The sequence below is a fragment of the Eutrigla gurnardus genome (assembly GCF_963514095.1).
Source record: "Eutrigla gurnardus genome assembly, chromosome: 2".
Lineage (NCBI taxonomy): Eukaryota > Metazoa > Chordata > Actinopteri > Perciformes > Triglidae > Eutrigla > Eutrigla gurnardus.
The window spans coordinates 7,050,965-7,190,608 of record NC_139916.1 but is presented as its reverse complement, the minus strand read 5'-3'; the positions used below and the strand labels follow the sequence as shown (position 1 = coordinate 7,190,608).

General features: G+C 43.4%; 14 protein-coding genes across 19 annotated transcripts in view; 8 read left to right on the top strand and 6 right to left on the bottom strand.

Moving 5' to 3' along the window:
- cenps (centromere protein S) overlaps nt 1-494 on the bottom strand; it is a 3,693-nt gene extending 3,199 nt beyond the window's left edge. Inside the window, exon 1 of the mRNA XM_084034621.1 lies at nt 57-494. Within this exon, the coding sequence (XP_083890747.1) occupies nt 57-86 (30 nt within the window). The 5' untranslated portion in view covers nt 87-494. The remainder of the gene's footprint in view (nt 1-56) is intronic.
- Nucleotides 495-780: 286 nt separating this feature from the next.
- On the bottom strand, nt 781-1,573 carry rbp7b (retinol binding protein 7b, cellular; the record flags this gene model as incomplete). The annotated part of the gene is made up of 3 exons (XM_084031402.1): nt 781-888; nt 1,020-1,198; nt 1,501-1,573. The coding sequence occupies 3 exons, from the start codon at nt 1,571-1,573 to the stop codon at nt 781-783; spliced, it is 360 nt and encodes a 119-aa protein (XP_083887528.1).
- h6pd (hexose-6-phosphate dehydrogenase (glucose 1-dehydrogenase)) lies at nt 1,062-14,924 on the bottom strand. Of its 2 annotated transcripts, none has more exons than XM_084034573.1 (6): nt 14,812-14,924; nt 6,281-6,947; nt 6,064-6,181; nt 5,698-5,967; nt 1,501-5,610; nt 1,062-1,198 (listed from the first exon to the last, which is right to left on the bottom strand). In XM_084034573.1, the coding sequence occupies exons 2-5, from the start codon at nt 6,920-6,922 to the stop codon at nt 4,265-4,267; spliced, it is 2,376 nt and encodes a 791-aa protein (XP_083890699.1). In that variant the 5' UTR covers nt 6,923-6,947; nt 14,812-14,924; the 3' UTR covers nt 1,062-1,198; nt 1,501-4,264. The 2 variants fall into 2 exon arrangements, with proteins under 2 accessions (XP_083890699.1, XP_083890698.1); XM_084034572.1 differs by lacking the exon at nt 14,812-14,924 and adding an exon at nt 11,124-11,276.
- On the top strand, nt 1,925-2,966 carry LOC311029468 (uncharacterized protein). The gene is made up of 6 exons (XM_084034608.1): nt 1,925-2,047; nt 2,128-2,190; nt 2,289-2,368; nt 2,468-2,598; nt 2,695-2,761; nt 2,841-2,966. Exons 1-6 carry the CDS (start codon nt 1,974-1,976, stop codon nt 2,906-2,908), a joined length of 483 nt encoding a protein of 160 aa, XP_083890734.1. The 5' UTR covers nt 1,925-1,973; the 3' UTR covers nt 2,909-2,966.
- Nucleotides 14,925-21,543: 6,619 nt separating the features above from the next.
- Nucleotides 21,544-34,071, top strand: epha2a (eph receptor A2 a). Of its 2 annotated transcripts, XM_084038103.1 has the most exons (17): nt 21,544-21,710; nt 22,608-22,675; nt 24,139-24,775; nt 28,525-28,680; nt 28,791-29,123; nt 29,653-29,780; nt 29,888-30,065; nt 30,177-30,279; nt 30,501-30,553; nt 30,649-30,774; nt 30,867-31,052; nt 31,140-31,201; nt 31,446-31,655; nt 31,799-31,948; nt 32,125-32,318; nt 32,412-32,567; nt 33,284-34,071. In XM_084038103.1, the coding sequence occupies exons 1-17, from the start codon at nt 21,635-21,637 to the stop codon at nt 33,390-33,392; spliced, it is 2,925 nt and encodes a 974-aa protein (XP_083894229.1). In that variant the 5' UTR covers nt 21,544-21,634; the 3' UTR covers nt 33,393-34,071. The 2 variants fall into 2 exon arrangements, with proteins under 2 accessions (XP_083894229.1, XP_083894228.1); XM_084038102.1 differs by having other exon boundaries at nt 30,867-31,201.
- Nucleotides 34,072-35,263: 1,192 nt separating this feature from the next.
- Nucleotides 35,264-36,165, top strand: LOC311028541 (heat shock protein beta-7-like). Its single transcript, XM_084033169.1, has 3 exons — nt 35,264-35,396; nt 35,513-35,646; nt 35,971-36,165. The coding sequence occupies exons 1-3, from the start codon at nt 35,330-35,332 to the stop codon at nt 36,103-36,105; spliced, it is 336 nt and encodes a 111-aa protein (XP_083889295.1). The 5' UTR covers nt 35,264-35,329; the 3' UTR covers nt 36,106-36,165.
- Nucleotides 36,166-36,505: 340 nt separating this feature from the next.
- Nucleotides 36,506-38,943, top strand: cplane2 (ciliogenesis and planar polarity effector 2). Its single transcript, XM_084024768.1, has 5 exons — nt 36,506-36,870; nt 37,587-37,739; nt 37,824-37,948; nt 38,081-38,220; nt 38,299-38,943. The coding sequence occupies exons 1-5, from the start codon at nt 36,753-36,755 to the stop codon at nt 38,519-38,521; spliced, it is 759 nt and encodes a 252-aa protein (XP_083880894.1). The 5' UTR covers nt 36,506-36,752; the 3' UTR covers nt 38,522-38,943.
- Nucleotides 38,944-43,273: 4,330 nt separating this feature from the next.
- On the bottom strand, nt 43,274-51,630 carry ddi2 (DNA-damage inducible protein 2). 3 transcript variants are annotated; one of them, XM_084021252.1, is made up of 10 exons: nt 51,531-51,630; nt 51,198-51,376; nt 49,996-50,125; nt 49,194-49,505; nt 48,955-49,081; nt 48,590-48,717; nt 48,070-48,198; nt 47,408-47,511; nt 47,086-47,278; nt 43,274-45,861 (listed from the first exon to the last, which is right to left on the bottom strand). In XM_084021252.1, the coding sequence occupies exons 2-10, from the start codon at nt 51,333-51,335 to the stop codon at nt 44,366-44,368; spliced, it is 2,757 nt and encodes a 918-aa protein (XP_083877378.1). In that variant the 5' UTR covers nt 51,336-51,376; nt 51,531-51,630; the 3' UTR covers nt 43,274-44,365. The 3 variants fall into 3 exon arrangements, with proteins under 3 accessions (XP_083877378.1, XP_083877377.1, XP_083877379.1); XM_084021253.1 differs by adding an exon at nt 46,121-46,168 and having other exon boundaries at nt 45,672-45,861; nt 51,198-51,613; XM_084021251.1 differs by having other exon boundaries at nt 51,198-51,613.
- A 2,103-nt stretch (nt 51,631-53,733) lies between these two features.
- LOC311023134 (tumor necrosis factor receptor superfamily member 4) lies at nt 53,734-57,481 on the top strand. Of its 2 annotated transcripts, none has more exons than XM_084024807.1 (7): nt 53,734-54,852; nt 54,982-55,092; nt 55,319-55,453; nt 55,537-55,603; nt 55,736-55,998; nt 56,090-56,202; nt 56,364-57,481. In XM_084024807.1, exons 1-7 carry the CDS (start codon nt 54,768-54,770, stop codon nt 56,436-56,438), a joined length of 849 nt encoding a protein of 282 aa, XP_083880933.1. In that variant the 5' UTR covers nt 53,734-54,767; the 3' UTR covers nt 56,439-57,481. The 2 variants fall into 2 exon arrangements, with proteins under 2 accessions (XP_083880933.1, XP_083880934.1); XM_084024808.1 differs by having other exon boundaries at nt 53,739-54,852; nt 56,090-56,182.
- A 3,009-nt stretch (nt 57,482-60,490) lies between these two features.
- tnfrsf18 (tumor necrosis factor receptor superfamily, member 18) lies at nt 60,491-63,737 on the top strand. The gene is made up of 6 exons (XM_084024839.1): nt 60,491-60,779; nt 60,908-61,030; nt 61,164-61,295; nt 62,098-62,199; nt 62,297-62,419; nt 62,953-63,737. Exons 1-6 carry the CDS (start codon nt 60,653-60,655, stop codon nt 63,087-63,089), a joined length of 744 nt encoding a protein of 247 aa, XP_083880965.1. The 5' UTR covers nt 60,491-60,652; the 3' UTR covers nt 63,090-63,737.
- A 214-nt stretch (nt 63,738-63,951) lies between these two features.
- arl8ba (ADP-ribosylation factor-like 8Ba) lies at nt 63,952-71,757 on the top strand. Its single transcript, XM_084029714.1, has 7 exons — nt 63,952-64,164; nt 69,420-69,500; nt 69,591-69,664; nt 69,782-69,875; nt 70,005-70,072; nt 70,482-70,552; nt 70,864-71,757. The coding sequence occupies exons 1-7, from the start codon at nt 64,042-64,044 to the stop codon at nt 70,911-70,913; spliced, it is 561 nt and encodes a 186-aa protein (XP_083885840.1). The 5' UTR covers nt 63,952-64,041; the 3' UTR covers nt 70,914-71,757.
- Nucleotides 71,758-72,622: 865 nt separating this feature from the next.
- edem1 (ER degradation enhancer, mannosidase alpha-like 1) lies at nt 72,623-80,687 on the top strand. The gene is made up of 12 exons (XM_084030541.1): nt 72,623-73,226; nt 74,636-74,708; nt 75,350-75,453; nt 75,610-75,781; nt 75,930-76,113; nt 76,294-76,468; nt 76,607-76,727; nt 76,808-76,978; nt 77,062-77,135; nt 77,236-77,332; nt 78,636-78,821; nt 78,909-80,687. The coding sequence occupies exons 1-12, from the start codon at nt 72,757-72,759 to the stop codon at nt 78,996-78,998; spliced, it is 1,917 nt and encodes a 638-aa protein (XP_083886667.1). The 5' UTR covers nt 72,623-72,756; the 3' UTR covers nt 78,999-80,687.
- On the bottom strand, nt 79,717-84,442 carry gnat1 (guanine nucleotide binding protein (G protein), alpha transducing activity polypeptide 1). The gene is made up of 9 exons (XM_084030553.1): nt 84,188-84,442; nt 83,333-83,375; nt 83,106-83,247; nt 82,853-83,010; nt 82,648-82,776; nt 82,413-82,542; nt 82,159-82,312; nt 81,842-82,058; nt 79,717-81,759 (listed from the first exon to the last, which is right to left on the bottom strand). Exons 1-8 carry the CDS (start codon nt 84,291-84,293, stop codon nt 81,868-81,870), a joined length of 1,053 nt encoding a protein of 350 aa, XP_083886679.1. The 5' UTR covers nt 84,294-84,442; the 3' UTR covers nt 79,717-81,759; nt 81,842-81,867.
- Nucleotides 84,443-85,609: 1,167 nt separating this feature from the next.
- sema3fa (sema domain, immunoglobulin domain (Ig), short basic domain, secreted, (semaphorin) 3Fa) lies at nt 85,610-131,209 on the bottom strand. The gene is made up of 19 exons (XM_084020730.1): nt 130,965-131,209; nt 129,744-129,957; nt 104,978-105,138; nt 104,832-104,894; nt 102,681-102,800; nt 101,234-101,323; nt 100,080-100,173; nt 98,668-98,787; nt 97,243-97,382; nt 95,939-96,053; nt 91,515-91,584; nt 90,165-90,309; nt 89,780-90,002; nt 89,496-89,584; nt 89,323-89,364; nt 88,643-88,800; nt 88,426-88,493; nt 88,132-88,265; nt 85,610-88,041 (listed from the first exon to the last, which is right to left on the bottom strand). The coding sequence occupies exons 2-19, from the start codon at nt 129,913-129,915 to the stop codon at nt 87,613-87,615; spliced, it is 2,433 nt and encodes an 810-aa protein (XP_083876856.1). The 5' UTR covers nt 129,916-129,957; nt 130,965-131,209; the 3' UTR covers nt 85,610-87,612.
- Nucleotides 131,210-139,644: the final 8,435 nt, after the last annotated feature.

Here is a 139,644-nt window from a genome sequence, read left to right as displayed (position 1 = left end):
AAATCACAGCCAAACGGATACGTAGCAAGTAAAACACGTTAAAATAACTCTCTCACCTGCTGCGTTTCGTCCTTATCGTCGGACATTTTCTTTCAACCACAGCGGATTCGATTAATTAACAAAAAATTGGGAAACTTATGACAAATTCGAGGCGTGCCAGACGAAACAAGACATCTTTCAAAACAAAAACTCGCGGCACAAATCTGACTTTAAGTCGATGTTTAATGTACAGCGCCCCCGCGTGGCCCGGAGGAGGCACTACAACGTTTTCACATTACACGTCCATTACACTTGAAGAAGTACATAACAAGAATAATAAGTATATATATAAAACGACATTGTGTGACATCGTGTGTCAAGTAAATATATAAAATGCTCACTGATGATGGATCAAGAACTTTCCCCATGTCGTTTATATAAATCATGCTGAGGACAGTGTGTTGGAAATACATGAATATGAAGTTCTTTGAAATCTGTCGTGGTTTTCACAGAGATCACAGAGTCCTCTTATAAATCTGCTTGCACACTTGATTTTCACATGTAAGTTCCTGAGGAGAGAAAAATATGGAGTTGTATCATTTTCACAGTAGCAACAACAACAAAAAAGCTAAAAAAAAAAAATCTGTACTACTGTTTACTAATTAATTATACCATTTTTACATGTTTTTTGTTTGAGTCCACTAAATACTATAAATCAGCATAATGTGACACAATATATATTATATAGTGTTGATCACAAACACTAATTGGACTCTGAAGGACCACCAATAACAACAGCGGTCATACCAGATGAAGCTCGTCTCCGTCAATCCAGTGAGACCACCCTCGGTTCTTCTTTTCTCCTTTCTGAACACACACCAACTTATCATTTTCCCAGTTCACCACAGTCTGATAGAGGACGAAAGGCAAAAATAAGGCTTTGAGATGACGGCTCATTCACTGAAAGCATTTGCTTGCTTTTATTTTTCTCAAAGTGATCACACATATGCATGAAAACATTACAATATTCCATTTTTTACCTGACACAACCTGTTGTCCATCCCTTTAGTCACCTCTCTGACCTCTTCTCCGATTTTAAACGAAGTCTCGTAATTTTTGAAAGAAGTGAAGGTCTGGATTGTGAAACGGTCTCCGTCTTGCTTAATCACTTTCTGAGGCTTTAACATTGAGGCAATCTTGCGTGTTGCAAAATCAATGCCTGTGTGTCAAAACCAGAGGAAATTGTTAAAAAAAAGAGTTTTGTGAATTCATGTTAACTTCACCCTGCAACCACCTCCAACGTGCTCCGATCGGAAAAATAAAAAAAGCGTTTACTTCCTCTGGTAACATGTAAGCCTCATGGATGGATGGAGTATCTCTCATTACGGCGTTTACATAAATGATGCTGACAATTTAACATTCAAGAGATAAACTGCTCAGTCCACTACACATAACACATCCCTCATATCATAATTAAACATTCAGTAAAAGAAAAATGCTAAAATGTTAAAGGACACTTACCAAGCGCAACCATGTATCCGTTGAAATTGACATTGCTGATGACGTCCCACGTCCCGCTGTAGTCGACAGGCATCTTTGCATGTTTGGCTCTCTGTGAGGAGCAGATATATATACACCGGCTGGGATGTTTCATTGTGTGTCAATATTGGGGCAAGGGTGATGTTTCTCTGCGTGCAGATCTTTCACACACATACAAAGGAGGAGCGGTGAGAGGCGGAACGACTCATTACAGAACATGAGGAAGCTGGTGATTATTCTCTCATTTCCTGAGTATGTTGCATCTTTTATCACGCTTAATATTCCTAACTGATCCAAAAACAGCAAGCTCTTCTTAAAACTTGAATTTATGTGCAGATGCTTCCAGTGAATACGACGGGCAGCAGAGGTGGAGGCAGCGCTCAGAGCGGTTATTTCGCCAGCTGAACACGTCCAGCCTTCAGGAGTAGAGTTACAGTCCAGAGTGTGTGGCATCCATGTTCCTCTACATGCTGGTGTTCGTGGCGTATCATAGCAGCAGACGGATACCCAGGAATCAGAGGTTGAAATTGTAAGTTTGTGTTTTGAATTGAATATGTATATACATCGTTTACAGCAAGGTTTCACCGTGATGTTTTATTCCGTTTGTAGTCAAATAGTGAATGCGGTGTTCGTGGCCCTTGTCCTCGTCCCCCAGTTTTACGTCATGGGAAGGTAACTAGGACACAGGCCGTGGCGTCCAGCCACTGACCTCATGGGTCATTCGTACAAGAGGCAATGTGGAGCGAATCACCATCTGTTCTGTTTCAAAGGCCCACATCCTCAAGATACTGCAAACAGCCTCTTCTGAACAACTTGTCAGCCTCAATCGCCTCGTCGTTCGTGGCTTCAGGTAAATAACGCCAGACACACGCAGAAAACACCACAAGCAGAAGAGAAAAATTATATATATATATGAATAAATATGGTCGTAACTTCAACTCTTTAACAGGATTTTCAGTGATTTTCACGCTGATGGATCCAGTCCCTCGGAGCTTGTGGGCCTCCTATCATGTGTTTGGACTGCTGACATGTGGACAAGGACTGTGTACCGCCATCCTGACCTTCAGAGCAGCAGCATGTGTGAGACAATGACTGACGTCTTATCATTAACTTCCAGAGAATCTGTACCATAAAAACAAACAAAAACACATGTTATTATGTACTTCATATTTGCAGGCCAGTACAACCCCTGAGCTGTACTACATGTCCCTTATTCTAACCGTCTCTGCTATTTTCAGTACAGGTGAAGAACATTCCTCATTAATTATACAGGACCAGCCATTTTCAGCTCAAAGGACTAACACCCGCCCGTGTGCGTTCAGGTTTCTTCCTGGTGAGAGGAGGACTCTGGGTGACCAACAGGAAGCTCGACCCCGAGCAGAAACAATGAGACAGTCCAGCTGTCCCGCGTTGACATCCGATACTCCACATATAAAGATTTCATGTGGTTTCCATGCCACCAGCAGCCGGTAACACGAAACCATGGGAAAGAGACTTAATCCTCTGTATTAACGCTCATTTCAGGAAAAAAAAACACATCACAAAGCAGGTGTTTGTCTCAATTGTTTAAACTGTTTAATTTGTATTCGTTTCATGTCACATGTCAGTCATAAGAAGCTAAATAAATATGTATTTTACACTGTAGATTCATTATCATTACAGTACTGAATTGGAAAAGTGAAGCTACATTGAACAGATGATAGCGGGGAAATTAAAACTGAAATGCTTTTGATTTCTGTCAGTTTGAAAATAGGATAAAATGGGAAAAAGTTAGTCATGGAAAGAAAATCATAATGCATGTTAGAAATAATGCTACGGAATCAAATGGTTCTCCACAGACCTGTACTGTTGTTTATGAGACCAGACTGCAGGACGTCTGAAACACTGATGCTCACCGAGGCGGGTCAAACAAAGGCACACATGACTGCTGAAGGCGTATGCATCAACCTTTGGATTGAAATAAAGCTGCTCTTGTATATGTCTATGTATATGTATAAAAAGCACCTACAGATCAGAGGTATTGTGATTTTCTCAGTGGAATGTGAGCGGGTCAGAAATGTGCTTGTGAAGCACCAAATATTCTAAATTACCTGAAACATTTCAAGAACAGCAGTTTGCGTTTAATCAACAAGAAAACAGATTATTAACGTGACCAGGAACACATCATTGTGTTGTAATCATTATATTTTAAGTAGGCCACTGCTATGCAACATTAGTAAACCTACACTTGAGAATTGTAGATTACATAATCAAGAGAATGACTGTAAATTCACAAAATCTCCTGAGATCATACAAACACGCTGGATAATAAATTAAGTTTGTTGGAATTTTTTTTTTTTTTTTATGCAAACGGTTCCACATACCCTGTATCATCTCACACATGACTACGCTTCAATAAAAAAATTGCATAGGCATTCATCTCACACACAAATCAGAAAACGATTGGAATTCATTTGAAAAAAATAACTTTAGTTGGACTTTCCAATAAATAGGACTGTTTGAGTTGTTTTTAACCAATTAACTTACGGACTGCGAATGCATTCTTGCCAGGAAGCTGATTCGGTATTTGGTTGCAGGCTGCCTGCATGCACTTTGCTCTTGCACTCACTGTGCGTCACCAGACTTCCACCAGCTGGTAGCTTGACAGTGAGTCCTAACAGCCTGCTGTTTACATTCATAATGCTCAAATGGTGCTGGTTTGTGCTTTCTATCCCAAATTTTTTTTTTTTTATCTGCAATGTAATTCCTATCCTAAAAGTGCATCATAGTCTATATACCACACGAGTCTGCCGTGGACAGGCTTCACCCCGGTGACGGGCCACTTGTCCGGGTCGTCCTTCACTCGGCTCAGCTGGGTGATGAGTTCGTGCTTGCCTTTGCCCATCACTAAGAGAGCGACCGTGCGAGCTCGGTTAATGGCACTGAAAGTGAGGCTCATGCGCTGGTGAGGCTTCGTGGGGCTCTCGGTGAGGGCCACCAGACCGCCCCCGAGCTCGCCTGCTTTGCTCCCGGGGAACAGCGACGCCGTGTGGCTGTCGTAGCCGACTCCCAGCAGCACAAAGTGGAAACTGGAGCCGTTAACCGACTCGATGACCTCCCTCTCGTACAGCGGAGCTCCTCCGTCCTCCTCCACGCACAGACGCTGGTTGAGCTGCACCGGCATGGGGTGGATGTTGTAATAGGGGATCCTCACGTTCTGCAGCAGATGGTCATGCAGGCTGCGGAAGTTGGACTCCGGCTCGGTCAGCGGCAGGCAGCGCTCGTCCACCATCCACACGTGGGTGTTCCTCCAGGGGAAGGAGAAGTGGTGCACGGCCAGCCTGTGGAACAGAGCGAGGGGAGTGGACCCACCGGAGAGGGCGAGGTGGAAGACGCCGCCCTCGAGCACAGCCGCCTCCGCCGCGTCCTGAATGTCTGCAGCCAGCCTCTCCACCAGCTCCTCGGCCCAGGCGGACACCATGTCGGCGCTACGGAATTTGCCTTGCATCACCTGGAAATCGTTGCCCGACATGCCGCCCATCTTGTCGGGGCTGATGATCACCACCTCGCTGTTGAAGGCGATGTCTTTCCCTTTCACGCGGACGTCCAGCAGGTCCCCGTTGTCGGCTCCCCCGGGGTAAATGCGGGGAAAGGAGCTGGCTAGGCTGCTGAGCAGCGGCGTCCACAAGCCCCAGGAAGCCAGCAGGTTTTCGGCACTAATAAAACTATCCTTACGTCCGGCAAAAATGTGAGAAATCAGCTCAGAGTAGGCTTCCCTCTGCTCTGTTGGAGTCTGCACATAATAGTCAGAAATAGACAAACCTAGAATATTGACGTCCGTGTGCTCCGTCACTTCCTTCCACTCGCTGTCAATTAAAGCTGGCCTGAATAAATTCTTGCTCACAAGAATGGCTGGATATTTGAGGCTGCCGTGGCCAAAGAAGAAAACGATCTGTTTGGGCTTGCAGTGAATGCTGTTGTGGTTCTGGAGACAAAAGATATCATTCTTGAAAAGTATGCGTGCGTATCCCACCCGTTCATCCAACATCTTCCCAGAGGTCAAAAGAATGGGCACGCCTTCGTACTGGGCCTGATCGATGTGTGCCAGCACGGCTGAAATACACAAAACCGCATCACAAATTAGTGTTTAAACGTACTGTCAAACGCATCAAATCAAAATGAGTAAAAAGAAATCGTCACCTGCAAATGTTGGTGTGAGACTGACGTGGCTTTTAGTCTTATTCATCTCCTGCTGAACCGCGGTTTGATAAGCTTGGTACTGGCCGACCACAGCTTGGTTCTTCCCTACGGGCAGCAGGGAGCTGAAGATCTGCAGCTTGTTCCGGAGGACTTCCTCACTGCTGCTCAGATTCACGGGAAGCCTCATGGTCAACAGGGTCATGACCTCCGTCAGGTGGTTCTGTAGGACATCTCTGATCACCCCATACTCGTCATAGAAGGGGATCCGACCTTGGGGGGGGGGAAACACAGAGAGAGTATCTTAAGACTTCGAGCTTCATTTTTAATATCAAAAAGACTAAATTATTAACCCAATTTTGAAATCACCTTTAACGTCGAGGGTCTCTTTCAGTACGATCTCCACTCTCTCGATGTGGTTCTTGTTCCAGATGGGATCCAGAAACCTCTTGTTCTCTATTCTGAACGGAAGGATCTTTGCAACCACCTTTATTCACAAACGCAGTAAAACGCACCGTGAATTCCAACATCTCAGATACAGAGTGGACAGGTGACAGGCACACGCCGTGATGTTGGATTTTCTCACCTGCTTCCCCAGGTAATGGTCGATTCTGTACATTTCTTTATCCTTCAAGGAGGTCCCGAGCTGAGATGCCAGTACCTGAGCGCTCGGGTAGTCGTGTCCGAAAGGCTTCTCGAGCACCACCCTCAGCCACGCCCCGCCGGTCGGCCTGCAACTGTTATTTATCTTATCGGCAACATCAGCGTATGCAAACGCGGGTACTGATAGGTAGAAGAGCCTCCCCGCCTCGGTCATTCCCTCCTGTTGCAGCTCTTGCTCGATGTGCTTGGCCAGATCCCGGTAGTCCTCCAGGGTGGTCAGCTGCCGGTACTGTGCCAGCCGGAGGTACTGCTCCTTCAGGAGAGCACAGCGCTCCTGCGACACGTCCTTTGAGCAGGACACCGCCTTCAGGACCCCGAAGAGGACCGGCTTGGCGGCGTCCGGAGGCGACAGTCCTCCGCTGTAGAAGGAAAAGGTGTTTCCGCTACTGACCTGGTTGACGTAGAGCTCGAAGAAGCCCTGCCACAGGTACTTCTTTGCCAGGTCACCGGTGCCTCCCACTATCACCACCGACACATGGCCGGGCCTCGGTGCCTCCGCTCCTTCCTGGCCGTTTCCTCCCTGGGCACAGAGAGCGACCAGAAGCAGGAGCACCGTCACAAACATGCTCTGGTCCTAACCGTTAAAAGCCCTGTATGAACACAAGACAGGAGAGAGATGACATGTGGATTAGCAAAGTCATATCAAAGCTAAATATATGAGTTACACTTTACCCCACGATTCGATTACGATTCAGAAGGTCAAGATTCCATTATTAAACGCTTCTCGATGCATCTCTAATTTGGTTTTTACATAATGCGAATTATTCCTTCAAATCTTTCAAACCAGTTCCTAATTGTATGATACAGATGTGCTACATTTATCATAAAACAACTTTTAATTAATAATCGATTATAGTCTTTACTGCATTGATACAGAATCGTTCAACAAAGCATCGCGATGCACCATAGAATCGATTATTTCACACACCTCTAACTAAAACCAGGCATGAAAAGGTATGTTTATGCTTATTTTCCACTTTCGATTAATCTGCCGATCATTTTTTGTATTATTTATATTGTCTGTAAGATATCAGTGGATAGACAGTAATAAAAAAACAAATGCCTATTATCAATTCCCAGAATTCAAATGTCTTTTGTCCAATCAAACAGTCCAAAAACTAAAGACGTGCATTTTACTCAACTCAACTCAAACTTTATTTATAGAGCACATTTTTCACGACCAATGGTTGACCAAAGTGCTGTACAGTTCAGTAAAACAAATACAATACAATGTGAATAATAAAAATAAATAAATAAAAATATACATAAAATACAGTAGACGGGTGTCATGCTCAGCCTGAATTAAAAGCCATGGAGAACAGGTGGGTCTTCAATAGGGACTTAAAAACCTCTAGGGTCTGGGCTGATCTAATATGCCAAGGCAGGCTATTCCAGAGCCTCGGGGCAGCCGCCGCAAAGGCTCGGTCCCCTCTGGTTTTAAGTCTGGTCCTAGGGACTTTCAGGAGCAGTTTATCTGCCGACCTCAGCGCTCTGGCTGGATTGTGACAGTGTAAAAGTTCAGATAAGTATAGTGGTGCCAGTCCATTTAAAGCTTTAAAAACAAATGGCAAAAGTTTAAAATCAATCCTGAAGCGGACAGGGAGCCAGTGTAGTGAGGCCAAGACTGGTGTAATGTGGTCGCGCTTTCTTTTTCCAGTCAGGAGACGAGCGGCAGCATTTTGCACGAGCTGCAGGCGACGGAGCAACGACTGGTCGACACCAACATACAGAGAATTACAGTAATCCAGCCGTGAAGAAATAAAGGCATGGATGACTCTCTCTAGGTCTCTGGGAGGAAGATAGGCCTTAATCTTGGCTAAGAGTCGAAGCTGGAAGAAACTCGTTTTGACAACAGAGCTGACCTGCCTGTCAAATTTAAAAGCACTATCTAGTGTTACTCCAAGGTTCTTGACATGAGTGCGGGAGTTAGGAGTAAGTGGGTCCAGAAAACCAGCAGAAAAATCATGAACATTTTGCCGAAAACATAATAATCTCAGTTTTGTTTTCGTTAAGATTGAGAAAATGTATGTCCATCCAAGTTTTTATATCAGATAAGCAATCAAGCAACGGCTGCAATGTATCCTTACTCTTGGATTTTAAAGGGATATAGATTTGTACATCGTCAGCAAAACAGTGGAAAGAAATGTTGTGTTTCGCAAAGATGGATCCCAGGGGCAAGAAATACAGTAAAAACAGGATAGGGCCCAAAATAGAGCCTTGAGGGACTCCACAGGTGAGAGGGGCAGTGGTAGAGGAAAACTCCCCCAGGTGAACTGCGAAACTCCTATCGGAAAGATAAGACTCGAACCATTTGAGGGCAGTATCTGTGATGCCTACGCACTGTTCTAAACGTAACAGAAGGGTCCTGTGGTCCACAGTGTCGAAGGCAGCTGACAGGTCTAGAAGCACAAGGACAGCAGAGTAACGGGGCGTACCCACCAAACGCGATGAAACTTCATCGCGCGACAAGATTACATGTAAAGTCAATGCAAAGACGCGATTAGACGCTTCATCGCGCCGGGCGACGCGATGGACGCGATAGCGCGGCGCGATGGACGCGATGGACGCGAAAAATCGCTTCATCGCTTCATCGCGCCATCGCTTCATCGCGCCATCGCTCGAGTTGAAATAATTGAACTTTTGCGGCGAATTCGCGTGAAGACGCGCCGCGACAGCCTATCAGCGTTGAGATCGTCACCGACGTGCTGACGTACGGACGTCCTGGTGTTCCCTCGCTTTTTGCCACAATATTTATATATTATATTATATTATATATTGCCCATAATCAAAGTTGGGGGGCGCACGCACGCGCGCGCACACACACACACATACATACATATCAATCCCAGCTCTTTCACACACAGAGATCTTTTTTTTTTCGATTGTTTATCACTGGGGCTTATGGCCGGCTATGAAGCACCAGTTCTGGGCAGAGCAGCAGCTAAACCTCCCGGTCCTGTACCCTGGTTAGCAGGTCTTCAAACTGGGCAACAGTCAGCCTGAAGTACCGCTGGAACCGGCCGTCGTCCAGGCGCAGCTCCTGCAGGAGACGGTGGAACTCGCCGAGCTCACGCCGCCTCCGTAGGGTAGCATGCACCCAGAACCGACGTCGGCGCCTAGCCCGCAGACGAAGCTGGGAACTTCTCCAGAGTAGATACAGTGCAGCGATGGTGGTTATCTCAGCCATGATCGACGAGAGAATTAAATGGCGGAAGAAATGTTGTTGTTTGGGCGAGCTCGACGCGATGACGCGATGCCGCAATGAGGCGTTTTTTGGCATATTGGACCGGCGTCAAAACTGGAGCGTCTAGCGCGACGCGATTTCATTTGTCGCGCGTTTCAATCGCGTTCATCGCGTTTGGTGGGTACGCTCCGTTACCTGCATCAACAGTTAAAATAAGATCATTAAAAACTCTTTAAAGGGCCGTTTCGGTACTGTGGCGCGGTTTAAAGCCAGACTGGAATTTTTCATTGATGCCATGGAGAGTTAAAAATGATTGCAGCTGAACATAGACTACCTTCTCCAGAACCTTCGACACAAACGGTAGCTTAGAGATAGGTCTAAAATGAGAAAGAACAGAAGGGTCTAGATTTTTCTTTTTGATTAGAGGCTGTACTACAGCATGTTTGAAGGCAGCTGGGACACAGCCTGAACTGAGACAAGTGTTTATAAGAACAAGAACACTTGAGCCAACAGTATCAAAAACTTCTTTGAGAAAGCGAGAGGGAATGCTATCAGAGGGGCAGTTCGTAGGCCGCAGACCCTTCACTATATCTGAAAGTGATGACAGCGACACAGGCTCAAACTGGTCGAAAACAGCAGGGCACATCGGTGTAACAACAAAATCGGGGGCAGCCAGTGTGTGTAACTTAGACCTGAGAGCACAGATTTTTCCGATAAAAAATGTAACAAAGTCTTCACAAAGGGAAGCTGATGGCAGGATGGAAGGAACCTCACAGGGATTTACAAGAGAGTTTATAATGTTAAAGAGAACTTGTGACTGTTTGTGAGCACAAGATTAGATAGATACTTTGTTTTAGCCTCTTTTACAGCGGTCTGATAGATAAAGCAACCTTTAAGGCCTCTAAGGAGACATGGAGTTTGTCCTTCTTCCACTTTCTCTCAGCACGCCGACATGAGCGTCTGAGAGAGCGGGTGGAGTCATTCAACCAAGGCTCAGAAAGTGCTTTAGTGCGTCTGGATCTAAGAGGAGCAACAGAATCCAATATATTTTTACATATGGAGTTAAAACGGCTAAGACACTCCTCAGCGCTAAAATCACAGTTTTCATCTGAGATCATACATTTGTTAAAAATAACTGAGAACTGGGATGCAGTTGAAGGGTTACCATCACAAATGACAAAGAAAAGCAGCAATCTTTCACATTTTAGAGTCAAGAATCAGCACATCTTTTGCATGTGACTGAAACATCAAAACACTATAAAAAAAAATAGTTGCTGATCAATAGTCCTTTGATCGACTAATTGGATGATCAGCTTATTTGTTCAGCTCTAAATGTTAATGTTGTGATTAAAAGCAAATTAAACACGAAAGTCTTAGAAATACCACACAGTTCTATTCGCATTTTTAACAAGGCACACATGCAATAGATACGGCTAAAAGATTAAACTTAAACCTAAACATAAAAGTCAGTTTAAAGAGCCAATGCAGATGCATATTCTAAACACTATGGATGTAAAACAATAATACCTATAACCTTCAGATACAGTGGAACTGGGACAGAATAGAATAGATAAAACATTACTTAGCAAAGTCTCTGTCTCCAGCTGATGAAAAGTCCTCTGAGAGCCGGAGAGGCGATGCAGGAATATAGTTGGGTGTAATGATCAGTGGGTAGTGTACTGGTGCAGCAGGGGTGTAGACTTTGCACTTTGCTTAAGGCCATGGAGCGCCATGTATTACTGCTCAGATGTTGACAGAGTGCTGGGAAAGTCCGACCAAATAACTAATGGTTTTGCAACGACTTTAAATAAAGTATTTGGCAAAACAGGAAAGGCTGGGGCGAAGGACAAAGACAAAGTGCGATCCGCTGCACACAATGGTCACCTGGTCAGTGTGACACAGTTCACTGGTTAATTACAAAAGACTACACAGCCAGGACAGTGGGGGAGAGGAAGAGATCATCCTCAAGCCTTTTGAACTGAATGTGTATCAGTGATGCTGCAATTTAAACAGACTGGGTTTGACCTGTTTTGTACAGCAAAGTGATATAAAATGGCCAAACACCTACACCTGTGTGCTGTCTGAGGACCTCGAAGCTGTATTATAGTGACTTGGTGTAATTTATCACATTTCAAAGATTTGAAGCCTAAGATATCTGGAAACCCTGTCTAGTCATAAACACATAAACCAAAATGTCTTCTCGCTCTTAACTGGAAAAGCACCAGGCTTTGATGAGTAAATTTGGGGGTGTTCCCCTAAAAACCACATCTTCAAATGATAAACTTCTCAGGGAAATGATGCACCTGCACTCGGTCCTTCAATTGTGGAAGACCCATGCCTATCAAAGTTATTGAGATGAAAATACAAATGTCAATATTCTTTTTGGGCTTCCATATTCAAATGAGTTCACTATTGGGGCACAGTTTTAAAAAGGACATTAGAACAGGCAAACAGCAACATATCTAAAAGCCTCTTCAAGGCACTTATTGAACTCTACTTGTTTGAAACAAATTGCAAACTGGACACAAACACACATTTCAAACCATCAACATCTAGATGTAGATAAAACATATTTTTTACTGTGTTCACGAACAATATTTATATGAAAAACAGACCCTTAATGTGAGGAATCTGGATTTTTGCTGCAGAGTTGGAAACCTGACTGATAACAGAGAACATTTAACCCCCCCGTCCCGAGGGCACGCCCCACAGTATGAAACCCCTTTTATGACCCAGTGCAACATCTGGAATCCCAGCATTCCACCATTGTGTTTACACAGCGGCTACACAAACAGCCAACGTCAGGAGTGCTGCATTAACCAGGTGGTTAACCTGGTTAAAGATTACAGTACACTACAAATATTTATTTCTTAGGAGTAACCTCACATCTTATATGAAGATTAAAAAAAAACATGCTGGAAAATTAGATATTTGACAGAGTCACGGTTTGTTTTCATTGCTCTTTTTAAACTACATAACACTTATCTTTTTCTCTATTGGCCTCAAGGGAATGACTTTCTGCTTATTTCCCCCTCTGGAAACAATAAAGTATCATCTCTGAAAAGGGCACTATCTTCATTCAGCTTTGGGTGCCGTTCCTACGCTTTATCCAGTTAATTACAACACATGATCCCCCCTCACAGTCACAAGCTGCTTTTCATTTCCTATCAGCAAAGAAAATCTCCCCCTCGCACCGCAAACTCTCTCCAAATGGACTTTAACTTGCCGTACAGATTGAGAAAAAAGGGCATCTTCTCTTTCCTGAATGGGCCGTCCCACATGACCTTCAACTGACCGTCTCACAGACACACACATGATTTTTATCCTGGTGAATTTCTGTGAAAGGTTCCTCGCTCCAAATGAGACCGCTTTAGCCAGAGAGCCTCATCCGCATGTACAATGAGGACTTGTCTCAGGGCTGAGAAGTCTTGTTGATCACTGGGGGAAAGCACTGCATGTCCGTATCTTTGTGGTCACATTTGCCACAGCCAAGTGCTCTGAGGTGGATCTGAGTCTTCTGCCAGGGATGTTTAAACGATTCACTCCTCATCTTAAATTAAACTGAAGAGCCTATTCAATGGTCTTGCTTTGTGGCTACTAATTGCATCATTAGCCTTTAGTTCCAACTAGCTGATGATCCGTTGAATTTGGACCACGGTTTATGAAGAATAACGGCATCAATAAGATGCTTCGGTCACATAGTGAAGATCGAAAGGACCTAATTTGGCAGTAAAATGACCTGACATTGTCCACTTGTTTGCATTCATGCAAAATCAAGCTGAAACAAAGTGAATAGTCCATTCAACACTAGGTGAAGACGTGTAAATGTAACCGTTCAAATTGATAACACTGACTGACAGAGAGTATAATTTCCTGGAGCCTCGGTTTGTTTTTTATTTTGTACTAACTACACTGAAGTCACAGATATTAACCAGTTATTATTGATACACATGGACATGTTTGTATGCAATTACGCATACAACCATTTGGTAACACACTTTCATACATACTATTCTCATTTATTTATTATTTATCTACTATTCTTGGAGTTTTACTTCTCATACATTTTTCTGGAGGGGGCTGGAGCCGATCCCAGCTGACATTGGGTGAAGTACCACACTTAGTATGGGTCGCCAGTCTAGCACAGGGCTGACATGCAGAGAGACAGACAACCAATATCTATGGGCAAATTAGAGTCATCAATTACCTCTTTGCAGTCACTTCCGGTATTATTTGTATTATTTTATATAATGTAATATTTAGTATTTTATGTTTTTTATCAATTAAGTACTTCTAAAAAAAACAGTCAAACCATCCCCCATGTTGTTGTGCGGTACATAATATACTAAGCATTACGGTAAGAGCGTGTAAGCCAACTGAACCCAGCGAAGAGTCCAGGGGAATATTACATTCATTCAAAAAGTCAGTCAATAAGGCTGTCAATACTGAATAAATGAATACATAACTAAACAAACAAATTATATATTTTAAAGGGCATCCATTTTTAAATCCTAAAAAAAGAACGTCCTCATCCTGTATTAAGAGAAATGTGCTTTCATCTTAAGTTAAAATAGACACGTAGTGAATCCTTGAAGTTTAAAGGGGTGTACTGTCATTTTGAAGTTGGAAATGTATACTTTACAATTAAGTATGACAATTGGAATTACACTTTTCTTTGAAATACTGTTTGCATGTAGAAATTATTGTTTTTGAGTTATTAATTTAATGTATGAATTTAATGTATTAAAATCGTTTCACTTATTAATGTATTCCTTGTTTGTAATTAATACATTCATTATTAAAATACCTATTGACTGATTTATTAAATGAATTAAATGCCCTGTCATGTTCGTCGGATTGTTGCTTTTATTTTGAAGTCAGTTCTTACCGTAATGCTTCGTATATACCGCAAAACAACGTGGGGGGGCTTGCTTAACTGCACTGGAAAGGAATAGTACACGTGTAGCGTACAGTACAGTACAGTACAGTACCCCTCCGGACATGTGTGTTTTCCCTATACTGTAGTCTCGCTAACCAGGAAAAAAAACGGCACAAAAATAAACGCGAGTGGATGATTTGTCGGTGGAAAGCGTTTCAAACGGTTTGGGGAATAAAACACACCAGGAATGAAAGTAGTAGAACTTCGGAACCACCGTCGGTTCGTGAACGTAACGCAGGAATGAATGGACTGTACGTAACAGTAGTGAGCTACTTTAGCGAAGCCACGCTCATTATTATTTAACGTTACAAGCCGTAGTCGTTAGCCTTACCAATACACACACCGACGGATGAACAGGCGGGCGAAACATTGATCCAACGATTCCACCTGCTAGCTGTCAAACTTCACTTCCGCTACAGGAGCTCGGTTCAAACGGGAACGCGGACTACCGCGGATTGATCCCGGAATATCGACGCTTCCGATCCCGACGTTTTTCTGTTCTAGGATCGATTCTCGTATTCAAATATCGATATATTAACTCAACAAAAATGTGCGTTTTTATCATTAAGGTGGACACAACGGAAAGTAACGACGCTATCACCGGGAAAAATACCCACGGGTAGGAACTACTTCTCCTTCCGCCTGTCACAGTCATATGCGCGCTTTGGCTCTGTGACGTAGTTACTTGAACGCGCGAGGACGACAAAAAGAGCCCAAACTATCATCCAGGTCAACAAACGGTTTCCAGACCTGTTTGTATTAGAAGAAGGGTACATTTACGGGAAAAAACGGGTTTGAATTTTTTTTCTTTCTTCCTTTTTTCAGCACCTGCAACTCACTGAACTTTTATGCAAATTAAAATGAATTTCACAATGTGAATGTCCAATTGTTGGTCTTAAATATAAGTTAGTCTTCTACATTATTACAAGGGGGAATATATAAATAAGTAAATAAAAAAAACATACAGCCCTGATAAAATAAAGTCCTTTAACAAGTAGGCTAGTATGTACAAAATAATTGTATACATACTACCACAGTCTGATTAGATTTACCATTGCCTTTGGTGTTATTTACACTGTAGGCAGTGGATCAATCATTTATTTATAGGTTGGATTAGATGTATTATGGACTTAAAGATATGGACTAAATTAGTTGAAGGGGCCCCTCGTGATTTCATTCCATCTTTCTCTGCAACAGTTTTAGTCTTTAGGCAGACTTGCAGTGAATACAAGAGTAAGTAAAATCAATATTATATGATGCTTTGCAAATTTCTTTGTAAAATATATATTTTTTATTAATAGGAGCCAAATGTAATTTAAGTTTTCACACCGTGAATTAATTAAAAAGGAAAGTAGAGTATTTGATTATTTGTCACAAAGCACAATGCTTTAATAAAAAAAATAACATTTAGCGTAGCTGGATGATTAAATACTATATATTGATGAATAATTCACCAGTAAGTCTTATTAGCCTCCCCTGTCACTTGGGGGCAGCTGTGGACTGCAGTGAACCGGCCACACAAGAGAGACCTCTGTTGGTGTCTGGGTGGTATAGCTGCTCTCTAATTGACTCATTGACTTTCACAGTCTGAAGCTCATCAATCAAACACCGTCAGCTCTGAACGCTGCCTCCAACTGAAAAATAACGGCTGCCCTTCAACGATGTCGACCAGCTATTGTCGGTCTATCCCAAATGTCTCCGATTTTTAAAAAACAGGAATAATAAAACCAGAGAACTGCTGAGTGGATAAACATTAGCTCCTGTTTGCTCTGCATTGTCCAGCTGTCTCGTGCCATCATCACGCTCTGAATCCAGACCTACCTCAAACAAAGCAGGTGCCCCCTTTTGGCCAAATAATGATCCCATTGTTGTTGCCCGGCGGCCCTTTCTGGTCCTCCTGTTTCCTCTTCTCAACAGTTGTGGTCTTTACAGTTCAGATCTCGACTCAGCAGCTTCCTCCATCTGAAACACAGGATGGAAGTCAGCAGCTGACATTAGACAATTTATCCTTTTAGAAACGTTGATATTGTTAAAATGATACGACTATAAATTGTGGAGTTACTCAGTCATTTTTCTATCCCAACAGAAGGTTTTTCTATTGTTGTTTGTATTGTATTTAGTAGCTATTTCAGAGCTTTCGATCACATTCGTAATCTATCTTCCCAAACTTTGGTTTCCGATAGTCTTTTCAGAACTGATGGAAATGTAAACATCTATCATTCGATGGCAGGTGGGCAAACACTCACAGAGGAAGACGGTGAGTATGATCGAAAGCTCCAGGAAAGCTACTAAATGGACCTGCTGGCGAGACTTTTGGCAACTTCTGTTTCCGAGGTTAGGAATGAACTTTTCATCCTGACAACATTATTTAGACTAATCCCAAATTCTAGCATGAGCCACACACACACACACACACACACACACACACACACACACACACACACACACACACACACACACACACACACACACACACAGGCGCACCACTACCTTACAAACAGCTGTAATGCCTGTGATCACACTGTAGAGCCCTCCCAAGTTGACCGGCCACTGTGAAATGTAAACAGTAAACAGGATGGAGCATCCTGCGTGTGTGTGTGAGTGTGTGTGTGTGTGTGTGTGTGTGTGTGTGTGTGTGTGTGTGTCGAGAGGAGGGGTTAGCAGAGAATGGGCCCATGCAGAGCGTGCTAGCCCAGCTGTCACTGCTATAACTTCAGACTTGAGAGACCACAGAACGCAAGCTGGAGGGCCACTGTGTGTGTGTGTGTGTGTGTGTGTGTGTGTGTGTGTGTGTGCCATGCCCCCCCCCCCAGGCATTCCCCACAGCCCCTGGCTTCCTTCCTCCCCTTTGTTAAGCCTGCGGGGCAGACTTCGTCAAGCTGAGCACACAAACGAATGCATATGAATGTGTGCTGTCATCTTTATTAGGCCCCTTTGCTAACACCCATTACATTTAACACGGGTCTTTACTGAAGGAGATCTCGCTTTCAGCCCCCCCCCTCAACTCTTACTTGCCAGACGTGGAGGATTATCGTGACCTCAGTCTGGGATAAGTTTGAATACACAACCTGTTACACACACACAACAGGAGAACATAATATGCAGCGGTGAACAAAGGCAGGTTTTTTATGGTTGTTTATGGGCGGTTATTTGATACGTGACTCTAACAGAAAAAGGTAATTAGTGGTGGTTTTATATTTCAAAGGTGGGACAATCTTTCTAGGATTCTTACTAAAATATGTGTCTATTCCTGCAGCGGGCGCTGCTCTTTGATGAGGTCAGTGGCGATGCAGGCGGCGATGACTGATCAGGGCAAAGCCACTAAATAGACCCATCCCATACACGTATGACAAACGCTCGGTGTTTTTAACCGCATTCTCACATTTCTTCTCTTCATAAGACAAAAACTTGTCGGAGCGTGTTCTCCCTTTTGTTCCTGAACGCTACGCCGCTCCAAACAGAGCCCACATAGACAACAGGCGCCCACCCCCAAATTCCAGTAAAGAGAGGTTGTGTGTGTGTGTGTGTGTTTTCAGAGAGTTGGCATGTGGTCCTTTTAAAACAAGATGACTGAGGATATGGAGGCGAGAGAAAAAAAAAAAAAAAAAGCAATGCACAGGCTTTTCAGTCCAGACAACAGAGCACAGAATGAGGAAGCTTCCACAAACACCCATCCTGTTTGTGAGGAACATAAAAGGATGGTGGTTTGGGATTGGTGCAATTAGTAGAGCACACTATTGTGAGCAGATACTTTTACAATATGTGGTCTCGTGGTTTTTATTCAGTTTTGGGTGAAGGAATGCATTGAAGTGGCGGGTATTAGTGTCTTTAAATCCTACTTTCTTGTTATTTGCGTAAAAGCTCATCAGTACACGGTTTCATATTGTGTGAACGTAGCGGTGGAGTGAACAATGTCGTGGTTGTTCGGGAGATATCTGGTGTTTTTGGCGTCACATCCGATTGCTTTTGCATTGTGCGATTATTATGTTATCAGAAAGATTACACGCTCCTTTGTGGGTGGTAAAGTCTTACCTCATAGGCTCACGAAGAAACCCGACAGGATTATCTCAAAGATGCAGAGTCTCCTTTCGTCTCGTTCCAGACCTCTGAATCAGGCCCTACATGTCTGATTTTCCACAGTGATTCAAGGCCTTTATCCCCTTACGCTTAGGGAACTTTTGAGGTAACAAAATGTACAAACTTTTGAATTGTTATGAATTTAACTTCCCATTGAAGAAGTTAAATTAAATTAAAATAAGTCCCAGTTTGATGAAACATGGACTTTATACAATGAGTACTTTTACGTGACTGAAATTTTAAATGTAAGTCTCCTTCTTGTAATGGAGTGTTTGCTATTTGTTTGTGGTACTTCTTCCAACACTTAGTAGTAAGCGAAACCTATCAACAAAGGCGTGAATCCATCATTTCTTAACAAGGGGGTTTTTTGGGGGGGAGGGGGGGCTCACTGAGACGGCCGAATGGTGGAAAACAGTAGGCGCATTTCTTGATGTCAGATACACAAAAAAACCGACCCGGTGCTTTCAATCGTGTTCCACCTCTCTGTTTGCTGATCCCAGGAGAAGTGTGAGGAAAGCAGGGGGCGTGAGGGGAGCGGGGTCTGAATGACACGGCGTTGCTGCCTCGGCCTGCTATTCACTGACCCACAAAATGCAGACCCAGCCCCCAGTGTGAAGTGCTTTTGTGTTGTCATCACCCTCAGAAGCCCGGGACCGGGGGGGTGGGGATCGGGCTCAGCACTGATGTGAGGCCTCGGTATGCTCTCCAGCAGCACGCAGGCACTGTTAGGTGGATAAAAAGAACTTGTATTGTAATGAAAGCATTTGCATACTTGTGTGTTAGAGAGGGTGTTGACCTTTGACACCGTTGAGAACTGGATGACAACAGAAACTACTTCTCGGTGTCGAAGCATTAAGCCACTTAAAAATAACACCTTAGTGCACCTCAGTGTGTATCAAGAGCAGTGAAGAGAGGTAGGAAGGGCCGCTCGAGTGTTCAGAGGGAACTTTCCTTCAAGTGGCCGTTCACACTCAAAACAAGTGTGTCGGATCATTTGAAAGTGACATATATTAATATATATATATATATGTGGATCTTAAAGTATCGTGTTGTGTCTTTGGGGGATTCAAAAAAAGTTCACATTGTTTTCCCGTAGGAGACATAAAACTGAAATTTAGTTATTAAAAAGGAACTTAATTGAGTTTTTACGGAAGCCAAGCTGACATTTAAAAAAAAAATTCTGTTTGAGGAATTGTGTTAAAAATGTAACCTCGCTCACCATTTACAGAAACATTAACCTGAAATTCATCTGTTATATAAAACACCCAAACAGATTAAATGTCATAAGAATAGAGCCTCGTCTTTAATTGCAGAACACGATTTAATGACAAGGTGTTAGTTTTTTTATTTTACTGTCCTGTTTGATATAATTATCATGTTAAACTACAATTTGTGTTTGTAAGCAATTGAAGTAACTGTCATACGGAGGTCAGAAAGTCATAATTTAGCCCACACTTAACTTGTTAATCCATTATTTCACCAACATCTTTCACTCTGTCTGTTGTATGATTAATGTCCGTGTAGGGTAACGTTGGACAAGACAATGTCCGCCTCTTCTGTTGATTTATTTTTTGGGGGGGGGGGTCTTTATCAGGGGGCTGGCTGCGTTTGGCTCTCATATCGAGGGGCTCTTCTTTCCAAGTACACGGCGCTTCACAGAGCAGACTTGACTCTGAAATTCCTCCAGATAAGAGTTGCTAGGTGATGCTATTGTCAGATCTTCTTTGTGGTCACATATTCATACCCAAATTGTAAGGTTCTTTATGAGGAGCGTCTCATTAGTAGTCATATATTCATACAAGACCACCCCCTCCCACTTGACCCCTCCTTTACCAGTCGTGGGAAAGACAAGTCCTGGACGAGGCAATTACTTCGAAGGCGGTCAAAAAAAAAGATTGTCCAACTTAAACACTCTTTCATTTTGAAAGACTAGTAAAGCTCAAACATATTTGTACTGTATTACTGACACTTGCTGTTTGAAAAGAAGGAGACGGTTTATAAATGTATATTTAAAGAACGAGAGCAAATAAGCAGGTGTAGAATGGATAGTTTACGTCCATGTTATGGTAGAGCTGAGTGCACTAACTTTAATTAAATTCCAACGCCACGTGATCGTAAAGCGAAAGTTCAAACAAACACATTCTGTCTGTATTGCTTTGTTTAAAATGCTCAGCATTTAATAATTCTATAATTGCTGGACATTCTTCTTGCAGGTCCATGACAACCAAACTAACACACAAAAGACACATGTGCTCAATTAATGTGCTGTATATTTGTTATACTTGAAGTAACTCAATGTTACACAGAATCATATTTTATGTAGAAATAAGATAGATATAAAAATAGATGCTCAAATGATAAAGAATGATGCATTTATATAGATCAACTTCCCAATAGTATGTAATTTCCATGACACATGAGATATACATAAACATGCAGGCTATACTAATATGACACTCTAAAATAAGTGATTCTGCATAATGAGTGCTATTACTTTGGATACTTTTTATATTTCATATTTAAATTTTAATTAAGTTAGGGATCCGAACATTAATTAAATATCATAATACACTGTGAAAGTTCTGATACTAGAGAACATTTACTTTAATAGCCTATAAATGCTGGTTTACATTGAAGTTTCATTTATATATATCAATAATGTGTAGTTTTTCCATCACTGCTTGACTGCATTTTCTTTTGTTGTTATTATTATAATTATATATAAATATTGCTGACTTTAATGTGTAGAATGTACATAAATAGTTAGTTTTCATGTATTAAACGGATATTTAAGATCAATAAAATGCCGGTAATTAAGTTTATGAAGGCCCACATGAAACAGGTGCGGTCAGTCACGGCCCCGCCCCTTCATTACCATATTTGGAGAACTTCAACATTCCAAAGCGCGCGGGGCGGGGCGGGGCGATGACGCCACCTGTTTCTCAATGGGCTGCGGGCTCGTGCTCACTCAGCCGGTAGAGTGAAGTATTTGGAGAAGCGGAGCCAGCGGGAGGAGAGCGGCGGACACTCTGGGATTTAAAAACCACCACTTTTTTCTTTTTTAAAAGTGTGGAACCATGGATCTCCGTCGGCTCAACCTCATCCTGTTTTTATCCATCAATCAAGTTTTTATCAGCCTCCAGTCGAAAGAACGTAAGTGTTCCGTTGTGTTAGAAGAAATAACGCGTAGTCTGAGTCAGGAGCTTGGAATGTGATGGTCCGCTTTAAGTCTTACATCTGTTTGGAAATGTGATATTAGTACACGTTCGTTCTGTTTTATAGAATAAATAATACATAATAATAATAATAATACAGTGGTGGTGGTTGTCTTTTGAAAATACCGCATCACTATTTGTCTAAACTATTTATAATAATTTAAAAAAATATCACCACTTTTTAAAAGAGGCCTATATATCACTAGTTTTTGTGTGTTTTAATTAAAAAAAAAAGAAGATAATTCGTGTCACCGGCTTTGTCTATTTCGGATCAAAGGCCACCTGTGAGATGTCTGAACGTGTCCCAACTTTTTGTTTCACTTGTGGAACAGATTCATGTATTCCTCTCGTCATGGCAAATTTAACGGCCCACGCCTTTCTCAGACAGTATTAGTCCCCCTTCCATCCTGGATGTGGAGGACACGGTCAATCAAGTCCTGAATCATAATGACATGTTTGATTAGACTGTCAAAAGGAATGGCATGCGGCCCCCCCATGAAAAGCTGTTGGCCTCGGAGATCAAGGCAAAGAATTTAATTGTCCAGTCCCCTCATTGTCTAATCATTTTAGAATTATTTGTATATATATATATATATATATATATATATACCCTCACAAAAAGTTTGGGATATTCGGATTTCAGGTGAAATTTCAGGATGAATCTAAAATGCACTATAACCTGTAGCATGAACTTTTTACATTTTCCATACATTTCACCAAATATACCCTTACTTTTTTGTGAGTAGTGTATATATATATATATATATATATATATATTACACACACACACACACACATCAGCCTTGTTGTAACTATGTCATATGTGTCTCTGCAGAGGTTTTGCTGGACATGAGGGCCTCAGGATCAGAGCTGGGCTGGTTGACGCTGCCACATGAGAACGGAGTGAGTATTTATACACCAACTGGCATTTTTAAGTCTGCAGGTTCACTTGACTTCAAACTGTCGTTTATCTGAGTAAGACATGAAATGGGGAGAAAAAAAAAAGATGAAGAAGAAGATAAGTTGATGCAAGAATTTGCAATGAGCAATAAGAGAGGCCCTTTTCCTGCTCATTCAGGCCAATAAAAAGCTCTCTGGGAGAGATGGAATGAGATAGAGTGGCAGTCTGGTGTTTTTAACGCTTCACTCTCATAAAAAAACAACAAAAAAATGTATGAATGCCATTAAAATGTCAAGGTTCCACCTACGCTTAAATTTACAGTACCGCCTCACAGGTGGTAACTTTAATCCTAACTAGATGTCAGGATTTCCTTGTTACTCCTCTCTGACTTTCGAGATACCAGCAGCTAGACAAGCTGTACAGCTGTGGGAAGACATGGAAGTAAAAGAGAGAGAGAGAAAGACTGGTCCATGTGTGGAGAACCATCCCTCTATCTATAGTTCAGTGGCTTTCCATCTAAAAAAAGAAACAGGACATGGCCACTTCCACTGTGTGGGCCACGTTCCTTTTTTCTTCTTCTGAGGGATCTCGTTTTATCAGATGGGATTTTCTCTTTGTCTGTGCTTTGGTCTACGCCAACTTTCTCACGCTTGTATTTAAATGTTTAACAAGCGATGACTATTTAAAATGTGCAGTCTTGGCTTCAGTTCATTCTCTCAATGCAGTGTAACCTGTCTGAGTAGACAATAGACGCTGGATAGTAATTACATAATTACCTGAAATTTAATGAAAAATATAGAGGAGTTAATATGTTGCAGACTTACCTTTAAGAATAAAGAATAATTACCTTTTTATAGAGATTTCACATTTTTGAAATAGTGGAAATCTATATATTTTCTCTCTTTTCTAAAAACAATTAAAAAGGTAAGCATTAATGTGTCTTTAAAACACATGAGGTGTTTAGTTTTAATGGTAAATGGAGGCTTGTAATCTTTCTGCTCGTCATTGCTTCCCTCTCTTAAAAAAAGCCTTAATTGCTGCCAACGTTGCTGCCACTGTGCTAATAAAGCTCCTTTAACGGCCATAAATGTTAGTTGGTCGTCTACTGTAGTATTTGCCTGGTCTGTGTGTGTCTCACACACATGCACCCTTGTGTGTTAGTGGTGGTGGTGGGGGGGGGGAAACCACACACGTTGTGAGCAAAGCACATGTCCAGGCCAATAATCTTAATGTGTGGAAGAAAAAGCTCCAGCTCACTTCTGCACTTTATGAGCTTCTCAGTCAGCATGAAAGAAGGTGTCTCATCAATAAAACAGGTTCTTAGCCAGAACAAAGCTGCTGAACCCTGTACTTATTCCCCCGGAAGAAGAAGAAAAAATTTTCTCCTTTCATTATTTTAGTTTGGTGACTTTGGTGACTTTTGCCCCTCACACTAATCCCTCTCCCTTTATCTCCTGTCCTACAGTGGGAGATAGTCCAGACCGTGGTGAACGGCTCACTCTTCTATACCTACAGTGTTTGCAGCGTAGACTCTACCGAACAGGACAACTGGTTACGGACGACCTTCGTGCAGCGGCGCCCGGGGACCACGCGAGTCTCCGTGGAGCTCCGTTTCATCGTGCGAGACTGCAACACGTTCGACGGCGCCTCCGTCGCCTGCAAGGAAACCTTCAACCTCTTCATCTCGGAGGCCGACGCCGACGTGGGAACCAACTTCCGCAAAGGCCAGTTCCGCAAGGTGGCCACCATCGCGCCCGACGAGGTCACGCGAGGCCGCGTGCTGAAGGTCAACACGGAGACGAGGGCCGTGGGGCCTCTGTCCAGAAAGGGCTTCTACCTGGCTTTCCAGGACATGGGCGCTTGTGTGGCGCTGCTGTCCGTCAGGGTCTACTACAAGACATGTCCGTCCACCGTGCAGAGCTTGGCGGCCTTCCCGGAGACTGTGGCGGACGCTCTCAGGGAGGTGGAAGGGGCCTGCGTGGAGAACGCCGTCAGTCAGGCCACGCCGCGCATCTACTGCACAGCTGAGGGCGAATGGGTGGTTCCCGTGGGCCAGTGCCAGTGTCTCGCCGGCTACGAAACCACCGGGGAATCCTGCCAAGGTAAGCGATGCCAGAAATATGCCACGCACTCAACTGAGGCGTGTTGGCCTTGCCGTGCAAGTCGTAGTAAATTAAACTCCTTTCTGGCGAGGTATGAGGAATGAGCGCGGAGGAATGTTAACCGTGTCTGGTTTGTTTGGAAATCCGTCTCAAAAACACTCCATCTCTGTCCGACTGTATCGAAGGGGATCAGGTAGAGCATGGTGGGTCATCGGAGAGGGAGGAAACAGGGAAGACGTCTAAACCGGTTTGTTTTGTTAAGATTATGGCAACCGCAGATTGCACCGTGTGATATGTATCTGAATCCCAGTGAGGTCATCTCAACAGTCGCCCTTCGATGCCTCATCTCTGTACCTGTTGGCCAATCGCGCATTCTTTCCACCGCCTGTTTTCTCAGGATGCAGGAATGGGGCTGGCCGAGGTGCCGTTTTACAGATAGGTGATAATATACAGTACAAGAAGCCATGTTCTCATTTCAAACCACATAGGCTTCATATTTCTAAGTGCACTTTACGATTGTTGTGGATAGTTGACAACATATACTCAAAGATGTTGGTTCTTGACACTGATTGACTCCCACAATTCACTGCAGCGGTAAATAAAGCTGGAGAAAGAGTTGAAGTTAAAAAAAGAGATGTGTTTATTGCATACTGTATACTATTGGTATCTAGAAGCCTAAAGTGGGACGAGGGTACACATTTTTCATTCAGATATGTATAAGAAGGTAATAATAAACTAGATTTTAAGGGAACATACTTTAAAAGGTTTGTACTTTCATCTTTTCATATGACAACTAGATTAAGTATGCAAAAACTTTCCAGTAAGCCCCGCCCTCGAGAAACACCTGTGAGTTACATTTAAAAAAAGAGACAAATTTAACTGCAGTGTTCATACTGTATGTAGTCCCCGCTGTTTGGGTGGAATTTGTCTTCTGGCTTTCTGGGGTGTGGTGTGTTGAGCTGTCTGGAGGAAACGTGGGAGGAGAGAGGGTACAGAGAGAGGAGGAAGGAGGGAGGAAGGAGGGAGGAAGGGCACAGTATGCTGCAGGGATTTTCTGAAAGGAATTCTTTCACCCTCGCGTCACCTACAGCACTGATTGACTAAAGGAAGCGACCGTGTGAACGTGTCAGAATGACTACCTGAGTGGTGCGTCTTCACCTCACAAGTATTTGTTTTGCGCCCCGTTGCTAAGGCGACGGGAACCACAGATTACAGGGAAGGTGCCGGCACGCCTATCAGGGGTTAGACTGAGTCAGGCTGTGGTTTATCCGAGTCACCTTGACTGGCAGAGTTTGGTTTCTTCATTCTTACAAGACGACAGATCTTTCTCACCGGTTTAAAGAATAGATGGAAAATAGTCTGCAACTTTTTGAATCATTGATTCATCTATTAAGCCCCTTTTTTCTACCAAAAATGCAGCAACAAAAAACCCCAAAACATGAATTCTTTTGGTTTTGGTTTTATTCCATTCTTAACTGAATATATTTGAAGACTCCACTTCCAGCTTTAGGAAACCGTAACAAGCACTACTTGGTGACATTATAGGGACCAAGCAATCGATTAGATGCAAGATTAATAGTTGATGGAAGTTATGATTGTTAGACGCAGCCCTCGCATGCCATTGCAAGATAAGTACAGTGCTTCAAAGGGCGAATCTTGCACCGAGGTTGTAAAAACTGAATAAAGAAAGGAAGGTGGGCAGGAAGTCATGGCAGAGGAATGTTTCTTTGATATTTCTAAACACAGGTGAACTCTGAGCCGAGCACCTGAAACGGAAGTTGGCACAGTGGAAGACAGGACATATTTATGATGGGTGGAAACCACCGTGATTCCAAAGTCTGGAGGATGACCCGAGTATGAGGATGCAGGAAACATGTTTCATAACAGTATAAAAAAGCCCCCCCCCCCACAATTATTATGTTTTAGTTCCAACTCCCTAATTCCATTTGACTAGAAAGCCATATCGGAGGCTCGCGGCCTGGACGGCATTCCACAGAGGAGCACAACTGTTGTGGGAAAAGGAAGTAAAGCGACATGAGGAGGAATGCTGACTGACACAAATAAGAAGGTTGTCCTTGGTGGAGGTGGGAGGGTGGGGGGGGGGGGGTCGACAGTTGGCGCATGAGGGTGGTTAGTTTCGTGGCTGCTTAGTTAGGTGTGGAGTGTAATTTAGTCAAGAGGATTAGTAGAGCCACAGGACAGCTGTTAGCCAATGGCATGCCCCGCTTTGCCTCCCTTTGCTCTTTCATCCAGTTGTTAACAACACGCAACGAGCTGCCTAATCCGTGTTCCCACTCATTAGAACAATGGATCAGCACAAAGAGCATAACACAGATTCAATTAACAGATGCACCGGTGCGGAACATAAGTCCTTTTCACACGTGTGTCCTCTTCGAAGAAGAAGAAGAAGAAGGGAGCGCGGGACAATAAGAAGAAGAGTTTCCATCGAGGACGGAAAGTTTTACATCAGTCGTCATGAGAATCCGTCTCCGCCAAAGTTTGCATTGCCAATGTTTGTGTTCATACGTTGCACACATGCCGCGCCATTTGCCGTATAATGAGTAATGCGACATATTTACGGCACCAATCTCGGAGACAATAGATGAATGGGGCTGGAGTTTTCTCTTGGTACGTGACAGAGGTCCTGCTGCTGCGGCTCAAGATTAAATGGGCTGGCCCCCTTTTCTTATGCGAAAAAGACCTCAGCTACACCCCCGCTGCCGCCGACTGACTCCCCAGGGAGAACTTCTGTTGGTGCGCCGGACCTTTGCCCCCTCCCCCGATCCATCTATTCATCCTCATCCCTCCCACTCAAACTCAACCTGCTCCTTCTCCTCCGCCGTGGCGATACTTGGAGCGCAAAGGTCCTTCCGCCTGAATGGCTAAGCAACGCAACCGCGTCTTCAATCCAGGGTTCGCTAGACCTCCTCTCAGGGCCCGACAGCACAGGGGCCACATGAAAGGCTGCCCCCGAGGGAGACGGCAGAATGAAAGCACAGAGAGCAGATCTTTCATAGGATCCACTCTTTGAAGGCTGTTTTCACTGTGCTTAGGGCACTTTTTCACCGCTGCGCGTCTGTTTCCACAAACACACGTCTCGTCTCCAACAGCCTTTTCCTATTTCCCAACTCTCTTCTCCTCCAAGGATTCAACCTTGGATCCTGTAATTTGCGATTCATGTCATGGGGGGTCAACGGAAGGAAGAAAGAAAGGGAGGAAACGTCGGCCTCAGACTGGATTGCGGCCCCTTGCTCTCTTTTCTGTCCACTCTGCGCGTTCATTAACCTCCCATGACCTGGAAGGCTGTTTATCTGTGTGCTGAAACTCTCCGTTACGATTCTCTGCCAAGGTGCCATTTCCCGGGGCAAAAAAACCCCCCACAAATATTATCTGCCAGAGAATATGAGCCAGGAGTTCACAGGGAAAAATCAGATCACCTGATGGATTTAAAGCTCTGCCGTCATCCGGTTGACACCGGCAGTGTGACCTGAGATAGGCCTTCGGGCGAAAAAAAAGGCAAGTGGAGGCATATCGTCAGGGAAACCCCTTTTCATTCCTCTCAATACAAAGCCTCTGTGATTATAGGTTCCTTACAACAAACGCTTCCTGTTGGGTGGAAACCGGCTGGGATTGCAGGGACAGCTTCATTGTTTGCGTTCAGATCAGTCGCTCCTTCCTGCGTTTGAGTGCTCCACGGTCGCTCCGAATGACGAGCTTAAACCAACACACACCTTCTTTCTCTCACACAGCGTGCAAGCCGGGCTACTTCAAGCCGTCCGTATCCAGTGAGTTATGTCAGGTTTGTCCCGATAACACCAAGCCTTCAACAGCCGGCGCCACCGAATGCCAATGTGAGGAAGGTTTCTTCCGCTCTCCGTCGGACGCCCCCTCGTCACCCTGCTCTGGTAACGATCACTATCATTATTACATGTCGCATTACTGACGACGTAGCTACATACAGGCAGGTCAGAAGAGCAGGCTAACTATCCGTGTCATGAACTTTTCCTCCCTGAAGCTCCACCCGGCGCCCCTCGTGACCTGACCTCCATCACCCTGTCAGCGGAGGGTCGGCTGCAGCTGTCCTGGAGCCCGCCGCTGGTCACCGGCGGCCGCAGCGACCTCACCTACAGCGTGGTGTGCGAGCACTGCGACGGGGCCCCGTGCGTCCCCTGCGGCGAGAAGATCCGCTTTGAGCCGAGTCCCACGGATCTGCGGGACAGCACGGTCGTCGTCAGCGACCTGGACTCTCACCTGAACTACACGTTCAACGTGGAGGCTCACAGCGGCGTGTCGCAGTTCGGCACCGACAGGCCCGTCGCCAGCATCACCACGGCTCTGGACTACACAGGTGAGCTGGGTCACATGGTTGCTTTTTGCTCTTATTCTGCTCCAATTGACTCGGTTTTTTGGTGTCCCATAGACCGCACTGCATGTGTGAAATAATGAGGATAATTGGGAAATCAAGCAAAGGAATTGTATGAAAGCATAATTTGCAGTAAAAGTAAGCCTTTTCTTGACCACAAATTGAGCATTTGGTAAAGAAGTGACCATAAACCATAATACACAAAATATAGAAATATTTTTTCTGTAATTAAAAAACAATACAGTTAGGAAAAGTCAGGAAGGATGATGGTAATAAAACAATTTCATTGTCTCCAGAACCCTCAAACATTTTTTAACATTTAAATATTTTGTGTAATATTGTTACTAAGAACCACTGTTTAAAAAAAAAAGAAAGAAAAGAAGAGCTTACTACACAAATAAGAATTCAGACCGACGCGTTGAATCCCACAGGCTTCTATTTCCAAACTTGCTTTCCAAAGAAGACGATTAGTCACTAACCATTATTTTGCTTTCCGTCCCTCCCCGACCGTTAGAGCCCCCGAAGGTGACGTTGATCCATCTGGATGATCGCAGCCCCACCAGCCTGTCTCTGTCCTGGACTCTGTCTCGCAGGCCCCCGGCCCACATCAATCACCGCTACGAGCTTATGTACCGCAGAAAAGTAAGACGGAGTGCTTTTTTTGCTCTCTTCCCTCCCCCCGGTTCAAAGTTGAGGCTGTAAATTATTCCGAAGGTATTTTAATCCACCCACTTCCCTCTTTTTTGCAGGATGACGACGGCGAGCGGGATGTGACCACCTACACGGTCCTGATCTTGGAGAAAAGTTCAGTTCAGATTAACGACCTCACCCCAGACACCACGTACATGTTCAGGGTCCAGGCTCTGAGTCCCGAAGGAAACCCCGGCAGCTACAGTGTGGAGCACGAGTTCCATACCTCCCCTTTAGGTACCAGCGACCTCTAAAAAAAAAAAACTACAGGAGATAAAAACCAGTCTCTTTATGAACTTGTACTTCACACGCATGCGTTGATAAACGTCTCTCTGTGATTTTGCACAGCCGAGTCTCGGGTCCAGAACAACTCCACCATGGTGATGGGAGCCGTCGTCGGCGTGGCGATCATTCTGCTGGTTGTGGTGGCCGTCCTGCTGCTGCGTAGACGGTCAGTAACAACATACTTCACATCCAACGCCTGTGTCATTCAGATAAATGTTATCTAGCAAACTGTGTGATTATGGTCCACAAGCTGGAGTCAATGAAAGATACTCTGGTGTGACGGCTCAGGGAGGGTTTATCAGTAATCGCTGGTGCTGCTATTAAATACAGCTTTGGTCTTTTTCAGACTGACCTGCAATTACTTAAACAGTCTGTTTTTCCTCTCAGGAGACTGAACTCTCACGGCAGGAGAGGACCTGAAGATCCCTACTTCTCAACAGGTGAGACATCTATCCAGTCCATGCAATATTAAAGATAGCAACGCCTCATTAGGTTCCTATTTAGCCTAATAAACGTGTATTATTTCCCTCTTTAGATCAGCTCAAGCCTCTGAAGTCCTACGTTGATCCACACATGTACGAGGACCCGAACATCGCCATCCAGAAGTTTGTCACAGAAATTGACCCCAGTGTAATAAGCAAACAGAAAGTCATCGGCGTCGGTAAGCGTTTTGTTTTTTTGAAGATCAAAGTTCATGAAATCTCAGACGCTGGGTTTCTAACGCTTCCTCCCGCCGTCCCGTCTGCCGATCAGGAGAGTTCGGGGAAGTGTTCTGGGGCGTGATGAAGACTCCCAGGCGAGGGGAGGTTGCCGTAGCGATCAAGACCCTGAAGCCGGGGTACTCGGAGAAACAGAGGCAGGACTTCTTGAGCGAGGCCAGCATCATGGGTCAGTTCTCGCACCCGAATATCATCCACCTGGAGGGAGTCGTCACCAAATGTGAGTCGGTAACCTTGGAAACGAACGAGCAAATTAACCGTTGTGTTCTTTGCTTCAACATAACTTCTTTGTTTTTATTATTTTCAGTCAAGCACGCCATGTTGGTGACAGAATACATGGAGAATGGAGCTCTCGACACATATCTAAAGGTCAGTGCAACGGGGAACTTGGAATTATATTTCTTTACATTTGTTTAATTAAAGTGTTTTTTATTGATTTTGTTCACAACAAGGAAGCGAATCCCTAAAATGTTGAACTATTCCTTTAATACTATTAAATACAGTGAAAAGCCAAATACAAAACAGTAAATTGTGTGTGTAATTTATGACACAGCAAAACTATTTTTTACAAGTAAGTTTAAGGAGATATTTAATAGATTGTTTTTCCCTTTAGGGCCGCGATGGAGAGATCCCCTCATATCAGCTCGGAGGGATGCTGCGTGGAATAGCTGCCGGCATGAAATACCTCTCCGACATGAGCTACGTCCACCGCGACCTGGCGGCACGAAACGTGCTGGTGAACAGCAACCTGGAGTGTAAAGTGTCTGACTTCGGGCTGTCGCGCGTGCTGGAGGACGACGCTGAAGGCACCTACACAACCAGAGTGAGTCCAGCAGCTGCGTTTCCCAAAAGCACGGAGAGAAATCACAACCCCTGGTTGTTTTTGTGGTGTCGGCCCGTCAGCGCTTTGTGCTTCCACCGCCCTCATCCATTAAATGTGACGTGTTAATGTTTCTCTTCTGTCAGGGAGGGAAGATCCCCATCCGCTGGACGGCCCCCGAGGCCATCGCTTACAGGAAGTTCACCTCGGCCAGCGACGTGTGGAGCTTCGGCATCGTCATGTGGGAAGTCATGGCGTTCGGCGAACGGCCCTACTGGGACATGAGCAACCACGAGGTACGTTTCATCCGTCCAATCGTCTCTCGGGGTTCTGACAGCTGAGATGACGGATTGTTTTGGGCTTTGGAGGTCACAAGACCCACCACCCGCTTCAAATCAGCCGTTAAAGTCAACACACGGACGTCAGCGCGCTCATACGTGGAGATCTAACCGCTGCCTTCGCTCCTCCTCAGGTCATGAAGGCCATCAACGAGGCCTTCAGGCTCCCTGCTCCGATGGACTGCCCGTCTGCCATCTACCAGCTCATGCTCCAGTGTTGGCAGCAGGAACGCTCCAAACGGCCTCGCTTCTCGGACATCGTCAACATTTTGGACAAACTGCTCCAGAGCCCCGAGTCCCTGAAGACCATCGCTGACTTCGACCCACGGTAAGAACGCGAGAAAGATTTCCTCTGAAAGACGCCAAACCGTCTCGGATGCAAAATGAAAATGAATGTAACCCAAACGTTTGCTCCCCGCAGGGTGTCCATCCGCCTGCCCAGCACCAGCGGCGGCGACGGCACCATGTTCCGCTCGGTGCCCGAGTGGCTGGAGTCCATCAAAATGAGCCAGTACAACGAGAGCTTCGCTCGCGCCGGGATCACGACCATGGAGCAGGTGCTGGCGCTGAGGCACGAGTAAGTAACACACATGGCACGACGTGGATCTGGCACCGGGCCACACTTTGTAGTCACACAGAGGAAGCATTGAGCCCCCCTCCCCCCTCCCCCTCCCCCCGACTCGAACATTTGTTAGCCGGTTTGTCAATTTCAAAATGCAACTGCTCCGCCTCCGTGTCATTCCTTTCATTTTCAACTGCCATAACTTCTACAGCAGTGGCATTTTTTTTAATCATCACATGATCACATGATACGAGTCTGGGGTGACGAATGAATCCATTACTTTTAGGTCACTATTGGAATTGATAATTCATTACTTTATAGAGGTGAAGTAATTGATTATTATGCTTTGTTGAACGATTCTGCATCGATACAGCGAAGTCTATATTCAATCAATAGTTAATTAATTAATTAAAAATAATGCATTTTATACTGTATCATACACATAGGAATTGGTTTGAAATATTTGATGGAAAATGATTATTTTTAAATCCAAAATAGAGAATCGTTTAATAATCTAATTGAATCATGAGGTGAATTACTATCACTTTAAGAAAATTAACAAAAAATATGGATATTGTTTTCCATTTCAAACCCATTTTTTCCCAATGAGTTGAGACAGTCAGCGATCTTTGCCGTGTTACGTGGTGGGGAATGGCTGCTCTACACGTACCCTCGTAGTGTCTGTGTGAGTCCACGCTGCATTTAGCTGACCGTCTATCTCGTCCTTCCAGAGACATCAGGAACATCGGGGTGCGGTTGCCCGGCCACATGAAGAGGATAGCATACAGCATCCTGGGCCTGAAAGACGAGACCAGCTCCCTCAGCGTGTTTGCAGTGTGATCTAAGCATTCCTCCAAATCAAAGTGCACTGACCGACCATGCCATTTCACTCGCGGACGAAGGGGACTGAAAGGAGGTGGGGGGTGAACCCGAGCTACTCCGCAGGGGGGCTTCTTTACCGCCGCGACGGAAGAGGACCCTCCAAGCCACTCAGAAAGGACTGACTGTACTTTATGATAACAGAAGATAAATAATTTATATATGTAAAAAAAAAATGTATATGGTGAACATGATGTCATAAGTAAAACAATTATAAAAGTTAGTGTAAAGTGAGGGTTCTTGATTTCGTATTTACTGAATGACTGATTATATTTCATGCTCTTTGTGATTGAGGGCATTTCCTTCCAAGCACTCACTTTATCCAGGTTTTCTGGATCCTTAAATCTGTGTGTTCCTCCATGTTTTATGACTTACTTTTATATATTTGGAATGATTATTCCACTCAGGGCAAAGAATCACACGTTCTTATGTTTTGTAGTTGGTCTCTGTATCGCAGCGCATTTTCCTCAAGTCTTTTGTATGTTTACATCACGTCTTAATACAACTGTCTTTTTTTTTTTATTTAATATTTATTTTATTTTGTATTTATGCCATTTGTTATGTGAGAAATATTGCTGATCTGGTGCGTATTTGCCAGGCATTGTATTTTTGTGACGAAATAAAAATCCTTGTGACTGGATCACTTTCTTGTTCTCGGTCGTCGACATGTGTTTGTCCAGACGGAAGATATCTCCATGAACGGGAACATTTTGTTCTCTGGCCGCACCAGCAGGTTGGAATGTTTTGTTTAGTAGTGAAATATCTTGTCAAATATTCAATGGATGCCAAAAATGTATCCTAGTCTTTTAATCCAGCACCATCACCAGATTAAAAACTATATTTTGTCAAACCAAATATAAAAAATGATCATTCTCATCAGCCGTACTACACTAAAAACATATTACAGATCATTTTAAGCCTAAATATTTATAAAAACGGTCACTTTTCATGCATGTGCTCACTCAACATGATGTCATACATTCTCAATATGACCTAATAACGATCAACGTCCTCACAAATAAACGATGTGCTTTTAACACTTCCATGCAGAAACATCATTAACCTGTCTGGGTCAGCAAAGGCCTTCCTTAAAAGTACTTCACCACAAACGGTGAAATCAAACAAACAAATGTCCGACCCTCAACTTTTATCCCGTCTCAACAGTTTGGTTTTCTTTACAAACTGGCACTCGAGCCAGACGGCGTTAAATCACGGTGACGCCTGCCATCCAGAAAGACCCGATCGACCTCGGTGACTTTGCCGAGGTGGAGCAGAATGTCACGCCTGCACACGACCGGGCGCCACCAAATCACAGTCGCTCAGACGTGTTGAGTTGCTCCTCTGGAAGATTCTCACTGGGAATTCATGAGCACAGCGTCGTTTTTCTGACAAACCTTCCTAATATATCCTTAAAAAAATCTTACGTTTGATCTTAAAGCTCCTTAATTGTGTCGTATTGTCACCCTTCTTTGTTATACTTGGAATGGCAGTTTTATTCAATATCTCACCTGATAATTATAGCTTATCCCTTCACACTGGAACCGCTCCACGCCCTTTCTCACATACACAAAGACTCACAGGCTCCCAGTCTGGGGCGCGGCTAGAAATATTAGACCCACTCAACAACAGTTCAACAACAACAACCGTGACACACTGGATATCTACAATCCGTGTCATGTTCCAGTCCAGCTGAATCATCCAGGCACCCAACCACACACACACACACACACACACACACACACACACACACACACACACACACACACACGAGTGGCACTGGGTACACTATAAAAGACTCATTTATCGTGAGGCTTTCATCAGTCATTAAGGAGATTAGACCAACCTGGATCCATGCAGTAGATACAGTCCAGTAGAGACAATCCACTTCCTCAGCCTGAATGGAGAAAGGTCAAAGTCTTTCCTCAGCATCACCTCAGCAGACCTGCAGAGACAGGAAGTTTACAGGTCAGACCAACAACAGATAGATCTATGTTACATCAGGCACATGACGAGTGGCCTTTTTCGGTTCCTGTCGTGTATAGTCGTCGAGATTTACGAGCTGCAACTGATTTCCGTTTCAGGCCACTCTTATCCGACGGGGAAGATCCAGGTCATCGGAGACGTTTTCCAGTTCACAGTCGATGTGAGTGAATTTTCTCCAGAGGAGGTTATCATCACATCCTCCAACAACCTGATAGAGGTGCATGCTGAGAAGGTGAGCCACGCAAACCCAAGCCCTAACCCTGGTTTAGAAAGTCTTTAGTGACCACAAAACAGTAAAAAGGCCTGTTTGTTGGCTGGATTAGGCTTTAAAAGGAATCACATATTCGGATATTTGATGTCAATTTGAATTCCAGCTGTCGATTATAATTTGCAGAACAGGAGAATGCAGATTCAGTACTAGTAACGGCTTGAATCTAATGGGTTCCTGGAGCTCGATTACAGAACATCTCAAAAATAAGTGTGTAAAATGAACCGTTGAGTGCACCTTTCCCCACACCAACCATTTATACCTTCCTAACTCTTGTTCCCTATGCAGCTGGGAGAAGACGGCACAGCCACAAATACTTTCTCCCACCAATGCAAACTACCGTCGAGTGTGGACCCCATATCTATTACCATGACGACGGGGAGCAGTGGGGCCCTGACCGTCAGAGCTCACCGGGCATTTTGATGCGTCTCATCTTTAAGCGCTGGGGTTTGGCGCCCTCTGGCGGCGGGAAGAGCAAACGAACCGGAAATCAGAGCACTTGGACCAAAGATCATCGAAAAATCCTTTATAAAAAGGTGGATTTTCAGCGATATTATTGTTAACGTGATGGTTGGTCCAAGCAGCGACCGACGGCACAGAAAACCCATTAATGATTGTTGTAATAAACAACTTGTGTTAACATATTAACTAAAACATTATCAACACGACTGTCGCAACCCTATGAGGCTTGAAATCTAGTGTAAGTACGTAAAAGTTTGTAAAAGGTAGTCTTTTCTTTGACTTGGTGCCAGAAAAAGGCGCAATTAACGACTTTTTTAAAGCCCGTTACAAAATACAGGGCCTGCAGGAAGTGACGTCACGTGTTTCTGTTTCTCATGGAGACGCGACGCCAGGAAGTGGTTTTCAAGCGACGTTTTGAGATTTAAAGTGGATGGTTTTGCCTTTCACTGAAGCGTTTTATGACGAGAAAAGACCGCTTACAGTATTTTGATACTAACACAGGTTTCACGAGCTGTCGACTTCCCTTTTTGTCTTCTTTTTGGGGATGAAATTAGCAGTTAGCGGTGTGATGCTAGCTTTAGCTGAGCAGCGCAAGCAGCGATGACAACATGGCACAAGTCCCTCCTCCTTCCCCCGGCTCCGTCGTAGTGGCCGACTGGCATCGATGTGCAGACAGCAAAGAATATTTCAGCAAAATTCTACACAAGAAGAGACGCAAACACTTCGGTATGAAACACAAGGGATTGGTAAAAACTAGTAAATACAAGTACTTTGAGGCGATACAAACAATGTGTATTACTGTTTGTTTTGTAAAGAAAGTTGCAACAAGTCTGATTAAAAGGTGTTTTACTGGACAATCGACGTGGAATCACTTAAACAAGTATAACAATTGTATGACTCGAAAAGATGATTATTAAAAGTGACATTCAAATAATATAGATGTGAAATAATGGAGGGTTTCTATATAAATGCTATATAAATGCTTCCATACTGTCATGTAGATAGATAGATAGATAGATAGATAGATAGATAGATAGATAGATAGATAGATAGATAGATAGATACATACATAATGATTGTTACAGCAGCAATTAAACATTTGGACAATAATAACAAAAGATCACGCAAGAAGAAACATGAGGTAGTTAAAAAAATACACACCTACAAAAAAAGACATGGCCAAATAAGCCTATAAACAATAGATACAAGTGGAAGAAATGTGCATGATTGTGCAAGAATCCTACTGTAGAATATAAACATGCTCCAATTCTTTTAAGCCCTATTTATTTACACGGTGAACTTTCACCAGTATTATATTGACACTGTGGAAGTAAGCATTGAACAATAGCTTGTAATACAATTACACAACTGCAGGTCCAACTGTTAACCAGTAAACAAACGTACGTGTATAGGCGTCCCTTTTTAAAACCGTGTTTTTACAGGCCTCTTGGAGTCTCCGGTGATGCCCCCACATGTAGCTGTGGACACAGTTCACTATAAGATCGTCGTCTCTGGCAAGAGTGGCGTCGGGAAAACTGCTCTTATTGCACGTCTTGCCGGCCTGCATATTCCCACCTTGCACTATGAAACCACAGGTACGCCCATAAGTGAGTGTCTGTTGCTTTTAATTTGCACGTTCTGAAACCCTTCAATTTTCAAAAAGGTCAATGTTGTTCAAGGTATTGAGACAACAGTGGTGTACTGGCCAGCGAAGCTGAGAGAGAACGGCAGAGTGCTCTTCTTCCGTCTGCAGCTGTGGGACTGTGGAGAAGCCGCCTCGCGGAGATTTGACCATTTGCTCCCAGTGTGTATATCGTTTTAAGTGTTTCCACACATTGGGTTCTCACAGAAACAAAAAGGCTATGCTCACATTATTCTACATCTAAATAAAGTCAACCAGACGTTTCATCAAACCACTGTTTCCTGTGTCTTCCAGGCCTGCAAGGAGCAGGTGGACGCCGTGCTGTTCCTGTTCTCCTTCACCGACAGGACGTCCTTTGATGATCTGTCGAATCAAATGGCTAAATGGACCGAGACATCCGTCCGTCCGGTTGTCAAATTGGTGGTTGGCACCAAGTATCCTTCGTGTTCTTCTTGAACGTCTAACGTTTTATGAATACAGAGATGGACATTTGTCCTCAACTTTTCCCTCAGATTTGACCTTTTCATGCACTGTGACGTGGCGGAGAGAGACATAAGGGACTTCCAGGAGACGTGGAGCTTACCGGTGCTACGGGTGGGTGGGGAGGCCAGCGACGGGCTGGGTGACGTAGCCCCCCTCCTCAACTGCCTGGCCGAGAACCTGTGGCATCAGGACTGTGTTACCGCTGGATCAGCCAGCCACCATTCACTGAAGCAGACAGCGACTCTACTTTAAGTAGGCGACATCATGAAACAGTCACACTTTCAGTGCTTGTGCCAATACATTTAGATTTCTGGAGTTCCTACCACCGTGTAGGCTGTCTAGATCAGGAAACAGGTCATTGTGTTCTGGCTCCTCTTCCTACGTTACATACAGGAAATCACTCGTCTTGTGTCAGCAGGCCGGTAACCGATATCATGATATGAGGCCAGATATTGTCTGGGTCTGTTATAAGAATGTGACAAAGCTTTTAAAGAGCTTTTCCTGGCCTTAAGGCCTTTACCCTGTTTTTCCAGGGATTCCTGTCAATAGCATTTAAAAGGACCAACACATTTTATTGTATTTTACTAAATATTTTGTCAGGATTTCACAGTTAGAAGTTCTTTTCTTTCCATCTTTATTCAGTTGCAATTTTGTTACCGTAGGCTGATCTGACAAGGTCATTTTTACATCATTTTAATAATAAAAGCAAGAAAAAACTACATTTCCAAAAAATAAAATCTCCATACGTGTCTCTTAATTTGTGACCAATTGAGTGCATGTTTGAATTCTTTATGTTGTGTCATCTGGTGCTCTAAAGTGCATTAAGTTACATCTTGAGAATAAGTGAACAAATTATTTAAATCAAAATTATATTAGTATGAAAAAGTTAAAACGATCTCAGTAAAAATCAGCAAATAATAAAAAAAAACAATCATGTTCCAATCACTGTTGAGACGACAACACCTTCATCCACGCCTCTTTATCTGACCTGTAGTAAAAAAAATAATTATAATTAAAAGATGACTGGCTGGCAAAGGAGATGTTTTAATAATAAAAAAAAAAGCATATATAGAAGATGTCCAGTTTACCTTGTATATGGAACAAGTATCATGGCGGTCGGATGTCCGGTGTGACTCTGAGAGAGGTGCAACAGGAAGCAGTCTGGGGGTAAACCCAGGGCCTCGGTCTTCAGTCGCCCGACCTGCACATGTGTAGGGAATTCAGCGTGATCCACAACGGTGAACCTCCGAGCCCTGATGTGTCAGAAAGACAATGGTTTCAAAGCCAGTCAGTGTATCACCAAATAAGAATGTGATGTTTTTTTAATTTAAGTACGTTTTGGAGGAGATGATTAGAAGGTCGTTGAAGAGGTGGAGGTAGACGCTGATGGATGATACTCTGGAGTTGTCGGTGGTCAGCTGTCTCACGGGACCCTGGTGCACCAGAAAACGCCCACTCATGACCAGAGGGACCGCCTGGATGGAGGAAGAGGGAGTCGGTTCAAATGCACAACAACCTTGATTTTGTTACATAAACCGTGGATGGCAATGCATTGAATTTCCCTCGAGATCAATAAAGTATTTCTACATTTCTGTTAGGAATGAACCAAACTTGTCACCTTAACTTTGCCAAAGTCCAGCAGCATTTCCAAGTCGACCAGCTCTTCAATTTGTTTCATTTTTTGGATCCCCTCGTCGCACTCGGTCACTATCTGGTCAGAGCAGACGACCAGATCTATTTTAATACTCAACAAAACGTTTAATGCCATTTTAAAAATTCCTATTCATAAGCTTGCTTCCAATAAGAACCTAATTTCCCCCGTCCCGTCTCGTCATCAAGGAATAGACAAACACTGGAATGTAAAACTGCATTACCTCATGGATGGCTTCTATTGCCTTTTCAAGATTTGAAATAGAGTCAGAGTCTGGTTCAGTCAGTTTCAGGACACTCTAAAAAATAAATAAAAAACCCAAAGAGAAGCTTTAGTTGACTTCTAGATCCCAACGTACGCATCCAAGTCAAATCTGAGACGCCTACCTCCAGGATGAGTTTAATACGAGTGATTCTCTGGAATGGAAGGACCAGGAACGACTTCAGGCTCTGCCTTTGACACACTGGGTCCCTCTCCAGCTTCCTGATCGTATACTTAAAGTCTTTGTTCTGCTGCCTTGAGAAAAAAAATGATTGTGTGATTGTGAACAGTTGTGATGCCGGTATAGAGCACAGAGCAGAGACTTACAGCAGCTGGCTGACGAGAGTCTCCTGGTACATCATGTTAGTCACGTACGGCACGTAGAGGCTCTGGAAGTCGGGGCAGTGCTGCAGCACAATGTCTCCAACCTGAGATATGAACACACTCTCTCCCAGTCGCATTTCCAGATCCATAAGGAACCTAGAAGAGACCAAATGGGACCAGGTCATCTTAGACCCCAACAAAACCAGGCAAGACATGAGAGCAGCTGGTGTGGTGGAGCTCTCACGTTTGGCTGGATGCCATCACATGACGAATGTTGGAAAACAAAATGTGATGCTCCATTTGAGTCAGGGTGTGTTTCAGTGGCTTCGACGCATGGAAGTGGTTGACGGCGACGCCGAGGCTCCGTAGGTAAGACGCCTCAGAGCCGATCAGCTCAAACATGGTCTTCAGAGGAAGAAACAAGAGTTAAAAGGGTTATTTTCTCTTGACGTCTCTATGCCAAACTAAACCTTAAAGAGCATTACAGACACACTAGAGCAGAGATCTGCAACAGGGGCCCCCGGGGGTCTGTAGAGTTACTGCAGGGGCTCCCTGAAATTATGTGATCCCAAGCTTTTTTTCTTCCAAAAATGTAAATATGTCCAAAAATATACATGAGCAATTATAAATCTTCCTATTTATTCAATGTTATGAGGTGAAATTGTGATGAAGAAATGCCAAAATAGAATTAAAATATGTTCTATAGATATATGAATTATTATTTTAATTAAAAAAAACATACAAAACGTGTTAAATATATTTTTATATAACCTCCTGAAGGCGAATCTCTCTGCTTGTCAAGCTGCTGAGCAGGCCAGACGCCTTCACCTCGTCTAGATCATGCCACAGAGTACAGGGAGTCACCCTGACCGGGGGAGGCCGGGGGGAGGACTGAGTCGCTTCGGGAGGGTTCAACTGAGGGGACGTGGCCTCTGAGCCGCATATAGCGACACGCCGGGACTGCACACCCTGCAGATACTGAGGGGTCACCAGTTCAGACACAAAACTCTTGCTCAGTCTGTGCAGATCATCTCTCACCTCCTGCAGGCAGTAGTCCTGATACAGTGGGACTGCAGAGCACAAAGGAAGACATGCAGGAGCTTTGCACTGTTGGAGTCGTTACACTACAAAATAACTGACAACAAAAACAGTCAACTTACAGTATTTTATATACTTTGAGTGGAACGACACACTCAGCACTTCCTCCTCAGCCGGATCTGCTGCCCTGGATTTATTGTGGTCGCCTTGTTAGTCACAAGCATAAAAGATTATGAAAGAGTAAACATATTCACACCCTTACCCTTCTGGACTCCCATCCTGATCATCTAACGGAGGTGAAGCTGGATCCTCGTGTGAACTGTTGGACTCATGTTCACAGTGCATTTGTTTCAAATCCCATGTGCGCAGTAGAGCAACCGACCTGAGAGCTGCAGAGATGTCTGTGGGAGGACTTACAAGAAAAAAAGCACATTTCATTGTCATTTAACATACTGAAGTTTTCTGGATGCACCATGTGCTCTTACCTCTGCTCCTCAGGCTGGTTCAGGGAGTCACTGCTCTCACCGAGGCCTGCAGAGTCCCCTGCACTGACGCTTCCCAGAGAAAACACTGAAGAAAGCCCCTCGCTTGTCTTCATGGTTTGTATTTGTGAAATCAAATTCTTCACCGGATCTTCAAAGTAGGCGTGCAGACCAGCGATAATGCCGCTGCTCCAACAGTGGCTGGTCTCATCGGGGAGGTCAGATTGAGCCATAATGCTTCGTCCTGGAAGTGATCTCTCACACAAGGCTGCCAACACGCCGACCAAAGGTGCAACTATGGATGCGTTTGATCTCCTGAAGCATCCTTCATTCGCCCCAGAGAGCCATCAGATGTAGTCGGAGCTTCACTGAGCAGCAATCACAAAAACTGGAATCAGGTGTGGTTCTTTGTTCAAGCTTCAACACTAGGGTTCCTTTACACTAGCTGTGCTGTTTCGATACTACCGCCATCTTGAAGTTGGTCCCAAAGATCACAAAGATCATGCCCCCCTCATTGGATATCAATTATTGATTGGGCCACACTAGAAGTTTTATATTTAATTTGTTTTGTGATTCACCATTAAGTTAAACATCTGTGTTAATTGTAGGTCTGGAAAACAAAAGGAGCACAAATAAATTAATCTATTAGAGATGTCTTGATGATCTGCTATTTGCCCAATTCATTTTTTATTGTGTATATATTTTACATAATTACATATAATTTATCTTCATTTCTATTCTATTTCTAGGCTGATAATTAATCGAGCGACAGCTTTGATATGAGTTACATAATTTCAAATTTCCCCCAAAACATTTATACTAATAAATAATGACAATATACAGACAATGTTGAGAACATTTCCTTGTTTCCTCTCTCCTCGCATGGTTTCCTAACACAAGGAAACATGCAAGTGGGGGAAACATGGCCGCAAATACAAGAGACTTGGAATGCACCCCTAGAAAAAAAAGGTACAATTCCAATCAGACATCGAGCTCGTTTAAGATTAAACGGTTAGATGTGTCCGACTAGAACTTGATCAAGGAGGCCGCCATTTTTAGAGACAGGCGCCACAGTTGCTCGCAACCAACCGCAAGACCCAAGGCATGATGGGAAATACCCGTCGCCTCATCTAAGAGCTGCTTGGCTCTTAGTTTTGACAACAAACACTACAATATGTAGAAATACCAATAATACCTACCAATGATACCAATAATCACACTTAAAGTAAAAATTAAATTCACACAGTGTACAAATACTAGTTCCATTTTATTTGCAATTTAAAATTTCATACAAGATAAAAGTAGATAATTCAATCTGCCTGAACATTGTTGGTATATGACTTAAATAAAGCCATTAAAATCCATGATATATGAAGTATTGACATGGCAATATTCTAACAGATTACAAAATGAATGAATGAAAACTTTTTTTTTTTTAAAAGCATGAACAAACCTGCGATGATTTGACTCAAAATTAAAAAAAAAGAACTTTCTCAACGAGCTACGAACAGTTTTGTAATCTACACATGGCAAAGCTTTCAAATAGTCGAAAATAATACATACAGTACAACATACCTTCCGTAATACACTTACTGAATTGAAAAATGACATCTCTGATCATACGTCAACAAACGCACTTGTGGCTCACTCGCTGTGGATAAAAGGTGGATTCGACTTCTGTGGAGATATGATTTGTAAACGTGATCAATAATGATCAGCCCTTCTAAAACTGCAGCAGTTCCCACAATGCAACGTTCCACCGTTGGGTTCCGATTAGTGAATTGAAGGGGCTACAAACATAAAAAATCAACATGGTGCTTTATTCATCAGCAAATTGCTTCAAATATTCATCGTCATGCTGAATGATCTTTAGCTAACCAGAGTTATTCTGGGACAGCGAGTTGAGTACTCCACTGAGTTTTTATTTTATTTTTTATTGATGCTCCACAACTTAAACAACAATAGTTTTATGACATATCCAAGGGGAAATTATATTAATGTTTAATGGCTAAATAATCACGCATCGGGCATTTAATAATGTGTCGACATTGGACTACAAAACGAGAAAAATCAATCCGCCATATCCAATCTCTAAAAACCAATGAAATGGGTAGCCACCCAAAACATCTGCATGCAAACACACCTCACATATCTGCAATATCCAGAAAAGTATTACCAGTTGTCCCGTTTGTTCTCGGATATTCTGTGTGACGAACCAAAAGACAGCATTTCCCTGTTATGTGTGCTCCCTGCTAAGAAGGGACCGAGACATCTGGATCAGTAACAAGGTATAAATAAGACAGATGCTGAGTTGGGAGGCTGGGGACTCGTATGATGCGTCTAGGTGGGCACAGTGATACTTCGGGCTAGGAGTGCCAGCAGAGCGATCTCCACAACCCCGTGGGCTTGTTCCAGTGCCTCTGCAGCCTCCCTGGCAGAGAACCCTGCTGCCTGGATTCTCTGGATGTGCTCAGCTGGAAACTGTTCTATGAAGGGATGCGGAGGAGAGAGAACAGGGGCTGGAGATGTAAGCGGAGCAAGAGGAGGAGAAGAGGGGGAGGAGGTGCTCGAGACTTCCTCAGGTGAGCCCACTGCCATAGACAGAGGGTTGAGAAAAGTGTGCTCAGTCTGGAGGCCAGGAGTGTCTGGGGTGTTGGTGCCAGAGGCTCGGCCATCTGCAACCCCTCTCCCCTGCTGTCCCTCGGGAGGTTCCCTGAGCTCCAGGTCCCCTGCAGGGTCAGGAGGAACCTCGGGCTCAGGCTGAAAACTGCTGATGTCATTTGCTTCAGCTTGCCCACATATATCTGCCCTCCTCTCCGCGGGGTTACCTGGACACTGCGGTGGTCCTCGTCCCTCCACAGTCGCCGCTGTATTCCTGCTAAGATGCTCATCCTGGCCAGAGAGGTCAGGCACAAGACACCTAGATGGTCCCTCTTCAGACACAGCGTCAGCGTGGTTGGCTTTGGCATCACTTGCTTCTGCACCGGCTGTGATGGCAACAGAGGGGACACGCTGGGTGTTTTCGGGCGTCGGGGTGCGTGGCTCCGGAGCCACTTCATCCGTCTCCTGCTTGAATGGATGTGAGAGGGAGCCGGAGGTAATGCTGTTCTGGGACTGAGCACGGTTGTTGGACACCAGCAGCTCGTGAAGCTCCATCAGAGCGGCCGCCAATGATGGGATGCTGTCGGAGCTGGAGCAGTGCTCTCCTTCAGGCTGGTCCCTCTCAGAGGTCACCGCGCCCTGGGAGGCCGTTGGGGACTCCATTTCAACGGAGTCCGTGTGGCTCGGAGCGCTAACACAGACTTCTGTGGCATCAGCGGTGTCCGACTCAGTCGCCTGCTCCTCCATGGGTTGAATGGGTGAAAGTTCCTCTGGATGGGGGCGCACGGGACTGTTCATCACCTCATCTGATTCAGGATCCCCCTCTGTGTGGCCAGGCTGTACCTCTCTCCCCAGATCCTGGAATACTGTAGTCATGTCCGCAGGAGGGGTACATGTACGGGGGGCGTCTGCTGAGGGACTAGGTACAGGGGGCACTTTGGAGACTTTTGAGTTGCTTTGGACAGGCAGAGGGTGAGGGTGGACTTGATGAGGTGCAGAACCAGCATCCTCTGCTGAGGACGGAGGAAACCCCTGGAGGCCAGGCTGGTCATGGCACGGCCCTGATGCTGAGGCCTTCTCCATGGTGGCCGGGTCAGACTGAGAGCGATCCAGGGTTTGGGGCTGGCCAGAGGAAGGGCTTTGGGAAGGGGAGGTGGATGAGGACATTTGGTCTAAGGTTCTGGGTAATGTAGATGGTGGGGGCTGCGGTGAGGTAGTTTGTCCATCTGCAGTGTCTATTGTAAGAGAAAATACAGCTGGGAATTAAACAGTGTGTCAACCTGTCGACTCTTAAAATTCTTGAATATATACATAGTTTGTGACTTGTGCTACTTTTTCCTATTTCCAGTTATATGTATTCAGAATAAATACACAAATATGTGGAAACAAAAGTACAACATCGATTAACCAATCCAGCAGCAAAACAACGGCAAAATAAAAGACAGAAATAGCCATGGACTTAGCACTCGCAATGGATTTGTGAATTTGAAGTACCTGGTTGTAGGGCTCTCTCCAGCAGTCTCCAAATGCATCAGTGCTGTCCTGCTCAGGGGTTAGGGCACACACCACACAAATCATGCAAAGGGACGGAGAAAGTTAGCGGTCACACACAGAGCATGCACCAACCTATCAGCCTTTTCACACACACAGATGTGAAAAGTGTCACCCGGAAACAATTTCAACCTATGTCCTAACAGAGAGGTCACAGTGTAATCACATTACCTATCACTGAACCTCAGAAAACTCCATTTAGGCCACATCAGTAGGACATTTGATCAAAATCCCCTAACCATGACAATCAAATCAAATTTTAAACAGCTGATTGATGCCTCTTGTCTAGTGGACGTTGATCTCTCACAGCATGCCTGCTGTACCACAGACTCACCACAAATTCATTGCAATTCTACTGCTGCTGCTTTGTGTTTGAATCCCATGTGCAGCCATTACTGGACAAATAACTAAGTGCATCAACGGTAGTCGAATGTGTTAATGTCAGCCTAAAAGGGAAACAGTTGATAATGTTTTGACAATCTCAATTACAACACACCTACTGGTGGAGAAGGCATCGCTTACTGCTTAGACACCCTTGGACAGGAGTACTCCCGTAATAGATGGATGGTTTGGAAGTGCCTTTCACATAAGTCAAGGACACTCTTCATACAGAAAACAAACACAGCCATGTTTGCCTTTAAGACTAAAAACCTTGATCTCAGCCTAGAACCCTCTTCTTTTCTTATGTATGCTTATATTTTGCTAAGAGACATCTCTCAATCTTATTCTAAAGCACATTTACTGATGATGACATGAAGTGATCATGTGACTGAAAATTCTGATGACTGCATAAATGGGGTGGAGAGTAGGAAGCTTTAAGTGGCACATGCAAATGTGGTTCTAACTGAGCTGAAACAAGCCCGATGGAAAAACAGGCAGAAGTGCAGAGATGAGAGGCCGTCTCTTACCACTTTCCTGTATGGACCTCTGAAGTGCCTCTGCTAGTTCTCTGTCACCCATCTCATCTGGACGGGCGTCTTCACGGCCCTCTGGTCCGTATGCCAGTCGGGCACACTCTGGCAGCTCTGCCTCAGAGAGGAAGCGAGTCTCTGTGCCTGTGGTGCCTATTAGTAGCAGATTCTTCTTCAGGTCGATCGAACACTAAAAACAAAAAACACCGGACAGATAATGCTCCCAGATATTCTTCAACTTCCCTGCATATTCAGTATACAGAGAACAGAAATGTATGTCATTAATTCCACTGTCATGAGATAAAATAAGATCTCACACCTGATGTCTCTTCAACATATCCAGGCCAAGCAGCATGTCCATTGGCTGGTCCTCCAAGATGGAGAAAGAACAAGGAAGGAAGTCCCCCTCTATCTGGACCTGAGCTGCGTGAGTGCAACGAGACAAGACGTATTAAAATACCCCCAAAGTGTCATGCAGATATATGTATGAATGCAATTGAAGGCGTAAATCACAGATAAATGATTCTACCTACCGACGGTCAGACGATCTCTGGCACATTTTAAACCTCTGTGTGCCGTTTTAAAAGGTATGTTCAACGGTAAGCTTAGCTAGTTATCTGCAGGAAGTTACTTTGTATTTCTTAAACTACGTCGACAGTGTTTCTTACAAAGCCACTTTATAACCACACATTGTTCAAAATCATAACAATTCATTCATCACTTGGAAGTTCTCATTGCAAACCATAATTATAGGTGAATGGAAATAGGAAGTGGACTCAAAAACATCCAGTAATTGTGCAAACCTAGGCTATCTAACCATTCGGCACATTATCAAACTGCATACAGGGCTTTTCTAACGGTTCGTAAATAGGAAAATAGTCGGGGAAAAACTTGATACACACTTTAATGTTTTCATGGGAACTAGTCTGAAGATAAAATAGCGTTGCTAAAAGAAAATACTCACAAATAACCAAAACTCACCCAAGTGAACTCTGCCAATGATCTTCTGGGTGCCCACTCCCTTGGCGATGCCGGCCCAGCGACGGTCCACCAGCCGCATGATGTTACAGCGCTCGGCACATGCCTGGCTCATGATGGTCATCTGGGCTCCTAAAAACAAGGAACGTCAGGGCTCTACAAAATGTTCACTCCACACCAAAACGTGCCTGCGCACTGAAGAGGAGAACACAATGCTGTGTACAATAAGTGCATCATATTTCTATGCTCCAGGATGAGGTTACTCTTCTGGATCAGATGGCTGAGTCATGCTGGTCTTGTAAAGATCACAAGGGGAATGAGATCACAGAAATCGATTATAAAATTTACAGACATCCGGACCTGCATGAGTCAGTCTACTGTTTGAGTGCAGTGAATGCAGGTACTGATGCAATTACAGACAAAAACAAAACAATAAAAGCACACCAACATTTTAGTACCATTCCTGTTCGTGGACAGACAACCGTAACTACCACAAATGAGATCAGGATTTAATGCTCATTACCTGAGTCAACAAAAGCTTTCACAGGGTGCCCATTGACTTTGCAGTTAATGTAGAGCATAACCACCTGTCCAAAGCTTTCTGGGGCCTCCTCCATCGCAATGGTCATGTTTTCTTCCACATTGTGCTGCCTGGAATGTGCACAAATTCAAGGGTAAGAGCATTGGAGTTTGAAACCTATCTGCATCACTTTGGTGAACAAGTTGCTTTCCCTTATAGTAGTTCTAAATGGTTCAGTCAAATTCAAGAAAATGTGAATGATCATGTTACAAATTATTACACCACAATATCCAGTTACGGCAGTAAAACTGAGGCGGTATCCATGGTGAAGACGAAGGGTATCGTGTGTCGTGTTCTCTGCACCATACCTGATGTCCTCCTCAATCTTTGCTTGGGCATCCAAATCAAAGGGATCAGCAGTCAGAAGTCTGATCCTCTCTTGCTCTCTCTTGGCTCGATCCTGTTGTTGCTCCTGCAGCACTTTGGTGAAACGCTCTGACAAAATATGCAGTTACAATAACATCACCGTTACAAATCTGATTCAAAGTAAAATACCATAAAGAAAAAAGCCTTAGCATGTGACAACAAGAGCTCTTTTTTTGTTTACCTAAGTCTCCGCTCAGCAGGGCCTCAGCAAGTGGCGGGTTTCGCTCCTTCAGGAGTGAAAGCTCATGTGGATTGGATAATAGCATCTGCTGGAGTAAGGCAGGGTCATCCAGCCCCTGAGGCGAGGAGCCGCGAAAGGCCGTTGGCGTGGAAGGTTGTGCAGCGCGCTGTGGCTGCTGTTGAGCCTGGGGCCGCAGCGGCGGCGGCGGCTGCTGCGGAGCCTGTTGCTGCTGCGGCCTTATGGCACCACGTTGACTAGTTGAAGAAGAGGTGCCGGGGATGGTGATGGAACGAAAGTCAATTTGGGGCAGACCTAAAGAGCACAATAGATAAATGGTGAGAGGTCGGCATTTTTCATGTAGAAAAACTCACTGAAGAGATGTTGCATTGATATTTGATGTATTTTTAAAAGTGCTGCCTCGAGATGTAGATACACATTTTTTTAAGTCAACACTTTTCCTTTCCTGTAATCTGCACTTACTCTCCTCATACTTTTCATGCTGGTTTGTTGGTTGCCCACTAGAACGTGTGGCAGTAATATAGGAGGGATCATTGTGTTTGGATGTGAAACAACACTGCGAAATCCAGCATTGTTATCATGCCTATTTCTGAGCTCTCAATTCAAGCCTGTCTCGAAGTCAATTCCCAACCCATCCTTAGTCTTCTTGCGGCAAAACATCAAACCACAGAAGAGCCATCAGAGCAATTTCATGGTACCTTTGTGTACATTAATTGGCATCTTAACCGGAACTTGGCAGCAGATCTAAATCAATAGTGTTCGTATAAATTTCAACTTGTGTTACCTGGAAAGGCTGGCTGAGTTGGTGGTGGCCTTCTGTCAGCTTGCCTGAGAACCACCACATCTCCATCCTTTACACCATACGTCCCCAAGGCACGAGTGGGGTCTTTTAAGAGCTGTTCTACATATGTGATCTGTTCATGGAAGAATAAAGAATCCTACTTAATAGCATCATACGGAAGATTCTTGCTTCGGTTGTATTTGATGGTGAATATTAGAACAACTGAACGTGTTAAGCATACTTATTTCATGAGCTCAAATGCAAAACTCTGCAGTCATTGGGTGGTACTTTCATTAAGTCAATCAGTGGTTTATCTGACTGCAATCTCTACCTTACAATCCAGATCTACCCGGTTATATTACCGTTATGGTGTCTACGTACCGGTATTTGTTTCAGGTTTGTATACCGCCCTACTTTTCTGTTACTGGGTGCCCAGGAACAGGATTTCATAACTGGTATTTTGGAAGCCTAGTAATGGGTTGCACTGTACAGTCCGTACATGCTACAACGTGCAAAAACCAGAAAATCCTCATCATGAAGAAAGTCATTTCAGCAAATTCATTGTTGCCCTAATCCAACATTAACTGTTGCTCTCAAAGCTAAAACAGTGTTGGATGTAATCCTTAAACCTGTCTGGTAAAGCCCCAATGAAACCACAATCAGGTCTAGGTTCTGCTGGGGTCGTTGCATGGTCATATTGAATGGATTTAGGTTATTTGGTAGCGTTATCTGTATTTATGCTAGAAATCTGTTAGCTCCACTTCCCCAACGAGCTTAAAAGCTCGTTAACGTTACAATTATGGTATTCATTCAAGCCACATCGCTGTTCAACCTGTGTGAAATGTGTTGGGCAACGGTTCTTGCCATCATTTTATTTAAAAAGAAATACAGAACATATTTGTCTCGCAATAAGAACACCAGTTTCGTCGGTTTGGCAAACGTAATGCAACGTTAGATTAAACATTTGTCCTCGAAGTAGTCAGTTAGCTTAACTAGTTCGACTTGTCGGTTAGCTGACGGTTTGTAACGGTCAATAAACGTTGGTTGTACAGGTCAGCGACTGTATCTGTTGTTGATAAACGTAAAAGTTTCGCAACACCCCCCCCTGCGTCCACCAAAACAGCCTCAAGTCTATTCATGCTAGCAAGTCAGCTAGCTAGCTATGGGCTACATTAGCGCTCTTGCTACAGCTAGCTCGGTCCTACCTGGATTTCCCCAGCTGGGATTCCTGATTCCAATTCGCAAAGTGCTAGAAAGTCTCTGAGCTCCAGCTCTGGGGATACATCGAGGGCGAAGGTTGTTTCTGGGCGATCCCTCGGCGCGCAGAAAACGGTGACCAGCATCGCTGTTTTTTTGTTGTTGAGGGGGTCACTAGACAAACCCGCTGCAACAGAATGCCGTTAGTGTAGTTCCTTGTTTCACAGTGGGGAAAACCCAATTATTGTTACTTTCACCGTTTCAGGACGTGTTTCAGTATAAACACCCGTCAAAGGGGAAACTAGAATAACACCGAGATAACGTGGTTGCTTTGCACTTACTGGGTAAAATCCTGATGTGACAGTTTCGCTTTTAACAACTAAACAACATCTAGTAGGTCAGTAGTGCCGCATTTCATCGAGCTTGTTTTTCGACATGTCGTAAAACAGCATATGCTGTCGTGACTCGTGAGCAGCTTCTTCTTCTGATGTTCATAACGCTGTCAGCCAAAGTCGTATTAACACCACCTGATGGATACTCTGAAACTTACACACATTCAAGGGATAATTAATAAAATAATAATAATATTAGAATATCATGTAATATATTATTTATATATAAACATGTATATGTTTATATACATATATAAATATAATAATAATATAGACACACAATGTATAAAAAGCACAAACATTTATTTTGGATTAGATACATTTAATATTTAATGTTATAATATAGGGCTGCACGGTGGTGTAGTGGGTAGCACTCTCGCCTCACAGCAAGAGGGTCCAGGGTTCGATCTGTTTGGAGTAAGCGTGGGTTCTCTCCGGGTTCTCCGGCTTCCTCCCACAGTCCAAAGACATGCATGGGGATAGGTTAATTGATGACTCTAAATTGCCCGTAGGTGTGAATGTGAGCATGAATGGTTGTTTGTCTCTACATGTCGGCCCTGTGATAGACTGGCGTCCTGTCCAGGGTGTACCCTGCCTTCGCCCAATGATAGCTGGGATCGGCTCCAGCCCCCCCCCCCCCGTGACCCTGAATACAGGATTAGCGGTAGACGATGGATGGATGTTATAATATAAACACACACAAACATATATTTATTTATTTTGGATTGGATACATTTTCAATCACCAATTTTACTGGATTGATTGCATATTAATCATAGAAATTCCATCAGGGCCATCAATGGAACGGCACCCATCTACCTTCAAACACTGGTCAAACCTCATGCCCCGAAGCGAGCACTTCGCTCCTCTATTTCAGCTGGCCGGCTGGTACCACCATCGCTGAAATCAAACAAATGTCGCTCAGCAAAGTCCAGACTCTTCTCTGTTCTGGCGCCTCAGTGGTGGAACGAACTCCCGACTAATGTCAGGACAGCTGAGTCATTTGCCATTTTCCGAAAAAGGCTCAAGACTCACCTGTTCAGACTTCACCTCGACTAGCATGACCCCCCCCCCCCCCCCCAAAAAAAACAAAAAAAAACACCCTTACCTATAGCACTCTGATCGTAGCACTGTTGCTCTTGAACTACTAGTTTACTCAGATGAGGACCTAACACTTGTTCTACTTTTAGCTCTTACTTTATCGGCAATGATTCGTTGTGGTTTCCTTGTTTCCTTCTTTTGACAAATGTACTTATTGTAAGTCGCTTTGGACAAAAGCGTCTGCTAAATGACCTAAATGTAAATGTAAATGTAGAAATAACCCCATGGAACACCAAACTATAATATTATATAACATAAATAAAATAATATTCATTATAACTTCAATTTTATTTGTTTTTTCTACAGCTGTATCTATATTTTACTAACCATGCTGTAATAAAAAACGGCTCAGTTTAAATTTCTGTGTTGTGTCCACAGAAACAACATTCCTTTCACATACGCTCCTTCTTATTGCAGAATTAGTAGAATGCCCAACTGCACGCCCATGAGAACGTATATAGAATAGAATGTGAGTTAAAGCCCTTACACACCAGCAGTCCACCATCACGGTATGTTGCCACATTAACCCTCTTCTTCAGACTGTGGGTGTGTACAGACTGTGCTTGATTGACATCTACTTCGTTCTTCATACTCCTTCATCATAACATTGCACCGTGAACTTTGGACCTTTTGCTCATACAGCTGCTGTGCGGAGGATTTGCTACTGCAAAACACTACTGGATGCAGCAGAACATGGTATTTTTGGCATACTGCATTTGACATACATTTGTTACACACTGTTTCACGACACATCATCAGCGTGCACACAGTCACGTCGTCTTACCTTTAGTACCTGTTGATGGATTGTGCAAACTTTCTGAAGAGCAAAGCAAGGAAATGTGCAATGTTGTGACACTACGAGAACCGTAGCAAAAGTTCCACTTCCCTGACATGAAACCCGTTTTGCAGTTTGTTTGCTTTTTAAGCTGTTTTGGAGCAACATTTCGTTAGAGAGGGAGATTCTTGTAGGCTGTTTCTTGAGGCTGTTTCTTGTGGCCTGTTTTTTGTCTCTTTCTGTGATGTCAGAAAGAGACAAAAAACATCTAAACAGCTTGGCAAATAAATTTACTTTGTGCTTTGGCTATCAAATTACCTTAATTTCAGTGATGACACCTTAGCCTGACTCGTCACCCCAAGTAAGTTACTTTTCACCTTTTCCATCCTGTTGAAATGTTTTTTGTTAATATTGTGTCCAGATTCCAACATTTATCATGGATTGTTTATATTAACAAGTTTGTGATGTCGTTTTTAAAGTATTTTTCTGTAAGGTCACTAAGCAAAAAAAGCCAGAAAAAACTTGAGCGGAGGTGTAGGTTCAGCATCGGTTTTTAAGAATTTGTGTGGTTGTATCGTTTGCAGATCCTCGAGTGTATGTGGTTTTTTTTCCATCTGCTCTTTGAGTCTACAGAGGCAAGTCACATCATTACTGACGTAAAACAATAGGTGCATATATTCCGATAGTTAAACCACTGAGGGTTCTGAAGGTTAACAAGGTTAACAATCTGTAAAGGTTAATAAACACACCAAACCTTTTTTTATTGTAATATATTTTAAAACATTTGAAAAATAGAGAGCAATATTTTAAACAAATCACCATGACGATTAAGAATAATTAAAATGTTGAGTGTTGGAATCAGTAGCTTCACAAATAAAAATCTTACCTCAAGGTCCAGTTGCTATAGCTTTTCCCAATGATTATATTGCAAGATTAAACCATTTGTAAACGTTGGTTTGAATGTTCTCCTTATTTTAAAATCGTAAAACAGTTAACACAAAATAATGCACTTATTAACTATCCTTAATTTCCTGTTGTTGTTTTTTTCAATTCTCATTGCAAAGTAATATTAGTGCGACTTCACTTGAAGTTTGGGCTTTCCTCGTATTTATTCCATCATAAATACGTTTCCATATGAAATAGGAAAAGAAGGGTTATTACCCACTGAATGAGTGATGTGTAAATGTATGCATTGTCTCAAAAATACACGTGGGTTTTTCCATGTCTTTATAAGGAGGAGATTTGTAGTCTGGTGGTGACTCACACACAGGAAACACTCAGTGGCACCTGTCGACACTAACGTTTGGAACATGGTTCTGCTAAAACTGCTTATATTCACTTTAACTTTTCATGAACTTGTTGTTGATTTGGATGCTAGGAAGATTTGCCCAAAAGGTAAAGTATGACTCTTGTTCTAAACAGTTATTTCCATCCTCATTCCGCACAATGCTGAAGAATATACAAAGATTTCTGGTTTTACTCCTTCTTATTCTTTGTGTGCTTTTGACATTGTAATTTATCAAGGTCATAGAGTTACACGTAACAGAGCTGGTTGTGATGTCTGCCCCGAGGACGGTTACCAGGATGAACAGAACGAGTCCCAACACTGCAAACCATGTGCTAGGTGTGATGGCAGTAAGTGTTGAAACTTTTTTTTCAAATAAAACCACAATTCTGTGAGAAAAACTGAGAAACCTATGAATGCGATCATTAATCTGACAAAAACGTTGCATCAAATTGGTTCGTAAAACAATGTGGCTCACTTTGTACGGAAGAAGAAAGCTACTTTTTCTTTTCTCCACATGCCTTAGCTTTAAAGTCTCATGTTTCCTGTGGTGTCTTTTTGTTGTTGTTGCTGTAGACACGGGCAGTGATGTTAAAGAGACGTGCACGAGAGAGTCAAACACTATATGTCAGTGCCGCAGAGGATTTGTTCCCTACGAAAGTGATTCTTCCACTTGCATATGTGACATCGGATTTGGACTAGAACACGGAGGTACAGAGACGGATCTCATATATCACGCATGATATATGTCAAAGAAATTGTCTTTTTACTGATTCATTATTTTTCCTTTCCAGAATGTTCAAAATGTAAAGATGGATATTTCAGCTCAAATGGCAAATTGCCCTGCCAAAAATGGAAAGGGTATGTCTTCAGTATTTTATGTGTATATATATACAGTTTATACATGCATATCAATATATATATATATATAAATTGTAATCTCAACCGTGTTTAAAGCGAGCACCTCTGGTTTGTGACTATCCTTCCCACTAGATGTAAATGTGGAGTGAAAATGACGGGAAACAACACCACCGATGTCATCTGTAACCCAGAGAAGTGTAGTGACGCCAGCAACAGTGACATCACGCCCACCACATCAAACAAACTTATTTCTCTCCTCACCCACCATCCACATGAGGGGGCTCCTACTCAGAGGATGCAAACCAACAACATCGCCACGGCTGCCCCAGGAGAAATGGTCTCTTTAGGCAACAGGAAGCCTTTGCACCCTTCAGACACAAGCGCCACCCACACTGGTACAAGTTAAACATTTGTCGTTGTCTATTCACGACACAACCTCGTAATAAAGTCACGATAAATAACACGATGTTCGCTCGTCCTGTTCAGGCATGGCCTTCCTCTTATTTGGAATCATTGGACTGCTCGTGCTGACCGCTGTGACCTGCAAGCTGCACATAACTCCTCAACCAGCAGTAGCAAGTATGTCGCAGGATTTAAAAGTAAAGTGATTCTGTACTTATAGTATGGCATTGTGGGAAATATTTGGTTTCTTGCTCAGACTTAAGAGAGCATTGATACCACTCACATATATGAAGCTACAAAAGGTAGCGATCTTCTGAGTTGACTAACTTTATTAATTATGCTATAATTTTGTTTTCAGATAACGACCCATTGTGTCGGAGGCCAGTTGAAGAAATCGGCGAAGGCAGTCGGTCTTCACTCAAACCGAACCTAGAGGAGGACTGAGCTCTCGAATTAATTTGTGAACTATGACTGTGAATTATTAGTTCAGATAATAATCATATAAATCATTTCAAACTGATGATTTTTGTTTGTTCTGTTTTTATAGAATATTGTACAAATTATGTGTAAAAGTAGCTTTTACTACTTCAGATGTTCTGACGATAAGGTTACTACATTTTTTTTTGTGTAAGCTTGACATTTATTACACATTTTGGATATGCAGATAGATTTGTATGTGTGTAATAACAGATTACAGAACTAGATACAATATAGTATTTTGTGTTAACAAAACCTTGTTCCTCTTGTTAAAATGCATATATTTAAATATGTTATGATGCTTTTTATGCCTTATGGTACATATTATGATATGGTTGAATAAGGCAAGTGACATATTTCTGAGAACTATACAGTATGACAAGTATGTATCGTAGTAAACGTAAGTCTTTTGCCTTCTTCCTACAGTCTCTCCGTCTCTATTTTTTTTGTCTATTCAGTTCTGTTCCACCGGCAGCAGATCTACAAAGCTGAGGACGTTGCTTTCAGTGATGTAGGTTGGGGGAGATCCCCTTGTGGACTTAAATGGGCCTGTTTTTTCCCCCTGAGACAGACTTACTCTCATGTTTTCGTTTCAGCCGCTGGAAAAATTGATGCATTAAATGTAAAGACTTTCATGTTGTTTATACATCACAGGAGACTTCCTCGATTCAGGACAGTCAGAGGAGTTATGAAAGCATGCCCTCAATTGTTTTTTTCAGATAGGGTTGCTAGGGTTTTTTGCTAAGAAATCAGCTAAACAAACCTTCAAATCAAAGGTGGCTTGGTGTTGTTGGCTATACCTTTGCCCTTTGACAGCTCCATCTTTTGGAATCTTTGTGGGGAAAATAAACTTTAAGGACCATACCAGCCTTACTATACATGTTGTTGTCCATTGACAACATCGGCCGTCTTACATAGACCTCAACCATTTTTAAATTGTGTGATTTTTGAGATTGTTTGTTTGTTAATGTTTTGTCCATATTCAATAAAGGTTACATAATTTACCTGGAAATGTTTGTCAAGGTTAGTTAAAACTCACCTCGTCACTAAAATCCTCCTTCTTGGTCAAATTCCTGTTAGAATCAATGTTTCCAGGCGCAATAGCATTCAGACCACCGGCTGCCTTGGCTCTGTTGTGACTGACGGCTCAGAGGGCGGAACCAAAGTATAAATGAGGTCGACGATTGGCTGAAAGCTAGACCCCGATCTTGTGTGAATTCCAGGCTTGCATTGATACGACGCAACAGTTGCACCATAATGGTTTTCTCCCAGTACTTCTTCATCATATTACTACTGGGAACATGTTGTGAACTCTTAACGGTATCTTATTCTCTTTATTGAATTGCGGATCGTAAAACCACGCTTGTTTATCTCACAGTTTCCTGGTTACAAAGTCCAATCAGAGCCAGCCAGTGAACCTTTTGGCCAATGGGATGCAGCCAAGGGAACACGTGGTACTTGTGCCGACAGAGTTCATTTGATATCACCAGCTAGCTCCACCCGGGCCGCTTACGTAAACTGGAAGCAGCCGAACATTTACAACAAGAGCACGCAGAACCTGCTTCTAGTTTCGGACGCAGACGTGATTTGATATCAATGCGCAAATTTTAATGTATTTTATTAAAGTAATACAGTAATTTGAGATGACAAGAGTGAACAAAATATGCAGATCTTTTACTTAAGTATAAATAAAAATACTCAGTTACAAGAAAAATTACAGATGGTTTCGCAATAAAATGTGCATGTGAAAGAATGCAGTAAAAGTGCAGAATTTATAGTATCATACAACCATTGGTGTAATCACAGTGTGTTGTATTTTATAAGTTCAACACATATCTTTTTATGTAATCTTCATCTGAAAAGTAACCGTCAATCAGTCAAATACATGAGTAAAGAGTACGATGCTGCCATATGAAGTGTAGTGAAGTATAAAGTATCGCAAAATGTCAATACTAGAGGAAAGTACAATTAGCCTACCTCAAAATTGTACTAAATTACAGTATTGGAATACTATGTACTTTGTTACTTCCTTCACTGTTCAACAACAAACAAACGGGTTGCTATCTGACTCTAATTCTAAAGTACGTTTTCTTGTCCAATATTTGGTGTTGGATCTTTGTTCTCTGTTTTTACAGATCGCCGTGATGCCGTGACTTTATGTGAATAAAAAATGATTTTTCAGCATTGAGACGGAGCATTTGCTACAGATAGAATGCACACACTGTAACGGAAACAGTCCCTGCAGACGCTTTCAGTAAATGTCGGTGATCCAGGAAGTTGGTGTGTGGTTTCAAAGAAATATACAGCTTACTAACCAAACCCCTTCTTTTTTTGAAGAAATACCTTGAACTTATCTGTTTAAATGAGAAGATTGAAGGCCATCAGCTGAAAATAGACACACATCCCTTGAGCATACATATATTTATCTAACATGTTGTTGTTTCGTTTACATTTTTTTCTTGACTATGTACTTTTAACAGGTTAGAGGTGCCATTCCCTTTTTGTATGTGCTATTTATCTGTAAAGGCGATTGTCGCTTTTAGCTTGATTTCATCAGCCATTGATGCAGATCATTGCAACAGCGAAGTGGACACATCACACTCGTATATAAACCTAAAGGTATTGTTTTTTCCCTTACAGATAGCAATGTTTTCTTGGAGTGTCTAATTGTCTTTGTATTTCTATGTGTTTCTATGTAACTGACCTCTTTGTGCCTCCTTGAAAGATCACTTCTTTCTAACTGCACAATCTAATCATCAGATTTCACACAGCTCCCTCTGGAGCCACGACATTGCAATAGTATCCTTCTGCACAAGACCCAAACAGTTCCCCTTTCAGATTGAAAGAAAAGAAGAAAAGAATCGAAAACATCAAATATTTCACACGTTAACCTCTGTTGGTTCTGTTTTCTGCTGTCAAAGGTGAGAAAGTTTTCAGTGTTGGGCGATGTCTTCTGTATCCATCAAAGGACTTGCCATAACCTTTAGTGGGTTCTCAGGGCTCACTTGCAGCACGTCAGCCACCCACCTTCACCACAACACCCACAGTGCTGGTGATGCTACATGTGCAGGGCATTTTAAAGGGAACTCCAACGGGCTACAGTGTATTTCTCTTTGTGGCGACCACAGTGACGATTCACACTGCTGAGAATGTACAACAACGTTTATGGTTATCTCACATCCTGGTTGTGAGTGAGTTTGAGTGACAGAGTTGTCTTAGATAGTGTGATGAGCAGGAGCCAAATTCAGGCTCTTCTGATAGTTATGCGTCGTTTAGCGTAGTCTCTGGCTGCAACTAACAACCAATGTTTTTATTATACATTAGTCTATGATAACTTGATTAATAGTGCCGTGTATTTAATTGTTTTATACATGTCTCCAGATTGCTTGTTTTGTTATCGCAGAGAAAAAACAACTGACCACCAAACTGAAATCATATTTCTTATGTTGTCCACCATGTAGCCTTTGGGTTTTCCATGGGTCAGATTCAGAGTCATATTCAGAATATTGGAATTTCAGTGCAATGGCTTCTTAAGGTCATGTTCACTATGACTGTTATTGCTGTTTTACTATGCCATTTAAAAAAAGTTGATCACTCCTCATTAAATGCCGCATGTTAATTTGGGGATGTACCAAACTAAGATATGAGCCAAACTTGCCAACTTATTATTATTTATTTTATTTTATGATGTCTGCTTTTGATGAACAAACATGAGGCCCCCCGCCTAAAGCAACATTAAATAGCTCCGCCTGATTTAAAAAATAATATATTATTATATATAAATAACATATTATATAATAATTATTAATGATTAATTAAGAATAATAATGATAAATATATATATATATATATATATATATATATATATATATATATATATATATATATATTCATTTATTTATTTTGAATCACAATAACCAATCATCTCCAGGTAAAAAAACAACAAAAACAAACGAAAGCAACTCGTTACTTTTGTTTTACAGTTTATACTGTTACTATACTTTCATACTATGAAATCATGTGCAAGTGGTCTTTCATTTCCTGAATTACCATTGAGGTCTCACACAGTCACACTCGGAACGCAAACCACAAGCGCATCTAGCATCTAACTGTGACGTCAGCAAACAGCCAACATAAAAGCCTGAACGCACCAGCAGAGCACCGGTCATAATGATTTCTCGGAGACTTTCCCTCACAGTAAAATGTGTGTTGAGTATCTGGACTATAGAATACGCTGCAGGCTGTGGTGAGAGACAGAAGGAGGACAACGGCCGATGCTGTGACTTGTGTCCGCCAGGTAAAACAAACACATGATGGATCTTAAAAAATGAGAAAGAACATGTTTTATGTTAAAGTGTGTGAATGTTAATCTAAGTCAAGTTAAAAAGTTTGTAATTTGATTTCATTTAAAAACTTATTTTGAAGGTACATATATGAAAGGTTTTTGTTCAGAGCCGCAAGTCGCCTGCATCCCCTGTAAGCAGGGCTTCTTCTCTGATGAATATGCCAGTTATGACAGGTGTGAGGAATGCCTGTCGTGCCAACAAGGTAAGACTGAAATTATTGTTAAAAGAAAAAATGTTTGATTCCGAAAATCGCCATTGCTCTCTGTGGATCTCTAAACGGCAGTTGGCGCAGACAATGCATTTAACTTGTGGTGCGAATTCTTGTCTGTCTACAGAATATGTTGAGAGATGCACTCTTACCAGAAATGCAAACTGCTCGTGCCGCTCTGGTTTCTTGTGCTCCAACAATGCCTGTTCAAAGTGCGAAGAAAACAAATGTGTTGAGGGGGAAAAACTGAAGAGGACAGGTGAGAGGAATTTATTTTTAAGATGAAATGAATACGTTGTGGTTTTATATTGAGGTGGTTTCACGATGCCACTGAACTGTTTTCTTTGTTCTTTTGTGGGTGTTATGTCACTGGGTGGCAAGGTATGCAAAGGGAAATAAATATGGGTTAGACACACACAGCCATGTTAATACAAATGTAGGTTGGATTAATGCACCCAGCCCATGTGTCCACTTGATAAATCTAATTCAAGACCACATCATTTACGATTGGTACAACTAAGACAAATGTTTGAGTATGCATGCAAGCTTTCAAAATGCCTTAATATCCCAGTTCACATACATACACAATTGATGAGGATTTTCCAAATGACTGTCACATTTGTTATTCTAACACTAACAAGTGTTAATGGTCCTTTAGTACTTCAAGTGAGCAAAAGGAGAGCTGCTCACCACAATGCCAGGTACGCTTAGAATCAAGACGTTGACTTCTTAGGCTATGCAAGCAGAGCAGACTGGCATCCGTTTCCACTCTTTGATCAGATATTAATCTCAAAGATGGTCTTTACTGCTGATTAAGGAGAAAAAAAACCCCACACAAACAACGTTGATGTTTCCACCAGTCAGTTGTGGATGACCTTAGAGTTGACAGTATATCAGTCTGGACCAAAATTTCGAAATTTGGAAAAAAATAGAGAGTAACTTTTTGATTTGGTGGACTTACCTGCCTGTCTGTCTGTCTGTCTGTCTGTCTGTCTGTCTGTCTGTCTGTCTGTCTGTCTGTCTGTCTGTCTGTCCATCTGTCTGTCTGTCTATCTTTACAGACAGTCCTGGGGGTGGCAAGTTGATAAAGTATTCATATCAGTGTGAGCCTCAACCTTCCTGCCCCGATTACACATATTTTGATGTGAAAGAGGATATATGCAGTAAGTGGACAATACAAATGACAATATAACAGATATGAATGACAATATAGCTGAGCTGAACTAACTTAATTATCATTGTTTTTGCTTGTTCCACCAGAGACACACAGAGATATAGATTCCATTCATCTGATCCTTGGCATTGGCTTAGTTTTGCTTTCTCTCACCCTCCCTGTGTTTCTATTTTACGTCTGTATAAAAAAACGAAGGAAGCACAAAGCACGTAAGTGATTTCCACACGAACATAAATCAATTTTTAAAAGGATCCAGATCTGTAAAGAGATTGCTAGTTCTTCACTCCCTTATTAAGTTTTCACGTTTTACAGGTTTGAAGTGTTCGCACAGCCCGTTACATTTTTATAATCAGCTTCTCACTCTGATCCTTGCATTATTTGTTTATCATGCAATATCTACATTTTTTCAAATTAAAAAAAATGCTAATTTTACTTTTAAAAACATTTTTATAAGAAAATATGATGTTTCATAAGAAAACAGCAAAAATGTGTGATTGGTTGTGTCTCTACGTGTCAACCCAGTGATAGACTAGCTAGGGTTTTCCCTGACTTCACCCAATGTCAGCTGGCATGACAATTGATGGCCATTGTTAATTGATTAAATGAAATGAAATCACAGTCTAGATTAAATTGGACATAGACCAACATCGAGTGATACTGTAGGTACGATTATGACAGGACCGCGGTGGGTATTTGATGATGCAACTGCATATTTATTATTATTAACTGGTATTCTCTCTAGGTGATAATCCTGTGGAAGCCTTAGCAGTCCCCATCAATGCCATAGACTTTCACCTTTCGAAGGAGGAGAGTGGGATGGAGCTCATGGTGCAGGATGAATTCAAGAACAGCAACAGTTTTGACCTCCTGCATCTGTAAAAGTAGCCACCTGTTGCTTACAAGTGATGGCTAGATCGGTCTGTGCACCATAATGTTGATAATAATGTTGAGGAAATGCTTCAAAGCATCTTGCTCGGTATCACCACATCTGGAAAACAAAACCTGTTAAGGTTAGACACGCATAGTTGTGAATGAAAGATCCCTGGTTCAATCTCCAGGAAAGTGAAAGACCAGCATTTGCCTCAACAACAACGTTTGAAACCAAGGTAGAAAGTCAGCGGGTTTGGTTGACAAATGACTAAGCAGAAGGCTTAGTTATACTTTCTGAAGAAGGGACGAGCAGTCTTATATGTGTAAATATTGCAGAAATACAGCATTAACGCAATGTATTTTTCAGAGTAGATGTTATATTGTTAAGTGTATTAGCCAACTAAACCATCATTTTAACAGTGCTGCATCTACTAGGATCTTCTTCGACCCCCCCCCATACACATACACACACACACACACACACACACACACACACACACACACACACACACACACACACACACACACACACACACACACACCAAAAAAAGAAGCAGGTTATATAGTCCCATACTGTACTGTAAATGTCCTATTTTGCCCCCCAATTGTGTGTTTTTGTTCCTTGCTGTATGAGAAAGGTGTGACTATATTTGTACATTGCTGTTGTGACATGTCGGTAACTTCAAAATAAAAATGTGTAACATTCAGGGGTGCAGATATATGTTGAGTAAAATGTGTATAAAAACAAGATCCAACAAGGGGAAGTATAATACCAGAGTGTACTACCTACATGTGCCGCCGGTGGCGCTGTCGGGCGCGTTTCTGCAGACTGATCATATGACAGCTGCTGCCTGCGTCCCCACTTCCCTTCCTCGCGCGCTGGGGGAAAAGGAAAACGCCACATCTGACAGGGAGGGAGAACCAGGCACAACCTCAGGGGAGCGTGAACACCGACGTCAAGATGCTGGCGCTAATAAACCGGCTCCTGGACTGGTTCAAGGCTCTGTTCTGGAAGGAGGAGATGGAGCTGACGCTCGTCGGCCTCCAGTATTCGGGAAAAACCACATTTGTAAACGTGATCGCTGTAAGTGTTCAGCCGTTAGCCGCCACCACACACACACACACACACACACACACACGGGGGGAGTGCTAATACTATTAGCGCTAATAACGGGATAAGAGTTAAGCTAACTGGGTTTGCGCCACGCTGTCTGGGTTTTCGGCTCCGACAACAGCAGCATCCACTAAAAAACAAACTGGAGTCGAGTCAGGTTGTTGGACTTGTGTCAACAAGTCAGCTGAGCTAACTGGTTTTGCTGCTGGTGGGTCCCTCGCCGGTTTGTTTAGCATGCTAAACCCAATTCGCCTTGCCCTTTACACTGAGCTCAAAGCAGAGAGGAAGTTAAACTAAAAAAAACAACAACAACTGATCTCAGATAAGCCTAGAGACGAGTTCATATTCGTTGCAGGACATCTGTACAGTACGGGAGATGCAGGTGCTCTGCAACAAACTGACCTCCACTATCCAAAAAAATAATATAACAATTAAATATTATTTAAATTTGAGTTTAAAAATATCTGCATCCCAGTAACATTTGATGTCTGAAGTAAATAAATAAATAGAATAAATTAAAAGTCCAATATAGAACACAACATAAACAGCAAATGAATGCATTTTGTTTTAACCATCTGATACGACTCGGACTGCTTTAGATGCAAATTGTGTTATAGTTACACACATATAATGTTTTGTTAATATTTTTGCTGTGACCCAGTGGAGAGCATCATTTTTTTTTTTTTTGTCAAGCCATTTCTCTTGTGCAACTTTGTGCAACTGTGTAGGGATTTCTCAAACCCGGTGTTTTCTGGTGGAGCAATGGTTCATTGGTTAATCACTGGACACAGCCACAGCTTTTATCACCATGTTGTGAAAAGTAAGCTCATGTTGATAATCTTAAATTTGCAGTTGTGATGGCTGTCATGGAATTTTGCACACATGTGCCTTTTACTCCGTCAGCTTTACTCTTGAGAATATCGGTCTGTCCTGTTTTGGAACAGTTATTTTAATCTGTGCTATTTCAGTTTTTTTCCACAAATGTGTTCAAGGCTTTTTTAGGGCCACGGGGCAATCGCACCGAGCACTGGTCCCTACAGCTATAAGCTGAAGGGACCAGTGCTCGGGGCGAAGCCCCGAGCACTACTGCTATTCATAGGATTTTTTCCTACTTATTATTATTATTTTGCCTTTTCCGGACGAATTTCGAGTGCCTAAAACTTCTACAGCGATAAGAGTTGTAGGACAAGTGATATATCAAAGCGTGTGGTTCGATCGGGATCGGCGTGCTATTGCTTTTCTTAGCCGAACACAAATTTTTCGCGACGTAAGTCGCGAAAAACCAACGAAATTTTTCCCATTGAAATGAATGGGATGAGCGGAAAAAAAAAAGCAGAAAATGTCGTTTTTCAAACACCTGTTGCTCAGGCATACTTTCACCTAGAAACTCCATTTAAACTCTAAAACGTAGACACAAGTCTTGTGTCCTCGTGTGCCAATCCGCGTTTCAATAGGTCATATAGTTTCTGATCAATCACTGTTCAATGACCATGATTGTTTTGGGAGAAATCATGAGTTTATAATGGGTGTGTATTGCGCGGAACCTTCTGGGCTAGAGTGGATGACATCATCGCTTAGAGTGTGAGGGCTTCTCAGACTTTTTTCCTTTCCAAACTCCTCCCGGCCACAATCTTCACTCTACAGACGTGATATTTTCCAATTTTGTAGAGAAACTTGTCCTGTCTCTCACAATGTGCTCAAAATCTCTGTGAGATTTACACAATTTGAACTAGCAACCTCTAAGCGCGGCCAAGTCAGGTTTTCTCGTCATCCGCTCCAATGTTAATTTAGAAGCAGATTTTCAAAGAAACCTGATCTGAACAGCATTTCTAACTCGCCCTAGCGTCCACATTTCTGACACTAGGAAAAAATAAAAGTCATCAGTGTCTTCAGCCGAGTCTTGTGGCGCTAACGGTGCGAAAATTTTGGCGATAGGAGTTTCGGTGTGAGCGTGGCATGCTTTTGTTCGGACCCATGCGCAGAGGGGGAATTGAGCGATAGAGAGAAGCGGAGAGACGCTCCAAAGCAGTCATACACACGCAGCAAGGGCCGTTGCCATGGTGACAGCACTGTGTGGCACTGATCTTCATAACTGACAGCAGGTGTGCTCTGATTGGAGGACAGGAATGTACTAAAACTACATTAGTAGTGGGATATGTAGTTTTTTTAGTCAAACCTCTTCAGCTCAGCCATACTTTCACCTAGAAACTCCATTTAAACTTTAAAATGGAGTACTCGGTAGTACTTGAGTGACAGCTGAGTTCAGTGACCTGTACCTAGTAGTTCTCAGTACTTGAGTCTCAGTACTACTCGCTAGTACTCGCTAGTACTCGCTAGTACTCGGTAGTACTCTGTAGTACTTGAGTGGCAGCTGAGTTCAGTGACATGTACTGGGAAAAAGTTGAGTGCGAAGCACTCAACTGTTTGCAAGTACATAGTACCTACTAGTTCTCAGTACTTGAGTCTCAGTAGTACTCGGTGGTACTTGGTAGTACTCGGTAGTACTTGAGTGACAGCTGAGTTCAGTGACATGTACTGGGAAACAGTTGAGTGCGAAGCAGTTGAGTGCGAAGCACTCAACTGTTTGACAATACATTGTACCTAGTAGTTCTCAGTACTTGAGACTCAGTAGTACTCGGTAGTACTTGGTAGTACTCGGTAGTACTTGAGTGACAGCTGAGTTCAGTGACATGTACTGGGAAACAGTTGAGTGCGAAGCACTCAACTGTTTGACAACTCATTGTACCTAGTAGTTCTCAGTACTTGAGACTCAGTAGTACTCGGTAGTACTTGGTAGTACTCGGTAGTACTTGAGTGACAGCTGAGTTCAGTGACATGTACTGGGAAACAGTTGAGTGCGAAGCACTCAACTGTTTGACAACTCATTGTACCTAGTAGTTCTCAGTACTTGAGACTCAGTAGTACTCGGTAGTACTTGGTAGTACTTGGTAGTACTCGCTAGTACTCGGTAGTACTTGAGTGACAGCTGAGTTCAGGGCATATTTTCACCTAGAAACTCCATTTAAACTTTAAAATGGAGACACGAGTGGTGTGCTCTGATTGGTGGACAGGAATGTACTAAAAACTACATTTAGTAATGGGAAATGTAGTTTTTTTAGTCAAACGTCTTCTGCTCGTCCATACTTTCACCTAGAAACTCCGTTTAAACTTTAAAATGGAGACACGAGTGGTGTGCTCTGATTGGTGGACAGGAATGTACTAAGAACTACATTTAGTAGTGGGATATGTAGTTTTTTTAGTCAAACGTCGTCTTCTCGTCCATACTTTCACCCAGAAACTCCATTTAAACTTTAAAATGGAGACACGAGTGGTGTGCTCTGATTGGTGGACAGGAATGTACTAAAAACTACATTTAGTAGTGGGATATGTAGTTTTTTTAGTCAAACGTCGTCTTCTCGTCCATACTTTCACCCAGAAACTCCATTTAAACTTTAAAATGGAGACACGAGTGGTGTGCTCTGATTGGTGGACAGGAATGTACTAAAAACTACATTTAGTAGTGGGAAATGTAGTTTTTTTAGTCAAACGACTTCAGCTCAGCCATACTTTCACCTAGAAACTCCATTTAAACTTTAAAATGGAGACACGAGTGGTGTGCTCTGATTGGTGGACAGTTTTTGAAGTACATCACAATACTCAAAACGGACTACTCTGACAGCTCAGTCAGCAAGCAGTCTCTGTATTTGCCTCTAAAACAACTCCGTCTCGTTTGAAATCTCGAAGAATCTCATCGTAATGTATATACACTCCGGCAGTAGCCCCCGTGGCCCTTTCAAAATTTCCCGGCGGGGGAATTTTCTAGTTTTTAATATGAGACATATCTCAACAGTTTATCGATTGATTGATTAGTCGGTTGATCGAAAATGTATTACTGCAGCAGTTTTGTTAATTTCTTATGTTTTCTATCAAAAATAACATGCTACAATAATACAATGAGTCAGTGCTTTTCTGTTTTATATTATTATAAATTGAATATCTTCATGCTTTGGATTGTTACCTTGACAAATCAAACAGCATGAATACATCACTTTGGGCTTCAGCAGCATTTTCCTTAAATTTTAGATATTAAAAACTATGAAAAACAAATCATTTAATAAGATAAATTCCAGTGAAAAGCTCACACAATATGACAATCTACTAAGTAACTGGTGTAACTTTTACCAGGAGCTCTTACTACCAATGTTGATTCAGGAGAATGCAAACCGCCAGTGCATATTCTATTGTGCATTCACATCCAAGAGAAGATGTCTTTACCATAACGTTCACAGTTTGTCAAATTGGATTTCAGTGCACTCTAGGCATCAGGTAGCGGAGCTGGTGCCTGAGGAGGAAGTTGGTTTTGTGGTTTCATAACCCAGATCCTTCATTTGCACAGCACAGATATGGCAAAAGTGCTGTGGCAGCCAGTGACACAAAAAAAAAAAAAGTGAGTAAAACTTGTAGCGGAGGTGGCTCCTCCTCCCTCAGTCATAAGACCGCTGCACTCACTTCCACTTAGCTACATCAGGTGACTCGCCAATGAGTCATGTGCTATGAAATGTGCATCCAGCAGACGGTGCACGATGAGGGAGAGAGAGTAGAGAAGCAGCGTGTGATTTCCTTCCCATTTCAGTTTGTGATAATGGACACTCACAAAGGCCAGAACATGTGTAGATGTATCCTATTTGGCTTGTTCAGTTAATTTGGCCTACTCTGTGAATGTTTTTGTTTTTTTAATTCCTGTCTTTTCACAGGGTCGACATAGTTGCACATAAACTAGATTGTCTCGAGTCACATGTTGCAGCATGCTGTCTGCCACCTATTACTATTTTGTTGTATTTAGACTTTAATCCAAGCTACTAAAAGTATCAAGGAGTACAAGAGAGCCCATGCAGCACGTCATAATCATATTATATGCAATCAAATAAACACAGCTGCACATATGACTCTGACTCTTTCCTTGTTGGGAACTTCCTTTTATATTTAATATGGATGCATGAGATGGTTGAGCTGATCAATTACACTGTGCCGACTTCTTACTGAGCTGGAATGTACCCGATTATGTAAGGCAACAGTAAGGCTATTTTAATACGCCGAGGGACTATTTGATTCATTGTGAACATATAGGCCTCTCACACCCCACACCCGCTCTCTGCAGGCCTACTTTCAACTATCAAGAGTCATACCGTTGTATAAGAAATAACATGTGACGTATTTTCTTTCAGTCTGGGCATTTCAGCGAAGACATGATCCCCACAGTCGGGTTCAATATGAGGAAGGTCACCAAAGGAAACGTCACCATCAAGGTTATCACAGTCTAACTAATAAATTAATTAACCTTTACAAGGAAGCAATAATTAAATCAGGAATATATGCCCTTCATTCTGTACATGTAGATCTGGGATATCGGAGGGCAGCCAAGGTTCAGGAGCATGTGGGAGCGGTACTGTCGGGGAGTTAATTCAATCGTGTGAGTATCTCAGTTTCGATTTTTCAAGTTTTTCCGGAAAAACAAATAACAGGAAATGGACGTACTGTAAAAAAATGTATTTAACACTCTAACGGTTTCGGTGTTGCTCATTTTCAGGTACATGGTTGATGCAGCAGATCGAGAAAAGGTGGAGGCTTCTAGAAATGAGCTTCATAATTTATTAGACAAACCTCAGTTGCAAGGAATTCCAGTAAGTGTTCTACTGAAACCTTTTATTAAAATGTGTGTGATTTCTGCAGCATGCATGCAAAACCAAATGTGTGGGTTCTGTCGGAGATCACCTGCTGCAGTTGCAGATTTCAAATGTAATGTTTTTCAGGTTTTGGTACTCGGTAACAAAAGGGATCTCCCCAATGCTCTTGATGAGAAGCAACTCATTGAGAAAATGTACGTATGAAAAGTTGTGAATGCTAGCTCTGTTATTTTTTTATGTACAACTCTACACTCCTCTTGTCATAAAAATGACCTCATTTATTCTTGTTTAGAGAATAATTTGGGATTTAATACCATGTGATTATTTTAAATTATGTCTGGTCTGTGCATGTTAAAACTATATTCTTAGATCTGGTTTTATTATTTAATTACATAACAGTTTAACCACTTTTATGCTAAAAAACAGAAATAAATCAGGACAATTTCATCTTTAATATCTTTGTTGTTAAAACCGGAGCTGTCTAGTTTACTGTAAGGAACTGGCTCCCTCTGCTGTCTGGTTAGAAACATGTGCTGAGAGTTGTGCTCATTAACCTGAATGGATACTTTTCATATTGATTCATACAAATTCTTCCATTTATAGGAATCTGGCAGCTATTCAGGACAGAGAGATATGCTGCTACTCAATTTCCTGCAAAGAGAAAGACAACATTGGTGAGTTGCAGTGACTCTAAGGGCTCTATTGAGGAAACTAAACATGATATTTAGTTGGTTAGTGCATTAATAATGCACCAATTTACATGGCAATTACTTTTCATTCATTATCTTATAGATTAATTTATTTTGTTGCATTACTTTTGGTTGTTTAAGAACATCTGGTTTCATTGTGTCATGATTGTATTAATACTGTTTGAATGGGGTAACTCTGTAGCAAATATCAGTCATATCGTGGATTGCTGGTGAGTTATGAATGCCTGAATTGTTGATGATTCTCATACTGACCGAGTGTGTTTCTATCGTTCCAGACATCACACTTCAGTGGCTCATCCAGCACTCAAAATCCAGAAGGAGCTGAAAATGCAAGAGTTGTTTTCCAGCTGTGTTTGCCATGTTACAGTCATGCACCCGCCTCCCCCATCCACCCCAAAACTCACACTTCAACTCACATGATCATGGCACACACATGTATCCCCCCCCCCTCCCCTTTTCACCATGTGGTTCTACACCAACCCTGTCAATGCACTACTAAAGATGTGATTCTGATACCAAATTTAAGGAACATTGTTGGCATTATCTGTCTTGTAAAGCTGTACTTTGATTTTGAGTCAGAAACAAATTTAAAATCTACTCTATTTAGGCATTACCTGATCAAATCCAGTCATTTATATCATTAATTGGGTATGCAACTAATGAATCAACCCTCTTGAAGGACCCACATAATGAGAAATGTTCTCCACGCAGTCAGATATGATGCCAGGAGATAGCTGATGTGGCCATCTTTGGATGGCGTCACCCTTCGCTAAATCCGGTTCCCTTTCGAGGACACGTCTATTGCTTTAGAAATCTGTGCATTTAAGTCAATCGATGCAGGTCTGTACAAATATCAAGCTAGTATGATTTTTACTGATGTGAGGTGTGCGTGTATGAATTTAAGATTATATTTAAAGTCTGAATGTACTAAAAAGAGAAAAGCTGTTCGGAGTTGTGCGGTTCATATTGGCCTCTTTGTTTGTGAGGAGCCTCAGTGGAAGGACGTTTGTGCTGCCTCGAAGCTGAGAGAGTGGCAAAATTCAAAGTGCCTTGTGTAATGTCTCTCACCTCTGAAGCAAAGCAGCATGGAAGGTTTGCCTACCTGGGAAGAGTGAAGACTGTAATACTGTAATATATTCTAGAAATAAAAAGGCATGCTTTTTAATTTAGACATTGTCCTGTAATTTCTACTGTAAATGCTTATGGAGAATTTTCTGTATTGTAATGCATATTGTGAGAATATGTTTTCAATTGAACCGGTCTCTGTGGTGAGTTTTACAGACTGTGTTGGACTAGTAGCTGCACCGCATTGTAATAAAGCATATGGTCCTTAGAGCTCAAAGCATATACAGACCCTTTCCGAAAAATTAGAATATCATGGAAAAGTTGTTTAATTTCCACAATTCCATTCAAAAAGTTAAACTTTCATAGATTATAGATTCAGGGCCCACAATTTAAACGATTTCAAGTATTTATTTGTTTATTTGTACATAATTTGGGCTTCCAGCTCATAAAACCTAATTCTAATTTTTTGAATTCCTGTTTTCGTGGGTTTTTATGAGCTGGAAACCCAAATTATTTAAAAAATAAACAAATAAATACTTGAAATCGTTTAAATTGTGGGCCCTGAATCTATAATCTATGAAAGTTTAACTTTTTGAATGGAATTACGGAAATTAAACAACTTTTCCATGATATTCTAATTTTTCGGAAAGGGTCTGTATAATCACTATATAAGTATACTATAGTATACTTATTATACTATAATGTATTTACAGTATATATTTTTTCATTTCTCATTTATTTTTTGAACATTTTGCGTCCCTGAACGTATCGCTCTTGTGGCTGTTTTCTATTGGCGCAGAAGTTATGAGGAAGACACGTCAGGACTGCCACGAAACGCACCCGGGAGAGTGACAGCTCTGCGGCCAATCGCAGGACGAGCTGGCGTCGTTCTTTCTTTTGCGTGACGACACACGCGGAGAGCCAATCGCAACTCGGGATATTGGAGGGGGCGGGTCTGTTGACAGGAAGCGTGCGGGGCGGAATCACCGAAACCTCTCTCCTGTGTACCTGTCGTTAAACGCGACAAACGGGACGATTTCACATTCGTTCGCTGGACGTGTGTGGACTTAAATTATGCTTCTTAAGATCGACCCGCGGCAAATATGCAATGGAGGTCAATAGTAGTTGGTCTTGTCGTATTGAGAGTCTCCCTCAGCTGTGTGCTCTGGCTAGCCTTCGGACTCGGACCTAACGTTAGCTGGGGGTTCAACTTCCCACTCCGTTTCAGTTTGCACAAACTAGACTCGTTGTTCAGGGACGAGAAGGCGGCCGAGGCGAGGGGCAACTCGTGGTCTCAGCGAATCCACGGCCACGGACATGAAGAGGCGGCGAGCACCTGCGCGAAGGTCGGAGAGGAGTCGACCAAGAGATCCTACCTGAGCTTCTTCGACGGCAACAAGGACGAGTACGTCCGGAAATACACCTCCTTCCCGGATACGCTGAAAGCGAAAATGAAGGGCATGGCCAAAGAAATGTTTTATTTCGGGTACGACAATTACATGAAATATGCCTTCCCCGAGGACGAACTGAATCCCATTGACTGTGAAGGGAGAGGACCAGACGTGCTAAACCCGTGAGTCACTCAAAGCCGCCCTGACTACATTGTACTGGCAGGTTAATTGTGTGTTGACCGAAAGTGTATTCTGTGACGTGTTAGTGGTGGTTTCAGCCCGAGCTGCACCCTGAAATGCCAGCCACCTGTTGGGAGACACCCTGGAGGACAGACAGTCCCATTGCATCCTAACTGTCCTCTGCAGACTGTCCTATTTGCATGTACTTTGCAATCATATTGGCCTGTAGTGTAACCTACCTGCTCTCACTGCTTATCAGTAATCAATAGGTTATGACTCCTTTGCATTGGACAGTAGAAGGTCCCAAACTGGGACCCCAGGTATCACTAAAGGGCTTCGTGAAGGGGGGTCCAGGGGATTCCTGTCACTGTTTAATGTCTTCGTCAACTCATTCATTGGAAATTAAGAGAAGACCTCATGGAATTATGAAATCTAATAAACCTAAAGAAAAAACAATAAGGGCTGAAACTAAATGAATTAAAATAGGGGACATCTTCCAATTGGAAAATATGAGTATCATCACAAAATCTAGGAAAAACAGGCTAAAATTACTTAACCGATTAACTAGATAATTGATCAAATAATTTTTTATTAACTTCTTAATTTCGATCAAGATTCCTCGAAGACACAAAATAAGAGATGGAAATCCAAAAAGTATAAGTAGAAGGGATTTCCAGTTATTCTGCCCAGGGGAGTAAAATGTCTTTACCCCCGGTGTATTAAAGTATAGCTTAAACACCTGGGTATGTTATTCCCATGTGCTGAACCCTGGGACAGGATCTTAGTTATCTTAGACTTTAAAAAAAAAAAATACAAATAAATTAATAGAAAAGACAACTCGTATATACTTTAACAGAAGCAAATTTGACATGTGAAATCGACCTGCCACATGCACAAGATGTACTAAATCACAACAATACAATGCTGCCTGTACTGGAGCTAAAATGTTGGATCATCAGAAAATACATCGTCAATTATTACGACTATTATAACACTAAAATGTGAAACTTTTTCTAGTTCCAGCATCCAGCAACATTCACGCTTCTCTATATCATATTTAATTATATATTTAGATTTTGGATGATTGGTCAAGCAAAATAAATAATCTGTGACAGTTATTTTTTTTAGAGAACAAATGATTAACGAATTGAAAGAGAAAATAATTATGAGATTACTTGATAAGAAGAATTGTCAGATGAAGTGAGCCTGTACTGTTAACAACAATGTAACGAGGTAGAACAACCACCCATTGTCTTCAAGTCAGCTTTGGTGATTGTTTTAATCTTCTGAACTGTTGTGGAATCAGACGATTCAAGAAGGAAAAGATGTAAATTATAATTTGTGGTCTGTTCATTCTTGTTGCCTCTTTTGCGATGACACCACTGAGGCTGTTTCCCTGCTTTCATTTCAGGTCAAACATCAACATAAACGACGTCTTGGGGAACTACTCCCTTACACTGATTGACACCCTAGACACCCTACTGGTAAGTTTAAGTTGCCTCCATGTTATACAGTGTCCATTAACAGAGTTATTCTTACACATTATTGAGACAAAGTTGTATATACAAAAATAGAATCTGCGCAGGATTGTTTATAATATTTTATCCACTGATTAATATCGGAATCCGGCAATTAATTAACTTTAAATATGAGGTTGGAAAGCAGTTTAAATAAAAACAGACTCCGGACGTGCCTGTCTTATCTGTCTGTCACATTGGAAACCAGTTTCATCCGTTTCACGGGGTGGAAAATGTTTTGTGAACAAACAAAAAAAAAAAAACAGTGCTTTTGTTCTACATTCAGTGGCATTGTAGCACAGTGGTTAGCACTTCCTGTGTTATCAGTTGTGTGTCAAACCGTCTTCTGACAGTCAGGTGGAGCAGAGTTTTGGAAGCTGCCTGTAGGTGTGAGTGATCCAGGTCAGCCCTAAAAGCAGCAGGACAGTTACAACATACACTCGACTCTTTTATGAAGTTGTAGCTGGACGGCACAAATGATTCTTTACAATAGATGCCATATATAATGATAACTATAGAGTTTGAGCAAAATAACTGCAAGCCATTCCGTAGTCATGTGACCAGATATGCTTGTTACTGTGGTTACGCAACGTGCTGTTTCTCCACAGGTGCTCGGCAATGTGACAGAGTTCCAGAGAGCTGTTAAGCTGGTTATAGATACTGTATCTTTCGACAAGGACTCGACTGTGCAAGTGTTTGAGGCGAACATCAGGTACAAATGTCGCTACTATTTTCAGAGATATACACACAGAACGTGTGCTGTGATTAATATGGTTACTTCTGTAGGCACCACATTGGTCTTTTAAATCACTTTCTAAATCATTTAGAATGCCTGGCATTACAATCCGTTTCTGTGTTGAACCCCAAGGATCCTGGGGAGCCTCATCTCATCTCACATCCTGCTGACGGACCCGAAGCATCCATTCGGGAAGGTCGGCTTTGACGACTATGATAATGAGCTGCTTCACTTGGCTCATGACTTGGCCGTCCGCTTACTGCCAGCCTTTGAGAACACCAGCACAGGCATTCCTTACCCCAGGGTGAGTGAGCCTGTTTAACATTAGTAATAAACAAACGGGGAAACTCAAAGAGTCACGGCGCTACATGAAGTAGTCGTGAAGTTGCACGAGCTCCTACAAACCGTACGGTGACTCAGCACCTTTTTCGTGACTTGCATCTACAATGCAGGTGAATCTGAAGACTGGAGTTCCTCCTGATAGCATCAACGAGACGTGCACTGCAGGAGCTGGGTCCCTGCTGGTGGAGTTTGGCATTTTGAGCCGCCTAATTGGAGATTCCACATTCGAGTGGGTGGCCAGACGAGCTGTCAGGGCTCTGTGGAACCTGAGGAGCAACGAAACCGGTCTGTTAGGCAAGTTCAGCTGCGTAGTTACACAAGAATACCTTTTCTCCTCTTTCCTTCATTTCCTAGTTGCATCCTTGTTGCATTAGCTAAGCTTCTACTATGTATGGTTAACCCTACAGCAGATCAATATGAAGCCTACAAATATCATCCAATGCAAAAACATGTTTTCTGTCTCTGATTCTTTAGGGAATGTAGTTAATATCCAAACGGGCCAGTGGGTCGGCAAGCAGAGTGGCCTGGGAGCTGGTATGGACTCCTTCTATGAGTATTTGCTGAAATCCTACATCCTTTTTGGGGAGAAAGAGGACCACAGGATGTTTCAAGCCGCTTACGAGAGCATTCAGAACCACATGAGGAGAGGGTGAGTCCCTCACTGAAGGAACGTGACACGGAAATGTGCATAAGGACTTGAGACCTGAGATATAAAAACATACGATTCGGGTGTTGATGGAAAAGAACACACTCAACTGAACTCCCTTCTTCCTCTGTGTTTTTCCAGGAGAGAGTCATGCAATGAAGGAGAGGGCGACCCGCCTCTTTATGTTAATGTTAACATGTTCAGTGGTGAAATAATGAACACCTGGATCGACTCCCTTCAGGCCTTCTTCCCTGGGCTGCAGGTTAGATTGCACACTTTGGTTAGGTCTCATAAACAAGTGGAAACGATGTGTTCAGCTCAAGTACGCTGTTGCTACTCCAGGTGCTGAACGGGGATGTAGATAATGCGATCTGCCTGCACGCCTTCTACTACGCCATCTGGAAGCGCTTCGGGGCTTTGCCAGAGAGATACAACTGGCAGCTGCAGGCTCCCGATGTGCTCTTCTACCCCTTGAGACCAGAGTTGGTGGAGTCCACCTATCTGCTGTACCAGGTACCGACCCTGTCGTCACACAGCACCGCTGGTGATGCTTTGTTATCTTTTACTGGAGGTATTTTTTTCTTCCCTTCCCACAGGCGACCAAAAACCCTTTCTATTTGCATGTTGGAATGGATATTCTTCAGAGCCTTGAGAAAACTACCAAAGTCAGGTGTGGAATATATACGCTTATCTAATGATTATACACCGGTTTGGTGGCAGTTTTACAATGCCTTGATACTTTAATTTGAGTTTACCTGTGTCGTTTGCAGATGTGGGTATGCCACTCTCCACCATGTTGTGGACAAATCCAAAGAGGATCGCATGGAGAGCTTCTTCCTGAGTGAGACATGCAAATACCTTTACCTTGTAAGTAACAGCCTGTGGATGCCAGAGAATGTTATACATTACATACGATAGAACGAAATGAGAGAATAATATGATTCTGGATGCACTATATTGCCAAAAGTATTCACTCATCCATCCAAATAATAGAAATCAGGTGTTCCAATCACTTCCGTGGCCACAGGTGTATAATAAGCAAGCACCTAGGCATGCAGAATGTTTCTACAAACATTAGTGAAAGGATGGGTCGCTCTCAGGAGCTCAGTGACTTCCAGCGTGGTACTGTTATAGGATGCCACCTGTGTAACAAGTCCAATCGTGAAATTTCCACGCTCCTAAATATTCCACAGTCAACTGTCAGTGGGATTAGAACAAAGTGGAAGCAATGGGGAACGACAGCAACTCAACCACAAAGTGGTAGACCACGTAAAGTGACGGAGTAGGTTGTTCTTCAGGAGCTGGGCTTGGCCCCTTAGTTCCAATGAAAAGAAACCCTGAATGCTTCAGCATACCAAGACATGTTGGACAATTCCAGTCTCCCAACTTTGTGGGACAGTTTGGGGACGGCCCCCTTCCTGTTCCAACATGACATGAAAGCAAGGTCCATAAAGACATGGATGAGAGAGTCTGGTGTGGATGAACTTGACTCCTGACCTCAACCTGATGGAACACCTTTGGGATGAATTAGAGTGGAGACTGAGAGCCAGGCCTTCCCGTCCAACATCAGTGTGTGATCTCACAAATACTCTAATGGAAAAATGGTAAAAAAAAAAGTCCCATAAAAACTCCTCAACCTTGTGGAAAGCCTTCCCAGAAGAGTTGAAGCCGTTATAGATGCAAAGGGTGGACCAACGTCATGTTAAACCCTATGGATTAAGAATGGGATGTCACTTAAGTTCATATGCGAGTCAAGGCAGGTGAGTCAATACTTTTGGCGATATAGTGTGTGTTAAACTAAAAATGGTATCTTTTCCTACATTTAAAGACTGGAGTTCAATTAGCTGGTACAATTTCTCCCTAAATAGACTGTTCTAGCTGAGCAAAATGATGATTATAACAATATTTCACGATATTCTTGTGTTTATTTGTTAATAATGATATTAATAGCATCCTAAAATTGACTGTTTTGTCCGAACCAGCACTTACACATCCAGATTTTTTAAATCTACAATGATTATAAACCTGATAAAAGTAGCAAATCCCCACTCAGAAAGCTGATTAGATTTTTTTGCCGTTACCCAGCCATCATCAGAATACATTTCAGGCCCCCCGTTGTCTCGACTCTTTCCAAACTGTCACACAAACGTAAATCTCTCTTGCGTTGCAGCTGTTTGATGAGGACAACCCGCTCCACAAGTCCGATAACAAGTATATCTTCACTACAGAGGGACACGTCGTGCCTATAGACAAGCGCTTCAGGGAGAAACAGTGGAATGACATGTTCCCTTGCGAAGACGGAGTGCTGGCAGAACACGAGCCGAGCAACCAGCCGCCACCGAGCAACATCAGCAACGTGAGGCCATCGTCCTCGCCAGAAACGATCACCCGTATCTCATATTGTGCATTTTCACCATCATTTATTCTTCCTTTTCTCCGACAGTGCGACAGGATCCCAGAGGAGCGGCGGTACACTCTGCCATTGAAGAGCGTCTACATGAGGCAGATCGATCACATGGTGGGACTTTTCTGAAGAAGCGGACGCATGAACTCCCACTCAGGTGCAGATCCTTGTCCCAGCCGCTCCCTCAGGATCCAGACGGGAAGCTGACACTAAAGGAAACCTGAGAAAGCAGATTGACTGCCTGCTGTGTTACTTTAACGTTTGCCTGGGTGTCAAACTCCATGGAGGGTGAGCATGTGCTCAATAAACGTCATTATTCATTGTTTTGCCTGGTGACGAATTAAGATTGTGCACGTAGATTTTAGAAGTACTGATGTGTTCTTGTCTGTTAAGGTCCGAGTGAGTGTGTGTACATTAATGGTGTGATTGCGTGCGTTTTGTGTGTTCGATTATTGGAAGTTACAGCTGAGCTGTGAATCGATCATGTGTTTTTTTTGGGAACAGTGCCATCTAGTAACAAATATGTACAATGTATAGCCTATTAAAGACACTCACCTTTTTAAAATGTCTCTCTAAACATGATGATTAGTGCCTCTTTGCAGTTGATTCACTTGATTTAATCAGTGCTTTTCAACAAGGGCTGCACGGATAATGACAGTGACTCAGAGGCTCAGGACGACTAGCTGTTTTAAAGTGCCTTCAATGTTTCTTGATCTTTCTGGATTCTGTACACCGTGTATTATTTGCAGGTAACATTATCAAGTATTTTTTTTTTAAGGCCGCTGTCAATATTGCACAGTAGATGTCATTCCATGTGTATGTAGAGTTTTACACTGATTATGAAGTCTTTTGTTTTTTGACACAACAAAACAAGCCATACAATGTATTTTTTTTTTTTAACATTAATGAGCGTTTACCGTCATTTTCTGTCAGATGTATAAAGTACCCAGAATCTCCTGCATAGTTTATTCTCGTTTAAAATAGATAATTTGCTGTTTCTCGGTCACATAATTGCACATCATCGTACCTTTTTAATTGCCATGTGGTGAGAACTCAGGGTTTAATGTAAAAAAAAAAACTAAACAAAAATCAATGAATGCTTTCATAAAAATATACTTTCTTTGAAATGTTGTTGCCTAAAATGTCTTAGGATAGTTTTACTGCAAATCTTGGTTATCTGAGGTCAAAGAATAACTTGCACTGTGAATATTCATTATTGTGCCACGCAGACAGAAAACATGTGCCATGTCTCCTTAACTGTGGTGTTTGAGTCATGGAGAGCTCTACTTCTGAGTGTCTGTAAAGCTCAGCACTGTAGAGCCTCCGGGCTGCATGGCTCGATGACATCACGGCATCGGCTTTGGGAGACAGCTGTTCATATTCTCAAGCGTCGTCCTCACTTCAGGCCACAAGAACAATATCTCTGAGTTTTTACATTGGATTGAAATCCCCCCCCCCCCCCCCAACCACATTATCTTAGATTATGTTCAAAATAAAATAGTGGGACATTTTGGGAATTGTAATTTCTTGCTGAGAGTCAGACAAGAAGATCAACACTATTTGATACCATTTTGGGGCCCCTTTCACAAATGTGACATGTGATTATATACAGTGAGAGTTTCTTGTTTCACAAATGTTTGCAGACCTCTGGTGCTCATGCAGGGGTCAGAGGTACGGTGTTAGCTTTTATTAGCACAACACATGATATGTTATTGGATAAGGATTGATCTCTAATTGCAAATTTGGTGAAATGGGCCCCTGTATGGTAATCAACCGCCAGCAGATGGTTAAGCTAGGTTCCTTTAGCAGAAACACAGAGCAAAAGAACAAAAACATGATAATCAGTGAAATTTAGAGATGCTAGTAGTCAGATTTTGGTGTTTTGAGTCAGCCTGTGCTAAAATATGCTAAGCTACAGCTGTAACCAGCTGCTGGCTGTAGCCTGAAATTCACTGTATAGACATGATGACGCGATCAATCTTCAAATCTGATTTTTGGCAAGAAAGCAAAAGGAATGTATTTTCCCCAAAATGTCAAGTGATTCCTTTATTCTGTCTTGAAATGGAAGCTGATTAACTCTGAACACGAGGGGTTTCTTAATGCTAAGAAACCTGGAATATTAAATAACAGATTATGAACAAGACATTGCCGTGTTGGTTTTTATTTGTGAAAAAAGGGAAAGTACTCGGCTTTCTACGGAAGCTTTTAATAGGTTAATCAAGGTTTACAAATATTGGTTTCTGTACATGATGGTCGGCTCAAAGGCCTGTAGATTCACTTTTACAAGGATTTATACGTTTAGGTTACATCTACTTATCTACAGATCAACTTGGTATCACCACACTTCATCATTAGAAAACTGTTTTATATACTTTGTAATTGAATACGGCCTTTTTAACTATTGCAAGAAGTTAAAAGTTCTAACCCAAATTGTGCTGCAAAATGTACATAAAAAGCCTTTTCTAGTGACGGGTTGAAGTGCGTCTGCAGGTGGTGAGGCCCTCTTGTTTGCTTTTTGGCTGCCCTGACCAGTTACTGGAGCAAAGATGCATTAGCCTGACATCTATTCACATTAGTGCACGTGAGAGGGAAATCACTTGCTGCTGCCAGAAGAAGCTTTTGGTGTCTTATCTACAGATCGCGTAGCCCTCCGTAAGACAAGTGCAAGAGACTCATGAGAAAAGTGAGCTTGACTAAAATTCAACTTCAAGGATTTTCCCGACTGAAGAGCTGCCTTCTGGTTCTCAGATGACCCGAAGTCTTTGGTCAAAGCTACAACTTATTATTATTATTTTTTTTTTGCGTCCGCTGGTTTGAGGGTTTTCATCTTCAGTCCTCGGTTTTGAATTGAGACGGGATTCGTGGGACGTTACAGGGCTACAACGTCACCCTGTGAAAAGAAAGAGTCTTGTTAGCCCGTCCAAACGTTTCAATATGAATCATCATTTGATCAATCGAGCGCACAAACTCGCCTTCGTCGGGCTCGTCGGCGTGGCTCTTAGAAGAGACCACAATCTTTCAGGTTTTCTTTGATGATGATGTCGGTTACGGCGTCGAACACAAACTTGACGTTCTCCGTGTCCGTGGCGCAGGTCATGTGAGAGTAGATTTCCTTGATGTCTCGGCGCAGGTTCAGGTCCAAGAACTGCATTTTGATGTAGTTACCGGCATCCTCATAAGTATTGGGGCCTTTAGCAGGGAAAAGGTATCAAGACAAAGAGGCACCTTTAATTTAAAAAAGAAAATGCTTAAATTTGCTACAATTGTGTGGGTTTTCCATCAACCTCACCATCGTAATCGGGGAAGCACATGCTGAGATGAGCTTTCTTGATCTTCTCCACGAACACGTCTTTCTTGTTGAGGAAGAGTACGATGGAGGTGGCAGCGAAGTAGCGGTGGTTGCAGATGCTGTTGAACAAGTGCAGACTCTCGTGCATTCGATTCTGAAAGGAAGGATTGGTGTTTTATCCGAGCCCCTGACCAAAAAGCCAATGAATTGATTGTCCAACAACAAAAAAATAGTATAGAAAAGCGTTGTCATACCACTTCGTCGTCCTCCACCAGCACCATGTCGTAGGCGCTCAAAGCAGCGATGAAGATGATACAGGTCACACCTTCGAAACAGTGGATCCACTTCTTCCTCTCGGACCTCTGGCCTCCCACGTCAAACATTCTGCACGGAAACCAGAAGCATGGATATTTGTCTTTTTACGCTTCGCGGCGGGAGCACCGATGAGCCACCGGTGCCACCCTCTTGAGAAACACTGCGCTCGTTCACCTGAAATGGAGATCTTTGAAGGAAAACTGCGTCTCGATGATACCGGTGGTCTTCACTCGGGATCGCAGCACATCCTGCTCGGTGGGCACGTAGCCCGGTTGGATCAGTCGCTCCAAGTCGCACAGGTAGCTGACGGAGAAGGACATTTGTTAAATGACAAACGCTAACGTGACAAGTTTTTTGCTCATCTTGGTGATTTACTTACTATCCAGCCGAGTCGTTGAGTTGGTACTCGGAGGCCCGGTCATAGCACGCCTGTATGCCGGAGTCCTTCCACAGGCGGATGATGATTTCTGCCAACTCTTTAGGCATGGAGCCTTCCTCAATGGTGTCTGCGAGATGCATGAGTTTCCTGGCATCATCCTGAACGAGGGCAGAGACGCAAAGATTTTTAAGGTTTAGTAGTCTGCTACCAACCCGATATCAATTTACCCACTGATGTCCATCCCAGCTGTTACCTGCTGATCACCGTGTCCATAATTAATACTGAGTGTGTTCATGGCCTTCACAATGGCCATCATGGATTGCAGGGTGTTACTGTAGATGATGACAATGAACTCCAAGCATTCTTCAAGTGAGTAACCATCTTTGTGGATAATTCTGATGAGAGAATGCGGCGTTAGTATGCGAGTCTGTTAGGGAGGAGGTGAGACACTGCTTCGGTGCAAAAAGTCAAATGTCTTACTTCATCTGTTTGACGATGGTGCTTTTGCCTGATTCTCCAGCACCTGAACGGAAGCAGAAAATCAGATTAAATGTGTTTGTATTTCAAAATGGTGCACATTTGAAATCTTCTTCATCATAGGTTTTTTTTTAATTTTTATTAAGTTTATGGGTTTCATAAATGTGAACGGAGAATGATATTAACTGCAGGTAATGGCTTTTATCAGACAGGGGATCCCAACGGGTCATAATACTTCTTACTTCAGGTCTAATCTCCTTCAGAGCTGATGTCAGGTGGAACTTTCGCTGCCCCTGACCTACATTCTCATGAGGAGATGATTAAGCTGAGTATGAAACAATATCTGGAACAAACCGACAGATATTCAGAAGAGTATTATCTTGTGAATGCTTTTGCTTAAAATAAAAGAACCCAACCTAATTAACTATTGCCGATGCTACTTGGTTGGGCGGTAGGGTGTCTGTCCTTCAGGGTTAAGCCCTTTGTGTTGGAGGACCTGTTGTTTCAGGATTAACAAGGGATTGAGTTGAGTGATTATTTAAGTGTCAAAGCAGATTCAATGACACAGGTTATTAAGTCTTTACTCAGACAATTGGTTTTCCCTCACGGCCAATATAAACTAACAGGAATTGAAAGCTTATTCAGATTCATAAGGTCCATCAATAATGACCTGAAATCCGTCTGTGATGACAATTTAGAAATAAGTGTAAGAAATAAGTGTATGAAATATTTAAACAAATGTTTTTACAAGAAGAAACAACAATAATCCCATAGAGAGATTTCTCAAAGATTGCCTCACCATGGGGCCCCTACAGGTCCCTTAAATACATGTCACCATGACGATACATCCATCTTTACCTAGCAGCAGCAGCTTGACAGTCCTTGCATCTAGGTCGGCATCCTCCTTCAGCTTCTTCTCCAGCTCTCTGGAGTGTTTCTCCTCAGCGCTCGCTCCAGCCCCCATCCTGCTTCTCCCTGATCGGGCCCCTCTACTCCCAACGCCAGGAAAAACAAAAAAAAAATTGGAAGTAGGTCCTAGCTAATCGCCTCCTTTCTGAGCGGTGCCGTCAACTGTTGCTGATCAACAGCCGGCTGCAGCAAACACTGGGAAATGTTTGAGTATTTTCCTGTCTTAGGAGAGGATTGTGGGCATCCTCTGGCCACCTGACCGAGCAGGGCCAATGGAGCACAAGGACAGGGGCGTTTTAGGGCAGAGCCGAAAGGTGTGAGCGGCGGCAGACATACATCAACGTAGAAGTGATCTAACCTTTGGGGGACTTTGCTGCGCTCAGCGGAAGATGAACATCGGCTCAAGTGCTTATCTCTCTCTGCCGTTCTTAGGAGCCTTTAAAAAGAGAAGCATGGAAAGAGAAATAACTTGCTGCAGAGTGTCGACTGTTCCTATAGCTGGGAACCCAGTTACACCAACTAGAACCACCTCACATCAGGACCAAAATAACACATTAAAACAGACGTGGGAGGAAGTGGGCTCTTGAATGGGTGGCGTTTGCAAAGAGGTTGAACGGAGGGATTAAAACAAAAGCATAAAGACGACAAACGGGGGGTCACTTAAATAAATACCTTCCAGTCCAAACAGGAAGAAAGACAAACTGACATCTTTCATAGAACACTGCAGACTGAAGGGTGAGCTCTGAAGTGCTTAAAGAGCTTTCCAGTTTCACCTGACAGATCGCATTGACCTCAATCTTAAGCTGGTTATGGATCCTAATTTACTCACTTTCAATTATGTATGCTTGTTTGTACAGTCGGTGTGTGTGTGTGTGTGTGTGTGTGTGTGTGTTGCACAGCATTTTCAAGCACATACAGTTACCGTCTTGTAAAGCATGTTTTTTTGGAAATTTGCTTTGTGAAAAACATTCCATTGTCACTTTACTGCGCTCTATTGTGGAGTACAATGTAAATGTAACTACATACATTTACTTGGAAAATAGTAGTTTTACGTGCTTGTAATTTTCACTTGTAATTGTAACCACTTTATACATTTACATTTCAAAATATTGTACTTTTTACTCCATATGTAATGGTTATAGTTAATTAGACAGAAAACAGGTTAAAATATTATAGATTACACAGTGAACAATGAATAATACAGTAATAAGTAATACAGTACATAAATAATAATCTAATGTGTAATAGTATATCACTCAAAGTGTTCATTTTCCTTCAATGTGTACTTTTACCTTTGATAAGTATAACATACTTTTTTTCTGTATTTTGCAGCTGTGGTACCAAAACCTGCCGACTACGTGGCAAACACAAAGGAACCTCTGTTATTATAAAATATAGACCTTTAATTTATTAGTCAGCAACATTAATGAGGAAGAAAAGATGGTAATTTTTTTTACAAGTCATTACAATAACATCCACTGTGCATTATATCATACATTAATTTACCTCAATGACCCAGAGCAAAGTCTGCCAAACAGAGAAAACAAAATAGATGCACACGTTTGAAATATATGCACATTTTTTGAGAACAAGAGAGAAAAAATAGATTTAAAAACTCACAGAGAGAGAGAGAGACGGAGAGAGTGAGCGAGAGAGCTAGACAGACAGATAGAGAGAGAGAGAATTGAAATTTCAAAGCACAATCTGACCTTTCCGTACTTTCAGCATCTTTCTTGCACTGCTAGTATTTCCATATTCCCACAACGAGAACGACATTCACTGACATCCACAGTAAAGTAGCATTTTAGACAAATACCTATACATTACACTGTACATGCCATGCACAATGAAGAGCCACCATCTGAAGACGTTGGGATCTGGTGATCACCTTGTTAGTGGTTATTGTGACATCTCTATTTTTTTTTCTTTTTTCCCCACTGGATGGGAGTTTTGTATGAAGTCTGTGGCATGTATGACAGCAGGATGATACTGCATTGGACAGGAGGGAAAATAAGTAGTTGTCTGTTTTTAACCAGCTGGTGCTAAACCCATCAAAGAAGTCAATTCCCAAACACTGTAATAATAGAAGCGTAGACCGATGAAATGATTATTCACTTCGTGAAACCAATATTTAGCATGAAACTGGCAGGAATGCAAACTTTGGATTCATTGCGAGGTTAAAAAAAAAATGAGCATACAAACGACATGCTCTGTTTTCTATGAATATACTGCATATGCCACAGATACATGTGAAGTATTTACTGCTTTATCAAGACTAGTTTGAACAGAAGGTACTTTGTCTGGCTTAATCTTTGTCTTTTTTTATTATTATTATTTTTTAAATCACAAACTGTCACAAACTCACATATAGCTGCCTGCTGGAATTTCCTTATCTCTGATGAGAAAAGAGAAGGCAATATTATATTTTCAGCTTCTTAAAGGACCCTTACCCCCCCCCAAAAAAACAAAAAAACAGCTCATCACAAAGACCACGTTTGTTAAGGATACAACACTGAGATGTGATATTCACATAGAAACAAAAACACTTGGCAGCAACTGATTCTGGAAGAATTTCGTAGGGTGATGTAGCATCATTTACTCGAGGCCAGGCTGGACCGCGAACATCGAGAGGAGAGACGTCTTACCTGCCGCAGCGCAGCTTCCATTCGCTCGCATGCAACCACGTGACCGCGACGTCACAGCTGCAGTCCGCGGGCATTTCTTTGTGCTTTTGCGTGTCCCAAGAAATGCAACCGTCATTCTGTCAACAGCGTGCATCTTGCAGTAAAAAAACAAAAACAACAACAAAAAAAAACAGACAGTAGAGAGTTCTGGTGAAGAAGTTTAAGGAAGTTTGAGAATTTCAACTTTCGACTTCCAGCTTAGACACTGAATACTGCCAGCAGTCAAGTGATCCAACATGGTCGCCTCGTTCATCGGTCCTCGTCCATCAGTGGACGCTCCCAAAAAGTTCCTGGGATATCCTTGCAGTTCCTCAAAAAACACCAAACATAAAAATAGTCTCAACATAATAACACATTGTAATAAACAATAACACTAACAATATTATAATAACAATATTTGCACAAATTTACCTATTCACAAAAAAAAAACAAAAAAAAAACATGTTTTCTAGATAGGTACAAAGAATTACTTTTTACAACCTACAATAAATATTGTGTATTTTTTTTTTCTCCCAACAGTTACATAGAAAACTGGTTGACGCTGTTGCTTTTGGTTTGCATGATCTGTCTTGTCCGTTATCATTTTTTTTTAATCATTCTAACTGGAGTCATTCCCCTAAATGGAGGGTTGCGGTGTGAAAAAGGGAGAGCAGGGGGGGGGGAAGTGATGAGGTTTGTACATCCGGCTCCTCATGTCTCAGCCGGAGTCGTTTGCTCGTCGTGATGCCGGCGGTTGCGAGGCTTCTTCTGCTCTTTCAGCTCCTTCAGGCTCTTGGCTTTGTTGTCCCCGAGGCTGCTGTCTCCGAGCTGCCAGTAATCCTGGCAGTACTGGTTGATGAGGCCCATCTCCGGCTGGCTCAGGATGGTCAGCAGGTCTTTATACTGACCGGCGCTGGGAGTCCAGGCGCTGGGCTGCAGCGGCGGCAGGGCCGGGCTGCCCGTCTCCACCAGCACGCTGTTGACCGTGCGGCTGGAAAGGACCACCAGCTGCATCTTCACCAGCGTGTGTTTGAAGTTCTTCTCCGTGGACGTGCACTGGTAGATGCCGCTGTCGGACGACTGCAGGGAGCGGATCAGAAGGCCTTGTTCTGTTTTTAGGATGCGGCCCTCGGAGCGAATCTGGACCGAAGAACGCAATTCAAACACTTACATTTTTAAGACTTAACTTGAACAACTGTGTAACGTCTTCACAGTGAAAGCTTTGCTCACCTCTTTCCTCCTGTCGCTGTTCTCCTTCTGCAGGTGCCACTTAAGAGACACGTGAGGAGACCTGGCCTGGCACTCCAGGAACGTCGTGCTGCCCTCCACCCCATACTGGACCGCCTCCAGAGTGTTCTTATTGGCTAGAAAACAACATGCAGAGTATATTTGATGCACTATTTATTGAGAAAAATCAATGAAATAGGTGTATGGTAAGATACAAATTAGAACAATAATCATTCAGCATAATAATCAAACATATATGTGTGTGTACTATACGGGCTTAATAGGAAGATGTCTCACTGTTAGAGTTGTAACCTCTGCATTGGCGGATCGGGTTGCCGTACTTTACATCCTGCCGACGGCTCCGTCTAGAGGGGTCATATCAACAAACCGAAACAAAATGTTTAAATTCAACACATTATGAAAATGAAACGTTCCGAACACACACACACACACACACACACACACACACACACAAGGACTCAATCCACTACAAGCCAGCCATCCTAATCCTCACCTCTTCTGTGAGGATGAGTATCTGGAACAGGATTTGCCGTCCCAGGCGCAGTACGGGTCTCTGGCCAGACAGCAGTCAGCGCAGACCTCCCCGTACACATCACAGCGATGGAGAGCCAGGTGGGTCACGCCCAAGACCGAGCCCACGTACAGTTGTTGCTGTTTAAAAAGGAACAAAAAACAGGCGTATATAAAATAATCCAACATACACAGTATGGATAATATTTGATTATACGGCAATTTCTTGATGATTTTCTAGAAAGATTTAAAAGGAACAAACTACGTGTTTTGAAAAAAAGAAAATACACACATTTTTAAAGAATTATTAGTGACTGTTTTCTTAGGGAATTTCCTTCAAAGAACTAAAGTCTATGTTTTAATTTAGTGCATCATTGGAAACATCATCCATGCTATATGTCCAGCATGGTTTCCTTTTGATAAATTCCACATTTTTGTCAGATGACATATGCTAAGACAAGAGCATAACGTCAATAATAAACTGTATTTGAACACTGTCTATTTTTCATTAAAAAAAGCACCAAATGAGGAACTTCTCTAGGAATTTACAGTTCTGAATTATTATTCTCATTAGAATGAATTATATACAAGTTTTCTCAGATGTCTTATTGATCTTTACTTTTCCTTTTAGCATTTGGTCGAAGCCACTTTAAATCAACGTACCCGTTTTGATGAAATCTTCATGGTGGTTATTGGTGTGGGAACCTGCAGAGACACAGTTAACAACTTTAAATGAGCAGACAAGTAAAATTCAGTATATTCTTTTTCAGATAACAAACACAATGTGCAGATAGAGGAGAGGGACGGACGACAGACAGAGGAAATAGAAGACTGACCCGGAAGACCTCAACTTCCTCCAAGACCAGCTCCTCTGTCTGCAAGTCATCTCTAGGCAGGACAATCACTTTCTGGACCGTCCCCCGATCTGGAAAACATAGGAAAGAACTTCATCCCTGTTGATGGCTTGAGCCTGACCTTCACTCACTCCATCCACCACTGAATAGAAGTGACTACTTTGAGATCACCCTAAAATCTAATTTATGATAAAGAGGGTACTTGTGTGTGAATCTGCCAGGAAAGCTCGAGGACTAATTTAATCTAAAGGGCTTGGATCACTGACCTGTGCCGAGGAAAAGCACCTCGTAGCTCCCGTCAGCTGCTGTCACTTGGTCCACTGCAATCGTGGTGAACTCGTAGTCCACGTTGGTTCTGACCACCAGGGGGCGCTTGTGTACTGGGTATATGGCATTGTGCATGGTGGGGTGGTTCCTCATGAAGTTGATCACCTCATCCGGGTAATCCTTTGTGGATTTCATGTTGGGGGTGAAAGTGCCTCCAGGACACTGTTGATAAAAACAAACAAAAAAATAGATCCAGCTGTGAAACGTGCAATTTAACAAATTCCTTCAGCAGCAAAAACATGTCTGTTGTTGTTGTGTTTTTTTATAAGGAGGATGAGTAATAGGCGGATGCTTAGTCACGGCTGTTTATTGTTTGTAACTCACAGTGCCAGGTCGTGGGTAGGGGATCTTCCCAGTGTACGCCACCCACTGGTAGTTGGGCCCCTCCTTGTGGGCAAAAGGCCCGTTGAACACCATGCGGATGTCAGCCATGGAGTAGACGCACACCGCTGAGCCTTTAAACACAGCTCTGGATGGAGAACAAAAAACAAGAAGGGATGAAAACACAGAGAGCAGCGAGAGGACACGGATAAACTCTCTCTGTGAGATCATTACGACGGCTGCTCTCTCTTCTAGAATCTACTTCCTTCCCACGTACTCAGTCGGCCGCTTGCAGGGACGCCATGAAACGTCGTGACGCACAAAACGCGCTCTCACCCGGAGTCAAGCTGTCTGACACACTGACATACAAACACCCACGTACTGCAGAGAACGGCCCGGGCACCGGCGCTGCCGTGCGGTGGGTGTAGCGTGTTTGGAGCTCCTGTCATGGGCCTCTATCATTAGCACCCGATGTGTATTTAATCAACGGGGATTAAAACCTGCCTGATCCTTCAGGGGAGGATGTAAACAATAACGGTATTTGTTTCTCAAATACCGTTAATCAAGGCGTGTTTATTATGACTCGGCGTGCACCTCTCCCTCTTGTGTGCAGGCAGAATGTCTGTTTACATGTCTGGTAGGTTCCCTTCAATCGCTAGGCTGCGTGGAACCAGGAAGTACAGGCTCGGGCGGCCTGTTTGGTCTTTGCAGCCTCACTTTGACAGACAATACGCAACACAGCACAGAGAGACACAGAGAGACAGGCAGAGAGACAGACGGAGAGACAGACGGAGAGAGAGGAACAGACAGAGAGACAGACAGACAGAGAGAGACACAGAGAGACAGACGGAGAGACAGACAGAAAGAGAGGGACAGACAGAGAGACACAGAGAGAGTGGGACAGACAGAGAGACAGACGGAGAGAGTGGGACAGACAGAGAGAGTGGAAAAGACAGAGAGACAGACAGAGAGAGTGGGACAGACAGAGACAGAGAGAGTGGGACAGACAGACAGAGAGAGAGAGACAGAGAGAGAGAGACAGAGAGAGTGAGAGAGACAGACAGAGAGAGTGGGACAGACAGAGACAGACAGAGAGAGTGGGACAGACAGAGACAGACAGAGAGTGGGACAGACAGACAGAGAGAGAGACAGAGAGAGAGAGACAGAGAGAGTGGGAGAGACAGACAGAGAGAGTGGGACAGACAGAGACAGACAGAGAGTGGGACAGACAGAGACAGACAGAGAGACAGACAGAGAGAGACGACACCTTCAGACTGATGGAAAATGAAGAGAAACTGCAAGAAGAAATCGTAACACACCTTCCTTCAAACTGCAAACACACACGACACTCACCCTGAAACCGAGAAGACGCCATAGATGACGGGATTCTTGTTGTCTTGAGTTGGCTGGATGTAAACATCCCCTAAAAGACAAACACATCATTGATAGTCATTAGTCACAGTGACAACCAAGAACAGCCGAGGTGGGAGAAGTGTTCAGTACATTCATCATAATGTTCAATTACAAGTAAAATATATATGTATTCAAAAGTTTACTCAAATAATGCCTGTTGAGTCACTAGGACCAAGTTATAGCGTGTTTGTTTGGATATCTGCTAAAGAAACCAAATGAAGATCTTCGGGATGGTAACTTTAATAATACATAATTATTATCAGCACAATTTACTTCAAGTAAGAAAATGTATAAGTATTCATTCTGCCTGTGACACATATATTACTATATATGACATTCGTGTTGATACTGATGAATCGGTGCAGTTGCAGGAAGATGATTTGAAGCTACATTTAAATACTTTTCAGTTAGGTGGTTTAGTCCAGAGGTTCCCGACCTCCAGGTAACTTTTTAATGTAAAATCAAAATAACTAGAAACCACAGCCAGCAAATGTAGTGGCATAATAATCTGAATATAGCCCATTTAAATGCAGTAAAGCAGGAGAATAAAGAAGCAGAAAATGGAAATACAAGTAAATTGTATTGAATTAATTGAGTAAATATTCGTTACACTGCACAAAAGCAATCAAGCAATCGTGATGGGTAACATTATTTTACATATTGACTAAATGTTATTTTGTCTGGTATCAAATCATCCCAAGGCTTATTAGTTCCCAGATTCCACCTGGTTCCAACCCAAAGTAATTCTAACATATGGAGACTTTTTTTTCAGGGGGGATTGCGGTTACCAGAGTCCTGAATCCAAAACTCTTCCAAAGCTGAAACTACAGACCTTGAGTCTCAGCAGGGAATATAAGTGAAACAGAGATATCTGGTGATACGTGACTTTAATAGGAGCCATATGCATCTAATGACTGTGGGGGTGAGGCAGTTGTGAACCCCATGTATCCTACTTGATGGCTTAATGAGAGAAAAGTGCAAGGAAAAACAACAAGGAAGAAAACTGGAATACATTTCAAGTCGTCGGGTTGAGTAGAATAACACTTCGCCTGATGTTGAACACACAGATCCATTTAATGCTGGGCATCAACGGAGCACAGATCACTTGTTTTAAATGGCCTTGAACAGAGAAGGACCACCTCTACTAGTGTTTGGAAAAGACTTATTATATTTCATTGTCATCTGTGGAGCAAGACGTTAATCTGCCATACTACAGAATGTAGAGCTTCTTCTCTCAATAGAGAATCAATGATGACGATTACTTCAACAGAATTGAGGATGAAACACCTGATTTGATAATCTAGGCTTTTATCTAGCGGCACAAAACAAACAAGCTTAAATCCACAAAGCTTGTGTAAAAACATACGCCATGATGTTGCAAAATCAACAAACTCTTGACGATCACGAAGTTGAAATAATTTCAGAAAAAGACCTTCAATGTATGAAAACAGCAGGTAACAGGGCTGCATGGTAAAAAATGTACTTTAAATAAGTAAATTCATAACCCATCCGACGGCAGTTTGACAGACTGCAGAACGAGCGCCCCGAAAGAGAAGATAAATAAATCAGCCAGAGAACTAGAACAAGATGCGTCATTGAAACTTCTTGTTTCTGATGTGTCGGATCAGAAAGAGTCTTTGAGGCGCTCTGAACGTCACATTAGCAGAGAAACGTCTCCGACGACTGGAAGCAGAGAAAGAACGCACAGCGGGGGGAATAAAGGTGTTGGTTTTTTTGGGATATGTAAAAAACAAGAGTTGTCTTTATGACTCACTCTGGGATTGTGTCTGGAAACTTTTAAATGACTACATATGATATAACTCCTCGATGCCTGAAGGATGCTCCTTAAATAGGTTGTTGAATAATTACAATCTAATGTCTTCATACCAGATCAGGGGATTTGTAGACAATAGTGACAAAAAAAAACATGTTTCCCTCGATAATAACTAGGGGTGAGTATTGGCAAGAACCTCACAATACGATACGTATCACGATACTTTGGTCACGATACGATACGTATCACGATACTTTGGTCACGATACGATATGTATCACGATACTTTGGTCACGATACGATACATATCACGATACTTTGGTCACGATACGATACATATCACAATACTTTGGTCACGATACGATATGTATCACGATACTTTGGTCACGATACATATCACGATATTTTGGTAATGATACGATACATAGCACGATATTCTGATATTATTGATCAGAGCACAAATTGAGTCAAAACTATTTCAAAACAGCCTCTCCATTTTATTAATTCCCATGAAATTCACTGGAATAAATATTGAAAATAAACATGAATCTTTGTTTTTTTTAAATCGATCTTTGGAGTTCAAAAATCGATATTGTATTGGGCAGCAAAGTATTGCGATATATTGCCGTATCGATATTTTTACCCACCCCAAATAATAACATCTCAGAAAAGGCAATAACATTTTTTCTGGCAGACATTTTCATCTCGAGTCTGCATCTTCTCCCCGGCTTCCTCTTCTGTTCTGCAGCCGTGACTGCGCCTCACCGTCTGAACCGACTCGGCTCGCTCCCCCGAGTCCTCGAACAACCACTCCGAAGCCTCCATCAGGACCAGCAGAGACAGAATACATTTCTACCAGACTGTCTGGGGTTTGTGGGAGGACTGACCATGGAGCTACGGGACGTAGCGCTGCCCCACAGGACTCTCGATGACCTCACCGCGAGAGCACATCTGCCGCCGAGACTACAAATGACCTGCTGTGCTGCGGATAGACGACTAAAAAGTATTTTTCCTCTCACCGACGCTGAGTGCTCCTAATGCAGAACATACATTTGCTCCTCGCAAAAGCCTCATCGCAGCGGGAGTAACAGATGCTACTCTACATTTAGCTCATTGCTGTGCATGATGCAGTCAGCGGGTGAATTATTTAATACTGTCACAATATGTGGGCACAACTGGAATAAAGGAAAATGAATGCATGTGACCATCAGGCGAGGTCTAAGCAGGTTTCTAAGGTTTGTGGTAGGTTTAGAGTGCTTTCCTGAAGGAAGCAATTCAGATTGTGGGTACGATGGATGGGATGGGTTTCTATGTCAAGAGCTTCACTACATGCATCTGTGGTTTTCACTACAGTTTTACTTTCCATGTTAACCCGTCTTGACTGTTTCCCTTAACATTTGACAGCCAAGTGTCCGTGTGTAGAGACACTACGCTTTCCACCAGAATATTCTGGTTCACCCCAAAGTCATTAAGCTGCCTCCAGTGCCACAGATTCCCATGACATGCATGGAAAAAAGGTCAAATTTCCCAGAAAAGTGCATTGTAGTTATTATAGTACTCCGAGGCTCTGTGCACTTTTTATTTTGTGCAGTTTCTTTAAACACTTGACTCACAGAAAACTTTACATTATCCATTTGAGTTGAACTTGAAATCATCTTTTCAGCTGGATTTAGGGAAAATTTTAAATCACTGAAATTAGTGAGAGCACATTTTTTCTACTAAAATTGAGCAAAAAAACTGGTGGTATGAGCAGCAAATCTTTCTCTGCTTTCCAGTCATTATAATTCCGAGGATACTACAAATCCCTGGTTAATCCTGTCAGTCATGTGAATGACGGACAGGCGGTCCACGGGGGTGGGACTGATCCCGGCTGCTTTTTACTATGATTACTCTGCATGCGTGTGCGTATTTGCTTTTCAATCTCTCGTGATTTTATCATTTCTTTTCGTATAAATTCTCTGAAAACCACTTTAATGGTGCTTGAAAGCGGAGCGATCACAGACTTACAGTAAAAGGCGTCACCTCTCACGATGTTACATACAACAGAGGAGTCACGTCCAAGTTCAAAGGAATACACATGTCAAGCTTAACATGTATGAGTCGGTGATTCCTTAATCTAAAGCTGCAGCTGGGATCCTTCCCCGCATCGCCGTCCGTAAGCAGACACAAGCTACTGTAAACGCAGGTTTGCTTGCTTGCTTCCGACGCCGTGGCAAAATGTGAGCAGACGCTAATGCTGAAGGCCTTAAAACTGTAACATCATGGTGAAGGTATGAGGAGAACTCTGCCAATGAGGAAGCTGTTGAGTCCGTCGCCTGGAGAGTCTCCTTTTGTATTGTAGCGACACGGTCACTTTCCATTCATTTCATGCTTCACATCCAACTGTAATGTGATCTGTGAAATGTATTTAAAGATATTTGCTTTTGAAGTTTACATATAGATCAGAAACTCTGACTAAAATGATGGACATGTGGTGCTTGTGGGACACATCTGGTGAGAGGATGGGCTGCCTAAATGTCCGGAAGATGAAAGAAAGCAGCGCGGATGCTCTGACAGGCTCGACGATGGGAGGGGAGGAGACAACAACTCACTCAGTTCATCAAAGTGCGTCTCGACGCCGTCGGCTCCGGGCACCGAGCAGATGAGTCGAGCCTTCAGGAACGTGCTCCACTTGTTGACCAGACAGCAGTGTCCGCCGTCGTCGTTCTGCAGGGAGAAGAAGACAGGAGTCATCCAGACACGTCTGACCCACAGCTGTTTGAAACAACCGGCCAAAACTAACGCCACCCGGTCTGTTGACATTGGGCCCGCATGAATAAAAGATCAGCTCTGTGTTTCGGCTCAGACCCATCTGCACAGGAGTCGGCCAGATTCAGAGTCGACGGGAAATGATTCATGGGCTGGAAGTCAAGACGTTATACAGGAGGCCACATGACGTGCTGGGAGACATTTTTTTATCCACTGAATGGTGGTTTAACACATTCTAGAAACAAATAGAAAAGTTTATTATTATTAGTCAGTAATACTTCATTGGCTGGTTGGATGGCGATGGTATTTTATATGCACATTCTAGGTGAAACCGTCTCATTTTAATGATCCCTCCACTTTCCTCCTGGCAGCAGCAGCAGGTGGACGTTTGTGGTATGTAGATAAATACCAGCTGTCAGGTGGATTACCATGAAATGTTCCTTAAAAGGATCAATTTGAATGACTTTGGTGATCCTCTAGTGCTTTTTTTCCTCCCCTTTCTTCTTTTTTGACGCGAGCCAATCAGCTGCGTTCGTTAAAAATGCTGCGAGGTTGTGCAGGAGATGCATGTGTGTCTGTTTGAGCTTCAGAGCTTCAGAGCTTCAGAACAACGTTTTATTTCTCTGACTCACTGCGTTGCCCTCTTCAATCACTCTAAAGCTCGCTCTACAATCGCTTCTCTCTCTCTCAGGCCAAATTTGAATACTGTGAGTTTCCAAACAACCACCCAAAAAACATAAAAACATTAAAAACCCACTAATCATTCTAGCATCATTATCAGGTAAAAAGATAAATATCTCTATTTCCCCCAATACTTTGGCCACTGCGTCATTATTTGTCTTCAGTGAAAAACAAATCACTCCGGGGTCATAAATCATCAGTGAGTAAACACATGCATGTATATGAATATATACAGATGTGGACTGAAGTAAACTCTTAGCTTTTGAGGCAGAGATTTTGTTGCCTGGTAATTGGCGTGTGTTGCTCTTTCATGCTCAGCAATTACTGATGATCATGAAACTGTCTTCATGGGCCCCTGAGAGACTAAGAACCAGGCTACAGACTATAACTAACCATTACGGAGACATTGAAACCTTTCAGTCGGGATGGTCAGCGTGAGATTTGCCGAACCGCCGTGATAACTCACCAGGCAGATCCGGCCGATCCGGGACTGGGTCATGGGACTCTGGCCCATCTCGGAGGCTTTCTCGCGGAAGAAGAAGTAGAGCTTGTCATCATTCTTCTCAGCGCTGTCTGGGATGAGGTGTGCGTGGACAAATGTGGGATCTGTAGGAAAAAAAAATCAAGAGAGAGCGAGAGAGAGAGAAAATCAGACAAGCTATGATGTGATGAGCCCCAGCTGAGGCTTTGGTGTTAATATTAGACGTGTCAAGCATTTAAAACAGACAAGAGCTGTGTATGTCAACCTCAGCTTTTATCACATTTTATTCCACCTCAAAACTCAATAAGATAGGATTTTTTTTACATGCTTCCAGTGTGAACTTTACTATTAAAACTAATTCTTAAGCGGAGCTTCAAGAAAATGTGAGACATTAGCAAAGTGAGTCATACATATGAAATGCATATCCTCTAAGTCTTAATGGTTTTACATGATTTCTTTGCTGGGCTAATTCAGCTAAACTTTGATGGATGACCCTTAAGGAAAATACTGTGAGACGGGTTCCATGGTCGAGAACTTGAGGTCGTATCCATAACAAGTTCCCGGTTTATATTTGAGCGTCTTCGGCTCAAACACTCTCACTAACATGATGACAGTGAACGTGTCACAGAGAAACTGGACGAAGCGGAGGTCTATTGTTACTGCTGTAACCTAAATAATAGTAGCCTGCAGCCCAGAATAGCACTTTAACTGTCTGGACCCCGACCTTTTTATTTCTTCCCAGAGACAATGCTTAATGTGGCTACACACTACGCTCCCACTGGCTGACTTACTGGGTCACCGCTGGGTACCCCCCCCCCCCCCCCCCCCCACCGTGAATGGCCGGGGTCCCAAATGAGGACAAACCAAAACCAGGAGGAGGGGGGGGGTAACCAGGAACCATGTTATTGGGGGAGGGGAAATATCCGAGGGGATTCCAGATTCCACATGGCTGATTAGCGGGACTCAGGTGTCCCGATTCCGTGTGCCACTACCAGGGACTGTTGTCAGGGCAACGGGGTCAGAGGGAAAAATCCGGGAGCCAGCAACACCGAGGGAGGCAGCGATTGATTTGGCAAAAATCAACCGAAAGCTCTCAACCAGCATTTATAACGGCGTGACAATCACGGTTCATTAGAGAGCCGAGGTTAGTCGACATTCGATCATTTCCACCCTGCTGCCACGTTACTGACCTAGTGGCCAGGCGACGCAGGCACGCAGTCAACAATTACAGAGCGCATTTTTATGTTTCCGAGAGGCTCTCGTTGCTAAAGTGGCCAGCTAGAAGCGGGAGCCGGCATGAGACATTACAGCAGTGCAAGGAATGGGAGAATAAATTAAAAAGGGGCCTGGAAAGAGATGAGTGAAAGAGATGATGCTGGCTGCAGAACAAGCTGTCAGCAGAGACATTACCGTTTAACCATCTGGAGTTGTACTGATCTGTCCTCATGGCTGTCTGCTTCCCCAGCGTACGGAAGATAGCTGAGTCTGTTCCCATGAAATCGATGTAGACTCCCGAATACAGCTCTCCATCTGTCGGGCACAGGGGACGGAGGGAAGGGGTGAAGTCACGACAGATGAAAACGCTCGGGTCACACTAACCAGCGTGTAGCGTCATTAAACCGTGGTATCATCACCTCCGGGTTTGCACGTACAGCAGCTGTGATTAAACTTTCTTAAAAACCACGCTTCAGTGCCTGAACGCATCCTGCTTTGAGAATCTCAGGGAACGCCGTCCCGTAGTGTCAGAAATGTCACGTCTGGGTTGAAGACGTTGACCTCTAATCGTGTTGCAATCACACTTATAAACACTCATTAGGCCAATCAGTGTAATTCTAAAGGACAGCTGGATTTACACAATTTTCATCGTGTCTCGACATCTGACTGGATGAATCAACGTCCTTTTCCATGCGTGAAAAAAACAAGGGTGAAACTTCAACTGAAGTGGGATTGAAAGGAGGCAAGTCACAAGTGGGAGGAAGAGGAGTAAACATGAAAAACAAGTCCTGAGGACGAAACCAGGGGAATCCCAACTTCCTCCGCTGTCTCACTGTGGTTTCTACAAGTCACAGCTTCGTTCAGGTCAGCTGGGATTAAGCTGACACAGCGTTAGAAAACAAAACCTTTACTCCATCCATCACACACACACACTCACATACATTTACACACACACACACACACTGACTTTGTCACACACACACACACACACACAGACACACAGGTCGCTGACAGAGCCATGCGTGACCACCTGTAAGCTGCTGACAACAAAAGACCACCCACCGTCTGACAAAACACAAACATAAAACTAAAACTGTACTAGAGCGAAAATTATTATAATACCAAATAATATGTATTTATATAATATATAATATTTTAACCAGATGATATTATCGTCTGGCTGCAGCTTCCTCCGTCTCATATGACTGTAAAGTGACTGTCTTTAGGTTTTTTTTCTTCAAAGTTAATTTTCATTTCATGTACAAAACAAATAATTAATGGAGAAAATAATGTGCAGATAAAATGATACCTTACATTGGTGCATTACATACACTGTAATGCACAATAAGGATCAGAGGAGCACATTACCCTCGGGGCAGCGACTGTAGATCTGATTTTAAGTGAACGCTACCAAAAACTGAAAGGCGATATTTAAATCCAATCATTCAGAGTGTAAACCCACATGAAGTCTGTGAAACTATCATTTCGAGGCATGCACAGACTAAAAACCAATGACATTACAGAACTTCTTCATTTTCCCAAAGACAGTTATTTAAAGCTGCCTGTACACGTTGTGTGAAGGGAAAAAATAACAAGCAGGGACTTACTGATCAAAGCAGAGACGCTGTTCAGTTTGGGGTCATAAGGGCATTTTCCTTTCCCAGAATCCACTTTACCAGGTTCAAGTCGGAAAATGTATTCCTATAAAAGGGGAAAGAATTTGGGAAAAACATAATTAATAATTGCCTTGTTTTCATTTCTGATTTGATGACAGAGTTATTGTGTTTAAGGTATTTCTTGTGTGTGTGTGTGTGTGTGTGTGTGAGAGAGAGTGGGCGGGGGGGGGGGGGGGATTATTTGATTGCCACATGTACAAGGCACTTTGAAGTATACTTAGATGTTAAAAGCAGTTTTAAACATTGGATCTGCTGAGGGGAACAAAAAAAAGCCAGTTATCTGTGAGATGGAGAGGTGGAGGGAAAAAATCCTAAGAGCAATTCAAAAACTCATCCACCATGCTTCTGATGTTAGTGGCTCCAACAAGAATTCATTATTCCACAGAGCAAGAGGACATCTCCAACATCTGTGTCAACACTGAGGTTTGCGTCTACATGAGGTTTGTCGGGTATTTCAAAGCTGGCTGATGTCTGACAGGTAGGAAATATGTAAGGGAACGCAGCATAATGCCAAAGCCTCATTTGTTTGACCTCTTCTTGGATATTTTCATTTTCCAGTAACAAGATAAAGTGTGAAGGTGAAAACTATCATTTGGAATAAAAAAAACAAACAATAAATCAACCTCTAAGGTGATAACTGACTCAGTCAACACAGTCGTTCTGTTATTATAGTTGACTTTCTGCATTAAAAGAACATTCATTTTCATGGCTATATGAGCATACTTGATATTTTGTTTGGAAATGATATACGGTAACATAATTTATAATGTATAAAGAGTTTAAAACTGTTGCTAAAATCACAGTCAAAAACAAAAATATTTCATGTGATAACTAATTAGTTCCAAAATGGGGAGAACATGTGTGAGAATCTCATATAGAAAACGTTCTCAGAGCCTGTTGGACAAAAGCATGTTATTAACAAAAATAAATATATATTCACGTTAATAATTAAAATCTTGATGTTTCAAGACCCGTGAAAGACTTTTTGGATAGCTGTACTATCCCTACTAGTCCAACCGAGACTGAAAAAGGAGTCCAGGTGGGCACCAAACTTAAGAGCCTTTACAAAAATCTCTTCAGCCCACCTTGGCCTCCAAAGGCTCTGATGTAGTGCTGAAGTCTGCTGCCCGACTTGTTCTCCCTCCAGCTTGGGGTGCCTGTAGGTAGTGGGACCCCTAAAACAGAGACATGGCACAGTTGGGCCATCTGATTACGAGATTTGAAAGCCCAGAACAAAAGTGTATTTCACTTGATGACCAGGAAATAAACAGAAGCGGGAAAATAGTGAAAAGTGCAAAAATGATGGGCCGGAAAAAAACAAGTTGACTCCAAGAAGAATTCTTAAAAATAAAAAAAATGTCCAAGTGGTCAAAGTAAAGTGAAGAAAGCCTGGTGGGTGACATTTATGATTTAGTAACCATGTTGGATTAGACTCAACGTCAAGCAAACACAGCTGCAGACTCCATGCATAAACCATGCAGTGCCAGAAAAGAAAAGGGGGAAAAAAGGAAAAATGCAACCACTGAAACAAATGCATCACATTTATAAAGCGAGGATAGAACAAATTAAAATAAATACATGAATATAGATTGTAAACGACAAGACTGAATCACACTCCTGAATTAAACAATTAGGACTGGTTTTTTTAACGCGTCGGTTTTTCACGATGAACGACAGGTCGACGCCGTTAAAAACACTTGCTGTCGAGGGGAAATGTTGAGTTAACCGCGGAATGAAGGCGTCTGAAGCCCTCCGCCCGAGCATTTCAGAACAATCGGTTTCCGTTTACATCGAAAAAATCTTTACAGTGTGAAGCAACATAGCATTTGGGGCCTGAGGGAGAAGCTGAATGACAAGAGGCCGGACTGACCTTTACATTGAAATCTGAACCCTCCATTTGAACGGTGAGACTAAACAGGCAAAGTGTGTGTGGACTGTTAGCCGGGCCGGCAGCTGCTGCAGCTCCGCCTGGATGGAGGGAGGGAGGGAGGTTGGGAGGGAGGCAGGGAGGGAGGTTGGGAGGCAGGGTGAGGCTACAAGGCTGGTGATGGATGAGAGTCCCCATCAGTAATGATGGCCTTTCAGAGGCTCTCAGCCAGACAGACAGGCCAAAGGCTCTGCTGTGTATAAACAGGTGAGGGTGGGGGGGAGGGTTAAGCGAAATGGTATTTGCTATAGATATACTGTCAACATGCTATTCCCAGCGGTTAAGAAAGGATTGGGGTCTCAGCAATCTCTAAGCAGTAGCAGTTCTGTTCCTCCCCAACAGCGATTCTAGGATAATAGAGATCTAGATAGAACCGTGAGCTCTTTCTTTGAGTCTTCCAGACCGTGAAACTGCAACAAAAATCGATGAAAAAGCAAGAGGCCGCAAATGATGGAGGAGAAGCAGAAGGCCGTGAAAAACCCGGAGGAGCAACAGCGTGAGGGCGATTCCCCCCCTGACTCGAGACTGATTGACAGGTTCTTAAAAGAAGCCGAGAGCGAAGGTCAAAGTGTCTCGGCGGCAGCGCCGCGTGCGTCTTGGGTTACCTGTGACCTGCGTCCTCGGTCCACGTAGGTGCAGACGGGGTTGTACGCGCCCGTCCCGCACACGTACAGGTGGGTCCGGTTCCACGGCTCAATCAGACGGATAAAGTTCCCACATTCTCCCTGTCGGAGGGCAAAAAAAACAAAAAACGGGATGAGAGATTTGGTTAAAGAATGACTGATTATGAAAATACAATGGAGGGGAAAAATGGTTGTATAATATATAACGTCCCGCTGATGGTTAATAACCGCTCTGCCTGGCGTAAAAACCATCACATCTATCTTTTCCGCTGTTGGCTGCCTTGTGTTTGGCAGCTCTGCTCCCTGGCTCTCTGCGCCGGCCCGGCCTGGGCTTCACATCAGACCACGCTGCCAGAGGGGGAAATGTTTCCAAACAGCGTATAACAGGACGGCAGAAAGCAGTGCATCTCAGCTGTGGAGGGTGTTTGCTACGGGGGCCGAGGGAAGATGCAAATCAATGTTCCGTCAGACTTGAAAAAAACGTTTTGGCCAAAGAATACTGTCGAGTGGAAATTGTGCTTTTTTTTTTTTTTTTTTTAAGATTCTAAAATACAATTTATCAGAAGAGACATCCTTGGTGTGCGCGTCTCTAAAATCTCAACATTGATGTGGTTTGTAGTGCTTTTTAATGATCTTAGTGGTTAGAATGCAGACGATGACAACACTTTCTTTTTGGAGTGCAAAACAAAAGAGGCGAAAAAACCGCTCTGTGCTTTCTAATCTCTGTTTGTCCAACCAGCTGTTCCCCGTCTCAATCCACCCAAACCAAAACTCTCAGTACGGAAATGCACAGGCCGATGATATCTGTTCAGATTTGTCCATCATGTCGGCTGCTAGTGACAGCTGGCGAAAAAGAAAGGATGTACTAAGCATAAAAAAAAACAGGATTGTATGCAGGATAGAGGGGGGGGTGGAGCCATTTTTGGCAAGTCTTAGCGACGCGACAGATGCACGAGTCAAAGGTTTGAGAGGAAGTGTGTATGTGTGTGTGTACGCATGTGGGCCTGTGTGTGTGATTCCCCCCCACAGAGAGCACAGTGGGGATGATTGCCTTTGACCTCCTGCCTGAACCAACATCCCCACCGGATTGCTTTTGAATTGTCATCATCTGTCATTCCCTAAAGAGCCCGTTTTCCAAAATGTCTCCCGCTCAACAATGATATTTCCTATTTTAGTGATGAAATTTCAAATCTGAATCACACACGCACTCAGCCGGCCGACGTAGCCAGAGGCTGTGAGAGGCGGGGGTCACCAAACACGCATAAATGAACAGCAGCTCTCCACCAGCAGGGGAGAGCCGGGTTATTAGCCCAACATGGGGGAGACGAGTGTGTTCCGAGGGGGGGGGGATCGGCTTTTTTTATATGAATTTCAATGATGAGTTTCCTTGTGTGTGTGTGTGTGTGTGTGTGTGGGTGTTGGGGGGGGGGGACCGGTAGTGGCTGCGTTTGAACGTCTGAATCGTATTAACACTTCACACGGGCCCTCTGGCTTCCAGCGGCTGCATCATTCTGCCTGCCTGGACAACAAAAGGTTCAAAATAATCACTGTGCAAAACCACGGAAAATTAGATTATGGTAAAAACACTAATAAGAAAATATGTACGACGATTCATGTGCGGCGCTGGAATACGTCTTGAACTCTTGACGGGGGGACGACTGAATGTCACACGCCAGAGTTTCCTGCCAAAGCTTAATTGGCTGCAGCTGTATGCAATCAGCAATCAGGGATGCAACGCTGAATAAGAGCTTCACGGCAAGTCACAGCTTTTAATACGTCCTCCACTGACCCAACGTTCATGGCAGCAACACGAAAAAACACGTTATTTTTATGGTATCACCAGATAAAGTGATGCTTAAATGTGGAGCAGGTGGTTTACAGCTGGGCTTCTATCAGCTGGAGCGTTGGGGGTTTACGGATTGCTTGATAAGACAAAATATTGAGGAAATCCCCAGTGCAGGACTTTACAATAGAGCTGCAACACTTTGGTTGCTTTAGTGTTCATTAATATGTCTATTATGCTCGCTGAAAAAAGAACAGATAGAAGAAACAGGAACCAGGAAATGTTTGGCATTTAAAATATAGGTAATGAATGACTAATAAACGAACTGCTTGAGCGATTTGAATACTTACATTGGTGTCTTTCCCTGAGAGGACACATTCAGTCTTCCTCTGGGGGACAACAGGCCAGTGGATCTGAGGGGGAGAGAGATGAAGAAGCGGGTTAGATGGAAACCTGTCCTCGGCCAGCGTTATTCTCCGAGTGGGACAGTTCTTACTATGAGCGGCTCCTTGTTGATGTCGTGCAGGTCCAGAGAGAGGATATAATCTTTGCTGCCCACATACATGCGGTCGTGGTCCTCATCCATGCGAAGGATCCGATAGTCGGTCGAGTTCAGCAAAAAGGAAAAGTGGTGAGCCGTGCCTGTAGACTTTAACTCTGCAAGAAGAAGAGTGGGGAGATGCATTTCAAAAAATGTTTGTTTTTCTCCCATCAAGCTGTGTCTATAATACTGTAGTAGAAAAACACAAACCACAGACGTGGTTACGAGAGAAATGTGTAGGCTGAGGATTTTTTTTTTTTGCAATTCCCCAGGGATGCCCCTTGGTTTGGTCATTTCATTCCTTCTGTATTTGGGTGATCTATCTATGTAAATCCAAACCACACATGCAAAAGCTGATGTCACAATGTATGCTAATGGCACGCCAAATCTTCCCTTCGCACGGCCCTAAATTAATTTACAGAAGCCGTTCTTTATATTCCCCCCTCCGATACTAAAATTACATCCTGCCATTATGGGCTTATGGACAGGCTAAATCCGGTTATGGGAGGTCTGTAAAAAAAAGCAAGGAGGCATACAGAGAATCTCACGAGAGTCGGAGCTGAATGACAACAGACAAACCATAAATCACTCACTGATGTATGGCAGCATTGCGGCGTCAAGAAAACGCTAAATGGCTATTCATTTTAACCTGTGCATCAAATAACATGACTTCCATTAAAAAAAGAAAAAATCTAAATAGCAGATAATGTTCAGGGCCTGGAAGTCTGACCAATTCCATCTAGCCATGATGGGGGCAAAGGTCTTGGTGAATGAATAATGATATTGCTGCAGCAGAGAAGTTGCCGCCCACCACTCCCAGTCTTCATCTCACACTGTATCATAACAGATCGCCTCATTCTTTTCAATATTCTGGTGTAAAATCTCTCAAACGGCCTGCATGCTGCTCAGGGCAGATTGGGATTGTGGGTGAGCGTGAGTTTAGGTTTCACTCGGGTTGTGCGGGGAGATAAGTGGAGATCTGGTGTACGGAAAGCAGCCTTTTCTCCCGGTCCTCCCATTACCTCCCGAGCTGTTAAGAGAATCCGATAGGAGGTCTCTCTTTCTCTTGCTCCCTTTCAAAACTACACTTGGGGAAAGTGGAGCTCGAGAAAGTTGAGCCGGTACTTGCGGCGTTCTATTTGCAGAGGAAAAACTAGATAGAGGACCTGTTCATGTTCCACTTCAATGGGAGCAGACAAACGGCCCTACTGTTCTCCTCAGCCAAGTCGGAGACTCCCTTAAACAGCTTATCTTGACCAGGAGGAAGCAGAATGCCTCGTTACGTTGCTGGAAAATCAAAAAATGATGCTCTCCACCTGCACAGGACATTTTGAAATACCGACATGAATCCTCTGCCAGAAAGCTTCTCAGCTGCTGGCGCTCTCCGCTCCTTCAGGAACTGTGAAATGCTGCCGTCACGCTGCGACATCCCAACATGCAGTGGGGTGGATAAGACAGGAAATAGGAATAGACATGGTTGTCACCCATGTAACTCTCATAAGTTGTCTCCAAACACACATTTAATACGCTTTAATTCTTCTTCCCACTGTCATAGACGAAGAAATCGCAATGAACTTCACGGAGGTTGCATTGGCTTTCATTATGATGCGTTCAAACTATTCAGGAAACATTTGGATTAAATTAAAAGGTAAATTAAATTTGATGTGTTCAAATCTAATCTTGTAAAATTCAGCTTTGGGCAAGAAACTTACTAAAAATACAATTGTTTCAGCTTTGAGAAGCTTATATATAATTACTACTAATGCAGAGATTATTTTTAATCAAACCAAATATTTCAACAAGGTTTTCCCAATCATTTTAATGATCTGTTTTTATGCAAATCACCACTGTAGATCACAATAACAAAAAAACTAAAAAATTACATTCAGAATTTGTGACTGCTTTCACCGACTTCTTTTTGTTGATTGTTGGACTCATTTTATATAAAAAGTTGGTGAAAAAAAAGGTGAGTCTGGGGAGAGGCCGTCAATTCTGAGGGGGAAAGTCGGAAACTGCAAAAATCTGTATCGGCACATCAGAAAAAAAATAATCGGGAAAAAAAAATTACGATTGGTGAATCCTAATCCAATGTGGATTTATTGGTGTTGTTGATGGATTTAGATTCAAATATTTCAGTATTTGAGTTCTACATATTGTTTTAAATGCATAGTGACCGCATCTACTGGTAGAAACCGATATATGCAATTGATTTATATTCTGTAACGTTAGCATGAAAGCATGGTGAGATGAACAAGCTAACTGTGGCTAGCCAACTAGTCCACAAGTAGGAACATGTTGACCTTGTGACAAGTAGTTGAATAGCATTTACTGCTGCTGCTAAATCAAGTCGGTGGCGATGCAATGTACCAAAGCAATCAAAAACAGTGTTTGCCTATATTGTTGCCACCGGTAACAGAGGTGTTGCCAAACCAACCAAACTGAAATGTTAAGGATCAGAACTTAGATTACCCAGCCCTCCATTAAACGAGCACATGGGCTCCGTAAAGTTGGATAGAGGTGGTGACAGCAACATGATGATTAATCACAGCTACTGTGATAATTCCCACACACACACACACACACACACACACACACACACACACACACAGACACAGACACAGACACAGACACAGACACAGACACAGACACAGACACACACACACACACACACACACACACACACACACACACACACACACACACACACACACACAGACACAGACACACACAGTCTTCCATTCTTTCTCCATAAAAGTCCCGTCTCATTTTCCATTCTTGTCTGCTCGTCAGCCACACACTTAGCCGGCGAGCTGCACTGGCAGGCTGAGCGCTGAACGATACCGGAGCTTCAGGGCGGCCAGACGTCACCAGCTGACATCCCACATTTATCACTTCTGAACTCAGATTCACACTCGGGGCGATGCGAGCGGCACTCTGCTGGCTGTCACAAGTTAGGTCACCGAAAAGTTCAATGAGAGTGGAGAGACAGACGGACGAGGGGGACGAGACAGGCAGACAGACAGATACTGTGTTACCAATAAACATTCATCAAATCACATTATCAGTTAGCAGCTACTGCCTTTGAACGTCCAACAACCTTTTTTTATCTTTCTCCATCTCCTCTCACCCAACTCCATTCAGGATCACTGGCTCAAAGTCGCAGCAAGTGAGGTCCAAACTCAACTCTCTCAACTTGTAGCAATGATATAATTACTTAAAACCCTTCTTGGCAGTTGAAAAAATACACAACGCATATACGATCCTAATTATATTGAAATAAATCATGTGAAAACACTTTCAAAATAAAATAATTATCATTCTTCTGCAAATTGGCAAGAAAATGACACCCAATTATGGTTTGGACAACTTTTTAATCATCCATCAACCACAATAAAAACACACTGTTCTTGCCTAATTTTTTTTTCCAAATTCAAATGCAATTGAGATGTAATGGAAGGGATAAGATCTTTTGATCGAGGTCTCTGATTGTAAAGTACTGGTAATCTGAAGAACAAGGACTGGCGAGGCATAAAAGCAGTCCGTGGGCGCTGCATGTATGCAAACCACAGCACCCTTTTTTGGTATGCAGCCCTGTAGTCAAACTACATGAAACTGCATTGCAGGAGATTGTATTATATGAGACATAATGGGGGGGAATCATGAGTAAACCAGGACTTCATCGACAGCCCATGGGACTCATTTCAAAGTGCCTTTAAAGCCCACATAAAGACTACAAGTGCCTTCAGCTGAAATACAATAACGCTCATAGTTATACTATGCATTAACTCCATTCATCAGGCCATGTTCATCTGTGAAAATGAAGTGGCAATCAGGAGAAGTGCTTCATCTTTGCGAGACGAGACATGCTCCAACACATTCACTTTGAAATAATGCCCGTGGCGTCGTGAGATAAGGAGCGTGGCGTGATAACAGTCCACCTCAAAAGCACTCACACGCGCTATTGTCAGCACAAATTCATGCTCTCCGAGGCATTCCTGTGTGTTGCAGCTCAGCCGTAAGTGGGCATGCCTCCGAAGCACGAAGACAAGTTTTACAAAACAAAAACCGAGCCTTGACATCGTGTTGAATTTATAGCCGGCTGGTGTAATTCGCCAATGATAGGGTACAAGTGTCCCGTCTCAGGATCTGGTGTGCATCGCCGAGTTTCCCAGCGAGATCTTTATAATCACGACCAGACACAGAGGCAGACAGAGCTGAACCGACTTCTTATTTTTAGTGCGTGTGTGTGTGTGTGAAATTGTCCGTCGGTTGGTTGAAGATCTTTTTGGTCAGATAAAACTCAATCTGTTCCTTCCCCCCGCGCCAGAAAATGAATGACATCTGCTGGTAAACCGAGCCCGTAGTCGCTCCACCTGTTGATGCGATCCCTCCGCACCGTGTCACTCTCCGCTTTGTTCTGCGGCCAAGGTATGCAGCCTTTCGGCCAAGAGTTGTACCGTGGCGTGGTTTTCCTGGGTCACCCTCAATGTGGGGACATAAGGGACCTCTGTTTGGAATCTGTAAGGAGATGTCCAAAGTGGCCACCGCCACTTCTTTTCAAGCCGTTATCTGCCTCGCAGATCTCCCTTCTTTCCCGTCAGTGTGTGTGTGTGTGTGTGTGTGTGTGTGTGTTACGGGTGAGAGAGAAGGGGGCGTCTGAATAAGCAGACGGCAGAATAAAACCCACATACCTGCCCAGGCATCCCTGGCATGTTGTCTGAATTCCCCGATCTACTCGTGTTCTCATAAAGCAGAGGTGTGGCCCCACCTTGCTGCAGCTTGTCTGCAGCCAAGCGAGCACAGATGAGTCTCCGAGTGGATTTCCTTCATCAAGTGATGGACACAAACGGCTTATATATCAGGGCTGTCCTCAGCTGAATAAAGACGGCGTCGGATTATTAGTTGCACTGAAAATGACCTCAACAAGTTGCCTCGCGTTTGAGCCAGTAATGACATGTTTATGTCATTAGAACATCAACAGCTCTCTCGTGTCTGTGTATTAAGTATGGAGCTGAAGTCGAGGCGATTAGTTTAGCATAATGACTGGAAGTAAGAGGGAAATGGATCACTCAAAAGGGAAAAAAAAGAAAATACAACTCACGAATGAACTTGTTGTTAATGACTGTAATTCATTTGTTTAATTTGCTACGCAACCAGAGGTGTTAAAAAGGACAAGTTGTGGTTTGACAGGGAGGGAATTAAGAGGTGTTGATAGACATGTTCTCACTGCTTCCTGTTGGATTAAACCAAGCCGATAGCTTCGGGGCTCTAGCTCCTTACTGAACTACAGATAAGAGTGGTGTAGATCTTCTCCTCCAACTTCTCGTCAACAAATAACACGCATATTACCTAAAATATGGAATTGCTTGGGACGTTTGGGCTGAATCACAATCAACGTGAAAGTCTGCGTGTGATCACGAGTGCATACCGAGTGTCTGGCGGCGGCGTGTCTTTGTGAGTGTAAGCACACAGGAGGGAGAGGTCATCGCAGATATCAGAAGGGGGGGGCGAACAGGAGCGGCAAGCCTTATCAGCCCGACCTGTCGCAGCGTTGTTTGCCTCCGTTCAGCACCTCATAATCAGCCTCTCACCATCCACTGGGGCCGGGACTATTGACTCAGAACACATGTCAATGAGGCTGATTGCTGCTTACCTGTGCCTGTCAAGGACAAATAATTGGCACCAGATTACAGTTTTTATCTCCAAGCTTCCGGATGCTGTCACTCAGATGCTCTTCACGCTCGTCTGCCACTGATACACTATGTGTGTGTGTGTGTGTGTGTGTGTGTGTGTGTGTGTGTGTGTGTGTGTGTGTGTGTACACAGAAATAGATCCTCTCTACAGCTCTCTGATCCTCGCATCAAATCAGGGACACCTGTCTCCCACCGCACAAATCAAGAGCAGAGGAACGATTGATTTAAGTAGCGAGTTTGCTTCCTGAGCGGCAACGAAGAGATTATAACGGATCTGCAGCTGGATTGGATGACAGGAAAGGTTAATTAAAGCACGAGGGAGAAGCGCAGGAACTCCGGTTCAACTGACAGGAAAGGTCATTCCGTTGCTTTATTCCACCGCGTGTCTGGTCTGCAAACCCAGACCTCATTAAGATCATGTCAGACTGTATATGTGGTCATCGGAGGAGGATACGGAGGGATTACATGTGAGAGGACAAGGAATGTAAATCCAAATCCTCCACCTGCACAAATAGATGGACTATTATATGTTATTCTTGTTCATTTTCCAGACACCCATCATCATGAAACTTTGTAAAAAAATCATGAAAACATCACACGCTGCCACAGGCAGCTGCCCTCAATAGCCCTGCTGCAGGGCCACAGGTGAAAGGTTAAAGGACAGGAGGGGTCTGGGGTGAAAGCTAATCCCTGGCCTCCCTTACACACTTCAGCATAATCAGGATTATCTCGGGAGGGGGGGGGGGGGGGGGGGGGGGGGGCAGGCAGGGTGCCTACTCCAAGCTGGGTCAGGAGAGAGCAGGGTGGTCATGATACTGGAGATACTGGGCGAGATGGAGAGCAGCAGGGAACGTTTATTGTTGATAAAGATCAATTATTATTTTTTATAATTGCGTTACACATAAATAAGTGTCGTGGGATACATTCAAGTGGCATGACATGTATTCCCTTTTCACCGAAAATACAGCAGGTGGCAAGTGGGAAATCCATATTCATGCTGAGTAGTTAATATTCTGAAACCACACAGGTCGGCCCGACTCTCGTCTTTCACAGCGCTGATCCCTGGATTTTGGAGAGCATGAAAAACACTGGTTGGCTCCTTACTTTGTTTATAAAATGCTGTCTGAGAGGCTAACGTTTGTGTGCGGATGCTGCGAGCCGCTTTTAATGATGATGAAGCCGTGTTTGTTGTCGTAGCTGTGCCGGCGCTCGCAGCGGCTCTGAGGCAGGTTGGAGGGATTATGGGCCGGGCTGAATAATGGGGACGGCACTGGTGTGAATGAGTGAAAAACCCTCCGCTCCCCGGCTGACCTCTGACCTGCCACTCAGAACAAATACTCTCCCCTCTCTCCGTCAGCTGCACTAACACACGCCCAGATGGACAACGCCTTCTCAGAGGAGTCTCTTCATCCTCATTTATGGATTTCTTCTAATCCTCTACTCCATCGGGAGTGTTAACATTTGCATAGTTCCTGAGCCGAGATGTCGATAATTCAATCCTCGTCCCGCTGATTTTTAAGCAGAACGGAACAAAGCGCGACGTTAGCCGTGCTCTCTTGCTTCCCCGTGCATCAAGGTCACGGCCAGTGTTGCTAGCTGGGGGCAACGAGAGGGGGTTAATTAGGAGGTAAATTTAGAGAGCCCATTAGCAGCAAATGTTGACTCATGGTCCACTGGGGACAACACCCACCTCTACCCCTCTTTGGGTGTTCCACTCTCCAGGCCAGCACTGAGAGTCCACTATATTCCCCGAGGTGATTTTTCACCCACAACAGAAAAATGGCGTGGTGGAGGAGTGAGAACGGAGGGGAGGAGTCCCGAGGGGGAGAGGAGCCTGACAGCCAACCTAAGAACTTCCATTTATCAAAGCAGGCAGCGGACAGCCATGGAAACTCTGAGTCCAACTCTGAGAGAGCTCCACTGTGCAGCCAACACATTGACGTCCCCTCGGCTGCTGCTGAAGGGGCAAAAAAAAAAAAAAAGACTCACAAAAGGGGCATAAAGAGGCTCTCCAAAGTGTATTCCAATCAGGAGTTGGACGGAGGACAAAACACACTGATTGTGTGCCCGAATACACAAATAAATACTGATTGAGATCTCAGCTGCCAGCGTAGGTAGAGGGCAGAGACAAGAGAGAAGCTAGCAGGAAGGTAGAATCGGTGGTCAAGTGCTAACAAATAAAGTACATCATGAACCCTATTATATAAGAGACATACGATACTCTATACTGCTCTCTCAGAGGATAATTAAGAGTTGAGGAAATCTCATGGCCTTTTGAGAAGGACCTGTGACCTGGTTCAGATGCTCTGGAAATCTTCTCCCTCATGACAAGTGGGCAAACAGACCTGGGTGGGACTGGCCGTGCCATTATTTATAGTTGACACCCTGGACAGTTTGCCCTCGCAGCAAACGCACAAAAACAAGCCATTATGGGAATTATGACTACGTGAAGGAGAGTGTTAAGAGATGAGATAAGAGAGTCGGAAAGAGACGCGTTAGATGGAAGGGTCAACAATAATTTGTTTCCTTTCGAAAGTCAATGTCTTTAAACCATGACCAAGATGTTTCCCTAACCTTCTTTTGGTGCCTAAACTTTACTTAAAAAAGTTCTAGAGGTCAAACAAAGACAAATGGTTTCCAAGTGGGGATTGATTCTTTTGAATGAGTAGCAGTCTGATCAGGATGCTCTCTAGTCTGGAGACTCTCTCTTCAGTCCTCCATGTTCTTCCCGTCCAGGTAAGGTTAAACAACATCCGATATGGAGATGCAGAGTGCAGTTAAGACCTAAGATCTCTCATATTAAAAAAAAAAAAACAGTCCAAAAACATGTTCTTCCTTTTCTCAATCAACCGTTCATGTGGATGATTTTCATTTTTACGTCAGACGATGGCCAAAGTCAGATTACCAAAAACGTGGCTTCCTCCGTTTAGAAAAAATAAACCTACTAAGAAATGCTGAGAATACTAATATCTCTACAATCATTTATCGCCACCCGTCCTGCATCCACTTCTCACGAATACGAGCATTTACGCCAACTTTGCACGACATCCACGCGGATTCTCTTAAAAGATGTTGTCATGCGTGCAGCTCTTCCAAAAATATTATAGCATGGCCCACCTATCTTTCATCTCCCCCTCTTAGCATCGGTCATGCTATTTTGATAAATCACCTAGCTTCCTCTGACACCTTTCCTTTTCCTCAGCTTGTCTGGTCCTGCCAACATCCACTATCTGCATACCGACCAATGGGAGATAAGACCGTTCTTTAACGGCCAGCATGGCAGATGTGGAAGAAGCAGGGGAAGCATTGCGCTTCACCCACAAAGAGTATTGAGGTAAACAACAGTTATTTTAAGCTAATTTTACAAAAGTTACGTAAATTAACTTTACAGATGACTCAAGAGGATGTGACATGATGGCGTTTTCAAACCGGGAGCAATAACTTCACACACATCATGGTATTTCATCACTGCTTCCCAGCATTTATGCCATTTTAATGAATGACTTTGTCTCCTCCGTCCACACAAATACACCATGTGGCGTCTTTTGTCGGCTCGCCGGGAGACAGCGACAGGATGTCAAGCAACAAAGGCGACCGGCTGGAGCTGAACGGAATGTTTTGTCATATGAATGTCAGTCTTCGACTAACAGGCCACCTCGGGAGACGGGGTTGAACTTACAAAACTATTTGGGGTCTTTTTTTTTTTAAATGTGCAAACATGCATACAGCAGTTGGACAGAAATTCACTCAATAAGCTCAGCTGGAGCCTTTGGATTAAATGTGCTAATAGAAAATGTGGTACCCATTGTTAAAACGCACTGCTGTTTGCGCCTTAGCCCCACATTGGCCGTGAAACGAGGTGGTCAAATAGAGGTTTGTGATGTAAATTTAAACCCTCGGTCCCAAACGGCCAGCGAGGGCAGCTAGTCGAGCTCCAGAGTCATCGGCATCTGTGGAGTTATACTATAAGCTACTAATGGGCAAGCGCCAGCAGCCCATCTGCCTGTGAATGCTAGACATAATGGCACATGCTCTGCTGCTGCCTACATCCACTTGACCCAACGAGGCCGCTAGACAAAAGGCAGGGTCACCCCCCAACCAGGTACGCGTCAGCGCAGATCCCGGGCCGGGCCTCGTGCACTAATGCCGTATGACAAGCAGGGGACAACCACATAATGCTCAACAATCGGCCGACTGGTTGTTGAGCAGCGTGGCATGGTCCTTCGGTTGGGGCGTTGCAGCCCGGCCTGCAGTGAGGACCGGCTTATTTGTCTGACAGGCTTTGTGTTCAGTTAACAGCGAGAGAGAGACTGAGACAGGCGTGCATAACCAGAAGACCGTTGATTGGTTAGGCACTTTAATCAAGGCTGAAATGTTAGCTTCACAGGGCTGCTAGCATGGCTAAGTCTTATTTCTCCATACATTTACATTCAGGGCATTTAGCAGACGCTTTTGTCCAAAGCGACTTACAATAAGTACATTTGTTCAGAGAAAGAAACCACAACATATCATCGCCGATCAAAACAGAAACGAGTGTTAGGTCCTCATCTGAGTAAAGTGCGTTGATCAAAGTACTCCAAATACAGTATTTCTGGTTAAACTTTCTCTCTTTACTGTCTTTGAGAAGCACAAAGGAGAGATCCAGCTGTCGATTATCTGTAACTGATTATCCGGCCGGGGCCGATCCCAGCTGACATTTGGCGAAGACAGGATTTCACCCTGGACTGGTCGCCGGTCCCTGCATGTCTTTGGAGTGTGGGAGGAAGCCGGAGTACTCGGAGAGAGAACCCACAAAACAAAAGACATCCAACACAATACAGATATTTGGTTCTATTACATGGATATCTTCATGTCACCAAGAAACAAATCAACCATAACATTCCTCTAGTAATCCTTTCCATCAGTGCACCAACAGATCAATACAGCGTTGACATCAGCGGATCAATCTGGAGGGAATTACACTCAAATCACAAACTTTCCAGGCTCTAGGCGATCACAAGCACATGTACTCGGATGACTTTTTAAGCATATTCTCAAACAAAACAGACTAGTTTTTAACAGGTAACCTATGAGCTGGTATTGCTTGGGAGGATCCCAGAAACAACATTATGTTTTCCTCTTATAGCCTGAGTGAGAGCAGCTGAGGCGCCACGAATGGGAGATGTTATTTGCTAGTGTTTCACTTCCTGGGCTTTAGCCCAACACTCTGCTTATACCAAGTATCCTCTATCACTGGATCCTTGACAGAACAAACAGCAGCTTCATCCATGTGTTTTTAAGTTTCTCCTTTAGTGATTCTTCAGTGGCATGATGAGTTGTTATAACGACTTTTTATTTGTGACTCCCTTACTTTTATTTCTGCGTTTCTAAGACTAAGAATTTAATTACTGGTAACAAATGCTTGCATTGCTACGAAGAACATGACAATAAAAATGTTAAATCTTTATGGCTGCAAACTGATATTCAGATTCCAGACAGAATCCCGCTTCCTCTTTTCATCACAACCATCTTTTGTACGTTCCGCCTTTTATTTCACATTTAAAGCATGCCGTTTAATCAAGCCTCATACCAACACACTCGCAAACAAAGACACACACACACACACACACACACACACATTTGATCCAAACAAAAAAAAAAGTGGGTGACGATGACTGCTGTCAGTCAAGGGTATTCATCTTTTCTAAGTGGAAAAGCCGTTGCATGATGGGAGACGGTGTCAGTGGGAACGGAGGGGGTTGGAGTCTGGGATGAAGTTGCAAAAAGGAATACTATAGAACATTGTTATGCAAATCGTTTGGTTGGGGAACATGTTCACACTGTAACGACTGCAGAAAAAAGAGAACATGAAGTCAAATTCATGTTGCAGTGATGATCAAATCTGTAAGCTTTTTGCAAGACGGCAAATATTTTCCTGGGGTTGTACTTTTTTTGCAATGCATCATCATATGCCACACCTGTCTTGTTTCCAGGTCAAAGGGTCTCTGGGATAATTTGACAAGGTGACGGCTGGGCTTATCGGAGGTGTGACGGACGACGTGCATCACGCAGTTGCAGAAAACAGGCAAACTCTGCGTAATCTCACAGCTGTCAGCTTAAAGCACCACCAGCATCGGAGTTATGTTTGACCAAGTGCCCCCCAAGGAGGAAGCACCGAGTCCAGAATGTGACCAGAGGAATGTTACATGTGATCGTCTTTCCCAGCAGAAAACGGCCTGCGTTACTCAAAAATTAGGGGGCTTCACCGAAAATAATTACAGGCCAAAACATCCATTTACATTCCAATAGGTTAAAATATGTGCTTTGAAAGCACAAAAAAAAAAAACAGTGTCATTCAAGATGAAACATGTTGGCAGCCATTACAAGTTAAATGGATAATGTGAATTGTCTGCTAAAAGGCGGGCCCCGCTCTCTCATCCCAGCCTGCAATTAAAGCAAAGCTACCCGAGGTCAGGGTGAGTGACAGGCCGACAGACCTATAGATTACTGTCTGTCTGTGTAATCCACTGCCTTTTTTACTCCCTTGGCTGAGTGACACTCTCATCCCTCCCATTTAAAAACACCAGCGCTTGTTGATTTCGCCGCTTTCATGTTTGACGGACAGATGGGACATCCTACCCCGTAACCCCCACGACCTCCTCCTCACCCCCCGTGACCAGGAGGGTCGGTGTGCAGAGTGCGGCTGCTTTGGAACAGTGGGGAGAGGATATTTGAATGGCTCTAGTTAGTGAGAAATTGATATTAATAAGGAGAAGTTTCACAAATTAAATTGTGGGCTTGAATGGGGAGGTGTATTAGAAAGGACAAGTTGCAAAACGGGGAAACTTTGAAGGCAGGAGGAGATAAAAGATGCATAAATTATAAAAAGAAAATCACATCATGGTTCTCCTTCACCCTTCATGTCAATATTACACAAATAAGATTCCCACCCTGTTCGGATTACAGGGTAAGCACCCAAATACCAACAGCGGATCAGAACGCGGCTGGCATGTTATTGTTGGCGGTTCTGCTCAGTGAGATTTAGTATTATGCACAAATGGAGACGGATAAGGAAAATGTTGAGATGACCTTTTCCCAACAGTTAACAAGTCATGATGCAACACATTCAAAAGCGTAGCTGCAGTTTGTCATAACCACATTTTTTTTTTTTTACAGTATGATCCAGCAATTCGTAGCTATTTGGCTTCAGGCTCACACATGCAGCGAAAGCAACAAGTCTGTACTTAAGCAACCAGACTCAGACGGTGTTGAAGAAGAAGGTATTAGCTGGAAGTTTTTGATTGGAGAACGATATAAAAGGAAAACATGTGAGGAAGGAAATAGTCTTATCAGTTAGGAGGCAACACGCGTGACAGAGGGAAAGCTTGGTCACAGTCCCTCCATCCCTCCATCCCTCCATCCTCACATGAGGTGTTGAAGGAGGCCGGTGATTGCACGGACACATGGAGGCTAAAGCCCCTCTTATCATCCGCTGTCATACCTTCTCATAAATCAGCGCTTAGCCATCCGCTCTGCACTGATAAGGCAACCAAACACAGACTGATCCACACCAGGAATGGAGGGAATGGGAGAGTTTTTTTTTCCCTTCTTTCTCTTGAGTGGCCTCTCATGCTAACACTCCCTTCTTCTATCTTTGTTATCCGTTTCTCATTCATCAGATCTGAACAGAAGACAAGTTGTTTTTATCTTCTTTGGTTCTGCTTGGGGCTTGTTTGTTTGCTGCTTGCCATATTTCTCTCTTGTAGCGTTTCCAGCAGTCTGGTTGTGATCATCTGACGAACTGGTGAATCATTTCCAACATTTGCACAAGAAACAGTTGGGAGTGCTGAGAAATTTATCTTTTGATTGTCACGCAATCAGTTCCTGCAAGAAAAAAAAAAAGAAAAAAAAAAGAAAATGTGGCAACGAGGCGTTTATTTGAATGAATGTACCGGCTGGATCTCACTGCTGCAGGACTGCTGCGATACCGAAAGCGTGTCAAGGTCAGTCCGTCGCACGATAACAGGGGTCCAATGTGATGATGTCACTTCTATAACTCAGGAGTTATCTCTACAGCTGCTTCCTTATCTTAATTGTTTGTCATTTTGAGGATTAATGGAGAAAATGGTCTCTGTGTTTATTACAAATGATATTTAGCATTGAAAGGAAAAAAAGGAGGTTAAAATGGAAACAATCCAACATTTGGAGAGACATGTTTAATTTTAAGGCTGATGAAAAATCAAACCTTAAAAATTGACGTAACAAAGTAAAAAAAAAAAAAAACCTTTCCAACAACTTCACGTGGGTACAGGGACTCCAAAACTTCTGGAGGGACTACATTATTTTGATGGCGGCTTTAGAAGTAATGGATGTATTTAACTGAAGAATTAACTGCACACCTGATGTACCTCCAAATGCCGTGCAGTGATGCCGGCCGCATGATTATATTGGTCGGTTGCCAAGAAGCGACTACAACAGCACGGGTACAATTAATCTGCGGAACTCAATCTCTCAACACACTTGCATATATAACAATATATTAAAAAAACAATAAGGCTTTAAGTGACGCAGAGCAATCCTGTTAAATGTCACCGAACAGCAGTGTGGTGCAGTTCCTGTTGTTTTTAGGGTCTAATTTGCTCCGAATGCATCGCGGTGGTTTTTGTGGCGAATCAATCATGCATAGATGGTTTAATGGGACAGTGTAATCCGGCCACAGTGGTGAAAAGGCACATTTCACGCTGTGCACCGATTCTTTATGCGAGCAACACTGGTGTAACGACAAGACAGACTAATTAATTCTGAGCTTTTTAAAACCTTCCAAATACGATTACACTTGAACAAAGCATCATTTAGGCTGGAGATCTTCCTCCGATGTCAAAAGACACTTTGTGACTCTCAGCCGAGTCCACCACATTAAAACTCGATCTGTCAGGCGTGGAACAAAACAAAAAGAAGAAGTTTGTGTCTGCTTCCTATAAGCTCTCCGAAGGGGGCTGCCTGTGGTCTTCCATCATTGTAGTGCGGCGCAGCACATGGTCCGGAGGAGCACATCGATTCATCTAACATGGAATCCTACAGGAACATGAAAGCCCCGGATCACAGCCAAGCTTTGAGTGATGACTGTTTCAGCGTTTGTGCCAAGAGGGGGGGGGGCGAGCGAGAGAGACGAGAATGATAAGAGACAGAAGGAGAGAGCGGAGGGAGGAAGAGGACGGATGGAGACGCTTTGAACGTTAATGCCGTGCCAGCGTTGCCCCCCCCCCCCCCCCCCCCTCCCTCCAACGACATGAATGAGGTAAATGAATGATGGACCGGCCCACACAAACGCCCCTCTTCTATTGAGACCGAGCGGCCCTTTCACTGGGATGAGTGAGGCGTCGACACCAACAACAACAATAACAACAGCAACATAGGAGGCCCTTACTCCTATTTCTCATTCATACATATGTATGCAGTCACACACACACACACATATATAGCACGGACACCGCGGCCAGCACTGCCAACATACCATTAGGGACACCTAGAGAGGGTTCCTGAGAACAGGGTGGACTAACAAAGCGTCGAGGCGAAAAGGGGCGTGAACGGGGGCAGACGTGGAAGAACAAAAAAATCTTGGCATCACGTCAATGCAACCGCCACAATGATCGGGGATGAGAGGCCATCTCCTCCCCTCCACAATCAGCGCATTATCAGGAAGCCCATCAGTGCATGAACCCAGAAAACAAGGCCTGGAAACCTCATGTTGCACCACATCCTCCACCTCCTCCTCCTCCTCCTCCTCCTCCGCTTGGCTGTCCTCTGCTCGTTGGTCCAGGACGGGTTCAGGGGGTTCTCGCCCACACATGGGTGATCTCACTCAGGAGGTTTTTGACCTTCAAACTCCGGCGTTACTCGCCTGCAGCCACGGCAGCTAATGGAATCGTGGGGAATACAAATCCGATTGAGGGGGAGATCAAGCTGACAAGGGAGGCTTCGCCGTTTACCGAGCATTTACATCTTGAACCTCGGGAGGTGGGCTTCGTAATGATGTTAGCATCTGACTGAGCGCTCAGTTTTCACCAATTATGCGTCCTGTAGAGAGAATGTATTAAAAGTGGAGGAGGGCCGACGCTTAAAAGATGGAAATACAGCTCTGACGGGAGCAGGAAGAGAAAGAGGAATGTTCTGGCTTTTTAAAAAAGAATCCAATAGTGAGACACCACTACTGCAGCCTCCCACAGGATCATGGTCAGGCTCAAACCGCAGGCCTAATTTCTGGAATAATCACAGACAGCTACTTGGTCTTCCTCCAACGCACGGCGTTCACACGGACAGGCTTGATGGACTATTAGGCTGAGTCTCCCACACCTGAAACGTTTCACGAGGCTGCGGGAGCTTGAAGTTGCCCAGCTTCTGCTCCAAAAAATAACTTTGGCCTTTTTTTAATTTATGAAAGGAAGCACTGCCCATAAAACTTTGCCAAACTGGCACGGAGCAGACTACAGTACTTTGATGATATAAACACAGAAATATTCGACCGTTGGCTCGACGTTATTTTGATGTATGGTTCGCACCGCGCTTTGGGCAAGTCCAAATATTCCCTCAGGTGCCAAAAACACTTCTTCCAAGACAATCTGTATGACAGCATGTAAGTGTGAGGAAAGTCGGCCCTTTTCATGGAGTCCCAGCGTCGAACCTTGCGGTGCGAGGTTACTGCTGGGGCATTGGCACGCAACTGAACAGTCACCAGCTGAGGTAAACCATCTCAACCGACACTCATGCGCTGCTAATGGGAAGCAGACACACGATTTGTCCTGAGCCGTTGCCTTTGTGCAGCCGCACTCCTCTCCTCCTTCTCACTCTCAAATCCCTCCATATATCCACGCCGCGGCTGAGATAGCAAACCTGACACTGATGCCCTGTAGTCCATTAGCACTCTGCTCTGTTTCCCTCCACTCGCCCTATCTCCCCGACAGTCCTCTCTTCCTCTCTTCCACCGCTTATCTGACTCCCTCCGTCTTGCCGTCTCTCCCGTGTCCTTGCCTTCCTCCTGGATGATGTCTGCGCTGGAACAAGACAAGCTCCTCCAGTTCAGCAAGTCAGTCCACGTCCATAGAGGGGGGGGGGAGAACAAGTCTGTAGTCACTCATGTCCAATTCAGATAACATTAATGTGATGGGGCTGCTGAAAATCCCCTTAGACACGCGATACAAACAATAGCTCTACAGATAACACCCCTCGAGCCCGTCTCTGTGCTTCAGACACACCCGTTATCACCGATAGGGCGGCCAAACACATGTCCAACACCTTCTCCCTGTCCAGCCAGTCTGCAGCTACGTCAAGTATAATCATTGATTCACCTTTTGATCGTTTCTTACATTCGTCAGTCTATAAAATGCCAAAAAAAAGTAGCTTACAGTAGGGTTTGTGTCTGATCATCTCACAATCAAGTGGGATTTCATTTGCAATGATATGAAAATAAATGATCACATTTGAGATGCTGGAACAAGGAAATGGTTTGCATTTTACTGGATAAACCCCAATTAATCTGCATAAACAATTAATCCATTATAAAAATGATTGACGGATTAAATCAAGTTAACTATCGACTAATTGTTTCCAAACTGCTCTTAATCTGGCGAGAAAGCCGGTGACATTATTCACACAGTAACTGTAATTATGTGTATAATTGATTGATAAGTAGCTTGAGTGTTTAATTGAAATTGTGTCACAATCAATCACACATGTGGGACACGTGGACTGAAGAGGTTTTATTGTACATTCAAGGCAGACAATTAAAATGATCACTTATGCATTTTCTTATTAGTTTACAGAATATCTGTAATTACTTAAATATTTCACTCTTTACAGTCTTCGTACTGTTTTTTGCATCTGCACTTATTGTGTACAAAATAACACTGAAGGAACTTCATTCCCCTGTAAATTTTGTATTTGAAGAATACATTTGACTTTTACCTTGAAACAGACATTAGAAACAATTCAGCTAAAACAACAATAGCTTAGCAAAACAGATTCTGTGTTAAAGGAACAAAACACACACATGTAGCTTTTTCTCCGTGTAGTTTTCCCACTCTCTGTGTTCACAACGGCCACCGCATGAACGAGGTCACCGCAGTAACAGGATCCCAACACTGACAGACAAATGATAATGAATGATAGCTGTCTGAGTAAACAAGTGGAGAGGTGCCCTTGACCCGCTGTCTCCTTAATTTCAGTCCAGGCTGCAAGCCCCCCCTCCTCTACCCCCCCACACACCCAGAGGACTCCCACACTTTTGGCCACATCTGGAGAAACCACTTATTCTCTCACCAAACACTCCAACCCTGCCCAACACCACTACCTCCGCCGCCACCACCGCCTTACAAAGATCTCCATTGTTTTAGCGAATTGATTTTCTCGCAGGTCTTAACCGAGGCGGGAAGCCTCCGCGCCGCTTTCCTTCAGGTTGTTCCTGCAGACGAGACAGCAGAGGAAATATAAGCACGGCGCTGTGATTACATCCCGCCTCTGCCTCTGTGGAGAGAATCATTTGAACCTGATTCAGTTTGTGAGGAGTGACAGGTAGACGCTGCTATGGCAACCGAACCAAAAGTAGCGTCATATCTCTTCACAGAAGCTCTGCAAGTATTTGAGCACACACACACACACACACATGCACACAAACACACACAGATGTATATTTGACATGAATCTCCCGCTCATCTCCGTCACTTCTGAATCTTAAACCACTTCAGCTATTTCTGACAACTGTTGTCCTCTTCAACCAGCCTCCTGCTCTTCAGCAGCTGGATCACAGTCAGCATAATAATCTGCCTCTAATAATGAGCATAGTCACACCTCGAGAATTATTTTTTTAGAAATATCCTTCTGTGTTATTAATCATAGGATGTGCACCGATTGACTTCACTAAAAACTCTGCAGGAACCAATCGAGTTCCCCGACAGTGAGGAAGAAATGACATCCGTCTGATGTACGACTGCGGCTCACGCCTATTTTTATCCCGTCTGTCACATTTCGATCGAAAAAAAAAGTGGCTGCAGCAGGAAACCGAGAGACACAAACGCACACCAGGATGCACTGTCGATCAAACGCACATTCATCGTGGTGTCTTTCACTCCCTGCTGAGTGTTGCCCCCCTTTACACAGCAAACAGAGCTGCAAGGGCTATTCACCGAGTCTGCCAAAGCATCGCCTACACACAGTACACTATCATTTACATACAAAAGAAAATACTATTAACTTTTTTGTTTTATTTTTGCGTAGACATCAGTATTTTAGTTAGGTTTGCTTAGTTGGAGATGCACTTAAAAAAGCTTGGGTCTCATAACACTCCATTATTTGTGCATGAGATGAGAAGGTTTGTTTAAACACACATGATAAGGTGTTAATACGTCTTCAATATCAGTGAAAAGTAGAAGATTTTGTGTACTTAAGGAGGTCCTCACACCCACTGTAAACCTCATGCCGTCTGCTGGCAGCTCCCTAATCTCACATTACAGCATGTCATTGTTTACGCCACACTGTTGTGACCCAGAAGGTTAAAGTTTGAGCTCCTGAACCAAACGGCTACAATGTTGTCAAACGACATGAATCATTAAACGGGAGGTGTTGCGTTTCCACCGCCACGAGGAAGACGAGCTCATTCGGAGCGATCTGAATGAGTGGATCCGCTCTTCCCCCGTACACATAATTAAATTCACCATTAAAAACGCCTAATAGCTAAAGACTGGATAAATAAATGGCAGAGTGATTACAGTTTCATTTGGATGTTCGGCATTTTGTAATCACCACAGGAGGAGACCCCGGCATTAATGAGCGCTTAGGCACGGGCTGGTTGCCAGCTCAGTAGAAATATTCAAATTGCAGCAAAGTGTTTTCAATCTAGAGCTTTTCACCGTGTGTTGCGTTTCCCTCTGTGACACCATTAAAAGGGTGGGGAGCCGAAAATGACTACAAAAAAAAAAAAGAAAAAAAAAGGGGGCTTCACAATGAATGGAGACACATTATTTCCTTTCAAGCCTGCGATGGAAGTTTGCGAGCTGGTATGCAAAACCTCTCTGTGCATATATCCACCCACTCCTCCCTTATACATTAGCCGGTTTGCCTTCCTCTCAAGGAAAGTCTTGGCACTTTAGAGTCTCTCTCCCTCCCTCCCTCTCTCTCCCTCCCTCTCTCTCCCTCTCTCATTTGAGTGTACTAAAGCAGCTGCTGTGGGCGGCATACTGGGTGCTCTCCTCCCTCACCTCACACTGCCAACCTCTTATCAACAAGCAAATAGAGAGGGCGTGAGTGTAGAGTAAAGGCGACGAGGCAGAGAGAGAGAGAGAGAGAGAGAGGGAGAGAGAGAGAGAGAGAGAGATAGAGTGAGAAAGAGAGAGAGAGAAAGAGAACGAAACAGACAGGAAGGGCACTATATTTAGCACTGGAGCTGTCGCCTTCTGTTTTTCTCTCCTGAATAATCATAGTTTGACAGCATGCATCCTGCAGAGCAGAGGTTGCTGGGATGCACTACCCCCCCCCCCCCCCTCCTCCCTCCCTCCTTTCTCCCTCCCTCCTCCTCCTCCAGCAGCATCTCTGGGGGAGAAAGTAGCAAAGTATCGTAATAACTGCTGTGGGCTTGCGTGCTGAAAGCCGCCACACGTCTGTGGAAACATTTTGCAGCGTCCCGACATCAGCAGGGGGAAAGGCTGTCTGCTTCGGCCAACAGGTACAACGCTGCATGACGCCATCAAAAAGGCACTGCGTGCACGAACGGGCGGCAACGTGACCAAAAGGCGTTTATAGAAAGCATTCTGCCATCCCTAATTTCTAAGAATGTGAACGCATGTTGGGGGAGGGACAGTAAAAGCCCTGTGACAAACTTGTTCCCCTCGCGTCCCGATGATGATGATTATCTGCTGGGAAAGAAGTAAACAAGCACAGCTGGCAGGGAGAGGATGCGAGGAAGATAACGCAGCGGCTCAAATGGGGCACCGAGGACTTTAGCCGGTGCAAAAAGCTTATTTGCTTTCCTGGAAATAAACAAGCAGCCCCGCTTCATTTCTTTACTGTAGCTTTAACTTCTTACACTATGTCTCTTTCATGGCGGTCCCCACTTCTATACCGCACATAGATGTTCATCTGAGGAGCACCTCAAAGGTTATTCTCATTATTGCACATTACCAATAAATTAATTCCATTGTGGCAATCTACCAAGTTTACTGCTTTAGTGCATGTCTCGTTATGTTCAACACCTCTGATGATGCATGTTATACATAATGGGGTCTGATGAAATGGCTAATTAATGACGTTACTTTGGGAGGCTTTCTAGGTTATGAGATGTTCTCTAATGATGTGTCAAACACAGTTGAAGACAGAGACGGAACAAGGCAGCGGAAGCAGCTCGGAGAGATTTAAACGACTCATGCATGTGACTTTTTGATCGTTTTAAACGTCTGTGGGATTGTTGCAGACGAGCACCTTCTTTCAGGTTTGTCTGGACGATAGCCCAACTAAAGATCCATCCAAGGAAGTCGTGTGCTAGCAGGAGAAGCTTTCAGAAGCTCATTGATTGCTCAGACTTGATTGCAGCAAGGCTCGGCTCGGGCACTTTGCTCCGTCTCCAGTGCCACATTCTGGAGAAAGGAGTGAAATCTCAAGACACTACATGATTGGTTATGACTAAAATACCTCACCAGAGAAGCCTAAAGGACGCCAACAGGACAGGACCACCTAATAGCGGAAAGTCACCCTGATTTAACTCGAGGAAGACAAAGGGCTTTTCACATGCACTATATATATATATATATATATATATATATATATATACCTGTTAATCTATGGAACATAATCCGTGGAAGATGAGGTCTATTGTGGTAGAGAACAAGCAGTACAGTTCAAACTCAGTAGCAGCTCCTAATTATTCAAAGAATAAAAGATGTGGAGGACATCTCGCCATTTGTGTTAACCCTGAAAATGTTGGGCGATGAGCCGATAGAGAAGTCTTTGTTCCGCCGCGGCAATCATTGACGCATTACGCGGGGACACAAAGAGTGCTGGGGAAAATACAGAGGCATGGGGGGGGGGGGGGGGGGGGGGGGGTGGTAACCTTAAGATCCCTGTCCCTGGGAATCACAGGACCGCCTGGCTTTGTCTGGCATTCTTCCCAGAGCTAACCTTGCACCCAGGTGTTCCAGCGAGGACCGGAGAGGTCGAAGGAAAACAAAGTTAAACACTTTCAAATGGGCCCGTGGATTAGCGTAACAAGCTATTACTTGTTAATATGGTGCCATTCTCCCACAGTTTGAGGGCAGTTAACCTCGGGTGTGACCGGCTTCTGTTTGAAGGGTCACAACCTCGCAGAGCCCCGCGCACTAAAATAGCATGTGATTATAGACCTTGTTTAAAAGTAAATATAGGAGCTCTTAGCAGCTGATCTAAGCCAACCTGGTTCAGTCTTTTATGACTACAGAGAATCCACCTACAAAACGGTGACCTTTTATTTAAGTCGTATCCATACAACTATGCTTTTTAATTAATACAAAAAAAACAAAAAACGCACAATATTTAGTTTGAACGAAGCATCGCAGTCGTGTGTTTTGCAAGTGTGTGTGTGACTCTTGAAGTCTGGGTTGATGATCTATCGCTACGAGCTTTGAATGGACATTCCTTTGGTCTTAGCCTCCATTTGCTCCCTCGGTCCTTATCACGGTTAATAACTCAGCTTGCACAAACACACTCAGTAGCTACTTTAGGAACCTCTGAAGATTAAATTAGCAGCTTAGTTTGCTTACGGTTGTTTATTTTGTAAACCTAATTTTGCAAAATTGGTGAGTGAAAATGCACTTTTTTTAATTTCTTGAAAAAAAGTTCAAATTCCCTCATATATTTCATGTATTTATTTAAGGAAATGATTCAACAATTCCTATTATATTCCAAAAAATACCTTGAATGAGTTCAAGTAATAATGTCCATGATCCAAATACCAAAGTGCAGGATTTTCTTCAGCAATTAAACTTAACCTGCGTCACTGTGATGTTACATGTGATTTGATTTGTTCAGGCTTTCATGCATGAAAATACTTTCGCTCTCAGTGACGCAGAGTTCCAGGGAAAAAAATCGTGATTAATGAATGGCAGACGAGATACGAGATATTATCAAAGTTGTTCAGAGAAATGTGTGCGAATCTACTGAATGTATATAACCCTTGTCTGTTTCTTTGAAAGAGGGCACATCATTGAAAAGCAAAAGACGCGTTTTGGACTTCAGCCAAAAGCAGCAACATCTTCTGTACGAGCATCGGGAAATACGAATAACCAGCAGGAAGTGATAGTGTGTAACCTCCCCGGGAGACACGTGAAGCTGGGGCGCAGACAGAAGCAAGTTCAACCAAGCAGCAAAACAAATATACTATTAGCTGCTACAGTCGGCAGCTCAGTCTGTTTTCTTATCTCATTTCGTTTCATCATCACAAGGTGCTTATTGCAACAAATCTGCCGCACACACACGCCAACTGAGACAGATATCATGAAACCTTAAGCCAAGTGTTTTGGTTAAGTACACTGGCGCATTAAAAAAAATTAATAAAAGCACATTACGGAGTTATTCCCAGCAGTGAGGTGCAAACCCAATACAATTAGGGAATGTACAGCTCAGGGTGCATTTCCAGTCTCCAGCTATCTGAAGTTGCTCTGTGAGGCATAAAGTAACCTCCGGAACTAATTAAAACCAAAAAGGAGCTCAATTAAAAAAAGAAGAAGTAGAAAATAAATTAACTCCTTTTCTACCAAGCAAATGTGAGAGACCAGCGGAGGGTGAAATCCAACTCCATTAGAGGGCGAGAGAACGACATAGGGGGGGGGGGAGAAAACAAACAGGTAAGCAAAACAGGTGAGACATTATGGAAACTCAACAAGGAGCTGAGATCAGAAGAGTGGCGGCCTCATGGCCGACGCTTAAAGTCTTATTGAGGGGCGGAGGTGCTATTCAACCTGGAGAGCTTCACATAGACATAAAAGGACATAATGGACATAAAAGGACATAAAAAAAGGACACGATGGACATAAAAGGACACAAAGGACAGATGGACACGAAAGACACGTCGGTGCTGGAATCACAAAACTCTATTTTAACAGGACAGTCACACACACACACACACAGAGCGAGAGAGAGAGACACACACACAGAGAGAGAGAGAGAGACACACACACACACAGAGAGAGAGACACACACACACACAGAGAGAGAGACACACACACACACACACACACACACACACACACACACAGAGAGAGAGACACACACACACACACACAGAGAGAGACACACACACACACAGAGAGAGAGAGAGAGACACACACACACACACACACAGAGAGACACACACACACACACACACACACACAGAGAGAGACACACACACACACACACAAACAGAGAGAGAGAGACACACACACACACACACACACAGAGAGAGACACACACACACACACACACACACACACACACACAGAGAGACACACACACACACACACACACAGAGAGACACACACACACACACACACACACACACACAGAGAGAGAGTGAGAGAGAGAGAGAGAGAGAGAGAGAGAGAGAGTGTGTGTGTGAATCAGAGAGGCAGAGAGAGAGAGAGACACACGCACACACAGAGACAGAGAGAGAGGGGGGGGGGGGGGGGGGGGGGTCTCATGTGGCACTGGCAACCCTTTATAACATGCTGGATCTGCCCCCGAGTGTGAGCCCAGCCAAGTGGTAAATCGGACTTGATTTCAGAAGAGAGCTGAGGTCACACAAAGGCCTGTTTGGGGAACTGATGGCGAGCCAGGGCTCTGGTGCTGAAGAGTCAACAAGCAGCACTTCCCCTCGCATCGACACACAATCAAACTCTCCCATAGGTGGAAATGCTCCCTAGTGCCAATAGGTTACCCACAACAAGACCAAGGCACGGAAAAAACTGATGAAAGCAGCGATACATCCCGATCGACACGCCTGTAGAGAAGGACTACACAACGTGGGGCCACAGGCAGAGCAGGGAGTGCCTTACCTTTGAAGGACAGGAAGATCCTGGGAGCAGACCGGGGCTCGTTGAAGGCGGGCAGTGCCCCGGAGGACAAGGGCCCAGAGGATAAGGGCCCGGAGGATAAGGGCCCAGAGGTTAGGGCCCCGGAGGAGAACGCCAGCAGGGCCAGCAGCCAGCACAGTCCGTCCCACAACATTGTCCCTCCGTGTGTTAACAGAGCAGAAGGAGAGTCCAGGAGCTGAGGGACAAGAGAGGGACGAGCGTCAGACAACAGGGCCGATACACTTAATATAACAGTTTGGTAGTGAAGTCATATAAGCAGGGGGACACAAAGCCCTTATAACCTTATATTCCTTATATGTGCTTATTCTGGAGCAACAGCGTGGATGAACGTCTCCTTCCAGCTGGGAGAGTGAGAGGGAGACACCCTCCACCAAGCCTCACTCCTCACATGGACACAAACCCGGTTCATTAAAGTAAGCTGGTCAAGAAATATTATCACTATTGCGCTTCAAACGCTGAATTTTACCAGCAGCACTCAAATCCCAAACGGGAGCCCCCAAAAGGCAGCAGAAGTTCATCATCTCATCATAAAGTCTCAGCTATGAGCGGTCCTCCGCTGTGATGATCTTATACCCGTCAACGTGGATCCGAGTCTGAGGTCAAACTGTCAGCCAGGGTTTAAGATCAAGTTCCGCATTGAGCCCCGGAGGCACAACTCCAAAGAGGACCGTAAACCAAAATAAAGCGTGACCGGGCTTTGGGTTACGGCGACGTGAGAACGAACCACGTGTCTTTTTTCTAAGAGGGGTTTTTTCAGATCGTGAAAAGTGGCGTTAAGTGGCAAACTGCAGGGCTAACAGTCAGTCACTGTGACGAGCAGCTCGTGAAGATATGCAGCAGCATCACAATCACACAAACTTTCAGTGCGCGCGCGCACACACAGTTGATTTTGTATTATTTGCATTACATGTACATTTTTTAAAACTGCGCCGAAAACATAAAAGACAGGTGGACTGAAGGCTGTTGCTAAAAACACATAAATAAAATAAACTCCAAATGTCAAAATTCTAATTTTCTAAATAATTTGAGAGAACTTTCTAGATGTATTTGAAACAGCAAACATGCACCATCCCTTTCTGCTCGACTCCAACGATTCCTGATGTATTTAAACGCACATAATAAAAACACATCATAATTAACACGACTTGTATGAAAAACAGCACACGTGCATGAACGACCTACCTTCTAGTTCCTTCCACTGAATATTGCGTTAAAGCCGGTCAACATGTAAAACCATCCACTCCGGATCATTGGAGCTCCTCCGTCCGCACGCAGCAGCAGCAGCAGCGTCTCCGCCGCAGATATCCTGCACGATTATCCCCGGAGCCAAACAAAATCTCGGGTTTAAAATCAACTTGAAGTGATTTCTAAAATCGCATCAGCAGCTCCCGGTATTTTCCACGGGAGCAGGCGTAGAAAACAAATAGAGTTGTTCCTGGAGAAAAAGAGGAGCAGACGGGCGTTTGGACACGCGCAGCGGCGCTCGAGCGTGGAGTGAGCAGGGAAGCGGCTCGTGCAGGTGGATACGCCGAGGTCTCTGCCGGCGGTGGACACACCCATGGGGGAGGGAACCCACCTTAGCATCCCGACGCGGCGGCCCGCCCCCAAATGTAGCACGAAAGCAATCTGCTGTGCATCTTTACCTACAATCACTGGTTACGTTTGGGGGAGTTGTCCAAAATCTACAACCCAAGCATTCTATACATTCATATTCTATCAAAACATATGAAACATATGTTTGCTTTCTCATCTGTATTCCTGACCACTAAGGGACTGTTTATCTATTTTAAGACCCACCGGAAGGGTTTTCAGACCTCTTTATGCATAACCACCACACATATAATTTATTATAACATGACCCTGCAATACACATGGCAGAATTAATATGACCCCCTGACCCCGCAGATCTGATTGATAAAATAAATCCCTTAACTATGCTGATATTTCAGTGGTAGAGTTGGAGCCCCATGAGGCTCCTGCAATAAAGGGAGCCTCATGCCCACTAAGACTAAACATTGTTGGGTGACCCCCCTTTCCCTCCGGTGGTCCATTCCATAAATACCGAATAGTCCCGAATCATAACGTCCCCTTCCATAAATTCAGATTGGAATTTGGGTTTTTATTCTTTTCTATTACGTGTGTGAACACAGTTGCATTCAGTGTGTTGTGATAGTGTGTGATCTGTTCCCTTATATAGTGTTGAACTGAAATGAAAAGGACACCTAATGCCTGAGACTTTTGTTTCCATTGCTAGCATTTTCTTTCTTCGTAACAAAGAAGTAGACATATTAAAATCAGAATCAAGATAAAGATAGATTAAGACAAAACAAGCAAAGTAATGAGCTCTCAAACAGAAGATCCAATGTTAATATCCCAGTGACTTTTATTGCAAAAATAAACAACTCTGTGACATCACGCATACTTGCGGACTCATGGGGACACGTGTGCTAATGTGATGGAGGCTTTATTTTTGCCTCAGAGAAGCAACCTGTCTCCCAACTGGAAGACACAATTATGTCTGGAGCACTACATTTAGACGTTTCAGTTATATAGACGATGTTTGTCTAAGACGGGGAGCTATTCTTTTTTGACTGAAGACGCCCGAGTATGAAAATAGGACTGAGGTCATTTCACAACTTGCTCGGTCTGCGACTGCCAGCCGCTGCTTTTTATTTGCTGGCCGGTGCCAACATGGAGCCGTGTGCGGAGAAGCGTTCAGATGCCAGGTCCGAGCCAAACAATTGTTCAGTATCTGCTGGTGTTGGCAGTCTCACAGCATGGACCAGACAGTGTTTGCTTTTTGAATGGGACATGAATCACTTACTATATTTTAGACCCAGGAGAAGACAAAATAACCTAACCCAACGATTTTCAGACGAGAAGAAACATTTTTGCTCCTCACAACAGGAATGTGGCCACGCGTTCGCGTAAGAAACTGTTGAAAAGTGGCCAGATGGAGACACGGTTGATTTATTCCGACACCTTGACGACCTGACGGAGGATCACTGGCTCTCGCCTCAGATAGGCATCAGATCTTCATGGGCAAATGGAGCCTTAAATCTTTTAATCTCACTCGATCCCTCCCCTGATCACACTGGCTTATTTTGCTTCTTATCCAGTCAACGCACAACGCAGCTGACTCCCCTGCATGCTTATTACTCCCTCAGTGACACACACAGCAGTGTGGGGTTTCATGCGTGTCTTTGGGCACGCGTTCAGAAATGTATACAATCAGATAGGCCTTTTGCGAGAACACAATGACTTTCATTGAATCGTGGCCGTGGAGCTGATTTACTGTTTCCTTTGTGTTCGTTCGCAGGAAAGATTGTGTTACGGCGACAAACCATAAAACTTGCACCGCTGCAAATCTGACTGGGTGGTAATTCTGCTCGCTGAAACTTACTTGTGGAATCCATTTCAAATAACCAATTAGGGGACAAAGAACTTTGTCAGTTCCAAACATGTATTTTGTCATATCTTGCCCAAAAATGTGCATTAAAAAATGCACAAACAAAAAGATCTCTGGCTGTAATTTTCATGTCCTTTTGAAAGATGTCTTTGACAGACAATGGTTCCATTAGCCTACATGCAGAAGAGACTTCTCAGTGTGACTCCCAGGCTTTTGATGCTCATAGCAGAGAGAGGAAGAGAGCTCCGCATCAGCATTTGCCATTAGACGTGTTAAATTTCCCCTGTTACCAGCAAAGAGCTTTAGGAAACAATTACCCGCACGCTGACGAGCTCACGCACGCCAGGTGGAAGATATTGATACGTTGGAGTCCGTCTGAATCCCGGACGATCTTGAAAAATCATCAGACTCTCTTCTTCCTCAAACGTTGACATGTGCAGGTGGGCGTGTGTGTTTGAAGGGTGGTCCGAGGCACCGGAACGCACTCAAATACATAACAACTTCTCAAGAAATATCTGGAAAACAACTGGCGATCCCGTGAGGACCCACCATGAATAAATCAGTGAAACGATAGAATCACTTTCCCCCCCAAACTTCACATATCGGTGGTTCAAACAATGTCCAATCAAAATGTGTGTGGGCCAGCCAAGTTTAATTGTGTCGTTACCGATATTCTTTTTCTCCCTTTCTTTTTATTTTGTCTTCCCTCCTCTGTCTCGAAGCCAACAGCTGCATGTTGTTTCCTATATTTCTTTTTAATCAAGAATATTATTCCCATCTTCGGGCCTCTGGTGGCCTCACCATCTGTCACTTGCGTGAGACAAGAAGAAAGCAATTATTGAATCCTGGCTTTGAGGAGTGCCCGCCTTCATAAAAGTCCCTCATGCTTTCCCAGTTTTTTCCTCTAGCGTTGCTTTCTCTATCTGAGGAGTGCAATGTGAAAAGATAATGTTGAAACCACAGATCATCGCTGGGTGTCAGACCACAGAGGCAACACATATAAAGGGACGAGGAAGGGCCTATATAACACCATAACTTTAGATAATAAGCTGTGTGCGCAACAACCATACTTCACTACATGTTCATATTTTTGCTGTGTTTTTATTTATTTATTTTTTCTGTTTTTTTATTACTAGAAAAAGGACATTCATGCTGACATACAATGGATGTACATGTCATATTTGTTGCAGAATGTCAATAAAAAGGCAATTTAAAAAAAAAGTGATGAGGAAGCCTTTTTGTTGTGAGTATGAATGCTGCAGTTGGGGAGACTTCATTCTTCTTTCTCTTGAGAAGTTTGTTAGCGATATGACATCACTTTACGTCTAATGCTTCAACTTTATCAGCCAGAGTTTGACTCCAAGTTGAACATATTTAAAACATACTTTACCCGGCGGGCCATAAACGCAGCACTGCATAGATTGTTGTTATCATTCTCACTGAGTTCTCTAAGGATTGCTCACAGGAAGCTCTTTATGTTTATTTATCCCCCCTATAATGAGGAAATAATGCACCACATTAACATTTAGGGGAGAAGACACTGGTGGTTTTCATGGAAACAGGTGCCAGTGGGGAATACAAATCCAGGCAGTATAAGAGCAGAGGTCACTCTCTCATGTGAGTTTCATTAGGTTCAATGAATTTTCCCCTAACCTTTTTTGGCCACCAACGACTCCACCAGCCACAGAAAGTAATTATTAACAGGCTGTGACAACCTTAACCTCTGTCTGCTGGCTCCGCCGCATGATGGGGAGGCAATTAACAGCTGCTCATTCCTGGCGAGGTGAGGAAACAAGTGCACCTGCACACTTGTGCATGTATGCACACATCTAGACGACGTGGACAGATGTGAGTGCAAACAATTGGCGCGCACACACACACACACACACACACACACACACACACACACACACACACACACACACACACACACACACACACACACACACACAGAATGGCCCTCAGCCTCTCTGAGGGACATGCCGTTTGTGTCGGATTTAATGAGGGAACATGTACACTCATCCCTCCACCTCACCGGGAGAGCTGTTACCTTTTGGTGTGATGAGATATTAAAAATTCACACGGTTTCTGCAGCGCTTTGACTAGTACGGCAGAGCGCTCATTAGCATTTAAATGGAAAAAAGATAACGCCGCACTTTCTCGGAGTCATGCCTCCATCAGAGAGCTTGGCAGACAGACGGGAAAACTTGAACCCCCGAAAAACTTTGGCTGCATTTTGACACCTGAGAGTTGAAATAGTAACGTCTATAAGATAAATCGTGTCATTGTCGGTACCTCATTAATACGAACATCTTTAGACAAAATACTTATTGTTTTAGAGTCGAAATCATCCCCACTGGAGAAACCTAACTTTAAATTGCCACATCAAAATTCACAGTGGCAGTTTTTATTATGAATTGGATGCTTTATGGACCCAGTAGCAAAACGTTAAGTAAGTTAATTCAATGTAAAAACTCGAATTGAAATGCTGACTCTGAGGTCTCTTGCTGTTGGAGCAGTTCCAGGGATTTTTCCTCGTAACTGTATCTGCCTCCGAGCCACAATTCTATGTTTTCATTGAATAAGTACAGTTTGTCTATTCTTCTTAAAGTACATTCATGCCTACAGGAGAGTTAATCGCTTCCTGTTTGGAGATTCCCATTCAGACCACTGGTAGATTCTGAGTGATTATTTATGTTGGCTGAACAGATAAATAGTAAAGAAAAAACTTGAAGCTAAAACAATAGAATCTCTGTGATGCAAATACACGCAGAGGCCGATGTCATTGCTTGCCGAGTGAATCTGCAATCAGCCAACATTTATGCTGTTTCCTCCTCTCAGTGCTCACACACAACCTGCCACTTCTTCTTCACGCATATTTTCTCACTTGCTTGTCATCTTTCTGCTCGTATTTGTCTCTCAGTCTTTTGTCACAGAAGCCGACTGTGACTCAGCGCTCGGAGCTTCGCCGGGATAAAAATGGGACAGCTGCCCCCGTTTTTTTTTTTCCTCTCTTTTTTAAAAATGACACAAGTTTGTCTCATTGTATATGGCTCACATGTCTCCTGCCTGGGAAACAGAGGGAGGAGGGCAGCTGCGGTGGGATGATTTGGTATGAATTAAAGCTGTTTCCTAACAGGCTCCACAGGGTCTGATCCTGTCCCCCTGCTTGTCTGGTGGATTCCCTCCACCAGTATCAACCAGAGGAGAGACTGTATTATGTTACATCAGCCCACCCCCTTCTTCACAGTAAACCCCATTGCAAACGATAACAATGGCTTTATATTTAGCATGACTTTGCGGTTGAAGGTGCCCCGGCCATGCTACCTGCGGTCGGTTGAGGGGGGTTTGTGTAATAGTTTTCCCATGCAGCGTTGCTGGCGTGGGCCTCGTGAACGTCCGGTCTGTCAGTGTCATTCTTCTTCCAGCCGCATGTCTGCTGCCAGACGGAGAGACCGAAGACAGCGAGAGGAAATGACTGCGCTTTTTGTTCTACGCTGCACTCAACAGCGGTTTAGCTTTCCTAGTTGAACTCAATCTAATGTAGCCTGTGGTCTGATAGGGGAATACTTTTGTGTTTTTCGCCATGAACTAGTTCTATGATTATTTAAAGAGAGGGAAAATCTTCTCAGATTATTATCCTTTGCTTGTTTTTGGCGACTGAATTTGGCAATTTGCAACTTTATGTAGAGCACATTTTATTAGATGTAAACTCAAAGTGCTTTATATTTAAAGAAAAAATATAAAAATACTGTGTTGGCATACAAACTACTGAAAGACGAGCACTTTGTTGTACTGTACTTCATGATTCTTGCTGTTCTGGTTTGTATGCATGGATGAATGCACTGGAAGCTAAATGTAATTTAATGTAAGGTTGCTAGAACAAAATACACCACAGACTTCTCATTTTCCTTCTTCTGCCACTCTTTTCTTTCCATTTCCCCTTTTGTCTTATGATTTGTATGGAAATAAATGTTAAATATAACCAAAGACAAGAACAATCAAGAGCTGTGACAGTGTCACATGGTCTACCAGGTATTAGCTATATGTCTCTGGCAGTGTTGGTCTGTGTCGGTCACCTGATCCACCACGTTGGTCCAAACTCAACAACTGTTGGATGGATTGACGCTCATGGTTCCCAGGAGATGAATCCTAATAACTTAAGTGACTTTCTCTCGAGTGTGAGGTTCACATTTGCGGTTTTGTGTGCAATCGGGTCTCAACAACTATATTGGATATAATAACACACATGTTCAAGATGAATTCTACTTCCTTTATTTGTGTTTATTGCTGATGAGAAAACACACTAAACTAAGATAAATATGGTCAACATTACGCCTGCATCAGCATGTTAGCATTGTGACTGTGAGCATGTTAGCATGCTGATGCTAGCGGGTTAGCTCAGAAGCTCCGCTGTGCCGTCTCACCCAGCAGCTGGCTTGGCTGCCGAATCTTTGTCGTTCAATCATTGTGTGTGTGATCACGCGGGGTTTAAATCTTTAGTGCCCAGTATTTAAAAAACGTATCCTTACAACGCCTGTCATTAATTCACTCTCCCTTTGCAACAACTCGGACTATGCCGAGTCCCTTGTCCTTCACCCGTCCCCTCTCTCCCCATCTCATCCTCCTGTCATCACTCACTCTGAAGTGCAGGAAACAGGTGGCCGGAGAATTCAAAGTGACATGGGAGGGATGGAGAGCAAACAGTTGGGAGAGAGAATCCGAGAGAGAGTTTGTGTACGTGTTCACGGAAGAGAAAAGGGAGGGGGTCATCCACAAACAATCACCAAACAGTGTTGGTTACTACTGCCGTTTCTTTTTTTTTTTTTTTCAAATTGGCTGATAATCTTTTCAGAGCCTGCAACCACTTCTCTTTTAGCTCTCTCTGGGAGATATTTCAGATTCCCACCCCTCTCCCAGAACCGTCAGCCCGCTGCCAGAACACACCTAAATTAAATTAAAGCTAATGAAATCCATCTTGATTCAAACCATGGACGCCAAAGTAACGGAGAAAGAGCTGGAAGCAGTGACAGATTGGACGGGTCTATACCAGACAAAAGCATTGTGTAGTTCACTTAAAACACATACTGAAAGCTTGAAAAACCCAACAATGGTCTACAGGAAAGCTTTTCCCAGTTTTGCAGAAAGAGAGCAATTCTCCCTGGACATCTGTTCCCAGGATTTTCCAGCAGTTGTGCTGTAAAATATTCTGTCGTAAGTTGTCTGGAGACAGTACGGCACATCAAGCGCATACTCCAAACCCTCTTTCTCTGTGGCTTAGTTCTCAATTTAATTAACTGTGAAAATGTTGTAGGGGGGATGTCACAACTGTCGGTGGCTCCTCCAGTCAATCCCAGAAGAGAGTCCCTCGGTCTTATCACGTCTGCTTTCCCATCAGCCTCCTCCCAACGCCGGAGTTACCGGTCGCTCTCACTCCTTTGGCGAAGAAAATTCTGTTCGTTCAATGTTACTTTAAGCTTTTAAAAAAGATTATACGAGTTGCTTCACGCAGTAACATCCCACATGTTGACAGTTTAATGGTCATTGACCAGGGACAGTGTCCTGCCTCAAACAACTGCCAGTAAATGTCACATCTGGCTCGTCACTCTGCAGCGGGAAGCAGAGCGAGACGCAGAGCGAGCGCTCTGTTCAAGCAGTCGTGCCAGCAGTCGCCAGCCAAAGTAAGCTAACCTCATTGTGTTCTCCGTGCCACTTTGCCTCCGTCCGCTATAATAAAGTGGACTAAGAGTCATTTTAAAGCGCGGAATGGAGGTTACTTCACTTTGCAGTTTGTTACTCACGCAAATCGGGTTATACCACGTGGATACTTCAAGTTGTGTAATAGCTACTAAAAAAAGGAGACCCGAACATCTGAGGAAGATGTGTGGCAGAGGTTGCACAACCTCCCAGCAAGATGTGTTTCTGATAGAAACCAACAGGCCAAGTCGGTTCAGCCGAGGCTTCGATGCTCCAGCAGTTTTCCTCCGGGCGTGCGATGCAGGTTGGCCACAGATTCCACATTACACATGCACTCTTAAGGTTGACGGATTAAACTGTTGAATAAAGACCCCTCGCCTTACAAACTGTTCAGCATCTCCACGTCTGTGTGTGAATGTCCGACAAGTAAGGAACATGTTATACAAAGTAAAACGTTACTGCAAACAATATTATACTTGAAAGCTGACAGAAGCAGTTGAGTTTGACATCAGTTTTTGCTCAACATCACTTCCTTTTTCTGAGACATTTTAACAGCTAACACACACACATTATTCTCACACACACACACACACACACATACTCAAACACACAGTCACCCTCCGTCTGTAAAGCAGCAACACATGTAGTCAGCAATCTGACTGGAAGAGAGGAGGTGATCAGACAGACAGCCCAGGGATAGGTGGCGCCTGTCATGTGGAATGGATCTCATTAAAAGTAGGCCCCAGGTCACACTTT

Bases quoted from the DNA above. Each gene is read 5' to 3' on its own strand.
- LOC311029468 (XM_084034608.1), top strand. From the start codon at position 1,974: ATGTTCCTCTACATGCTGGTGTTCGTGGCGTATCATAGCAGCAGACGG. The intron at 2,191-2,288 runs GTAACTAGGACA...TCTGTTTCAAAG, and splicing joins CAGTTTTACGTCATGGGAAG to GCCCACATCCTCAAGATACT. The intron at 2,599-2,694 runs GTGAGACAATGA...TCATATTTGCAG, and splicing joins CCTTCAGAGCAGCAGCATGT to GCCAGTACAACCCCTGAGCT.
- h6pd (XM_084034573.1), bottom strand. From the start codon at position 6,922: ATGTTTGTGACGGTGCTCCTGCTTCTGGTCGCTCTCTGTGCCCAGGGA. The intron at 6,182-6,280 runs GTGAGAAAATCC...TTGTGAATAAAG, and splicing joins ACCATTACCTGGGGAAGCAG to GTGGTTGCAAAGATCCTTCC. The intron at 5,968-6,063 runs GTGATTTCAAAA...CCCCCCCCCAAG, and splicing joins AGAGACCCTCGACGTTAAAG to GTCGGATCCCCTTCTATGAC.
- epha2a (XM_084038102.1), top strand. From the start codon at position 21,635: ATGGATCTCCGTCGGCTCAACCTCATCCTGTTTTTATCCATCAATCAA. The intron at 21,711-22,607 runs GTAAGTGTTCCG...GTGTCTCTGCAG, and splicing joins CAGCCTCCAGTCGAAAGAAC to AGGTTTTGCTGGACATGAGG. The intron at 30,775-30,866 runs GTAAGCGTTTTG...TCTGCCGATCAG, and splicing joins ACAGAAAGTCATCGGCGTCG to GAGAGTTCGGGGAAGTGTTC.
- LOC311028541 (XM_084033169.1), top strand. From the start codon at position 35,330: ATGGAGAAAGGTCAAAGTCTTTCCTCAGCATCACCTCAGCAGACCTGC. The intron at 35,397-35,512 runs GTCAGACCAACA...TTTCCGTTTCAG, and splicing joins CAGAGACAGGAAGTTTACAG to GCCACTCTTATCCGACGGGG. The intron at 35,647-35,970 runs GTGAGCCACGCA...TTCCCTATGCAG, and splicing joins TAGAGGTGCATGCTGAGAAG to CTGGGAGAAGACGGCACAGC.
- cplane2 (XM_084024768.1), top strand. From the start codon at position 36,753: ATGGCACAAGTCCCTCCTCCTTCCCCCGGCTCCGTCGTAGTGGCCGAC. The intron at 36,871-37,586 runs GTATGAAACACA...GTGTTTTTACAG, and splicing joins GAAGAGACGCAAACACTTCG to GCCTCTTGGAGTCTCCGGTG. The intron at 37,949-38,080 runs GTGTGTATATCG...TGTGTCTTCCAG, and splicing joins GATTTGACCATTTGCTCCCA to GCCTGCAAGGAGCAGGTGGA.
- ddi2 (XM_084021252.1), bottom strand. From the start codon at position 51,335: ATGCTGGTCACCGTTTTCTGCGCGCCGAGGGATCGCCCAGAAACAACC. The intron at 48,718-48,954 runs GTATGGTGCAGA...TGCACATTCCAG, and splicing joins AAGATTGAGGAGGACATCAG to GCAGCACAATGTGGAAGAAA. The intron at 47,279-47,407 runs GTGTGAGATCTT...TTTTGTTTTTAG, and splicing joins ATATGTTGAAGAGACATCAG to TGTTCGATCGACCTGAAGAA.
- LOC311023134 (XM_084024807.1), top strand. From the start codon at position 54,768: ATGGTTCTGCTAAAACTGCTTATATTCACTTTAACTTTTCATGAACTT. The intron at 55,604-55,735 runs GTATGTCTTCAG...CCTTCCCACTAG, and splicing joins CCCTGCCAAAAATGGAAAGG to ATGTAAATGTGGAGTGAAAA. The intron at 56,203-56,363 runs GTAAAGTGATTC...TTTTGTTTTCAG, and splicing joins GTATGTCGCAGGATTTAAAA to ATAACGACCCATTGTGTCGG.
- tnfrsf18 (XM_084024839.1), top strand. From the start codon at position 60,653: ATGATTTCTCGGAGACTTTCCCTCACAGTAAAATGTGTGTTGAGTATC. The intron at 60,780-60,907 runs GTAAAACAAACA...CTTATTTTGAAG, and splicing joins CTGTGACTTGTGTCCGCCAG to GTACATATATGAAAGGTTTT. The intron at 61,296-62,097 runs GTGAGAGGAATT...CTATCTTTACAG, and splicing joins GGAAAAACTGAAGAGGACAG to ACAGTCCTGGGGGTGGCAAG.
- arl8ba (XM_084029714.1), top strand. From the start codon at position 64,042: ATGCTGGCGCTAATAAACCGGCTCCTGGACTGGTTCAAGGCTCTGTTC. The intron at 69,501-69,590 runs GTTATCACAGTC...CTGTACATGTAG, and splicing joins AAGGAAACGTCACCATCAAG to ATCTGGGATATCGGAGGGCA. The intron at 69,665-69,781 runs GTGAGTATCTCA...GCTCATTTTCAG, and splicing joins CGGGGAGTTAATTCAATCGT to GTACATGGTTGATGCAGCAG.
- edem1 (XM_084030541.1), top strand. From the start codon at position 72,757: ATGCAATGGAGGTCAATAGTAGTTGGTCTTGTCGTATTGAGAGTCTCC. The intron at 76,114-76,293 runs GCAAGTTCAGCT...CTGATTCTTTAG, and splicing joins CAACGAAACCGGTCTGTTAG to GGAATGTAGTTAATATCCAA. The intron at 77,333-78,635 runs GTAAGTAACAGC...CTTGCGTTGCAG, and splicing joins CATGCAAATACCTTTACCTT to CTGTTTGATGAGGACAACCC.
- gnat1 (XM_084030553.1), bottom strand. From the start codon at position 84,293: ATGGGGGCTGGAGCGAGCGCTGAGGAGAAACACTCCAGAGAGCTGGAG. The intron at 83,011-83,105 runs GTAACAGCTGGG...GCCCTCGTTCAG, and splicing joins ATGGACACGGTGATCAGCAG to GATGATGCCAGGAAACTCAT. The intron at 82,313-82,412 runs GTATGACAACGC...CCTTCCTTTCAG, and splicing joins TGGTGGAGGACGACGAAGTG to AATCGAATGCACGAGAGTCT.
- sema3fa (XM_084020730.1), bottom strand. From the start codon at position 129,915: ATGTTGTGGGACGGACTGTGCTGGCTGCTGGCCCTGCTGGCGTTCTCC. The intron at 97,383-98,667 runs GTAATGTCTCTG...TTTTTCCTACAG, and splicing joins CAACTCCAGATGGTTAAACG to ATCCCACATTTGTCCACGCA. The intron at 89,365-89,495 runs GTCAGTCTTCTA...GTGTCTCTGCAG, and splicing joins AGGAAGTTGAGGTCTTCCGG to GTTCCCACACCAATAACCAC.